The sequence below is a fragment of the Gobio gobio genome (genome assembly GCF_949357685.1).
Source record: "Gobio gobio genome assembly, chromosome: 2".
In the NCBI taxonomy this organism is placed as follows: Eukaryota; Metazoa; Chordata; class Actinopteri; order Cypriniformes; family Gobionidae; genus Gobio; species Gobio gobio.
The window spans coordinates 3,159,039-3,303,217 of NC_137098.1; the positions used below are offsets into that span (position 1 = coordinate 3,159,039).

General features: G+C 39.3%; 1 protein-coding gene across 11 annotated transcripts; it reads right to left on the reverse strand.

The window, feature by feature from the left end:
• Positions 1-5,687: 5,687 nt before the first annotated feature.
• Positions 5,688-110,237, reverse strand: cbfa2t3 (CBFA2/RUNX1 partner transcriptional co-repressor 3). 11 transcript variants are annotated; one of them, XM_079806082.1, is made up of 13 exons: positions 109,765-109,869; positions 64,488-64,536; positions 44,827-44,973; positions 41,808-42,049; positions 41,641-41,730; positions 31,971-32,152; positions 27,107-27,387; positions 25,471-25,556; positions 21,086-21,323; positions 16,749-16,817; positions 13,693-13,746; positions 9,673-9,863; positions 5,694-7,537 (listed from the first exon to the last, which is right to left on the reverse strand). In XM_079806082.1, the coding sequence occupies exons 3-13, from the start codon at positions 44,945-44,947 to the stop codon at positions 7,187-7,189; spliced, it is 1,905 nt and encodes a 634-aa protein (XP_079662208.1). In that variant the 5' UTR covers positions 44,948-44,973; positions 64,488-64,536; positions 109,765-109,869; the 3' UTR covers positions 5,694-7,186. The 11 variants fall into 11 exon arrangements, with proteins under 11 accessions (XP_079662204.1, XP_079662206.1, XP_079662202.1 ...); XM_079806074.1 differs by lacking the exon at positions 109,765-109,869 and adding an exon at positions 77,004-77,128; XM_079806078.1 differs by lacking the exon at positions 64,488-64,536 and having other exon boundaries at positions 5,688-7,519; positions 109,765-110,237.
• Positions 110,238-144,179: the final 33,942 nt, after the last annotated feature.

The following is a 144,179-nucleotide window of genomic DNA, read 5'->3' on the forward strand; positions in this document are numbered from 1 at the left end:
AACTCACGATTTTGACACAATGATTTTCAAGAGGAATATACCGGCAAAAACTGCACTAAGGTAGGCTTATGTGTACATGTGTCTCCATTTCAGAGCATTGGTTGATTATTGTGCGATATAATGAACTAAATCGTCTTAACACGAAACAGCACAGTACGAAGCGGGAAATAACATTTGCCAATAGTCTGGAATCTGATATTGACTATTTTATCCAGCATATTCACACGTGACACTCCCTAACATTCACTTAGTGATATTTATCGATCTGTATTTCACCAGGGCGTTAATATTGCCGATGTAAACAGACAATTGATATTTCTTCTTCTGTTTATGATAAAGTCTAAAAATAATTTTGCAGTGATCTACTAAATCACCTTAATACGAAACAGCACATGGCGCGCACATTTTGTTGACTTTTAAACGCAATGAAAGAGCAAAATTACAGTCTGGAATCTGATATTGACTATTTTATCCACCATATTCACACGTGACACTCCCTAACATTCGCTTACTAGTGATATTTAACAAATTGTATTTCACCAGGTCGTTCATATTGTCGAAGTTAACAAACCATTGCTATTTCTTCCTCAGTTTGTGATAAAGTCTAAAAATAATTTTGCGGTGATCAGTCCCTTTAAGAGAAAAGCGCCAAAAAAACTACGACAAAACTAAATGCTTATTAAAAGTTATTTTAAAAAAATACACTCTGCGACATGTATAGGAATGGAACTTAAAATCATTAATTAAAATCATTTAATGTTTCGTTTAATATTGAATTGTTTTGTGCAATAAAAAAAACTGCCGCGAAACTACTAACAACTTTGTGTGGAAACTCCCGATTTCAACAAAATGATTTTCAAGAGGTATATACCAGCAAAAATGCACTACGGTCGGCTTGTGTGTTCATGTGTATGTATCTCGATTTCAGAGCATTGGTTGATTATTGTGCTATATAATGAACTAAATCATCTTAATACGAAACACATGGCGCACACATTTTGATAACTTTTAAATGCTATGAAAGCCGGAAATTACAGTCTGGATTCTGATATTGACTATTTTATCCACCATATTCACACGTGACACTCCCGAACATTCGCTTACTAGAGATATTTAACGATTTGTATTTCACCAGGTCATTAATATTGTCGAAGTAAACAGTGATTGATATTTCTTCCTCAGTTTGTGATAAAGTCTAAAAATAATTTTGCGGTGATCTGTCCCTTTAAGAGAATAGTGGCAAAGAAACAACAAACAAAACCAAATGCTTATTAAAAGGTTTTTTTTTTTTTAAATACACTCTCCAAAATGTATAGGAATGGAACTTAAAATCGTTCTTTTAATATTTTGTTTAGTATTGAATTGTTGAGGGCAATAAAAAAAAAACCTGCCGCAAAACTGCCAACGACTTTGTGTGGAAACTCCCGATTTCGACACACGATGAGTTTCAAGAGGAATATACCAGCAAAAACTGCACTAAGGTAGGCTTATGTGTACATATATCTCGATTTCAGAGCATTGGTTGATTATTGTGCTAGATTATGAACTAAATCGTCTTAAAACGAAACAGCGCACATGGCGCGCACATTTTTGTTGACTTTTAAACACGAGGAAAGCGGGAAATAACAGTCGGCGTCAATAGTCTGGACTCTTTAATTGACTATTTTATCCAGCATAATCACACGTGACACTCCCTAGCATTCGCTAGTGATATTTATCGATCTGTATTTCACCAGGTCATTAATATTGTCGAAGTAAACAGACAAAATTGACATTTCTTCCTCAGTTTGTGAAACTTTACCTGGTGGATCCGCGCTGGTTTTCAACCTCAGCTCGCGCAGCCTTCTCGTTACAGCCCTTAACTAACACACCTGACTAACTAATCAAACGCTAGTGATTGAGGGTGGTAGAAGAAACAGCTGTGGTTGTACAGGCTATAAAGTAAGACATTTAGTTTAAAATAAATTGAGATCATTTAGTTGATCATTTCTCCCTGAAATATGTAGAGGTTTCACATTTACTTTAGTCAAAAAAATCCTGAAGCATTTTGGAATTTCTGTGGAACACAAAACAGTCATAAGGGTCATTTTTTTTACATTTATATTTTACACATCATCTGAAAGTTGAATAAATAAGCTCTCCATTGATGTATGGTTTGTTAGGATAGGATAAAATTTTTCAAAGTCTGGAATCTGAGGGTGCAAAAAAAGTGAAATATTGAGAAAATCTCCTTTAAAGTTGTCTAAATTAAGTCCTTAGCAATGAATATTACTAATAATAATGCTTTTTTTTTTTTTTACAAATTTACAAAATATCTTCATGGAACATGATCTTTAGTTAATATCCTAATGATATTTGGCATAAAAGAAAAAATTATAATTTTGACCCATATAATGTATTGTTGGCTATTGCCACAAATATACGGTTATATATATATATATATATATATATATATATATATATATATATATATATATATATATATATATATATATATATATATATATATATATATATATATATATATATATATGGTTTTGTGCTCCAGGGTTACCCAATCCTACTAACAAATAAGAGATCCGCTGGATAAACTAAAACAATTTCTTAAAAGTACTATTAGATATTGTGTATTCCTTATCAAAACTCTAACTTTTATTGGATCTATATGATCTTGCAGATTTAAAAAGGTAAAATGTATGCACCTTCATATCCTGGAATGTTTTCCTCAAAAAACGTCATTTCTTTTCGACTGAAGAAAGAAAGACACGAACATCTTGGATGAGATCGGGGTGAGGACATTTTCATTTTGAAGTGAACTAATCCTTTCATTTTTTTATCTGTTGTGGAGAAATGTCTCTTTTCGGGGGGGGGGGGGGCAAATTCAGAGACTAGTCATATTTCACTGTCTTTTTAATTACACAGATACGCAGATCTCAACACAGACAATAACCTGATTTAGAATGTTTACAGCGTCACATGTCCAACAAAGCGCACAGTAAGAGAGGGTGAGGGAATTGCAAAAGGGGGGAAAAGAGCATGCAAGAAATAAATAAATAAAACTCTCCTGGCACAGTTCACATCATCTAGAGAATGATAACAGGACCTTGAAAGAGAAAACAAGAAAACATTTTAACACACCAACCAACCTTTCCTCCCGAAACAATGCCTCCTCCTGTAATGATGTATTGCACAATACAGTATATCAATGTATCAAACCAAGCCTTTGCTAGTACAGAAATATATATCTTGCTGTTATGGCATTTATCATGTGCATGTTCAATGCCCGGCCTAGAGTAATGTTCAGTTCTACAGTAGTGTAAGGTTTCTACTACTACAGCCTTGTTGTACAGTTTCAATCAAGGAAATAAAACATTGGTGATGTGCAGGAATATTTTATTTAAAATGGTTTGCCGGTCTTTTAAGCTGGTTCTTCCCAGCCAGACTACTTGTTGAAACCAGCTTGCTGTAACTTCTGAATAGTTATAGGATGTAGTTTCTCTCTCTCTCTCTCACTAGGTCAACCTTTGAACGGAACAGCTGCCCAAACGTGGGTCCACTGTCAAGGCCAAATGCTGACCGAATCCAGAGATTTGTTTTGAGAACGAGGGCCCTTCGAGATGCCGAATGACAGCAGAATTACAGTACACAGATGCATTTGCATGCTTTCGTTTTGGTTATGAACAGAAATATTGCAAACATATATGAGTTCTGGACTAGCAGACATGCAAAGCATGAGTTCATGGGAGCTCTCTACCTTAACTTTGCAAATGGTGTTATTTTAAAGCTCTGGAGATTCAAGTAAGTCCCTTAGCAAAATCATTAATAGAAAGTATCTCACTCACACTCATGCATTGTCACAATGAAATCTTGGTTTAAATGTTAGTAATCTCATCTGATGCTTTGGATGCCAGGAGCAAGCGCTCCCCGGCTTGGATTTATGCTGATCTCTTCCCTTGATGTGTTTACTGCCATCTTGTGCTTTCATCATGGTCGTTTGTACACTTTGGTTTATGGGTATAGTCGGTCACCCACGTCCCGTCTGCCTTTTTAGGCGACGCCGAACGTCCAAACGGCTTCTATGGGTGTGCAGTTATGCTTTGGTCTGTGCTTTTATCATTTTGGATATTTATGAGATATGTTTATTGTTCAGGGCTCAAAACATTCCAACTACGCAAGCTCAGTTTTGTGACAATTCTTGCCACAAGGGGTGCCTTTTTTTCTACAGTCAGGTAAGTCATGGTAGAGCAACAGTTTGGAGAGAAGCTAGCTACCTGAATAATAACACCCATTTAATGGCACAGACATTTGGATGTAACTCTATCACACCCTTGAGAACTGAGAATAGTTAGTAACACAAGATTTCTTCGCTGAAATGTCCTTGGGGTTTCCCAAGAGCATTGTTAGCCAACTATTGAGCTCTATTGGTGACCACAGAACTTGCGACCATAGTTGGCATTGGGCAGGGGTGTCCAATTCTGCTCCCGGAGTTTAGCTCCAACCCCAATTTAACACATCTGAAGAAGCTAATCAAGGTCTTGCTAGGCATAGGCCCTGTCCCAAATGGCACCCTAAACCCTTGCGGTCTTCCTACGAGTCCGCACTTTCATGATCTCGTGGACTTAACAGGCATATGAAGTGTGCCATTTGGGACAGGACCATACTAGGGACTTCGAGGCAAGTTGGAGCTAAACTCTGCTGGACAGTGACCCTTCAGAACCGAGTTTGGACACCCCCTGGCTTTGGGAAACGCAATCCCTGGATAGCTCGAGAAGGATTATAGATTTGCATGTCTGCTAGTTGTTTGATTCTCCAAGCACAAACTTGTCTTGGATTTGTTTACAGGAGGTAGCTAGTAGGCAAAGAGAGGATCAAAAATCCTCCTCAAAATGAAGGGAGAGAGAGAGAGACCTACTTCATCAGACTTGTGTTTTAGTAGCCCACTGGTTTGGGGTCATGTGTTGCTCTCAGTTCATATATTACCTTCGAAATTTAGAGTATATAAATTACACCATCAACGCCTAAAGCAACACCTAAATATGAATGAGGGCCTTTCAAGTTTGGTCCGTATCAGAGGTACGCCACGTAATCGGCTTTATAAATTCAGAACTGACCAAAACAAAGGCTGTAAACAGGGTAAGCTGGTGGCGAGTAACTCACAAGTATTTTGACCTTTAACGAACATGAACGTTGCTCAGTGCACACAGTGGCTGTCGTTTTCCAGATTACAATATTATGTTTGGTACTATGTTGGATGGATGCCCAAAAGTAAAGATCTGGGTACTTGAGCAAAACCAGATCATAGTGTTTGCTCGACTCTGGTGGATAATCGAAGGTTTGGTTTTGTGATTGTATGTGCATGCATGTGTGTTTGTGTGTGCAAAGTACACATTGGACCACTGCAGTGACACTTTGGCCCAAAGGATGGCAATGTTTCACACAGACTCGAGCGGCTTCCCTCTTAAAGTCCCAGTCTGGGAACTCCTCTTGGGGGCGAGCCAAGTCAGTCTATTGTGGTTTGGCGTGTCGTTGAAGCGATGGCGTTCGCGTTGACACGCTTATGGCTACAAAAGCAATCAGCAGAGTCCTCTACACGAACACATGAACACCTCCTCCTTCTCCTCCTTCGCTGTTACAACAACGTTGTAAAAATGGTCATCAGACAGAAAAGATTCAAATGGAGAGAAATTAAATTCTAGACATTATACTTTAAAGGTTTCTGTTATTTGGCAAACTCATTTTTGGACCTCTTTTTAAATACTATGTACATTCACATTAATTTACTGTGGTAATTTTAGATATATTTATATGTATATTTATATTATAAGGTACCCTAAGGGCCGTTTCTGAGGTTCCATTCAGTAGCTGAATTCTCTTTCCATATATTGCACCTCCGTTCTCTCACTGTCTTACAATGCGAGCAATATAAAATATTCTACATGAGGATTCTCATCATCAATATTGATACAACAAATCCAACAATAGGTACAACACAGCTTCTCTCCCGTTAAGAGTGTCTTTTTCTGTCCAATGTTCGGCTGAAACCTAAAAGAAGACAAATCAAGAATCGCGTTCCTCATTCAGGGTACAGATATTGAAAGACAGAGACATCCAGAAATAAAGTAATATCTACAAGCAACGTTTGATCCCTTCATGGATATCTGCTTAGAGCTTCTGTCAGGAGACAAAAGGGATGAACATATAGAGGATGGGGGGGAGGTAGAAAGAGCGAGAGAAAAGAGAACCAAGTCTACGCCAGTCTCGTGAGACTCTACAGTCTTGTCATGCTTTGGAAAAAAACGAGGGAGAGTTGAAATCGTACAACAAAACGAAATGTCTCGGCAAACAAAATGTTTCAGAAGAAAAGGCTCATTCTTTAGTGTACAATCCGTTGAGGTTTTTGGCAGTTCCATTGCCGTTCGTCTTTCCTTTTGTCTAAATCCTCGCCTTTTCTGTCGATTTCGCGTCCTTTCTCTTTCCGGCGGACTGGGGGGACATCCCACATTAAACATCCCAGGTGCGGCCGTAGAGATGGATCCGCGTTCCTCAAGTTCTGGGTGGGCACAGTGAAGGTTTCGAGTGTCTAGTCACCATGCCACCTCTCCACAGCCTGTGGAAATCTGGGCTGGCTTTGCTGCTGAGGAGGTGAAGTTGTTTGCGTTTGGTTACAAGATGAGTGCTTCTTAGTAACTTTGGCAGTGTAATAAAAAGGTTTGGATCATTTGAATTCATTTGGGTTCACGTCGGTACAGAGAGGTGAGTCTGGTGTAGATTTTCTTGGCTCGCTAGCAAGGTAGTTAACAGGATCATCATCGTTATTATTTCTTTTGGACGTTTCTTTTGTTTTAGTTAAAGCCAAAAAAATGAAATGCAATGTGAGGAAGTAGCTACTAGTCCCACTCAATTACATAAGTATGGTGCCACCCCAGTTCTCACAGAGCACATCCCACTTAAAGGGTGTTGAAGCAATGCCTTAAACATGTATTCCCTGGCTTTCTTGGTGGCATCCCCTACTCATGCTTCCCCTTTGTGAAGGAATCCGATGGGTTTATTTGGAGAGCTTGACGTAGATGTGAAAGCCATTTCGAGAGGAGGGGTAAGAATGGTGGAGGTTCCTCAGCTTGTTTTGGATGAAGGATGCTGTAGCAGCAGTAGACGTGCCTGGGTGGGGGTTAGGATTTGGGGTCAGTCAGCGGGACGAGGAATCCATCAGGGCGGGTGTTGCTGGAGTGGTTGAGCGGGAAACACTGCTGGAGCTCGCTTCCTTAGGACTGCCACTGCTGCTGGTTTGCCCAACCAGGGAAAGGGGGCCTGGAGGGGTGCTCTCAGAATGTGTGGGGGGCATATTGGCGGAGGTGGTAGATGGGGTCCCAAGTGGCACACCGCTACTCCCGGGCAGGCCCTGGCTGCATACGTGATGGTGCTTCTCCCAGTCCTTGTGCTGGCAGAAAGAGCCACAGTAGCGGGCGGTGTTGCATCCGCTGCACGTCTCGCTAGCCTTGCGACCACAGTTCCAACAGCTCTGTGGGAGAGATGCAGACTATTGTGATTGCCAAACCAGTAAACATCAATATCTGTGCCATGATAAAACAATACAGTACAGGGCTCGACATTAAAGGGTTAGTTCACCCAAAAGTGAAAATTCTGTCATTAATGACTGACCCTCATGTGGTTGGACACCCGTCAGACCTCCGTTCATCTTCAGACACAAATGAAGATATTTTAGTGTAAATCTGATGCTCTGAAAGGCCTCCATTGGCTCAACTTTACACTCTCAAGACCCTTAAAAGACACTAAAGACGTCGTTACAAAGTCCATCTCACTACAGCGGCTCTACAATAACTTTATGAAGACGAGAATAGTTTTTGTGCGCAAAAAAACCCTAAATAACGACTTACATAGTGATGACGATTTCAAAACAAGGCATCATGAAGCTTCGAAGCGTTATGAGTCAGTGAGTTGATTCAGCAGTTTGGCGGTTTGACACGCGATCCGAATCACTGATTCATAACGCTTCGAAGCTTCATGATGCCGTGTTTTGAAATCGTCATCACTATGTAAGTCGTTATTTTGTTTTTTTTTCATAAAGTTATTGTAGAGCCGCTGTAGTGAGATGGACTTTGTAACTTTAGTCTTTAGTGTCTTTTAAGGGTCTTGAGAGTGTAAAGTTGAGCCAATGGAGGCCTTTCAGAGCATCAGCTTTACACTAAAATATCTTCATTTGTGTCTGAAGATGAACGGAGGTCTGACGGGTGTCCAACCACATGAGGGGAAGTAATTAATGACAGAATTTTCATTTTTGGGTGAACTAACCCTTTAAATTTTTTTATTTTTTTTATTTTCTATTGTGATTGCTAAACCAGTAAACATCAATATCTGTGCCATGATAAAACAATACAGTACAGGGCTCGACATTAAGGACGTGCAAGTCATTCACTTGTCCGAGTAAAAGTTTGTTTTTTTGTAAAAATAATCTATTCTGAAGCAATATTCTCACCGGTGTTCAATCAGCTTTGACATATTTAAATATGCATATTTGTGATTTTTTTATAAAGGGCATTTTTCCATAATCGTATTAAATATAGGCTATGCTTCAGCTTTCATTTTATATTCTTAAAGCTACACTGTGTGATATTTTCCCCCATCTAGTGGTGAACTTGTATATGACCATCCAGTGAATATTAGTTTCTGTTCCTCTCAATTCTGATTTCGTTTTAACTCCTACGGTGGCCGATTTAGTCCAAGATTAATATGGCTTCCAGTTCGACCTCGTCCACATTCGACACGGTGCCATCGAGTGTTAAAACAGTTTTTGGTAAACAGTATCAACAAGCAAGCAGCATAATAAAGTGCACACTGACTGTACTATACTTAATTTTAAAACTATTTACAACCTAGTCATTTAATGGTTACACTCTAAAAAATGCTGGGTTAAAAATAACCCAAGTTGGGTTGAATATGGACTAACCCAGCAATTGGGTTGTTTTGACCCAGCGGTTGGGTTAAATGTTTGCTTAAAACAACTCAATTGCTGGGTTTGTCCATTTTCAACCCAACTTGGGTTATTTTTAACCCAGCATTTTTTAGAGTGTAACCATTAAATGACTAGGTTTATATAGTTTTAAAATGAAGTATAGTACAGTCAGTGTGCACTTTATTATGCTGCTTGCTTGTTGATACTGTGTGCAATAGTGTAATTATTTTATTTATACTTAAATATTTATTTTCAGAATTTATTTTCACCACTGAACTCTTCTACCTCACCTGTTTTTACTTTTTTTTTTTAAATATAGGTTTTTTTAGTTCAATAAATGTTCCTTTTTTAAATTGTAAATTTTAAATTGTTATCATCCTGATCATTGTGTTATTTTTATGTTGTAAATTGAGGGAGCAAAAGCAGTATCGGCTCCAAATATCGGCTCAAGAAAATCGGCAGCCCGTATCGCTCATCAGCTAAGGGTGATGAAAAAAAATCGGTATCGGCACTAAAAAATCCATATCGGTCGATCCCTAGTTTTACTGTTTTTTTTAAAAATCCAGTATCCATTTTAAAAACTGTCGGTCGATTAATCGATTATCGGCAAGTGCGGTCCAACCACGTTATCGGTATGGGTAAAATACACTATCGACCTCTACCAGTCATCATTCCCAACATCGGTTAAGTGTGGGACTCACTTCACTGGAGTCCTCCTGCTGGTTAATGACGGTAAGTGCGTCCTCAGAGGCCTGTCTCTTAGCCTCGGCCAGGGCTCTCTCCATCTTGGATCGCTCGGCGGAGATCATCTCGTGAGCTTTCCTCTCAGCATCCGACACCGCCTTCTGCAGCTCTGACATGGCCTGCCTCTTCACTTCATTTACCGCCTCCTCTGAAAACCAGGAAGAAACATCCAGAGAAAAGCATAAGACATTATCCACTGCTGTTCCTTTCAACATCCTTTATTGAGGCACTCAAAGCTTTCAGCGTGTTTCATCTCTCCAAACAGATGTACATCATCCAAGATTTAAAACATTCTGTCGGAAAAATAAGCGATTAATAATTTATCCAAACCAGAGTGGTTACAATTATTTCCAGTGTTGATAGTCGGTTGTTCACAAGCTTGCCTAACAATATATGATTAAATATGGGTGGATAAATCAATACTGAGGCTAAATCCCTCCTTTTAGAAGGAAAACCAGGATGACTTGTTGAGGCAAACTTGTTCCATTGATTGTGCGTCCGTATATCCATGTGTTTTCAGGTGTCTAAAATAGAAATGATAGTTGCACTATGAACATTAGGTAGCCTGGATGCCAGCCGAATTTAGCCCCGCCCACAAAATGTTTTGCTCGGGCAATTCGGTCTGGACTCGCTCCATAGAGGAGGAATTATGCCCGAACAGAAACTGTTCGGACCAATGAAATCATCAGGGCGGGCTTTAGACGATGATGGACAGATGACCAACAGTAACGTAATCATCCACGTCATCGAAGGCTCTTGGGTTGAATTTGCTCTTATCCTAAACGGAGAACTTGTTCGTATATGCATTCACCTTTACTATTTCTCTCAGAAACGATGATCGTGTTGGTAAGTACTCTGTGTATCCTTAAATTATTTTATTACTGGCAAAGATCGTTTACACTCATATTTTTCTTGTAACGTTACTTAATCATGCGTGCGTGCAGACAGGGTTTCCAAGTGTTTTTGCAATGTCGCGCACAATTGCTACTCAAAACGTTTGGTTGGCAAAATATGTTATTTTGGCAAGGTTGCCTGCTAAAATTCGCATTCCTGGGTTTATATAATCACATAATTGGGGTCGCTTCAACCCGCGGACATGGAGAAAAACACGGACTTGGTAACAGTGCAGTTGAGTTCTGTTGACATTTGACAACTAACGTTACGCGTCGCTCCGTTGCTCTGATTGGTTGTGGGTCTATCCAATTGAGGTCTTTCCTGGCTCGGTTGAAACACGCCCCATAATCAAAGCTCAATGGAGCGGTACCAGACTCATATTCTGACTAGAATTGAGTATGGCCACGCCAGGCTAAACATTAGGGTTCCTTGTGCTGTGGTGTCTTTCACTCTAAAAAAAAAAAAGGTTCTATATGGCACCAAAAATGGTTCTTGGCTCGTAATCATAGGGGAACCTTTTTTAGTGCTATATAGCACCAATTTTTGTGCTTCAGTGGTTCTTCAGAGGTGCTATATAGCACCTTAGTCAAAGAACCGGTGAAGAACCTCTGAAGAACCACTATTCCTATGAGTGATATTCTTACTCAGGGTTTCTGTTTTCCAGCACAAATATCTAAACATCCTTAAATCAGGAGACATTTAATGACATGCAAAAAGTATTTTTTTTACAAAATTAAGTGAGTGTTTATGCTTAAAACAAGAGCAAATATCTGTCTTTGAGTATGAAAATTACTTGCATTTGAATTAAGTTGGTTTTTATGAACACATTGCCAGATATTTGCTCTCGTTTTAATCATAAAATCAGATTTCTTATCGCAAACTTTAAGCTATTTTTTGTAACATTAATTAAAAAGTGATCTGTTGGAAATTGTATTTTCAAACGTTGAAGTGTCACTAATACAACTCTAATTGTGTGTTATGTTCCTTTGACATTATTCCTTAATTGGTCTTAAAGACATGCAGAAACCCTGGTTTGTTTAGCGTAAGTTAGACCCATAATCCGTGCGGAGCGTCGTAGTAGGAATAAAGTGGATTGAAATCGTCGATTTTCATGCGCCTCGCATAAGGAGTTGCTTATGTAGAGTCTTTAAAACAGTCCCTTATGAAGTTACAGTTATGTTAGGATCCTGCCTTAGGAGGTTTAGCTGCCTACGCATACAAGGGAACTCACTAGATTTGGTTTAAGTTATGCTTTAGATAATACGCGGATGATTTCAGAATCTGTCAGGATATTGTGTGTTCTGTTAATGTGTGTTTTGCTGCAGGGGGTACACACACACACGCACACATTATTGCATATTTCTCATATGTCTGGGCTCTACAATCCTTGCCCCCATAGTGTGTTTACTCTAGAAAGCTGGTTGTGAGGAGCCCGCTCATAAATATCTGTCATAACATACCCTCCATTCAATTCTCCAAAGAGTTCTGCCTCAGGCTACTGACTGACTGAGTGTGTGTGTGTGTGTGTGTTTTCAAATCTACATCACTACTGTCTCAGCTGGAAAGCTAGTTAGTATTCAGTTTGTTCTCTCCGCACCTCCCACACACATCTTCATTCTTGACTTCTTTGCTTTTCTCTTCATCTTTTTGGTTCTCGCCAATTTCTCTGTATCTCTGAAAACACTAGACTGCTTAATCAGACTCGGAGCATGCACCACTAAAATTAGTTTGCAAATTTAATTAATTTTTATCAAGGAGACTTGGGAGCAGATGCTAGAGCAATTGGCACATAATGGAAAACATGGGGCGGTAATATTAACGTTTTAATCCCACGGGGATATGTTGGTTTTCAAGGTTTTTTCTGCTTGTATTCTTTTCAAAGACAGTTTTAGGCCCCAGCAAAGGCGGAAGGACATCCAAATATAGACGCTCACAGGTAAGACAATTCATGTTTGACACCCCTTTAATATCTCAATTATTTCTACCAGTTTATGAAATCATCTTCGTTTTTCATTTTACCTTTCAAACTAAGGTCTGATTTGCCAGCCTACCTGTCAAATTCTTCCAAGATTTGTCTGAGCTATACTTTCCACATTCGTTTTATAGTTCTGTACTCTTTCCGCGTGTTAATAACGACCTCATTTGTTTGAACGAGAGATTTTAGGAGATACACCTGAGGACAAAATTGCTCCTTTAAAGGATTAGTTCACTTTTAGATAAACTTTTGCTGATTATTTACTCACCCCCATGTCATCCAAGATGTCCATGTCTTTCTTTCTGCAGTCGAGAAGAAATTAAGTTTTTGATGAAAACATTCCAGGATTGTTCTCCATATAATGGACTTCAATGGGCTCCAAACGGTTCAAATGACAGTTTCAGTGCAGCTTCAAAGGGCTTTAAACGACACCAGACGATAAATAAGGGTCTTATCTAGCCAAACCATCAGTTTCTGAGAGAAACCCAGCAGTATTTATGCTATTATTTTACCTCTTATCAGACGAACGTGATCATCTCTGAGCTCCGCCATAACTTCCGCTAAGTGAGGTCAAAATACGAGCGTGGTCATAGATATATCGATCGTAGATGCCTCATTCTACTGATCCGTGCAGGCGCTAATGAGGCATCTACGTATATATCTATGACGACGCTCGTATTTTGACCTCACTAAGCGGAAGTTATGGCGGAGCTCAGAGATGATCACGTTCGTCTGATAAGAGGTAAAATAATAGCATAAATACTGCTGGGTTTCTCTCAGAAACTGATGGTTTGGCTAGATAAGACCCTTATTCATCATCTGGTGTCGTTTAAAGCCCTTTGAAGCTGCACTGAAACTGTCATTTGAACCGTTTGGAGCCCATTGAAGTCCATTATATGGAGAACAATCCTGGAATGTTTTCATCAAAAAATTTAATTTCTTTTCGACTGCAGAAAGAAAGACATGGACATCTTGGATGACATGGGGGTGAGTAAATTATCAGCAAAAGTTTTTTTAAAAGTGAACTAATCCGTTAAGTCTTCAGGGCCATCTATGCAATAAAGCGTCTGGTTTGTAGTACAGGTGTAATACGGGTGCTGTTACTCACCCTGCTTGTTCTGAAGCTGCTTTAATGCTGGCGAGAGCGGGATACTTGTAGAACCTGCGTGAAAAACAACTGCAATTAAAAGAGCTTTTATCACAGTGAAAATGCAGCTGAGATTTGCAGACAACAGCAGCATCATCATCAGTAATGGCGTATTGATTTCACTCAGCTGTAATGTTACTGGTGTGGGTCACATTTAATAAATGCCCTTTGATCTCTGACCTTTGGGCATGCGACGCCACCTGTGCTCAGGCTGACCTCATCAGTATTATGTGTGACCTACAGGACTCATACCCCTTTCCCACCAAGGCAGTTTGAGTGCTGGTTCGGAGCCAGAGCCTAGTTTCTTTCCACACCCAAAGCACCAGCTCTGAACCAGGAGAAGTGGTTCTTAAGTAGCACCAAAGCATTTCTCGTGTAGAAGTAAGAAGCGCTTGTGTCAGGGGTTACCCTGACCAACAAGACCAGCACAAACTTGTGACCGCCATTTTAGAAATAGCTGCTAATGGAGCTAATGGCTGCTCGATTGTAATCTCCGTCTTTACACATCACGGCGAGCTGAACGAATGCGTCTGATTCGCTGTGTTTTGATACCGATGTCGGATCGTAAAGCCATGAGCATCAATAATAACGCAACGCTCGCCACTGTTGATGGAAGGCTTGTTCGAGATGCATCGGCGCTGTGCAGACAAGGGCTGTGCGATATTGAAGAAAAATGCAATATGCGATATCCTTCTTAAATAACGCGATATTCGATATGCGATACGATATTGCTTTAAGTGTGTAAAATCTATTACTGATATCCTTCACTTAAAGCATAACCTGCTGTGTTTACATGAATGCTCATCAAGACATATCTGTGTGTGTATTTGACAGTTTGAGTGTGTATCAAGACACGAAAAAAAGAACGGCTTGTGCGCACGTTATTATGTTTAATAACTCTTTTTAACGTCAAGCAAGTCATATAAGTAACAGTCGTGTGCTCAGTCTATTCTCTGATATATTCGTCGACCTAAAACGTACACTTTTCACTATGTTGAAATGGCCTATTAAAATCATTCAGATATTGCGTACCCTTGCGATATGCATATTGCGTTATGTACATTTGCGATATTTCGATAATTTTGATATATTGCGCAGCCCTAGCGCATACTGATCACCGTATGATATCAAAGTACAGCGAGAGCACACGACTCCTTATGCTGCGTTCACACCAAACGCGAAATGAGCGCTAGGAGCGAGTGATTTTAACGGAAAGGCGCGTTGATGCGCGCCTGGACGCGATTCCGCATCATTCGCGCACCCAGTTTGTGCGAATGACGCAAATTGGACTCGAATTGAGCGTCTTGCGCGATATGCGTGAGTGGTGCTTTTTGTGCATTCACGCGTTTGAAGCGAATACGCGTCTGATGCCCGAGTTGAAAAATCTGAACTTTGGCGTCAATTCGCGTTGCGTTAGCCAATCAGGAGCCTGCTCACTGCTGTCACATGGTGAAGTGATGTGATGAGAAACCCCGCATAATTAAAAAATACTACTATTGTGTCACAAAATGTAGTTTTAAGACTTTTTCAGGTGGGAATGTAGTGGTTTAAAGCTCAAATCTGTGGTTTATTTATAAAGAGAGCGCCTATTTAAAAAAAGAATCTTGTGTTTGTGAGCTCCAGGCGATCACTTAGCGCTCATTAACCCCAGCGAGAGCAGCCTTTCCTCGGCCAGTCCTTCTGCCGTCTGCCGCTGCTCTGATGTCCTGTAGTGGTTCATCTTGTGTGGATCTAACGGCCGATCTTTGCTCTCATGAGTCTATAATTTGTTGTCTGCCAAATCGTTTTGACTGAGGGCAAAGAGAAGTTTCATAACTTTATATTTTAGGATATTTAACCCTCTGGGGCTCTTCGTCATTTCTGACCCGAATTTTTAAAAATAAAAAATGTTAAAAATCGTAGCTTGGTGACTTTATTGGTACTTGGTATATGAACACCCAAAACAATTGGGGAAAGGATTTGAAAAGTCTAAGTGGTCGTAAAAAAAATAGTCACACTCAGGACCTTCGGGTCAAAAATGACCCTCATAGGAAATGAATGGGAAATTGGCAAAAATATTAAAATACAGAGTTTTTTTGTGCATCTCTAAAACATCAAGAGTGCAAAACAGACACTCACACAAACACAATTAGCTTTTGGAATGGCACGCGCTAATTTGTGTGTGCGTGTGTTTTTGTGTGTATAAGTGTGTGTGTGTGTGAGTTTTTTTGTCTGTTTTGCACTCTTGATGTTTTAGAGATTCACCCCTTCACTGTTGAGTCCTTTTTTTCTGCATCCTGGCTGATTTGTAGATTGTACGCACAAAAAAACTCTGTATTTTCGTATTTTTGCCAATTTCCCATTCATTTCCTATGGGGGTCATTTTTGACCCGAAGGTCCTGAGTGTGACTCATACATGAAGAACCCCAGAGGGTTAAATATACATGCAGTGAAGATAATGTAGGAGTTGCCTGGATCACATTTGTGTGGCTAATATATATTTTGAATGAAAATGAAAAGAGGCAGAGCTGTGTTTTATGATATATTTCTCCTGGAGCGCATTGAACGCGCGTCTATTTCGCTTCAAACGCTCGATTTATACGCGCGTCCAATTTGCTGTGGAATGGATTAAAAATGTTTAAGCGTCCAATTAGACGCTCTATTCGCGTTTGGTGTGAACGCAGCATTAGAGCGGCTCGTCAGTCGAACCATCCGGCATTAGCACTGAACTAGCACCCAGTTCATGCGGGTGGAAAAGGGGTAACAGAGGGCAACCAAGGCTTATGTACAGACCAATCCAGCCTCACTTTCCTCTCTGTCTCTCTTTGGGCAGGGTCGATCTGCTGTTGACTGCGGCAGGTTTCTGCATTCTCACTGCAGGTTTAACTGCAGTTGTCTTTCATGGCCGTAACAGATGGAGATCTCTTAACACTAATGACGTTCAGCGGCCTCCTGGCCTTGCATCACTACAGCTGTGAGGCCTGCAGGCCATTTGGCATATGTTTGTGCGCATGTGTATAAGTAGGCGATGCGCTTACCAGCCTTTCTCCAGATCTCCTCGGGCAGGTAGCCTGAAGGGGGCCGGTGAAGGAAATCTCTGTGGATTTCTGTAAAAGAGCATCAAAAGAGCGACTTGAGTTTAGTGCCAAAACAACTCATCAAATCAAGACATGCAATAAGGGTGGAAATCTTAAGGCACTTAACGATTCGATCCGATTCTGGGAGTAACGATCCGATTCCCAAAACGATTCTTTTTTGGTAACTAATTATCCTGCTGTGCAAATACATGAACTTTATATTTTAACCAAAATTGGAGCTAATATGTGTTTTGATTTTAGTTAGAATATCTGTTTGACAGTGTTGCCATATTAAAAATGATTATGAAGATTGCTTTCAATACTTTTATTTTATTAACAAAGTTATATTCAACATTAACAAGCTCTAATGAATCATAGTAAGCCATACAATTGCAAAGAACAATTATTAAGAATAAACATTCTCAATTTACAACTAAGTTTGACTACACTGCAAAAAGTGCTTTTCTTACTTGGTATTTTTGTCTTGTTTTCAGTCCAAATATCTAAAAAATCTTACATTAAGAAGCATTTGCTAGACGAGCAAAAGTTTTTGTCTTGTTTTGGGGGAAAATAACTCAAAATTAAGGGAGTTTTTGCTTAAAACAAGCAAAATAATCTGCCAATGGGGTAAGCAAAATAATATTGTTTTCTGTTTGAATTAAGATTATTGTGCTTATTTTAAGCAAAACTCCCTTAATTTTGAGTTATTTTCCCCCAAAATAAGACAAAAACTTTTGCTCGTCTAGTAAATGCTTCTTAATGTAAGATTTTTTAGATATTTGGACTGAAAACAAGACAAAAATACAAAGTAAGAAAAGCATTTTTTGCAGTGTATTTTTCAGTTTCTTTAGAACATTTTAACAAAAAAAATTATTTAAAGCAAAAAAAGTTTACTTTGGTTAGAGCCACATAAAAAATCTTTAAAACTTCGGCTAATGCAGAAGAAAAACAACTTTAGCGCTCGCTGAGAAGCCAAATTCGGTGTGTGCGCATAACATCTCACATGAGAAAACCTGGAGCTGTTGGAGACATTTAACCAATCACTCACCAAAACGAAGTCTTTGTTCAGAGTTTTCCATTCGTTTGAAACATTGTGCATTCGTTCAGCAATATTCGATAAGTCATTCCAAAAATAATGCCACAGATATTGGTAGGTTTATGTATATCCCGGCCACCAGGATAGGAGTGTTATTAAGCATTAATGGCAAGGAAAGCGCCATATAGCCTACTTGAGCACCACTTCGTTATTTTGGCTGAGAATTTCGTTTGTTGGAAATATGAACTTAATTTAGTTCTTTTGAACTTTGGAATTAAAAATGCTTTTGAAATTAAAAACTTTGCATTTAATAAGCCAAATACATTTTTGAAATGGAGGAGCGACTGCTGTAAGGCTGTTTGTGCAAAACTGCGGAAAAACTGCATAAAACGTGCGTGTGTTGAACCCTCTTAGCGGGAAAAGTATCCCCACAGGTGTGTCCCCATTGGCCGTTTGAATTGAAAACAGAATTGATTCAGAATTTTTGAGAATCGATTCTGAATCGTTGGATAACGAATCGCGATGAATCGACCTTTTCTCCCACCCCTATTCATTATGCAGCTCATTATGTGGTTCTTTTGTCCTCTCAAGTGTGAATCACAGCATTATTCATGATCATTCACACACATTCGCATACGGCCTTTGTAAAGAAAAAGTGTCTTACAAAATGTAAATCAATATATTGTTTTATGTGAATGAGTAGACACAATGATTCTCACATCAGTTTGAAGCAAAAACTCTAGGCAACATCGCCCATTAGTCAAAAGTCTTGTGGACACAGATCTATTGTGTGTTTTGTGGCCCTATTTGAGTGTCTTAAAAAATGTAATGTTATACATACATGTTGCTCACATATTATGGTAGCCCAGTTTGTGCGGTCCAAATAGCGGTCTCATTTCGCTCACCGTCCCGCATAGCTATATTGAACATGTTGTGAATGGCAGAGCCATGCAGAATTTTTGCTCTCAATGACAACAGATCAACAGTGTTTCCCAATCTGTTCCCAGGAATCCACAGTACTGCACATCTCTCTCTTATCCGACTCCTTCTTTAAATCATAGATCACTACACTAATGACCTGTTGAGTGGAGGTGTGTTAACTTACACAGATGTCCGAATGCAGTACTGTGTGTCCCTAGAAACAGGGTGGGGTTGGGACACGGTGTGACAAACAAGGATTAGCTGAAGAAGTTACAGAAATGCTACGCTAAGGAAGGGGTTTTCAAACTGGGATCCAGGGAAAAGTCTAGAGAAAAACCATGAAAAAATTTAAATAAATAAATAAGATTAAAATTAATAAATTAGTGATTTAATGTTAAATTAACATGCACAAACATAAATAAGTAAATAAATACATTTGCTTAGTTTCTTATTTATACATTTGCTTAAAAGTGTAGAGAAAAGTAAGTATAAAATTGAGTAAATAAATGAGATTAAAATAAATGATTGAATCGTAAATTAACATATGATAAAAATGTAAAAAGTAAATAAATGAGATCAAAATAAATATATGTGGAAAAGCCAAGAGTAAAACTGTGAATATAATAATAACAATAATAATAATAACAAAATTATTAAATTAATATGCAAACTTTTATAGAAAAAAAAACACATATATTTATATATATATATATATTAGGGCTGTCAAAAGATTAATCGCGATTAATCGCATCCAAAATAAAAGTTTGTGTTTACATAATATATGTGTGTGTACTCTGTTAATTATTATTTATATATATAAATACACACACAAGCATGTATATATTTAAGAAATAAATATTATTTTTATATATAAAACATTTATATTTATATATATTATAGATGATATAAATGTATATACATGCAAATATTTCTTAAATATATACATGAATGTGTGTGTATTTATATATAAATAATAATTAACAGAGTACACACACATATATTATGTAAACACAAACTTTTATTTTGGATGCGATTAATCGCGATTAATCTTTTGACAGCCCTAATATATATATATATATATATATATATATATATATATATATATATATATATATATATATATATATATATATATATATATATATATATATATATATATATATATATATATATATGTATATATGTGTGTGTGTGTGTATAAATGTGTTTGCATTTGCAAGTTTGCATATTAATTTAATAATTTTGTTATTTTTAACAAATTTGTTAAAAGTTAATTCGATTAAGATAAATAAGTGATTAAATGTTAAATTAACATATAATAAGATGTAAAACATTTGAATTAACGATTAATATAAATGAATAAAAATTTAATCTAAATAAATCAATTATGCAATTAACAGTACATTCTTATAGTGAGAAGAGAAGGTGTATAATAAAGGAACTTAATAGAAACTAATCTTAGATATATCACTTTATGGTAACACTTTAGAATAATGGTCATTAGTTAACATTAGTTAACTACATTAGTTAACATTAACTAATAATGAACTGCACTTATAAAGCGTTTATTAGTCTTTGTTAATGTTAATTTCAACATTTACTAATGCATTATTAAAATCTTGTTAACATTAGTTAAAGCACTGTGAACTAACATTAACAGCTGGATTTATATTAACTAACGTTAACAAAGATGAACAAATACAGTAACAAATGTACTGCTCATGGTTAGTTCATGTTAGTTAATACATTAACTAAGACCATTATTCTAAAGTGTTACCCATTTTATTAATCAATGTTTATTTCAGTTGTTATTATAAATTAGAAATATTACCACTAATATTATCATGAATATTATTGTTGTTACTACCACTACTACTGCTACTATTACTATTGTTGTTATAATTGTTGTTACTATTATGATTACTACTTCTACTACAACTCTATTTCTATTCTCTTTCTAATGGTTTTTCTTTTGTTCTCCGTCCTTTTTTTTTTCTATTTTTTTTTTCTTTCTCCCAGAGGTTTTGGACTGAGCCATGGCAGCTTGATGAACTTTGTAATGTAATTGTTTTTGTTTTGTTTTGTCCATATTCTGTTGTTTTTTTGTAACAACATGTGTATTGTTTTGAGCATCAAGAAAAAAAGACAGAATTTCAGGACGGGGTCCCTCACACGAGGATGTTCATGTTCGGGGGTCCGTGGGATCTAAAAGGTAAGTAGGCTAAATGTGGGATCACATGCAGACTTTTTTTTTTTTTTTCGGTATGTTGTCTGATGGAAACCACTTGTGTGTGCAGCTGCTGAGAGTGTGTGAGCATCTGGCCTGCAGCGGTGCATGTACCTAGCGGCTGTGTGTCGCTGCTGTTAGAAGTGTTGGAGGAGGAAGAGTTGTGGTGGGGAGGAAGAGGAGGAGGAGGAGGAGGCCGCTGGGCGGAGCTCCCACCTTTTTTCATATCCTCCACGTCGCTGTATCGCCGGATCCAGTGGTTCATTTCCTCACGGTCGGCCTCCTGGCAGCGTCTCAGCACGGTGAGGGAGCGCCGCGTCTTCTCCACCATATCCATGATACAGTTCAGCAACTACACAGAGGAAGAGATAGAAAGGGAGAAAGGGAAGAGGGCATTATATAGCAACATTAGACCAGTTAACGCCAACATATACTTCACTCTTGACTAGTGGTGGGCCGTTATCGGCATTAACGTGAGACTCTTATCGGGCGATAAAAAAAATATCGCCGTTAATCTATTCTCAAAGTGGGGTTGGGAGCTGGGTCTATACTACGCAAGCTATGATGACTTTCGAGTTCGAGCTATGATGACTTTCAGTGTCCCCTTGAGGAAGCCAAGCCAGAGGCAACAGTGGCAAGGAAACCAAAACCCCATCAGGAGCAGAATGGAGAAAAATAAACCTTGGGAGAAACTTGGGTTCTCCTCTGGCCAATTAACAAACAGCGTATGATTATTATTCGGGCAACTTTACAGGTCAGAGGTCATAATAGATCGGAATATTCGAAAGATCTGAGGCAACACGCCGGAGACGGGTTTATTGAGGATGATGTGTCGATTAAATAATTATTAAATAGGAATAATCGAAATATCGGAGTCATCACGCCGGAGACGGGTTTATTGAGGATGATGTGTCGATTAAATAATTATTAAATAGGAATAATCGAAATATCGGAGTCATCACGCCGGAGACGGGTTTATTGAGGATGCCGTGTCGATGAGGCAGTTATTAACGTGCAATATTTGAACAATCTGAGTACACAAAACTGACGGTTCGGTACAGCAGTTTTACAAAATAGCTTTTTATTTATTTTTATTAAACAGTGGTTTACTGAAAAAAATGGTGTCTGTCCTTAAATTAATTCAATTATAACTAAAAGTTTCTTAGAGATATTGCTGTAAACTATAGGGAGCCCGCCCTTGCACATTACTATAATATTAAAGGTTAACAGAGCCCAAACTATTAGCCTAAATTCAGTTGCTGTTTATTTTTAGATATAATAATCAACACTCCAATAACACATTGCATGCAAACATGTAAACTTCACATAAGGCAATTTTTGCATTAACTCCTAAATCTAATTATAAAATTATGTTTTTTCTCCAATTCGTTGTTGAAATATAATCATTTTCATGACAGATTGATTTAAACATACATTAAATAATCAAGACATCACTAACAGGTTAAGTAGAATTAAAGGGTTAGTTCACCCAAAAATGTAAATTGTGTCATTAATGACTGAGCCTCATGTGGTTGGACACCCGTCAGACCTCCGTTCATCTTCAGACACAAATGAAGATATTTTAGTGTAAATCTGATGGCTCTGAAAGGCCTCCATTGGCTCAACTTTACACTCTCAAGACCCTTAAAAGACACTAAAGACTAAAGTTACAAAGTCCATCTCACTACAGCGGCTCTACAATAACTTTATGGACTCATTCGACTCACTGATTCATAACGCTTCGAAGCTTCATGAGGCCGTGTTTTGAAATCGTCATCACTATATAAGTCGTTATTTAGGGTTTTTTTGCGCACAGAAACTATTCTCGTCTTCATAAAGTTATTGTAGAGCCGCTGTAGTGAGATGGACTTTGTAACTTTAGTCTTTAGTGTCTTTTAAGGGTCTTGAGAGTGTAAAGTTGAGCCAATGGAGGCCTTTCAGAGCCATCAGATTTACACTAAAATATCTTCATTTGTGTCTGAAGATGAACGGAGGTCTGACGGGTGTCCAACCACATGAGGCTCAGTCATTAATGACACAATTTACATTTTTTGGGTGAACTAACCCTTTAAACATACATTAAATAATCAAGACATCACTAACAGGTTAAGTACAATTAATAACGGCTAATATAGTGCATATATTTAGTGAAAGAGTTGATTTCTCTAGTGAACTAACAGCTGTGGACACTGAATGACTCCTGAGGTAAAGGTGATGCTACATGACATTGTTTAGTTTACAGCAGTTATATTGACGTCTTTCCGCTGTTGAACTGATGTGTCTACAGCGATCAGTCACACATTAAAGAGCGTCAAAACGGCATTTATCGTTTGAATTTCGTGATAAAATGGACTGAATACTCATATGTTCGTGTGGGACTCGGATTGTAGTGTTTTCCGCGCTTGAAACAATCCGACTGTTATGCATTCGTAATCCGTGTACCGGAACGGTTCGGTACGAATACGTGTACCGTTACACCCCTAATGTGTACGAATAAAAAAAACAAATTTCCCAAATTTTTTACATCCCAAATTTCAAACTAACAATTCCACAATGCACCGTCTTTGGCACTTACTGTGCTGGTGCATTAGTGAGCAACACAAGAGATATTTAGAACACTTTTTGTGTGTGTGTGTGTGTGTGTGTGTGTGTGTGTGTGTGTGTGTGTGTGTGTGTGTGTGTGTGTGTGTGTGTGTGTGTGTGTGTGTGTTAGTAATCCAGTGGTGCAGTGAGCGGTTAAACAACAATAGCCCAACAACAGCTGTGCTGCCAGTGGGAGAAGCCCAAACTTCATTTTTTCCCCATTGCTTTCCTCTATTTCCTCCCATCTTCCACACCACCCACCTCCCCTCGATAACATCTCCCCTCATCCATGTGATGCCATTCTTCACTCTTTGAGTATGTTGTTGGCTGTATTTATTTCAGATTTGGAAGCAGTCCAGAATAAGCCTGATTCCACAGACTGCAGCCCTAGTCTCAGCTGCTCTCTCCAGTGGGAACGTCCTCCATTGGGTTCCTCACTCCATCTGTGCTCTTTTTATTCAATATGTGTTTGAGTGAGGGTTAGTTTGTGTAGAGGGAGGGGGAGGTAATGGTGAGGTGAGCGAAAAGCATAATAAAGTCGTCCAGAATTTAGTAATCTACCATTATGTATCCATCCGTTTGACACAGCTTGACTATAGTGCTTTTCTTTTCTTGTTTTTTCTCCTATACCTCTTATCTGACTAGCAAGCACCAACTGGTGGACCTGGTTTTGACTTCAAGTTGGTTAGACCAGCAACCAGTAAGCTACCATATTTCATAAACCAGGGCTCGAGTAAATCTGTCATTCACTTGTCAGAGTAAAAAATTAGCTTGTCCGGATTTTTTGTGTGAATATAATCTATTCTGAAGCAATATTCTCACCAGTGTTCAATCAGCTTTGACATATTTAAATATGCATATTTGTGATATTTTTACCTTTTTATAAAGGGCATTTTTCCATAATCGTATTAAATATAGGCTACACTTCAGCTTTCATTTTATATTCTTAAATTTGATCTATAAATTAAATTAGAATAAGACACTATAGGCTGTTACCAATTAAATTAAATCATTTACATTGAAAAATTACAACTGCATTAAATAATGTTATGAGATTATTTTAAATATTTTTGAATATACAACTAAGAAATGTTGGAAAGATGAAACTAAACCACCTGTAGGTGGCGGCAGGTGACCGTCTGAATGAGTGAATCATTGAGTCGATTCGTTCAAACGGATGATTCATTCAAGAATTAGGCGGTCGTTTACGAATAGGGTCATTGAATCTTTGATTCAAACGATTCATTTAAACTCTGAATCATTTAGAAACACACACACACACACACACTGTTGCTGTGAGAGGCGTTATGGTTCTGCTGTGATCTTTGTTTGGAACTATTTTCGCTGCTGAAATAGAACAAAAACACTCAATATTGCATCTAAAATGTAAGTGACTTAATGTTAATTAATTGTTTATTATGAAATCAGTGTCATTTTCAGTCGTGATGATATTCAGGAAAACAACACTCTTGTTTGTGTGATGTTGCTTAACTGTATCATATGTTATAAATATAAAAACTACACAATTTTAACCGTGTATGTTAACTGAGTTTCTTTGGATGAGCGGCGCTCATTTGTTTTCGATTTTCTCCGCTGCGCGAGCCTCAACAGCTCAACCTTATTAACGCCAGTTCGTTTTATATTATTATCCACTATCGATCTCCACTTACACTAACTGAATGCACTTTGGTGATTCCCTAGTTATTTTTTGTTTTGACGTTTTACTCAGGATACTTGGGCAAGTAAAATAATTTTTCACTTGCCCCTTCAAAAAATCCAATTGTCCCGGACAAGCGTTAATGTCGAGCCCTGTCCATAAACCATCTTGACCACATTAATATGATATAATTTGACTCTCTGGCTTGTGCGGTATGTATGAAAGATGATAAAGGAACAAGGCATCTGGTCTCACATACGTTATCAAGGTGCTTCCATTCCTCAGCCCACTCGCGGTCTGTCAGCCGATGATCAATCACTTCCTCCTGACGTGCTCCATGCACGGCTACAACAGAAACACAGCACCACATTAGCATACACACTAGCATGATAGAGTCCATGCATTCTTGCCATTACTTCTATGGTTGGAAATACGACTCAAATTATAACCCAGGTGAAACCATGCTTGAATTTGCTGTAAAATAGCCCTGCCCAGCAAGCAATTAAAAGATGTCTACTAGCCGTCCAAACACAGCCCTGACGTCTAGGCTAAAGAGAAAACTTAATAGACGTCTAACCATAGCCCAAGAATAGATTAGTCAAAGAAATGAAACTAAACACCTTGTAATCACTGTTGACTTTGCTTACATGATGGAATATCATACATCTCGGTTGTTATTATTAAACGACATGTAACCAAATTGAAGGTTATTTTGGCTAGAAGTGGGTTACTCGTCATAGCCGGACTATATTGGGTCTAGAGTTAACCGAGGCGGTGAAATGATGGCTATTGCTTGATTGATCAGTTCTTTTGGCTAACAATCAGTGTTCATTTTCACAGCAAATTTTGATTTAGTTTTAGTCATATTCTTTTCACTAAAATGCCATTTCGTTTTAGTCATATTTTAGTCAGCTGAATTGCTTTTAGTTTTAGTCTAGCTTTAGTCGACTAAAATCTAATGAGTTTAGTTAAATTGTAATACATTAAGCATTTAAGCATCACATAACCGACTGTCACTCGAACTGACATTTACATCATTTTGTTTTTGACATTAAAAATACACGAAAGAGCTCAATTCACTTTTTTGTTTGTTTTTTGAAAACATCTATAGTTTTTATAACTTTGTATTTCTGTTTTAGTCAGTAGGCCATATCAGGTTAAGCTAAAGCTTCAAATTAGTTAATTTTTTTTTATTTCAGTTAACATTTATTTAATTTCAAGTAATGAAGTTTTTTAAAGTGGTTTTAGTGAACTATTATAACCCTGATACTTTATTGAATATGTGTCAAATACTGGTCTTTCCTCCTGACTATGAATTAAATGGGAATTCAATTAAACACAGTTTATTGTGTAAGCAAAAACGAATATATAATCCGTGACTTTTAATAATAAACAAGCTCAAAATACACCAGGACTCTTATTTTGAAATGTCTGGGCCTCTTGCAGTTGCAGGAGCTCATTCAAGATCAGATGAGGAGATAAAATATGCATTATTACAACCGTCTAAAACATATTACTATATAAACATCGTAAAGTAAACATTCATCAGCATTAGTTCATAATCAATAACCTGTCATAAATGTGTGTTATTGATTGAGCTGGTCTGGAGCTGGATTGGGGATGAGCCGTGTTTTCCAGAGGTTAGATCAGCATCTGTTACACAGATCATCAGTTCTGACTGAATCGTCCCTCACTAACATTTTCGTCTCGTTTTTATTTGTTGACGAAAATGACAGTAGATTTTCGTCATAGTTTTTGTCATCCAACACTGGTTTTTATTTAGTTATCGTCTCGTTTTCGTCGAAATGAACACTGCTAAACTGTGGGAAAATCACAGTAAACGAGGGCTTAAGTAGTTTATTGGTTTACTTTACTATGGACTACGGCAATCTGACCTGTGGGCCGGTGGCGATCCCGGACGTCCCTGTGCTCCGCATGTCTGTAGGCGTCTCTGTAGTGGTGGGCGAGGGCCATGTCCTCCAGCCGGTAATGCTGCGGGGCCGGAGGGTTGGGATGTGGAAGGCCATTGGGGGGGTGTGTTGGTAGGCCATTGGGCGGTGGATGGGCAGGTAAGCCACTGCTGGGGCTGAAGCGCTGACTGGGACTCACTGTGCATGGACGCTTGGCCAGGTGTTCCGGGTGCAAGCCATCCCTGTCCCCTGCGCTCTCTTTGGTCCTGTTAGAAAAAACACTTTTAGGACATATCTAAGGGCGCTTTCACACCTACACTGCAAAAAATGCTTTTCTTACTTAGTATTTTTGTCTTGTTTTCAGTCCAAACATCTAAAAAATCTCAAAACAAGAAGCATTTATCAGACAAGCAAAAGTTTTTGTCTTGTTTTGGGGGGAAATAACTCAAAATTAAGTGAGTTTTTGCTTAAAATAAGCTAAATAATCTGCCAATGGGGTAAGCAAAATAATCTTAATTCAAACAGAAAACAATATTATTTTTCTTACCCCATTGGCAGATTATTTTGCTTATTTTAAGCAAAAACTCCCTTAATTTTGAGTTATTTTCCCCCAAAACAAGACAAAAACTTTTACTTGTCTAGTAAATGCTTCTTAATGTAAGATTTTTTAGATATTTGGACTGAAAACAACACAAAAATAATGAGTAAGAAAAGCATTTTTTGCAGTGTACCTTGAAAAATGTTTTAAGTGGTCATTAACGGACCATAAGTATTGCACAAATAGTATTTAGTACCAAAAGATCTCCTCAAAATATTCAATAAATATTATTGAACTAAATTTATTGTAACAATAGTTAAGGTGTATGGTCACATTTGACCATCAATGAGTATAAGTGTGACTTAATTAGTAATTAGAGGGGCTAAATGCAAGAAAAACATTAACATGTTAACAATGTTGCATCTCTAACACTCTTCGTCCTTTTTCGTCAACAATAATGCATGTTCATTTAGTCTTAGGGCGCTTTCACACACACCTCGTTTGGTCCGGATTTTCAGACTTTTCAGTTTGGTCCGAATCAAAATTTCAGATGTGAAACCACGGTCCGGACCATACAGATGAAATCTGGTCCAACGAAAAGAGGCAGTCTAAGGTTTGGTTAGTTTCTAGTGTGAAAGCATTTTCTGTATTGTTTCGGACTTTCAGACCATTTACAGGAAGTCCCTGTTTATGTTTAAATATTATAAATGTTATTTTTAAACTTCATCTAGGCTACATTGATTATGAAAAGTGAAAAGATGCGCAATATGTCAGAAGACAGAAGGTCAGAAATTACTTTGAAAGAAATTTATGATTTTGCTTAGAAAGCCTTTCTTTAATGTGAATTTCGTTTTTGTATCTTTATTTTAATCAACGTTTAATCAGATAATTGCCTGGATTTAATAAATAAGAAGCAAATAGTCTATAGCAGACCATAATCGCGGGAGCGATCACATGCTTTGCACATGAACTGGAGCTAATAAACTGAAACTCAGCAGATACTCGTCTCACAAACATGAGAAATATGTGAATATAAAGCTTGAAATGTTCACTTTTAAACGTAAAGAAAAGAAAATAGTCCAGCAATGCGAGTGTTCAATAGTGGTAATGATATGCGTCCGTTCATTCACTCTTGTCAAAGACGCTGACGTCACACACACATCCGTTTACAAACCAATCAATGTCCAGATGCCGCCCACAGAGATGAAGACGAGTGGACTCAAGTGTGTCATGTTCAGTTCTTTAGTGCACTCGCAAGATGGCAATGTGAAACCAAACCAAAACTAACCCAATGTATAAAATGTATCAAAACATGAACGTCGGTTCGGACCTCTCAGGTGTGAAGACGCCCTAAGAGGAAACAAGGCCATTGATAGCTTTACATTCTTGCAGTCTAACTCATCCCCCCTTCAAATGTTGAGGCCAGCTGTGAGCCATATGTGGCCTTCATACACCAAGAAGCGGAGTTAAATCCCAACCCCTTAATCTTCCCCGTTCTCACCCGTTTCTGTCTCTCTCCTGAACTGCTGTACTGTGAGAGCTGCTCCTTTGGCAGATGTTCAGTGACACTGGCGTTTTGGAGCCATCTGGCTGGCCTGCGCCGCAGTGTTGATGATAATCTGTTTAGCTGAGTGCAGCGGCCAGGCATTCAGGGATAACGCTCCTACATGTGTGTGTGAGGAGTGTGTGAGAGTAGAGTACAGTTGGCTCGGACATCTGACTCTGGCTACATATATACGCCACCCCATCATGCCCGCCGCCGCAACCAACCTAGCCCGTCCAATCCAAGCTTTTGCAGCATTTCTACAGTTGTGGCCACAAATTAGAGCAACAGCTGGGGCTCCTGCCGTGATATGGGAAGCTTAGGGTTCTGAGATGGAGGTGTATGGATTACAGTAGGGGATTGCCTGTTCCTCTACCCCCACCTTCTCTCTCTCTCTCTCTCTCTCTCTCTCTCTCTCTTCATCCCTCCCCCAGGATCAGTTCAAGCAGGGGTTCAGCAAGATCACCATCTGGACACATCGCTGACATATGGGCAGCTACCAGAGAACTAACAGGAGAGAGCGGATGAGCGAGTAGAGGAAAAACAAAAGCAGACGAACAGGAATATTGGTGCTTTTTTTATTGTCTAAACCAGTGGTTCTCAAATGGGGGTATGTGAGATTTTAAAATAGAGCCTACACTGCAAAAAATGCTTTACTTACTTAGTATTTTTGTCGTTTTCAGTCCAAATATCTAAAAAATCTTACATTAAGAAGCATTTACTAGACAAGCAAAAGTTTTTGTCTTGTTTTGGGGGAAAATAACTCAAAATTAAGGGAGTTTTTGCTTAAAATAAGCAAAATAATCTGCCACTGGGGTAAGCAAAATAATGTTGTTTTCTGTTTGAATTAAGATTATTTTGTTTACCCCATTGGCAGATTATTGTGCTTATTTTAAGCAAAAACTCCCTTAATTTTGAGTTATTTTCCCCCAAAACAAGACAAAAACTTTTACTTGTCTAGTAAATGCTTCTTAATGTAAGATTTTTTAGATATTTGGACTGAAAACAAGACAAAAATACTAAGTAAGAAAAGCATTTTTTGCAGTGTACATATATTTAAAAAGTACACTCTAAAAAAAAAAAAAAGGTTATATGGCACCAAAAATGGTTCTTTGTCGTAATCATTGAGGAACCTCTTTTGGTGCTATATAGCACCATATCTTAAAGCAACACTCCACTTTTTTTGAAAATAGGCTCATTTTACAAGTCCCCTAGAGTTAAATAGTTGAGTTTTACCGTTTTTGAATCCATTCAGCCGATCTTTGTATCTGGCGGTAGCACTTTTAGCATAGCTTAGCATACATCATTGATTCTGATCAGTCCATTAGCATCTCATTCAAAAAATGACCACTTTCAATATTTTTCCTATTTAAAACTTGACTCTTCTACAGTTAAATCGTGTGCTAAGACCAACTGAAAATGAAAAGTTGCAATTTTCTACACCTATATGACTAGGAACTACTTTCTCATTCCAGCGTAATAGTCGCGGATCTTGGCGGCCGTACCATGGCTGCAGCGGCGCAATGATTGGTTGGTATTCTGTGAAACATGGTGGTAGTTACACCTTCGACTTACTATCACAGCGCTTCACAACACACAGAACCATGGCTAATCACAGCTAAATACACAACACAATTTGTCGGCTGCAAGCCTGAAACTTTCTCTGCAACTACACAAACTTAGTGCCGGTCACATTGAAAGTTCCCTAGCTGGGCTACTTTCAGGCGCTGTGATATCATTGCCATGGTACGGCCGCGAAGATCCGCGACTATTACGCAGGAATGAGAAAGTGTTCAGCAGAATGAAGAAACCCATACAGGTTTGGAACAACTTGAGGCTGAGTAAATGATGACAGAATTTTCATTTTTGGGTGAACTATCCCTTTAAGTCTTTTTTTTTTTTTTTTTTTTTACCAAAAATGCTTTGCGCTGGTTAGGGGATACATCACTGAAAAAAGTTGGAGAACCACTGGTCTAGAGCACTAGATTTCTCACCATTGTATCAGTTGCTATGCGTATGTTTCTACACTGCAAACAATGCTTTTCTTACTTAGTATTTTTGTCTTGTTTTCAGTCCAAATATCTATAAAATCTTACATTAAGAAGCATTTACTAGACAAGCAAAAGTTTTTGTCTTGTTTTGGGGGAAAATAACTCAAAATTAAGGGAGTTTTTGCTTAAAATAAGCAAAATAATCTGCCAATGGGGTAAGCAAAATAATGTTGTTTTCTGTTTGAATTAAGATTATTTTGCTTACCCCATTGGCAGATTATTTTGCTTAATTTTGAGTTATTTTCCCCCAAAACAAGACAAAAACTTTTGCTTGTCTAGTAAATGCTTCTTAATGTAAGATTTTTTAGACATTTGGACTGAAAACAAGACAAAATACTAAGTAAGAGAAGCATTTTTTGCAGTGTACTCCAGCTGTTAGACACGCCACTCATACTTCCACCTTCCCTCCACCCTCCTCACTTCTCTTTCTGTGTGGCCTAACCTTTCCACACCCTCCGCTCATTGCATCGAGTGTGTGTGTGTGTGTGTGTGTGTGTGTGTGTGTGTGTGTGTGTGTGTGTGTGTGTGTGTGTGTGTGTGCGCGTTTCAAAGCCAGACAGGAAGAAGTATGCCCAGGGCAAGGTTGTGTTGACATTTACTGTAGCTGTCTACATTTTTCCCTTTTGCTTGACTTTGTAGGTATTTATGACTTGAGGTATTTGTTATGAAAATGGTACACAGAAAGACAAGTGTGTGTGTGTGTGTGTGTGTGTGTACCTGTCCGGGGTCCGTCTCTTGCCGTGTTCGTTGAGTTCCAGCATGATCTCGGAGGAGTCCAGTGGAGAGCTGGCGTTGGCATCCAGCAGAAGCTGCTCGTGCTGGGCCAGATACTGGGCTGGCGTCTGCTTTGCCATCCGGGCACAGTGAAGCAGCTCCCTCTGCAGGAGGGGCAAGTTAGCCTGCGGACAGAAAGAGAAAGAACATGTGGATGGGAAAGGAAAAAAAAGCATTTTCTAGCTTACACCAACACAAATATTCATCTCCAGGCTGGATAGTGCCAATGGACCACTAGGAAACCACTGTAAAAAAAATCCCCGTTAAATTTCGGTAAAAAAAAACGTAGCTGTGGTTGCCAGAACTTTACCGTAAAAAATACGGCAGTAACATTTTAGGTTTTTAGGGACAGCACCATATAATTTAAAGGTTTATAATGTAATAATTACGGTAAAATATATATATATATATTTGACAGTTCAAAACCGTATAATTTAAAGGTTTATAATGTAATAATTACAGAGAAAATTTGTTTTATTTTAAAGTTCAAAACCGTATAATTTAAAGGTTTATAATGTAATCATTACGGTTAAAAAGATGTTTTATTTTACAGTTCAAAACCGTATAATTTAAAGGTTTATAATGTAATAATTACGGTAAAAAAAAAAAAAATGATTTTACAGTTCAAAACCGTATAATTTAAACGTTTATAATTTAATAATTACGGTTAAAAAAATGTTTTATTTTACAGTTCAAAACCATATAATTTAAAGGTTTATAATGTAATAATTACGGTAAAAAAATGTTTTATTTTACAGTTCAAAACCGTATAATTTAAAGGTTTATAATGTAATAATTACGGTAAAAAAATGTTTTATTTTACAGTTCAAAACCGTATAATTTAAAGGTTTATAATGTAATAATTACGGTAAAAAAAAAAAAAAGATTTTACAGTTCAAAACCGTATAATTTAAAGGTTTATAATTTAATAATTACGGTTAAAAAAATGTTTTATTTTACAGTTCAAAACCATATAATTTAAAGGTTTATAATGTAATAATTACGGTAAAAAAATGTTTTATTTTACAGTTCAAAACCGTATAATTTAAAGGTTTATAATGTAATAATTACGGTTAAAAAAAAAAATTATTTTACAGTTCAAAACCGTATAATTTAAAGGTTTATAATGTAATAATTACGGTTAAAAAAATTATTTTACAGTTCAAAACCGTATAATTTAAAGGTTTATAATGTAATAATTATGGTTAAAATTTGTTTTATTTTACAGTTCAAAACCATATCATTTAAAGGGTTATAATGTAATAATTACGGTTAAAAAAATTATTTTACAGTTCAAAACCGTATAATTTAAAGGTTTATAATGTAATAATTACGGTTAAAATTTTTTTTTATTTTACAGTTCAAAACCGTATAATTTAAAGGTTTATAATGTAATAATACGTTAAAAAAATGTACAGTTCAAAACCGTATAATTTAAAGGTTTATAATGTAATAATTACGTTTAAAAAATTATTTTACAGTTCAAAACCATATAATTTAAAGGTTTATAATGTAATAATTATGGTTACATTTTTTTTTATTTTACAGTTCAAAACCGTATCATTTAAAGGGTTATAATGTAATAATTACGGTTAAAAAAAATATTTTACAGTTCAAAACCGTATAATTTAAAGGTTTATAATGTAATAATTACGGTTAAAAAAAAATTATTTTACAGTTCAAAACCATATAATTTAAAGGTTCATAATGTAATGATTATGTTTACACTGTAAACAATTTACGGTAAAAAAACATATTTCATTATAAATTACCATCCTATTGAAATACTAATATCTGTAATGTACCCTTTGATATATATACGGACAACCACCAATCACAGTGGAGAAAAGAATCACATGATGAATCAAAGCTCATCACAGCTTTTAAGAGGACAATACTAATATATAGAAGGTGCTCACACACACACTAAACACCATCACGGTAACACACATGAAATTTAAAAAATGCAATAAACATTAATTTAACAACATCAGATGTAACATAAAACCCTAATGTGCATAACTGATTAGAAAAAACAAAGAAGAAACAATGAAAATACATCAATGCGAAGTGTGAATTTACGGGTTTTTCACTGTAAATTACACAATGACTTGTTCTTTTTCACTTCCAAAAACTGTAAATTTAACGGTATTTTACTGTAAAATTAAATGAAATGTAAGGTTAGATCTATTACAGTTATTCACTGTATATAGTACGGAAACTTTCTGTTAAGCAATTAACCGTTTTTCACCGTAGCATTTTTACAGTAAAATACCTTTAAAATCACAATTTTTTACAGTGTAGTGAAGCTGGTTGATCAGAAAGTTGACTGGTGAAGCTAGTTAAATTAAAAGTTTTGGTAGCTAAGATATTTAGTAAGCATGTTATGGATACTCGCTGCTGTTTAGTCCTATAGTTTGGTAGTAGTCTAGCTGCTGGTTTGTTTATTGTGAAAGATGACCAGGATGTCTTGCATAAGACTATTTTTTCAGCATTTTTGTTCATTTTCACAAAATTTCATGGCCCCCAGAATATTTTGTTGTAGGAATATCTGAACATGCATACGTAAAAAGAAAGAACAGACCCTCTGATTGTTTTTTTTTTTTTAAAAGTCAGGTTTTGTTCTAGCTTAATGCATTCTTTTTTTTTATCAACACTTGAATGTGGTTAAGTTTCATTAGTGAAAAGCAGAGAAAATTGAAACGATGATCTATGGAGTAGGTCAAGTCCATCAACATCCACAAAGAGTCCAGTACCTCGTCCTGGGTCAACATTTCATAACGTTTGGCAGTTTTGATTTAGGCCTTTTTGCTGTTTAATGTTTATGATTGTGTTATTTTACGTATGCATCTGCTTCCATCCGCTATTGCTTGTTTCTGCTTCCTTTTCGCCTGTGTTTTGATTAGGCGATTGTGTACTCTTTCAGAAGATGCATACCAGCGCCCCCTACCGTATAACAGGGGAAAGACTGAAAATTCTGCCAATGCCAGAGAAAGAGTTAATAAAAGTCTTGTTGGTTAAGTTAAGATCTCTAGTGGGGACAGTCATTGGGTTATGCTGGTTTGGTACTGGTCAAGTTGGTTTAATAATCAGATGTAATCTCCTCCTGGGAGATTAATTTTCAAATTGTTTGTTATAAATCAACATCTCAGGAAAATGTTATGGGGTTTCTAATCAAAATATGACTTTCTGTTACAAAACAGGGCATTGATTTCATAAATGTCCACTGTAGTGGACGCCAAGACTAAATCATGTTTATCAGAGACATATTTTGGAGACATAACAAGTGAATAGGGAAAGAAATTACATATCAATATTTCTATGAAATATTAGATATTATTATGAAAATGTTGCCAATTATTACTCCCATTGTTACACTTCTATTTTCCTTACATGTTGCACCAAGAACACCTTAATATGCAAATTAGATGCAGTGTATTGAATGGGAAAATCCAAGTATGGTCATTTTAACCACATATTGCATAAAGTAAAATGGTACATCAATGCATTTTGTGATATCTTTCATAACATAGTCCAGAATCATCTTTAAAGAAAGTTTGTTTAAAAAAAATCCTGAAACCTAAAAATTGATTGGCAAATTAAAAATAAATCACATTGTTTTTGCCTATACATGCAATTTCATGTCATGTGTCCTGGTGTCAACTACAGAGGACATATCATAACATATGAATGAAATATAATTTTTCAAAAATGTTTTTTTTCCCCCATTTGTTTCTTATGCTCTAAACAATGTAATGACATGAAAAAATTTGGGCTGTCAAAAGATTAATCACGATAAAAGTTTGTGTTTACATAATATATGTGTGTGTACTCTGTTAATTATTATTTATATATACATACACACATATTCATGTATATATTTAAGAAATATTTGCATGTATATACATTTATATAATCTATAATATATATAAATATAAATGTTTTATATAAAAATAATATTTTTTTCTGAAATATATACATGCTTGTGTGTGTATTTATATATAAATAATAATTAACAGAGTACACACACATATATTATGTAAACACAAACTTTTATTTTGAATGCGATTAATCGCGATTAATCTTTTGACAGCCCTAGTATATACAGTATATACATGCAAATATTTCTTAAATATATACATGAATGTGTGTGTATTTATATTTAAATAATAATTAACAGAGTACACACACATATATTATGTAAACACAAACTTTTATTTTGGATGCAATTAATCGCGATTAATCTTTTGACAGCCCTAGAAAAAATACTAAATTCAAAACAATTTTTTTTTCTGGGTCTCAGGAGGACAGGCTGGTTAACCAAAGAAGTCTTGCAAGAAATCTGAAGATGGAGACCAGCAAATGCTGATGGTTTGCGGTAAGATAGAGAGAGAGGATGAGATAAAACAGACACTTTCTCTGGCCCACCATGTGTCTGCAGTAGGAGAACGGCTGCCTCTCTCTCTCTCTCTCTCACCCTCTCGTTCTTGTTGTCTTTTTCTCTGTGGCTGTCAGTATAACACTCCACAGCTGGCTGATGATACAGATGTGTAACATCAACACTCTGCAGGCCTCTGACAGCCTGTGAGCAATGTGCCGGGTGCCATGTACCACAGTGCTCTGCTTTGAATAAAACACTCACACTATGAGATATGTCTTGTGTAGTCTATTTCTCACTAACATACGCAAATGCATAGTGGAGGATTCTGTGCTCAATGGATATATTAACTCTATGCAACCAGTTTTGGGGGGATATATATACGAGTTTCAAGTCTGTGGATGTGTGTTTTGTAGAGGTGTAACGGTACACATATTCAATCTTTAACAGTTAACAGTCGGCTTGTTTTAAGCGCGGAACACACTTCAATCCGAGTTCCCGCACGAACGTATTAAGTATTCAGTCCATTTTATCACGAAATTCAAACGATAAATGCCGTTTTAACGCTCGTTAATGTGGCGTGAATGATCACTGAACACAGTTCAAGTGGCCGCGTGGCGCGCGCCCGTGAACGCGATCGATCATCTCTTCCTAAATTCATAAACATGAATGAACATCTGAAGGTATGTTGAGGATACATTACAACTTACTGTCACGTATCATATGTGGTATAATTGCTCAATCATTGTTTCAACGGCGGAAAGACGTCAATAACTGCTGTAAACTAAACAATGTCATGTAACGTTAGCATCACATTTACCTCAGGAGTCATTCAGTGTCCACAGAATTTTATTCACTAGAGAAATCAACTAAATATATGCACTATATTAGCCTATATATTCATTATATTAGCCGTTATATTCATTATATTCTACTGAACCTGTTAGGGATGTCTTGATTATTTCATGTATGTTTAAATAAACCTGTCATGAAAATGACACTGTGTATAAATGATTATTGCAAAAACTGCCTTATGTGAAGTTTGCATGATTCTGTACTGTTATTTGAGTGTTGATTATTATACCTAAAAATAAATACCTACTGAATTTAGGCTAATAGTTTGGGCTCTGTTGTTAACCTTTAATAGTAATGTGCAAGTAAGGGCTCCCTATATATTTTACAGCAATATCTTCAATAAACTTTTAGTTATAATTTAATTAATTTAAGGACAGACACACTTTTTTTCAGGAAACCACTGTTTAATAAAAATAAATAAAAAGCAATTTTGTAAAACTGCTGTACCGAACCCGTACCGAACCATCAGTTTTGTGTACCGTTACACCCCTAGTGTTTTGGAATGGCTATTTCTTGCAAAAGCAACGGTCTCTGTGAGTTTCCATATTTTATGCTGGACAGGGGATAAAATTGTGGCCCCTTTAGTACTAGAAAAATCTTTCAACACTCAACCCAACAGTTTAAATCTGTGTCCTCACTGTATGTATTTCAGTGCAGTTGTGCGAATGGGTTGTATGTAGGCCTGTCGCGATTGGTCGATACAATCGATTATATTAATTAGTCGACGTCAATATTTTTAGTCGACTGGGTAAGTTGGGTACGATATGAAATTGTATTAGTACCGGTACTTTAAAAATGACAGCACTGTAATAAGAGCAGTATTTCTTAATCTGTGTGTGTGTGACAGCAGGAGTGAGGACGTGTGTGTGTGTGTGAGCGTTCACTAAACAATGAAAGCAGAACAATCAAATTTATACGCCAGTTTCGCAGATTATTGGGTTTGAATGGTAAAAAATATGTAAAAATGCACGTCCTGGCGAGTATTCGGAACATGCCGGACAAGTGAGTTTTTAGGGTTTTTTAACACTAAAACAATGATAAAACAATGAATAGTAAGTTCTGTCATATTATTAAATTGACTATTTTTTGCCATGGTATGGATTCAGTAATTTATCGGTATCGAGGTATTTTAGTCTGGTATCGTATCGAAGTCATAATGTTGGTATCGTGACAACACTATTCTATATAAAAAGTATTTGCTGATATTCTCTTTTTTTGTTATGTTGGTTTACAAATTTGTAGCTTTTTACATTTTTACTCTTTTAGTTTTATGTTTTGTCAAGGGCTCGTTTACATTTATACTTTTTATAGTACACTACTGAAGGCCAACTTTGCAAGTTAAATTAAATGTTTTTAAGTAATATTGTTGAAAATTATTGCGATAAATTAATCGATAAATTAGTCGATAGATTAATCGATATAAAAATAGTCGTTAGTGGCAGCCCTAGTTGTATGTTTGTCGGACACAGAGATGACAAGTAAGTTTTTAGGGGTTTTTAACGATGATAAAACAATGAATAGTAAGTTCCGTCATATTATTCAATTACTTTGACTGGTTTTTGCCATGGTATGGATTCAGTAACGTATCGGTATTGCGGTATTTTAGTCTGGTATCGTATCGAAATCATAATGTTGGTATCGTGACAACACTATTCTATATAAAAACTATTTGCAGATATTCTCTTTTTTTGTTATGTTGGTTTACAAATTTGTAGCTTTTTACATTTTTACTCTTTTAGTTTTACGTTTTGTCAAGGGCTTGTTTACATTTATACTTTTTATAGTACACTACTGAAGGCCAACTTTCCAAGTAAAATTAAATGTTTTTAAGTAAAATTGTTGAAAATTAAATTAGTCGATAGATTATCGATATAAAAATGGTTGTTAGTGGCAGCCCTAGTTGTATGTTTGTCGGACACAGGGATGACATTTGCACAACTAGAATTTGACTTTTATTCATGGATTGGGAGTGGAGTCAAAGTGTTTTGTGATTTAATTGTTGTGTATCAATGCACGGTCATTTGACGAGGCATCACAATGAATCCGAGAATCTGTGTATGTGTTTGAGCCCCGGATCTGTGTGATGTCTGAGGACAGAAAGGGATCAGCGTAAAGACAACAGAGCAGCGGAAAGCACCCACTGCAACATCTGCCAGAAAATCTTCTTTGGCCCACACCACTCCTCTCCACTCTGGGTAAACACAAGTGTGCCAATTTTAATGAATCACAAATGATGGCCATATGGAGCACTAGATCAGCACAGAGCAGGAGGGGGGGGGGGTTGAAAGGGGCTGTGGATGCTTTATCAAATGGACTTCACTCATCTACATGCACAGAGAACCATGCATCCGGGGTTAGGGAAATACTGAGCGAGTCTGTGCATGTGTGTGCCCATGCTGGCCGCCATCCATCTACCTTCTTTTTGTTTGTCACTTTGCCTGTCTGTCTCAAAGTCCCACTAGCCTCCTCCTCCACCCCTTCCCATATGGTGCACCATAAGGAAGAGCTCCTCATACAGATACAGAAAGACTTTAAGAACTCTGACGGAGTCGTCTCATCTTCAGACGGCTATATAGCACAAACTGGATCTGCATTGGCACTTTCCAAGAGTAAGGGTGCACAGATTTTTCAACAACATTGCCTGGATGTCCAAACTCTGAACCGCTGGATAAACTTTGATGTAAACTATTGTGTATTTTTGAAAATTACATTTTATGTAGTGTGTAACAAACTTCCTGCAAAGTTTTAAATCTGAAAATGCACCGTATATAAAGTTATTGTCTGCCATGGAAGCGGTCAAATCGGACATTTAAAGATTGTGCGGAAAGCAAAACATTGCATATCGCGCCGTTTTACTTCCTTCTCCGGGTCAGAACGTCTTGGGCTGTTTTGTCAGTGTATAGTATAAATGCAAATATCAGATAGGGGTCGCTTTTAAAAGATGATGTAAGCAGGATACAGCCACCAGATCGGGAATTATGCATCAAGAGCCTCAGTGTAAATGTGGCCTTAGAGAGACTGATTCATCCATCGAGCCGTTTGAGAATCATTGAACACTGTGATGACGATGTGCAATGTATATTATGAGATAAACCTGTTGTTGGAGACACCAAAACAAAACCAAATTGCTTCAAATTGGTTAAGTATTGGTTTAAAATGGTTAATTGCTGACCTTTAAAGATAGTGTGGAAAGCAAAACATTGAATAATCATTTTGTGGCGAGGTTGACGAGCGAGAGACATGGGAGGAGCGAGCGAGACCGGTGAGGGATTGAGAATGAGCGTCACCTGTGATGATGATGTGCAATGCATATTATGAGAAAATGAAACCTTTGATGCATGTAAACCTGTTGTTGGAGACACCAAAACAAAACCAGGAGCCTTTAAAATAGCATAATATGGGCACTTTAATGATATGCAAGACTTTGTTTGTTATTAGATAGCAAGTAAGATATCCTTGAGCACACCTGTTCAGAGTTGAGGATGATTTACCTGCTCCTAAAGTGTACTTTATACTCAATCAGACGTACTACGCAAGGCAATTCTTATCTAATCTATCTAATAGCAAACAAAGTCTTGCATATCATTAAAGTGCCCCTATTATGTATTTTTGAAAATAACATTTTATGTAGTGTGTAACAAACTTCCTGCAAAGTTTTAAATCTGAAAATGCACCGTATATAAAGTCATTGTCTGCCATGTAAGCGGTCAAATCGGATATTCCCCAGTAAATGCGAGTCGTGCGTCGTTGAGAAAGGGACGGAGACGAATGACGTCAACTGAAGTGGACACGAATTACGATCAAGGGCTCTGTTTTGCTGACCTTTAAAGAGTGCGGAAAGCAAAACATTGCATATCGCGCCATTTTACTTCCTTTTCCGGGTCAGAACGTCTTGGGCTGTTTTGTCAGTGTATAGTATAAATGCAAATATCAGATACGGGTCGCTTTTAAAAGATGATGTAAGCGGGATACAGCCACCAAATCGGGAATTGTGCATCAAGAGCCTCAGTGTAAATGTGGCCTTGGAGAGACTGATTCATCCATCGAGCCGTTTGAGAATCATTGAACACTGTGATGACGATGTGCAATGTGTATTAAGAGATAATGAACCTGTTGTTGGAGACACCAAAACAAAACCAGGAGCCTTTAAAATAGCATAATATGGGCACTTTAATGATATGCAAGACTTTGTTTGTTATTAGATAGCAAGCGAGCTATCCTTGAGCACACCTGTTCAGAATTGTGTATGATTTACCTGCTCCTAAAGTGTACTTTATACTCAATCAGACGTACTACGCAAGGCAATTCACAGAACTCAATGCAATTATCAATACTACTCCAGATTGCTGAAGAACTGTGTATTTTTGTGCCTGTTCTTACCTTGAGAAACGGAATGACAAAGGGACGCAGGGGAAAGTTTGTGGCTTCCTGAAGTTTGGAGTGGAACTCCTCAATGGTTAGAGTTGAGTTCTGATAAGGCAGAAAAGGGCAATACGTTTAACACCCGGATGAGAAAAGAACGGGAGAGGATGCCGTTAGACACTCACCACTAGTCCCAGGACCAGGCTGCGAACGCGTTCTCCGATCTCGGGCGAGATGTCGTTGCCAAACTGCTGTAGTGTGGTGAGGAAACGCTTAAGCTTGCAGAGTTGTCGCGCTCCACAAGCCGGCGGGAGTTGTTGGGTTGGCAGGGAAGCAGTAGAGGAGGTGGCCGGTCCATTGCTGAAGCCATTGGGGGTCGAAGGCGCTCCGTTTAGCGTTGTGGGCGAGTGACTGCTCCCGTTCAGCACTGAGGAAACACAGCCACTGTTTGCATTAGCATCGTTTACGTCGCGCCAGGCTCCTTTGCTCACTTTTTTATCCATCTCAGTCCTGGGAAGCCCCCTCCAGGAAGCTCCAAGGTAGGGCACATGCATCCCGAGAACCGCCAAAGAACAAACTGAAACTACGGAAACACTGTGACAGTAACGCAGCACGTTGCTCTGTACTCTTCGTTTCATTCTCCACACACCTCTCGCACACTATCTCTCCTCACAACATACACACACGCCGGTCTATTGCTTCCCACCGCTCACCCACTCACTCACTAAGAGGAACGTGTTAAAGAGGTCCCAAAAATAGCCCCCTTCGACTGGGTTACTTTTATTCCAACAGCAGGTGTGTATCTAAATCAGGCCGAGCACATGTCTACCAGCTGAGAGCAGATTTGCAGCTTTCAGAGTCCATCTCTTCCTTCGGATGGCCGAGTGCCTTCTCCCGAAGAGTAGGCCTTTTATTTTTTTGTTTTTGCGCCTGAAGCCCTGCCCTTAGATAAACAAACATTACTCGAGTAGTGGAGTTACCGAGCATAATCTTCTGGGACACTGGGAAGTGTATGATTGTGCAAACACAGCTTGCAGGGTCCAAGTCGGGAGGCATGTTCACACTGAGTCTATGAGTGTGTGCATGGCTTCATGTTGCAGAACACAGGGTCTTTCATTTCGCTTGTGCCCCTTTTTATCTCGCCATTCCAGACACATGTGGGTTTACCATGTGACTCCCACACTTGTGTTCTGGTTTTAGAGTGGCGAGCAGGCTACGCTACGACCCATGCGACAGGTGAAACAACAAGGCCCGTCATTGCTATATAGGGTAGCGAGATCTGCCAAGCCCGCCGAGGCTGATGCTGTCCGCGAATCCCCCCTGTATGAAGTACACAAATCTCTTGCAGACAATGGCTCGACCTACCATACACACTCTCAGATACACTTGCTCATGTTACAAGGGCATATAGGAGCACTCTGATAATGGCTATTGTTGATCTACAAGAGATTGGCATTGCTCTAAGAAGGTACATTGTTGCGTTATTTTGGCGGTAACAAACCTCAGTATTGACGTGTTTAAAAGGGGGCAGGGATATAGGGGAGCGCGGAGCACAACCTAATGCGGGGTTAGTTGTAACACGCATGTTTTAACCCTATCCACACATGCCAGAATGACGAAACTTTAGTGTATTTACTAGTTGCCAACATTATTTGGAGAAAAAATTGCGCCAAATCCAAAATTACTTTAATCTTCTTTCTGTTATTTAACAGTTGAAATGGTTCTTTAATGCTGATCTAACAGCAGAAGACACGAGCCGCGGGTTAAATCCCAGTTGTGCAGATGGTGTGTGTGTTAACACTGCGTTACAATGAGCCCCTATTAGAAATATGCAATTATATTCTATACTTTTATGAATTCTTTTGAGAAACCATGAGAAAAGGATGAATAATGGCTGAGAGTCAATGTTCAGAAATTATAATTATTATTATGTTTTGAACTATGCTGTTTAGCAGCATTTAGCGATGTGTTTGTAGTCAAACTCAAAAATAAGTATATTTTTAATGATGAAAAAAATGCCATTATTTTATTTTAAAAAGTTAATAATTGTATTTTGTTGACAAAATATTTTAGTTTGTCTTGGATATTTTTTTGATTATATCAGGTAACATTTTAAGCTGTCATTTGGTCATGTTACAATGTACCCCACCTATGGGGCATGTTGTCACATTTCACTTCCATTCTTTCGGGGTAAATCAAGAAAAAAGTATTAATGAAACAAAACCACATAATTGTACTAGACATGTGTGCAGTTAATGTGAGAAAAAATACATACTCTGAACCCCAAGTGGATTTACACAAACTGAGAAAGTCAAAAAGCGTTAGGTTGTGCCCCGTTCTCCCCTACCGGATATTATTCAGTCGGCTAACTATAAACATGTTGACAGTTCACAAACTTTCTTATCAGATAGCTGCTCCCCCATGATAGTAGTTCACCTATAAGAGATAACGGACTGTAGAGGACTCTTGTAACTAGGGATGCACCAATGCGATACTCAGTATCGGTATCGGATCCGATCCGCCATTATTTGTCGGATCGGGTATCGATCAGACAGGACCGACCCAAATCCGATACTGTGCGTATAATATTCAGTGCCCCACAAAATGCACACAAAACATTAGCATCATCAACGCTTTGTGCACTATATTAAGTGTTCTGAAGCCATTCCATGGTATAATGTGTACGAATTACAAGTAACTTGAGTTACGTAATAATATTACTTTTTCCAAGTAACTAGTAAAGTAACGCATTACTTTTCAAATTTACAACAAAATATCTGAGTTACTTTTTCCAAAAAGTAACGCAAGTTACTTTTTCACATTCATTTGACTGACAGCTCTCCTCCATGTTGAGAAAAATAAGTGCAGAGGCGTGTGTGTGTGTGAGTGTGTGTGTGTGTGTGTGTGTGTGAACATGAAGGTTATTGTAGTTCTAGACTAAATGTGAGCATTTATTTATCTCACTTGCACAATAAAGATTCTGTCCTCCTCAAAATGAATAAAATCAGTCAAATGCAAAATCAGAATACTATGCAAACCTCCAATAATTAAATGTTAAATAAAACAACTATTTTTATGCATAATCTAGCTTTATATTTGTCTTGCTGCTGACCTACTTGTAACACATATTTGCATTGCATTATGAATTTAACCTGGACCATGCATCAAGTTCAGAAAACAAATGTATACACTGGGATCACTTACTTGTTGTGGGTGTGAATGATGCATTGCGATTGGCTGCCTGGCTGACGGCAGGGGGTGGAGGTGGCATTGTGGGCGGAGTTGACCTGGGCTGGGTTTTGACATCAGCAGGTGAATCTGGCATCGTTCCAGCCTTCTGTCCTGTGCTACCTACAAAATACAAGAGTTTTCTTTTAAAACTTTGCCGTTTTATATTCCAAAAGTACCGAGTTGGGTAATAAGTAGAGATCTCAAGCATGTCTGTTAACCATCTGGCCACAGCTCTGACCAATGCCACATAAAAGCTACATGGCACTTGTTCAAACTGTATCATGTTTGACACATATGTTGTGTCTTGTTCGCGGCGCTGGATCATGCGTGTGGCATTCTTGTTTCTAGTCGTTCAGACAGACTTATAATATTTCATAGCAGTAAATCTGTACAGTCTCCGCTGATAGAGATAAAGTGTGGCTTTGGGAGGGTAAATGTCACTGCTGTTGAAAACATCCAGTCACACCTGTTCTTCTACTCAGCTGCTGCTGACGGGACCCCTCTAGCCCTCCACCCAATCCCCCCCCATCACCCTGACATCCCCATCAATGTCCTCCGCCCACCGCCTGTTGTCCGCTCTTGTCTGCCGGATGGACAGGCACTTGACAGCCAGTGACAAGTGCAGCTGGATCTGCTGCTGTCCATCACGGGGCTGGACACTTCAACAAGGCTGCGTTCACACCGACCCTCATCTCTGTGGGACCAAACATGGCAAGTCTTCCTCACTCTTGCCCACATGGCGGGTATTGGTCATGTGACAATCCCTTTATCTACTCAGCCACCTAACTATGCTGATCTCCCAGTTCTGTCCTCGCATCTGAAGTAACACACTCATCGTTGTATGGGATGAAATGGTTGTAGGGTTAACGTCGTTGTCCCAACAAATTCCAGCAAACACAGTGGTTTTGTTGGGTCAGTGTCAACCTTGTTGGTTTTCGTTTGGGCAGGTGATGTGTATTTCAATGCTAATGTGGTGTGTGTGTGTGTGTGTGTGTGTGTGTTGGGATATTCCAAAAGAAGTACAGGGCTCGACATTAAGCCTGTTCACACGCTAAGTAAATCTGTCATCCACTTGTCCAAGTAAAACTTTTTTGTAAATATAATCTATTCTGAAGCAATATTCTCACCAGTGTTCAATCAGCTTTGACATATTTAAATATGCATATTTGTGATATTTTTACCTATTTATAAAGGGCATTTTTCCATAATCGTATTAAATATAGGCTATGCTTCAGCTTTCCTTTTATATTCTTAAATTTGATCTATAAATTAAATTAGAATAAGACACTATAGGCTGTTACCAATCAAATTAAATCATTTACATTGAAAAATTACAACTGCATTAAATGTTATGAGATTATTGTTGGAAAGATGAAACTAAACCACCTGTAGGTTGCGGCAGATGACCGTCTTAATGAGCGAGTCATTGAGTCGATTCGTTCAAACGGATGATTCATTCAAGAATTAGGCAGTCGTTTACGAATAGGGTCATTGAATCTTTGATTCAACCGATTCATTCAAACACTGAATCATTCACTAACACACACACACACACTGTTGCTGTGAGAGGCGTTATGGTTCTGCTGTGATCTTTGTTTGGAACTATTTTCGCTGCTGAAATAGAACAAAAACACTCAATATTGCATCTAAAATGTAAGTGACTTAATGTTAATTAATTGTTTATGGAACTGGCGTATGAAATCTGTGTCATTTTCAGTCATGATGATATTCAGGAAAACAACACTCTTGTTTGTGCGATGTTGCTTAACTGTATCATATGTTATAATATAAAAACTACACAATTTTAACCGTGTATGTTAACTGAGTTTCATTGTAGGAGCGGCGCTCATTTGTTTTCGATTTTCCCCTCGAGAGGCTGCGCGAGTCTCAACAGCTTAACCTTGTTAACTTCGTTTTATATTATTATCCACTCTCGATCTCCACTTACACTAACTGAATGCACTTTGGTGATTCCCTAGTTATTTTTTGTTTAAAAGTTTTACTCAGGATACTTGTCCGGTCGGGCAAGTAAAATTCTTGTTCACTTGCCCCTTCAAAAAATCCACTTGTCCCAGACAAGCATTAATGTCGAGCCCTGAGATGGTACTCACAACATCAATGGTGACAGCTCACATTTGCTACTCCTTACCATCGTCTGTCGCCAAGAATGACGCTTTAGATGCCACAAACTTCAATGCTCATTTACTCTAGAGTCCATAAGATCTGATAAATGTGTACACATTTTGCATGTGGTACTTTTTAGGGATGGATTTTATAATTACTGAATGCTGTGTAATGATCCATCTATGAGATTGTTTTGTTATTGTACGATTTTATGTCTTTGTTGTAAGACATTGCATATGCTGATGACAATATTCAGTCGTGCAAATCAAATTATTTTGTGTGCAACTCTCATCAATTATAATTGGCAAATTCTTATACCACAAAAAAATAGTGGAATTTGCAATATTACACTAATGCATGTCCAAAAAAGCACTATAGCACGGCATTTCTTTTCAACATAGAGTAACTGGTTCATTTTATATTAGGTGGCCTTAACTACTATGTATTTACATCAAAAAATAAGTACAATGTACTTACTGTGTTCAAATTGTATTGCAAAACACCTTTGCTGATATTGAGGTGGGATACGGGTAGAGTTAGGGACAGGTGTGGCGGTGTGGGTAAGTTTAAGGGTAGGGTTAGGGACAGGTGTGGTGTTATGGGTAAGTTTAAGGGTAGGGTTAGAGACAGGTGTGGTGGTATGGGTAAGTTTAAGGGTAGGGTTAGGGACAGGTGTGGTGCTGTGGGTAAGTTTAAGGGTAGGGTTAGGGACAGGTGTGGTGGTATGGGTAAGTTTAAGGGTAGAGTTAGGGACAGGTGTGGTGGTGTGGGTAAGTTTAAGGGTAGGGTTAGGGACAGGTGTGGTGGTATGGGTAAGTTTAAGGGTAGGGTTAGGGACAGGTGTGGTGTTATGGGTAAGTTTAAGGGTAGAGTTAGGGACAGGTGTGGTGGTGTGGGTAAGTTTAAGGGTAGAGTTAGGGACAGGTGAGGTGGTGTGGGTAAGTTTAAGGGTAGAGTTAGGGACAGGTGTGGGGGTGTGGGTAAGTTTAAGGGTAGGGTTAGGGACAGGTGTGGGGGTGTGGGTAAGTTTAAGGGTAGGGTTAGGGACAGGTGTGGTGGTATGGGTAAGTTTAAGGGTAGGGTTAGGGACAGGTGTGGTGTTATGGGTAAGTTTAAGGGTAGAGTTAGGGACAGGTGTGGTGGTGTGGGTAAGTTTAAGGGTAGAGTTAGGGACAGGTGTGGTGGTATGGGTAAGTTTAAGGGTAGAGTTAGGGACAGGTGTGGTGGTGTGGGTAAGTTTAAGGGTAGGGTTAGGGACAGGTGTGGTGGTATGGGTAAGATTAAGGGTAGGGTTAGGGACAGGTGTGGTGGTGTGGGTAAGATTAAGGGTAGGGTTAGGGACAGGTGTGGTGGTGTGGGTAAGTTTAAGGGTAGGGTTAGGGACAGGTGTGGTGGTATGGGTAAGTTTAAGGGTAGGGTTAGGGACAGGTGTGGTGTTGTGGGTAAGTTTAAGGGTAGAGTTAGGGACAGGTGTGGTGGTATGGGTAAGTTTAAGGGTAGGGTTAGGGACAGGTGTGGTGGTGTGGGTAAGTTTAAGGGTAGGGTTAGGGACAGGTGTGGTGGTGTGGGTAAGTTTAAGGGTAGGGTTAGGGACAGGTGTGGTGGTAGGGGTAAGTTTAAGGGTAGGTTTAGGGACAGGTGTGGTGGTGTGGGTAAGTTTAAGGGTAGGGTTAAGGACAGGTGTGGTGGTATGGGTAAGTTTAAGGGTAGAGTTAGGGACAGGTGTGGTGGTATGGGTCAGTTTAAGGGTAGAGTTAGGGACAGGTGTGGTGGTATGGGTAAGTTTAAGGGTAGGGTTAGGGACAGGTGTGGTGATGTGATGTGGGTAAGTTTAAGGGTAGGGTTAGGGACAGGTGTGGTGGTATGGGTCAGTTTAAGGGTAGGGTTAGGGACAGGTGTGGTGGTATGGGTACGTTTAAGGGTAGGGTTAGGGACAGGTGTGGTGGTGTGGGTAAGTTTAAGGGTAGAGTTAGGGACAGGTGTGGGTAAGTTTAAGGGTAGAGTTAGGGACAGGTGTGGTGGTATGGGTAAGTTTAAGGGTAGGGTTAGGGACAGGTGTGGGTAAGTTTAAGGGTAGAGTTAGGGACAGGTGTGGTGGTATGGGTAAGTTTAAGGGTAGGGTTAGGGACAGGTGTGGGTAAGTTTAAGGGTAGGGTTAGGGACAGGTGTGGTGGTATGGGTAAGTTTAAGGGTAGGGTTAGGGACAGGTGTGGTGGTATGGGTAAGTTTAAGGGTAGGGTTAGGGACAGGTGTGGTGGTGTGGGTAAGTTTAAGGGTAGAGTTAGGGACAGGTGTGGTGGTATGGGTAAGTTTAAGGGTAGGGTTAGGGACAGGTGTGGTGGTATGGGTAAGTTTAAGGGTAGGGTTAGGGACAGGTGTGGTGGTGTGGGTAAGTTTAAGGGTAGGGTTAGGGACAGGTGTGGTGGTATGGGTAAGTTTAAGGGTAGGGTTAGGGACAGGTGTGGGGGTGTGGGTAAGTTTAAGGGTAGGGTTAGGGACAGGTGTGGTGGTATGGGTAAGTTTAAGGGTAGGGTTAGGGACAGGTGTGGTGGTGTGGGTAAGTTTAAGGGTAGGGTTAGGGACAGGTGTGGTGGTATGGGTAAGTTTAAGGGTAGGGTTAGGGACAGGTGTGGTGGTATGGGTAAGTTTAAGGGTAGGGTTAGGGACAGGTATGGTGGTATGGGTAAGTTTAAGGGTAGGGTTAGGGACAGGTGTGGTGGTATGGGTAAGTTTAAGGGTAGGGTTAGGGACAGGTGTGGGGGTGTGGGTAAGTTTAAGGGTAGGGTTAGGGACAGGTGTGGTGGTATGGGTAAGTTTAAGGGTAGGGTTAGGGACAGGTGTGGGGGTGTGGGTAAGTTTAAGGGTAGGGTTAGGGACAGGTGTGGTGGTATGGGTAAGTTTAAGGGTAGGGTTAGGGACAGGTGTGGTGGTATGGGTAAGTTTAAGGGTAGGGTTAGGGACAGGTGTGGGGGTGTGGGTAAGTTTAAGGGTAGGGTTAGGGACAGGTGTGGTGGTGTGGGTCAGTTTAAGGGTAGGGTTAGGGACAGGTGTGGTGGTATGGGTAAGTTTAAGGGTAGGGTTAGGGACAGGTGTGGGGGTGTGGGTAAGTTTAAGGGTAGGGTTAAGGACAGGTGTGGTGGTGTGGGTCAGTTTAAGGGTAGGGTTAGGGACAGGTGTGGTGGTGTGGGTCAGTTTAAGGGTAGGGTTAGGGACAGGTGTGGTGGTGTGGGTCAGTTTAAGGGTAGGGTTAGGGACAGGTGTGGTGTTATGGGTAAGTTTAAGGGTAGGGTTAGGGACAGGTGTGGTGTGGGTAAGTTTAAGGGTAGGGTTAGGGACAGGTGTGGTGGTATGGGTAAGTTTAAGGGTAGGGTTAGGGACAGGTGTGGTGGTATGGGTAAGTTTAAGGGTAGGGTTAGGGACAGGTGTGGTGGTGTGGGTAAGTTTAAGGGTAGGGTTAGGGACAGGTGTGGTGGTATGGGTAAGTTTAAGGGTAGGGTTAGGGACAGGTATGGTGGTATGGGTAAGTTTAAGGGTAGGGTTAGGGACAGGTGTGGTGGTATGGGTAAGTTTAAGGGTAGGGTTAGGGACAGGTGTGGTGGTATGGGTAAGTTTAAGGGTAGGGTTAGGGACAGGTGTGGTGGTGTGGGTAAGTTTAAGGGTAGGGTTAGGGACAGGTGTGGTGGTGTGGGTCAGTTTAAGGGTAGGGTTAGGGACAGGTGTGGTGGTATGGGTAAGTTTAAGGGTAGGGTTAGGGACAGGTGTGGTGGTATGGGTAAGTTTAAGGGTAGGGTTAGGTGTAAGGGAAGTGTCAACTGTGTAATTACAAATGTAATAATTACAGATGCAGGTATTTTTCAAAATGTATGTACACAACAAAGTGCAACGTATCAAATTATTATTTAAAATGTTAGTGCATAGTAGTTAAGGCCACCTAATATAAAGTGGGTCCGAGTAACTACAGTAGATGCACAAAAGTAAACACTAAACGTGTGCGTGTTCCACCTATATGTTGTAATGTGTGTGTGAGGCTGTACACAGCATGTGTTGAGCAGCAGGCTCTCTGACAGGCGCCTCTTGTCTCAGAGCTGTCACTCACTGTGGATCAGTTTACCCCCGCTTCTCTCCACTGTCACCTTCAGTCAGATAGACCTCCCGAAAAACAGCACCCTGACCGTATGCTGGGGCCACCAGCCCAGGCCATGTTCGGAGAGAGAGCCCGAGATGTCATGTGCAAAAATAACTAAACGTACAGGGTCACAGCCAAACTACTAACAGCCAGATAATTGGTGCTCGACCTCAGAGGGATGACAGCTGCAGGAGGGTGACCGGGTACATGCTGAGGGTCCTGAGGGCTTCTGTGTGTTAGTGATTCTCAATCTTATAGCATGTTGCGAGAGGGCGTCATGCAACAATTTCCCGCCAATTCTGTCCTCACTGACAACAGAAATGCTATGCAAAGTGTCAAAATACCAGCCAATCATAGCGTGTTTGATGTTGCCGTTAATCACACATCATTAAAGAAACTTTAACCCTCTGGGGTTCTTCATTTATGGGTCACACCTTCGGGTCAAAAATGACCCCCATAGGGGAAATTGGCAAAAATATGTTTTTTTTTGTGCATACAATCTACAAATCAGCCAGGATGCAGACTCAACAGTGAAGGGGTGAATCTCTAAAACATCAAGAGTGCAAAATGGACAAAAAAAATCACACACACTTATACACACAAAAACACGTACACACAAATGAACGTGTGCCATTCCAAAAGCTAATTGTGTTTTTGTGTGTGTGTGTGTGTGTGTGTATGTGTGAGTTTTTTTGTCTGTTTTGCACTCTTGATGCTTTAGAGATTCACCTCTTCCCTGTTGAGTCCTTTTTTCTGCATCCTGGCTGATTTATAGATTGTATGCACAAAAAAACTCATATTTTTTTTGCCAATTTCCCATTCATTTCCTATGGGGGTCATTTTTGAGCCGAAGGTCCTGAGTGCGACTATTTTTTTTACGACCACTTAGACTTTTCAAATCCTGTCCCCAATTTTTTTGTGTGTTCATATACCAAGTACCAATAAAGCTACGATTTTTAAAAAAAACTTTATAAAACGCTTTGGGTCATTTTTGACCCGAAGAACTCCAGAGGGTTAAGGAGCTGTATTAATCCATAATAGAAATTTAAACCAATGACATTTCATGATGGGCGGAGCTACCTAGTGCATCCGAAATGGGATTAAATTGGTTTTCTTTATTCAAAAACAGAACTGACAGTGCAAACAATCTTCAGAAAGTGCACAGGTTGCTACAATAAATCTATAAAAAAAAAATTTTTTAAAGAAAAATACTAATCAGAAAACTTAACAGGATGTTAGAACTTGTTCTCTACACTACACTCACACACACAAACAAAATGTAATGGGTTTAGTTACATTTTAATGCATTAAGAATTTCTCTAAAATGTCCAAACCCATTATATACTCCTGGAGAAAACATCTACTGTATTAACCTATTACACTGCAAAAAAATGCTTTTCTTACTTAGTATTTTTGTCTTGTTTCTGGTCCAAACATCTAAAAATTCTCAAAACAAGAAGCATTTACTAGCCAAATAAAAATGATTGTCTTGTTTTGGGGGGAAATAACTCAAAATTAAGTGAGTTTTTGCTTAAAATTAGCAAGCTATAAACTAAATAATCTGCCAATGGGGTAAGCAAAATAATCTTAATTCAAACAGAAAACAAGATTATTTTGCTTACCCCATTGGCAGATTATTTATCTTATTTTAAGCAAAAACTCCCTTAATTTTGAGTTATTTTCCCCCAAAACAAGACAAAAACTTTTGCTTGTCTAGTAAATGCTTCTTAATGTAAGATTCTTTAGATATTTGGACTGAAAACAAGACAAAAATACTAAGTAAGAAAAGCATTTTTTGCAGTGTAATATGAATGATATTAAAGTTTAAATATGCAATACAGACACAGATTTAACTGCTGTGACATATAAACAAATATTACGTTACAATTAAATAAAACTACTGCTCCTAAAGAAGAACGATGATTAATTAAAATGTTAGTACATAGTAGTTAAGGCCACCTAATATAAAGTGGGTCTCAATATTGTTATAGTGGATATTTTAATCCAAAAATCTTACATATTGTGCCTTTAAGTGGTCATATCACCAACAATTCTTCAAACGTTGATAAAGAACAATACATAAAATAAAGGGAGTGTGTAAAGCTATTAATTATCATCTAAAGATCGACTTGTGACCCAGGGCAATAAACATAACAAGGCATTAGGACTAATGCCACACTGACCAAAATAGGCACTAGCTGGCCTGCCGTATAGGGGTCAACCGTGCATTGCTCTGTGCATCGCTGTCCCGGTCATTGCCAAATGTAGACAGGTAGAGAGAGATCTTGCTAAAGCCACAAGCCCTGCCTGTCCATCTGTCACCCGGCCCAGCAGATTGCAGTCTCAGAGGAGCCATTACACAAAGAAGAGTCCAGCAAGCATTCACACACACACACACACACACACACATCAGTCACACATAACCTGAGGAAACAGTAACGCTAGTTTTCAATTGGAGCCATATGAGGGACTCTAAGGAAGTGCACGTGAAATTATTTAAGCTTAAAAAGACGAATAAAATCTTTAAAGCTTCCTGAGCATAATCACTTCTTTTAATTTACTCATAGGGGGATACTCATCGAGACAGAGCGACACGCGTCATAATCTGAAGGCCACGCCCACACCGGGAAGGAAAACAATCGAACGCTCTCCATTGACTTTGCATTGCGTGAGGCTGCCTCACTGTCATTTCGGACTTATAACAAAAAACAGAACAATGTCTAAAAGCGGATATGTGTCAAGGTGTACAGCAAACAAGCTAAAAAACACAGAAATACGTTTTTATAAGCTGTCGACCCCAAAAAAAACGAGCGTTTAAGAAGATAAAAGTGGATACATGCAATATGAAGTGAAGCTTCAGCAGGAAGAATGGGTCAATTTTGGGATCCCGATGCCTCAATATGTCTATGTGTGCAGTAAACATTTAGTCACTGTTAAAGGGTTAGTTCACCCAAAAATGAAAATTCTGTCATTAATTCCTCACCCTCATGTGTTTGGACACCCGTCAGACCTCCGTTCATCTTCAGACACAAATGAAGATATTTTAGTGTAAAGCTGATGCTGAGAAAGGCTTCAGATAGGCCTCCATTGGCATTCAGTACATTTACACTCACAAGACCCATAAAAGGCACTAAAAACGTCGTTACAAAGTCCATCTCACCACAGCGACTCTACAATAATTTTACGATGCGACGACAATAGTTTTTGTGCGCAAAAAAAATTTCAAATAACACCTTTATCCAGCTTGTTCTTGTCTTCCGTGTGTCTCCACGACACATGCGCGAGAATATGACGCAGATCCGGCGTTCGGACACACGACCCAGAAGAGATTTGTTTACGAGCAGAGGAAGACGCGCGTGTCTAAGCTGTTGAATTCTACATTGATCGTGCTTTAGGTCTCGGCGTAGTTCTCAAAATGGGACTAAAGTGTGCATTTCATGAATTCCCGAACGCCGGATCTGCGTCATATTCTCGCGCATGCGTCGTGGAGGCACACACGGAAGACAAGAACAAGCTGGATAAAGGTGTTATTTAGATTTTTTTTTGCGCACAAAAACTATTGTTGTTGCTTCGTAAAATTATTGTAGAGTCACTGTGGTGAGATGGACTTTGTAACGATGTTTTTAGTGCCTTTTATGGGTCTTGTGAGTGTAAATGTACTGAATGCCAATGGAGGCCTATCTGAAGCCTTTCTCAGCATCAGCTTTACACTAAAATATCTTCATTTGTGTCTGAAGATGAACGGAGGTTTTATGGGTGTCCAACCACATGAGCGTGAGTAATTAATGACAGAATTTTCATATTTGGGTGAAATATCCTTTAAGTCAAATATCCAAATGTCAGTTTTATATATTATATTTCCTGTCTCTGATTACGTTCTGCTCTAGTCGCCGTAGTTCTCAGTGTAATATGACCCGTCGTGCTCTGTCTCAATGGCCTGAATCCACTTTTTTGTCCTTAAATGCTAATTTTTTGGGTCAACAGCTTATAAAAACGTCTGGGTTTTCGCTTCTGGGTTTTGTTTAGCTTGTTTGCTGTACACTTTGTCACATATCAGCTTTTATACATTGTTCAGTTTTTTGTTATAAGTCCGAAATGACAAGGGCTCAGCCTCCCGCAATGCAAAGTCAATGGAGACGGTTTGATTGTTTTCCCCCCCGGTGGGCGTGGTCTTCAGATTATGACGTGTTTTGCGCTGTCTCTATGACCTGAACTCCCACCGGAGGACTGAGAAAGAGACAGAGGCGCTGTCGAATACACACGGACACAAGGTGAGAGAGGCAAGTCTGCCCTGCTCGGCCTGTATCCACTGTGGGATTACAGATATCTGATTAATCTGACCGGCTAAAGGACACGGTAGGACACACACACACACACACACACACACAGGACACTGGATTTCACTTTTAATACATTAGAATGAGCCCCTTCTCGGACCATCTGTGCTTCCATAAAGCCCAAACAAAGAATTACTTAGATAAGATACCAAGCGAGACAGAAGATTCAAATGTATTGACCGCTTCAGCATCTGTAAAAGCAAATATGTGTACCTATAGCAAAGAAAAATCACTTTTTAATATCTCAGTCTAAGGGTGCTTTCACATCTCTAGTTCGGATCATTTGGTCCGAACCAAGAGCAAACAAATTGACCTATCGGTAAGCCCCGCCCCCTTAGTTACTGTTGCTAACTCGGACAAACAAACGGAGTTGCTATATCTTACAATGACAAGCTGTCAGTGTGCAAACCTTATCCCGAGATGTTTTTGGACACAGAATGTAGCGTATATCCCGTCTGAATGATGGCCAACCTTTACTGATGGTTTATCAAGTTTATTATGTCCTTTTTCACTCCGAAAAACCATCGTAAGAGCTGAACAAACAAAGCATAAGAAGTGCGCATTAACGTCTCATTCACAAACTCTCTCTCTCCGGTGCATTACCATTAACACACACAACAAATTACACAAAAACACTCATACAACTAACAGTGAACACACATACACAGACCATATGACTTTTCGAGGGTGCAGTTAATAACTGGTAAACTTTATATCTGCAAAACAACTCCGATAAACTGCGCGCGAGCTCTTCCTTTCACTACCCGGAGACTATAATACCCATCAAAATAAGAGTCCTCCTTAGTAGGACAGATAATGTAGACCTTCGTGTTTTTGACCTACAGTGTTACATGATGTGAGAACAGTTAGTTATTTCAGTTTGTATGTTAGCAGGGACTTTAATCGTAACTTAACGAGAACATGACAAACAGAAAATCCTCTCAGGATCGCTGGAGTCAGTGTTACAGTACCTCAGGCACGACATTTGAGCATTTCTGTAGCATAAACACCATCAAACCGATGAGAGATTCGGATTTTCCAATGTTTCTCTATGGCGCTGAAACCTAAAGATGTCCGAGTTCCGGTCCCAGCGCAACTGATACTCAACTGCTATTGGCTCATCTGCGTTCGAGGGGAGGGGCTTACTGATAGGTCAATTATACATTGTAGCATTTTTCAGCTTTTTTGGTTCCTTTTCACACCACACTGATTGCTTTGGTCTGAACCGGTTGAAATCAACCAATATGCAGTCACATGACAACCTCCACATCACTCATTGGCCATGGCGTATTTCCTAAACGGCTGGTTTTGTCCCTGGCCATAATCTATTACATTGTTTGTATACACCACAATATGCAAACAATACATTTCTATAATAAAGCGGCTTGAAAACAACGTTCAAATGCACTTCAAGCGAAGATCGCGCCGTTCTTGTGAGTTTTCGAAAGTTGGGACCTAATATGTTCTATGAGGCTTCGCACCGCCTCACTACTCCAACCTTGTCCGCGAGCTGCCATGCTAAAGTTCAAATTCGCATACTATCCGTACTAAATATTCGAAAAAAGAATTAGTATGTCCTAAATCGTAGTATGTTGAAAAGAGTATTCCAAAGATTCCCGGATGGTCTACTATTTCCGGTCAGGATCCGAAGTGCAGATCAACACGATATTGCCCACAACCCATTGCGAGATGGACAAGGATTCGATTAGAACTACAAACGCATATAAAAAGTGTTAAAAAACTACAAACATGACGGTTACGCGAGTCTGACGGTTAAGTAGAGAGGATAAGATAAAGGGGTTTGAGTGAGCAATTATCCGTATTTAACCTGACAAAAATATATTTATTTAATGTTAGCCACATTATATTTCATCTGCAGCAGCATTGTGAACTTTTGTTATGATACGTTTGGCCATTAATTTTACAAACACATGAGAGGAGTCTCTACATTAAAGACCCACGAATGGCAGATCAACGTGCAACTACATTTCTCTCCAATACGGTAGGATATTAAATTTAATGTGGAGGATTTGAACTGTGACGATGATTGACAGGGCAGTTTAAACGGTGATGGGATGCACGTAACTAAGCAACAGAGTCCGTTAAAGATGACGAAGTAGTCCCAAAGCTTGCATACTCTTCTGCTAGACACTCAAAAGTATGCACTTTTTCTTCACAAAAAGAGTACATACTTTTAGGACGTAGTATAAGTAGGCGAATTGGGACGCAGCAATAGGCAACAAACACTTCCTCATCCCATAATGCAGAGCGCGGCTGACTACGGCAGCTGGTTTAGTCCAAAAATGATCAGTACTTTTTGCAGTTGGGTCTGTTCGAGGTCGAATCACGTTCTCCAGCTCCAGAGTTCGTTTGAAAGCGTATCGAGAACCACCTCTTCAAGGAGCTCTAGGTCCGCTTTTGGTGCACTCCCGAGTGTGATTGCTGCTTTCACACCTGACCAAATGAACCGCACCAAAGGGGAAAACCAACTCTAGTACGTTTCAACCCAACTAAATGAGGCAGGTGTGAAAGCACCCTAGGAGATAGTAGGGGAGGCATAGAGAGTGATTTTCCTCACAAAAAGCATGTTTTGCATGCTGGGACTAGCATGGGATGCTGGTTTATGCATGGATTGATATTTTAATGAAACTCCATCACTCTGGGTACCTTCTTGCTTTAATAAATAAAGCATGTGCATACACAGTCAATCATATCTCAATGAGACACAAGAGCCACACTGTGAGATCAATAACCCCAATAGATTTAGCTCACAATGCAATATGCTTTTACCAGACCTCCTACAGATGTGTGACTTGATCCTCAATGCTGTGATTCTGTAATGATGTTAAAGCTGGGCTTCCGCCCTGACCATATGCTTGATGTCTGGAGGAAAACGCAAACTTATAGGACAGCTAAAACGAACCGTGTCCATCTGCTGTTGTGCTATAATCAGATTGGGAACACCACAAAAAGTGCCCCCGTTTGTAATTCCGTAAGATCAGCGGACATTTGCTTTCAGTAAAAGATCCCAGCACTCATATAATGACAAGCCCTGGATTCTGGTTTCTGGGATGTGAGATGCATGTGTAGGGCTTTATTTAGCTATACTTGGAATCTGACAAAACTTCTCTTTGTGGATGCCCAGGGTTACCATTTAGGTAGGTTTGAGTCTAGTGTATGACCTCGTTTTGACGTGTGTGTGATGTGTTTCCTTGCTCACACCGCCACTTGTTCCAGCTATTAGTCCGTACTGAGCTGCCTTTCACTCAAACACAATGAAAATCCCCTCAAGGTAAGCCTCTCTCTCTCTCTCTCTCTCTCTCTCTCTCTCTCTCTTCACATGGCTTCTTTTCCCTGTCCCTGTAACGACACCCCTCCTCCCGCCTCCTCCATCCACCCCTCTGTAATTCCCCCAGTCTCTAGGAATGCTCTTGTTTTTAATTTCTCCCAGCTGCTCTGGCTCTGTGCCCGACCGCCTGCCTTCCCACATCTGCTCCCCATCAGGCCGCTGCAGAGTCCACACAAACACAGGCCTCTCATCAAAACAGCAGGATTACAGTCCTCGACCCCTGGCCAGCACTTCAAGACCCGTCCATCCGCTATCCCTCGCCCCAGCCATCCCACCATCTCTCCTCATCATCACCCAAAGCTCCTCTGTAGACCTCTGGACCAGACCCCATATTATAAAAGACATTGCCACAAGGCTCAAATCTGACCGGACATTATCCAAATATTCAGCAACACTTCCCCCCTTAAAAGGCGGCTCCCTATATACTGTAGGTAGTAGGCAAGGCTGCTCATTATGTTATGGAACAGGTCAGCATCATGTGCTCTCCACACTGAACTTATCTCTCAATTATTTACAACTCAAAGTACAATAGAGAGCACACACACACAAACACACTCTCTGTGAGCCTAAGCAGGCGTCTTCAGCTGAGCAAATATGTTTTGAGAAAACAAACATTCAGATGGCAATAAATGCGCATTTAGTCACAAGCTGAACAGACCCCCGGGCCCTGAGACTCTGTATGTGTGTGTGAGAGAGACGTCCGGCATGTACGCGTGTGTGGGAAAGTATGTTGGGGTCACCAACAATGGGCCATGTATAACCGTAGTATTAAAGAGTGTACAGACACATTTCTCTTATCGCCGTTCCTTCTGTTACAAGGAAGACATGCGCTAAATGCTGTTCTCTTGGGTTTCACCTCATCTAGGAAGTGGTAAGAGGGGAATATCTCAGCACAGCTTGACTATAACACTTCATGAACAGAGCGAAAGGAAACCTGTTTATTGAAAGACACACTTTCCAAGGGGTTTACCCCAGAAGGATGCGTTCCTGGATCCTTGTCCTATGTCCTAGACATAGTCCAAACCCTATCCTAAGACTAAAATCAGAGAGAAATGATCCCTATCCTTAAAGCTGTAGAGATAGCTATACCTTGAGAAAGCTATCCATTGGGAGAATGGTTCATTATAGCCCCGTTTCCACCGAGATTACCCGGAACAATTTGTACCAGGAACTTTTTTTTCCCCAGACCTGCTACTGTCTGCGTTTCCACTGCGGACTAAAGTACGTGAAGATTAGGCGAATTAGTCCAGAAACGTGGGACTGCGCGACTGCTCCTCCCAGTCAATTTTTGTGCAATACTGTCTGCAACAATAACAAGTATGGAGGAGATTCAAGCAGCGCTGCTTTTGCTGGTTTTGTATTGGTTTACTAAAGATGTAATTAACAAAATGGCGGAAAAGAGACGAGCACTGATACTAAAGCGTATTCAACGAATGTAAGACAACGTATGTTATTATCAGCGACATTGACGAACGCTCGCCATCGGACAGAAGGAGCAAGACTGATATTACTGAACGCAGAACGAACCTCGCAAAGACTTTAAGGGTGCTTTCACACTTGTCATGTTTGGTTGGATTAAAACGAACCCTGGTGCGATTGCTGGGTTAGTGCGGTTCATTTAAACATATGTGAACGCTGCCATTCGAACCCTGGAGCGACCCAAACAAGCGGATCGAGACGCTAAAGAGACGGGTCTGGGTCCGCTTCCAAACCAACTCTGGTGCGGTTCGATTGATATATGAACGCAACACGGACCAAAGACATGTAAACAAACCAAAAACAGGATGTGATGTCACAAGATGCGACGCTACAAGTCCGCAACGCGGAAAGATCGGTGCATCCAAAATGAGTAGAGGGCAAACGTGGAGCAGCGAGGAGGTGAAGTGCCTCATCAATACATGCAGATCTTCGTTTCTGCACAACGGAGGAAATCCTGCTTTTATGAGCTCTTCGTGAGTTCTCAGCTGGTAAAAATAAAACCATACGCATAAAATGACAGCGTTTAATCCAGCACACAGCATTGTTTTGAATGTTCGGTAAGCAGCTCCGTCGCGAAATATACGTCATAAAAGTCGACCAATCAGGTTGTGAATGTATCCCTATGCCTTTGGTTCGGTAACTTTAGGTTCGCTGTTAAAAATCCCAGTGTGAACGCTAAGCAGACCAGGACTATATGTTTTGTTTTTTTCGGTCCGGACCAAACGAACCAAACAAACCGAACTATAAGTGTGAACGGACCCTAAAAATGCCGGTTGAAATAAAATGCTGCGTTAGCTCAACCAATCAGCACGTTCAGCGTCCAAGTCCCACCCCCGAAAGTTCCCGAACTTTACTAAAAACTTTACTTTTTCCCGAAAAGTACTACCTCGCGAGCAGGGCCGTTCGGAGGGGGACATATTTACCCGGAACTTCATTTAGACCCTGCGGTCGAGTACCAGCCCAAAGTTCCTGGGGAAAGTTCCCGCGGTGGAAACGCGGATTATGGCATCTACTAGCAGGGGCTAATTGTCAGAACTAACTAACCAAGCCTTGACCCCACTCACCAACAAGGAGGTTGATTCAGGAACGTCCTACAAAGAAAAGTCGGGAAGCATGCTTCTTCTTATCTTGCTAATCCAAGCTGATGTACAGTATAGCTGATGGACCAGCTTAACCACCCTGAGTAAAACTGGTAAACTGGTCTACCAGTACAAGCGGATCGACCAAGGAATTCTTGCTGGTCAGGCAAGTTAAGAAGCCTGGGATATCTTTTTCTCATACTCTCTCGAATTGTATTTTGATTATTGATAAAATTGTCTTGAAGTCTCAGTGCCATCTGTTCTCCACAGGGAGGGTGTAATCAGTGGTCAGGATTCTGGAAAGCCCAGCACTACCCCAAAAGGCAAGAAAGAAAAAAAATCTTCCTTTTCAGATTTCTCCCAATGGCTGCTAATAAAACCCAGATGTTGCTGTGCTGCTCTCTACCCTACTCCCTCCTATCCTCTCCTCAGCCGCCCGGCCTAAGCCATTCCTAAATAAAGGAAAGTATTTGTGACATTCAGCCGAGCCGGGACGTGCCAAGAACAACTCCCCAGCTCGGCCCATCTGGAGTGTGTTAGGACAGCGCTGGGCACCAATCGAGATGCAGAGATGAGTGTTTGTCCACTTCTGCAGGAGCACGGAACATGCACATTCACAAGAAGGTGCTCGTTGTTTAGCTTCACGCAAGTGGTCTGGGTTTTTTCAGAGTGTCCGTTTTAACTCTGGCGTCCCTCCACCCTTCTGTGGACTTGTTGCGTTTGTAGTTGTTTCCTGTGCTGCCTGAAGTAACCGTTGTGCTTGAGGCGGAGGTTCACAGAGCTCACACACCTGAACATCAATAACTCTCACACACACACACACACACACACACACACACAGGAACGTCCTCGGCCTTAGCTCAGACACCTGGGGACCAAGAGTAATGCAGGCATACAGCCATCACCAACACATCTGTCAACTGATATTCAAAGACGGAGAGTTCTTTAGTGAGAGAGGAAAGATAAGACATTGCTGTTAAATGACATTCACTCTGACATAACTGGCAGATGTGAACACAAAAAGCATTGAGGTTTCTATTGGTCTATGGGCCAAGTGTAGCATCTCACTTGCCTAAAATCCTACTTTTGTACCGATCTGAGCGCATGGTCTGAAGACATATATGGTATCGTTTGAAAGATTAGAACCTCAGCTTTCTTTATAACCCAATCACTTTTGCATTTATGTTACATAGAAAAAGATAATACGGTCGGAATTTGCCCCCCCCCCGCCCCGCAATGATCCCCCCCTTGAAAAAATCATATGAATAATATTAAATTTCATATTTATATCACACAATCTCACCAAAAATAGACAAGTCATGTATCAAATGAAAGCTCTTAACCTCAGTTATATCATTTATTTCACCGATCCAATACTTTACAGTAACGCTATTATCAAACGAATCACGAAGATGGAAATGACTCCTTTGAACAAGCAAACACGTAAGTCATATTCCTGTTCAGATCACTAACGCGTTGTGGAGCTACACGCCTCAAACGCTATATCAGCTCGTTCCTTAGGTTGTTTTCTTCAAAATGAGACCATTTTCACATGTCTGTGAGTAAGCATGGCCAAACGACACTGTGATATGTCATCGATGTCCAGATCAAAACATGTGATGCAGACAAATACTCTTATTATCCTTAGTTTTAATCGTCTCTGTTAGCCGCGATTTTGATTTTTGATGACGTCATCACATATTGTGTCATACGTCTGAGTATCTCCGCTCTCTATAGACATGTCAATCATGCTTCTAGACCAATCAGAGCCCGAGATCTCCCTTTACAAAGGTGAGGAGGCGGAGCCTTCTTTTCGATTTCCCAGCGGCAGGCGAGTAAGAGTTATTAGATAGTTTGCACAGATTAATCTCAATAACTTTTTTTTGGAAGGAGATATCAAGAAAATTCTTTTCCCCCCTGTTTACTGAGGGAAATAGACCAAACAGATTAAAAATGATAGATTTTCAAAAAACAAATTAATTAAAAAATAAATCAAAATATGACTTTTTATATATGTTTATCATAAAATTGTGAATAAATAAAATATAATATATGCAATATTTCACCACTGTGTTAAAATTTAGAGTGTTTTCTGTAAAATGATACACTTCTCCAGAGAGGAATCCTTTTATTTTTAATAATTAAATATCAGGGATGCAAACGGGTGAGGGGCAAAAAAGGGGAGAACATTGTATATATATTTATTTATTTATTTATTTTCCATGCGCATTTCTAGACATTATTGAGTATCTTTGCATCTGCATGAAAACTAATTCTAATAGTTAAGAGGTAAACAAGTTTTTGTGTTTTATGTAGGGAAAGACAACCCTTTATAAAAGAAAAAACAAAAGGATTCTATAGATGTGGGAGCTGAATACATAAACAAAACAAAAACAAGACGACAACAACCAGATAAAATGTAACACTCAAATAAAACTGGAAACTGAAGATCCCACCGGCTACAAATACATCAATATGGGATACTTTTTACACCACCTCGTATTTCTTCTAACGTTTAGCCAGAGAGAGAGAGAGAGTTTGATAGATGCTGGAAACTTGTTTAGGCAACAACATTAAGCTACACAAAAGAGTGAAACAATTTTGTTCTTCTAGGGTTCTAGGAGAGCCATAATTCTAATGTTAGCGCTTGGACACATAATAAGACGTGCTTGTCCTTCAGCCCTACAAGAAGGATCATTATGGAACGATTACAGTTTTCCCATCAAGGCTGATAAATAATTATAATAGCTCCGCTTTCCCTAAACTCGTGTATTGCTTTAATAGTGGGGGAAAAAGAGACAAAATGATCTATGACAGGAATCTGTTTGCTCTCCGCACTTCCACAAACAAGCTCCCCAATCAAAACACCTGCAGCTTCACCCAACACCAATTAGCTCATCAAGCTTTTAATTACTCTGTTAATTGCATACAGGCAGCGTGAGGGGCGGCTGGGGAATTAGACACAGAAGCCCTCCAGAGGACCCGCCTTGACAATCCTAACAAACAAAGAGGACGCGTGCCAAGCAAAACACACAGGCCCTGTACACACACACACACACACACACACACACGGCAGATCCCCTGCTCACATGACTGGAAGAAAAACAAGAGTGGCTATAACGCCAGGCTACCATGCTTACCATCTGTTACTGCGCTGATGTCACATCCTGTCACATGGACGACTATTACCTGAAGGATGGATGAAAATGTAAATGAGTGGGAAGAGTGGTTGTGTGCGTTTCTGCTGGTCGGTGTGTAGGGGAGATCTAAAGAGTGTGTTCACATTAGTAGTATATGATTTTGGATACTCAAACTGTCAGTCAAACCTCATAACTCCGCCCACCTCTATCATCTCTGCTTGTTTGCAATGCAATAGTGGATAAAGAACTGGTTGTTTGAGTATGTAGGGGAGAGAGCGGGACACAACCTAACACTTTTTGACTTTCTCAGTTTGTGTAAATCCACTTGGGGTTCAGAGTATGTATTTTTTCTCACATTAATTGCACACATGTCTAGTACAATTATGTGGTTTTGTTTCATTAATACAGTGTTTACTTTTTTCTTGATTTACCCCGAAAGAATGGGAATGTGACAACATGCCCCATAGGTGGAGTACATTGTAACATGACCAAATAACAGCTTAAAATGTTCCCTGATATAATCAAGAAAAACTAAAATATTTTGTCAACAAAATACAATTATTAACTTTTTTTAAATAAAATAATGGCTTTTTTTAATCATTACAAATATAAGCATTTTTGAGTTTGACTACAAACACATCGCTAAATACAGCTATACAGCGTAGCTCAAAACATAATAATAATTAATAATTTCATTATTCACCCTTTTATCATGGTTTCTCAATAGAATTCATAAAAGTATAGAATTTAATGGCATATTTCTAATAGGGGCTCATTGTAACGCAGTGTTAACACACACACCATCTGCACAACTGCTATGGTTATGGTTAGATAAATGTTCAGTGATATCTTCCAGAGATTTTTTATTTTTTGCCGCAATTTTTTCTCTAAATAATGTTGCTATGGCAACTAGTAAATACACTAAGTTTCGTCATTCTGGCATGTGTGGAAAGAGTTAAAACATGCGTGTTACAACTAACCCCGCGCTCCCCTACTCTGAATGCTATTGTACCATAGCTCTCCTAATAGTTTTACCGGAAAATCTAATATTATTAATAATAATAATTTGTTACATTTATATTGCGCTTTTCTAGGCACTCAAAGCGCTTTACATCGAAGGCGGAATCTCCTCAACCACCACCGATGTGCAGCTCAACCTGGATGATGCGACGGCAGCCATTTTGTGCCAGAACGCTCACCACACACACACACACACACACCAGCTAATTGGTGGAGAGGAGGCCGAGTGATGAAGCCAATCATATATAGACGGTTTCATTGGACGTACACGCGTTGCCACGGTTACGCCTGGCCCGAAGTTAACTTCCGGTCTGTGTTTGTTTATGGTCTGGCGAGGGGATAGTATGGCACACTACTCAGAAAACACATTTTTGACGTACTATTCTCTGATAACATGATCTAAATATTAACGATCAAGCAGAGAGAATATGACACCAGCGCAAAAACAGTGTGTGCGACTCACCAAAACGCCTTAAATGCTTACGAGAGCAGCGTCTAATGTAATTCAGACTGTATGTCTAATGTCATTTACTTGCTATTTATTTTGCTTGTTCTCAGAAATAATCTACTCTAGAGGAACTTATTCTGGCTGCATTTACACTCGGCATTAACATGTGATCATCAGCCAATCAGGACACAGCGCGTTTACATTCATACACATCAAGTGGTCGCCATCTGGATAACTCATCACATTTATGTTTCCTGCAAAATATTTAAATGTGCCTTTATCACGGAGTGCAAAACAGCTTTTTAATGGCAGTGCCCATAGAGCACGGGATTTTTTGTGATGCATTCATATACAATCAATCTCAAATAGGGCACTTTATCTAAAAGTTAACTTCCCCAACATTAATCTTATATTATGAAACAAAGAAACATGTTATTCCTATGCATTGCATGATTGAAGGCGAGCGTGCAAGCATTTATATAAGATACTGTACAGAAAACGGGTTAGCTTTAAAGGGTTATTCCACCCAAAAATGTTAATTCTGTCATCATTACTCTCCCTCATGTCATTCCAAACCTGTAAGACCTTCGTTCATCTTCGGAACACAATTAAATTAGGGCTGTCAAAAGATTAATCGCGATTAATCGCATCCAAAATAAAAGTTTGTGTTTACAGAATATATGTGTGTGTACTCTGTTGATTATTATTTATATATAAATACACACACATTCATGTATATATGTAAGAAATATTTGCATGTATATGCATTTATATACATTTATATAATCTATAATATATATAAATATAAATGTTTTATACATAAAAATAATATTTTTTTCTTAAATATATACATGCTTGTGTGTGTATTTATATATAAATAATAATTAACAGAGTACACACACATATATTATGTAAACACAAACTTTTATTTTGGATGCGATTAATCGCGATTAATCTTTTGACAGCCCTAAATTAAATATATTTTTCTTCTTCTCTATGGTCTTACGGGTTGGGGTCGACATGAGGGAGAGTAATTAATGTATGAATTTACATTTTTGGTTCAGCAGTTGAATCGCCAAATTTCAGCAGTTTGGCGGTTTGACACGCGATCCGAATCATGATTCGACTCACTGATTCATAACGCTCTGAACTGCTGATTCGACTCACTGATTCATAACGCTCCGAAGCTTCATGAGGCCGTGTTTTGAAATCGTCATCACTATATAAGTCGTTATTTAGGTTTTTTTTTAGTGCTGTCAGTTAAACGCGTTATTAACGACGTTAACGCAAACCTATTTTAACGGCGTCAATTTTTTTATCGCGAGATTAACGTTCTTTTTGGTCTAACAAACTTTGTAGTTTTTTCACATGCTGTTGCAGCAACTAGTAACGTTAGAAAAACTACAACACCACTCCGGATGTAGCTAGACCGGAAACAAAACATCAGGCACGCTGCGGCTGCCCACACTTGTTTTTGGGCCATTAAAAGAGTAGACGTGGATGGCAAGCGTGAGACGCCGAAATGAGAAACGTATTATGCCATGGTTTAACTCAGGGGTCTTCAACTAAAAGTGCTTGTCTTGAGCGCTGCTTTCTGCTCTGGTGGTGCATTCACACCGGACGCGAATGAAGCGTTTTGCGCGAGTGATTTAAGTCAATGCAAAGACGCAAATAGACATTCTGCGGCGCGAATTAAGCGGCGTGCATGTCGCGTCATTCGCGTCCGGTGTGAACGCACCTGCATGCTTGACCGCGCGTCTGGGTCTGAACGTAACAGTGAGCATTGCAACGTTAACTGTTTCATTAGCCTACGTCAAAAGGCTTCGCAGTCCGGATTTGGACCGGAGTCCGCTAGTTGGCGACCCCTGGTTTAACTGCACTATAGGCGGAGTCCTAGTTTACCTTGCATGTGCACTTTGTAATTTTATTTTGTATCAACCTGTTTTGATCCCTTAGAAAGGGCTGTTGAAGGGGCTGTTTGTGCAACAAAGTATTTTTTTTCACCCTTTTATTGATGGACAGTGTTACATTGTGTGAGCGATTATTTGCTCCAAGTGTGAATGACTGCTTCAAGTGAGAATGTTGGTGTGAAATCGAACACTACAGTATGCCAATGTTGTTTTCAATAAAACAAACATTTGAACAAAGCAAGCCGATCCACTTTTCTATGTTGATAAGAGCATTAAAATAAGAAAAAATAATGGGACAAAAAGAAATCAAGGGACATTTAGAATAAAAAAAAATGTGCGATTAATTGTGATTAATTGTGAGTTAACTATGGCATTAATGCGATTAATCGCGATTAAATATTTTAATCGTTTGACAGCACTAGTTTTTTTGTGCACAAAAACTATTCTCGTCTCCATAAAGTTATTGTAGAGCCGCTGTAGTGAGATGGACTTTGTAACTTTAGTCTTTAGTGTCTTTTAAGGGTCTTGAGAGTGTAAAGTTGAGCCAATGGAGGCCTTTCAGAGCATCAGATTTACACTAAAATATCTTCATTTGTGTCTGAAGATGAACGGAGGTCTGACGGGTGTCCAACCACATGAGGGTCAGTAATTAATGACAGAATTTACATTTTTGGGTGAACTAACCCTTTAAGTTTGGGCCGCAAAAGTAACGTTTGTTTATGTTGTTGCCGTTGAAACCGTCTATATGACCATCAAACTGTGTATAGTGTGAAATACTGTATCCTCATGCCATCAGCCTTTTCCTTATTGACTCGTTTCACCTTTAACTTGCCTTTTAACTAAGTTGAAAGTAATACAGTATGAAGTGTATACAAATATTTCTCGGTCTAAGTCAGGATCTGGCTCACTCACAACTGACTCACTCCTTTTTTTTTCATCCCGATTCCCCGACTAGGATAACTAGCTGTTTTTTCCTCCTCTCTCCCTCGTATATTCTCTGAGAAAACAGCAGAAGTGTTTGGCCGAGGAGGCGTATCCAGGAAATAGTGGCAGGCCCTGACTTCCTGTGTGACAGGTGCACGATGCAAGGCCTGACAGCTGCTCTCTCTCTCTCTCTCTCTCTCTCTCGCTCTCTCGCTCTTTCTCTTAGGCTATGGCCAGCTGTAGCCTAGTACTGCTCTTGTTTGCTTTGGCTCTTGCGTCATTACAGCTTTGCTGATTTATGGAGCACAAAAGGCTGAAACCTGCCCAACTCACACACATGCAAAATAATCACACAAAAATACATATATGCATAACCGAATCTTTATCTAATGATGTTCTCTTCTTCTATGAAGTGATTGAAGCCTTAATGGTACAGTGATCCTCAAGGATGACATATACAATGGTATTTAATAATAGACATTTGTCCAAAGGTACACTATTGTACACTATTACATCTCCAAAAACCATAATAACACTATAGTACCAATTAACCATTGTAATGTGTTGAGTAGTGGTACTATCATTTTACTATCCCTATCTTCCTCGCCACTTCAATGATTATATGAAGGTCCAACGCCTCATCTCCTCCTCTATGACTTATGTCTGTGTATTATGCTTATTTTTAGTAATATTCCTAGCGCCCGCGTGCACATACGCCTATATTGCAATCATTCGCGAACATGTCACTTGTGTGTTACAAACGGAAACTGGAGAGCTGAGGGAAGAGACGAAATACGCTGAAGGGAATGAAGAGCCGCTTTCCTGCGCGAGCTGAAGTTGAGCGAGCTGAAGTTGAGCGAGCTGAAGTTGAGCGAGCTGAAGTTGAAGTTGCGCGTGCTGAAGTTGAGCGAGCTGAAGTTGAGCGAGCTGAAGTTGAGCGAGCTGAAGTTGCGCGAGCTGAAGTTGAGTGAGCTGAAGTTGAGCGAGCTGAAGTTGAGCGAGCTGAAGTTGAGTGAGCTGAAGTTGAGCGAGCTGAAGTTGAGCGAGCTGAAGTTGCGCGAGCTGAAGTTGCGCGAGCTGAAGTTGCGCGAGCTGAAGTTGCGCGAGCTGAAGTTGAGTGAGCTGAAGTTGCGCGAGCTGAAGTTGCGCAAGCTGAAGTTGCGCGAGCTGAAGTTGCGCGAGCTGAAGTTGCGCGAGCTGAAGTTGAGCGAGCTGAAGTTAAACGAGCTGAAGTTGAGCGAGCTGAAGTTGAGCGAGCTGAAGTTGCGCGAGCTGAAGTTGAGCGAGCTGAAGTTGAGCGAGCTGAAGTTGAGCGAGCTGAAGTTGCGCGAGCTGAAGTTGAGCGAGCTGAAGTTGCGCGAGCTTACCTCAAGTGTAGATAGTGAGCGTTTGTTCAGCTCAGCTTCTCACGTGTTGGATCGGATGAGAACAAAACAGACTAACTTGTGACAAAGCCGAAATACTTATTTTTGTAGCCTAAAGAAGAACATGCATGCACTCTAGAAATGAAATACGATCAGTTCTGTAGCCTATAGGATGATCATTTTTATTTTACCTTAAAATGACATTGACTTAATTTGATTTAAAAAGCACCTGCTGTAGCATCTTAGTTTTTTTCGTTGCACTAAACACTATTTGATTTAACATTTTGGAACAATTATATACTTTGGTTTTATTTAATTTTACTGGTAAAGACTTTTTTTCTTTACACTGAATTTAAAAACAATGATTTAAGTAACATCTTTGTTTGGATTGCAGAATATGCAGTTGCCTTTAATTTCACCTTTCAGCCTTTTAATTTCCAATTCAATTTCTTGTTAATTTCAGATTGCGGACTTGCTTGCATTAGCCAAAAGCCAATTTAACCTTTTAAATACCAAATAAACATCTTGTTCATGTATACTTTTGTTCTTTTATTGTGTAAAAAAGAAAATCGGCCATGTAAAATCATGATCGGTGCATCACTAGAATTTAGCGTTAACCCTTTTAATAGACACTTTTGATACTTTAAAGTCCCTGTAGGAATTTGTATTCATATAGGAACATCCTTTCCTCCAACTGGAACATTCTGCTATCAACAAAAATGTTTCTCCCAATTCCATTTGCTTTGAAAATGTCCCCCTTTTTTTTATATATATGGAAATTAAACTTCTTTCTGGTGGATCCCTGGTTGTGGAACAATAAGCGATCAGAGAAGACCTCTGCGTTAGATTAAGGTCTTCGTAAGAGACTCAGCTCAAACCCATTTCAAGAATGACAGGATAGTCCGGCGCGCGGCTTCTGTTTCCGTGAGATAACGGCTGCTTTAATTTGTGCAAATACGCTACATCGTACGTCTCCCAGCCCAGAGCCCCTTCTCAATACTTGAACATCATTGTGAGGAGAATTGTATGTGTGTGTGTGAGGGCTTAATAAGTGAACTTCATCTGTAGTTACCCCTCAGAAGTGTGTGATAACTAACTGGCTGAGGGCGAGAGAGGAAGTGAGGAGCTAGCGTTATCGCTGATATGAACTTCCACAGTTTGATTAATAAACCCTTCCACAGCTGGTGCCCTGTCTCTCACACACACTTCCGCTGGCAACTTATCCTTTTATCCCCCCCCCCACCTTCTTATTTACCAAGAGCTTCCTTATCATCCAAACACAACAAGTCAAATCATAGTCAGAGAGGTTTACAATGTCCCCTCTTTGACCAGATCACGTCTGTTTTTCATCACAGAAGAATTAACAATCTTACAGCATCAGCCTGAGCGGTCTCTTATTTTCTTTGTGTGTCTCAAAACGCAAGCTTTAACCTGATTGGCTATCTTTAAGTCTGATGACAACGAGTGCTTCTTAGTTGAAGATATGCAAGGCACAAACAAACACGCCCCTCCCTTCATTGCTCCACAAACAGTGGGTGTGTCTATCATAGCAGGAGCAAAATAACTCAAGCTAAAATGACGGACAGAAGCAAGAGTTGGTTGTTAGTCTGCAGCAGCACACACTCAAAACTAGTGTTACTCACTTATGGAGCAGAAACAACATCACCTCTTGCCTGATTATAATCCTTTCTTTTTCCAGATATGCCTCTGAGCTTTTCTTTTTATGTAATGTCTCTCAGACTTCTTTCTTTCTATAGTCTTTCTTCAAATCTCTTTATAATAATGAGTGGACACGCCCCCTACTGCTGATTGGCTCTCTCTCCTCCCCCATCATGAGTGGACACGCCCCCTACTGCTGATTGGCTCTCTCTCCTCCATCATGAGCGGACACGCCCCCTAAAGCTGATTGGCTCTCTCTCGTCCCCCATCATGAGTGGACACGCCCTCTACAGCTGATTGGCTCTCTCTCCTCCATCACGAGTGGACACGCCCCTACAGCTGATTGGCTCTCTCTCCTCCATCATGAGTGAACACGCCCCCTACAGCTGATTGGCTCTCTCTCCTCCATCATGAGTGAACACGCCCCCAACAGCTGATTGGCTACACGTGTGTTGTGCTGCTCAGTCCGATCCACTTTCATCAGCATTTTTCATAAATCGCTTACTGCACATTTAACAGCAATAAAACTAAATCCTAGGGCACATATAGTCAGTTTTGGTCTTGAAAAACTGTGATTGGTCACATGTCAATCAGACAAGTCTAAGTGGGCGGGTCTTGGCCAGACTTAATGCCGATAGTCTAGCTAGCGATTGTCCATTTTATATAAAGCTGACCTATAGTGTTTCTCAGACAGGACGACTCCATATCTGCTGAGAACACAGGGGTGAAGGAAACTTTGTAAAGAAAGGGTAAAAAAACCCGCATTTCCTCACAGCAGGACATCAGTGCCTCTCTCTCTCTCTCTCTCTCTCTCTCTCTCTCTCTCTTCAGCTAATGTGTAGAATGGAGCAGATAATCTCCACTGAGCTGCTCTGCTGTAGAGCTGAGGTCAGCACCTGCTCATGAGCGGCCGATGCTCGAGTGTGTGATCGACATCTCTCTGGATATCAGGAAAACCAATCAAAGTCGCTCAGTCGTCTCAGAGCGTCAGAGCAAACACACAATCATGCACTCACACACACACACACACACACACACACTCACACTTAACGATGTCATGTTTGCTGGAGTTTGGGAACACACACTCACACACACACACACACACACTTAACGCTGTCATGTTTGCTGGAGTTTGGGAACACACACTCACACACACACACACACACACACACACACACACACACACACACACACACGCACACACACACACACACGTTTGTTTTTGTGAAATGTGAGGACATTCCATAGGCTTAATGGTTTTTATACCGTACAAACCGTATTTTCTATCCCCTTACACTGCCCCTAAACCTACCCATCACACACACACACACACACACACACACACACATACACACACACACACACACACACACACACACACACACACACACAGGAGACTGTGCAGTTCACTTTCTGTGAAAAAAACCTCATTCTGTGATTTATAAGCATTTTGAAAAGTGAGGACATGGGGAACGTCCTCATATTTCTCCCTCTTTTTGTAATACCCATGTCATTATACACATTTGTGTCCTGATATTTCACAAAAACATGCCCACACACACACACTAAACGCTGTCATGTTCTCTTGCATTGGGATGCTGGTGTTTGGGAACACACACACACACACACACACACACACACACACACACACACACACACACACACACACACACACACACACACACACACACACACACACACACACACACACACACATACAGTCACTCACACACACACATACACTCACTCACTCACACACTCACTAACACACTCACACACACACACTAAACGCTGTCATGTTCTCTTGCGTTGGGATGCTGGTGTTTGAACACACACACACACACACACACACACACACACACACACTAAACGCTGTCATGTTCTGTTGCGTTGGAATGCTGGTGTTTAGGAACACACACACACACACACACACTAAACGCTGTCATGTTCTCTTGCGTTGGAATGCTGGTGTTTAGGAACACACACACACACACACACACACACACACACACACACACTAAACGCTGTCATGTTCTGTTGCGTTGGAATGCTGGTGTTTGGGAACACACTCACACACTCACACACACACACACACACACACACACACTAAACGCTGTCATGTTCTCTTGCGTTGGAATGCTGGTGTTTAGGAACACACACACACACACACACACACACACACACACACACACACACACACACACACACACACACACACACACACTAAACGCTTCTAGAGGAATGAACCCAGATCGCTCAGATGACAGACTTTGACTCAGGCGTTTCAGAGCCACCAAACCAACATCTGAGATGCTGCGATGCCATTGGTCCACTGGTTAGCCGGTCAGCTGGTGTTGTGGGGTCAGGAGGTGTTTCTCACAGGTGACAGTCAGAATACCTGACCGATCAGGTGCTCACCCCCCCCCCCCCCCCCCATCACCCCCCCCCCCCCCTCGCCCGCCCACCGCCATCTGCTCCGCTCGTTAATTACGAGGCGGCAAACTTCACCTGCACCCGCTCTCCAATTACAGTAATGACCTCCAGTGCACACCATGTCCCCAGTGCAGAGCCACAGGACACACTCCCCGTCCTGAAGACATCGGCCCCAGAGTCTCTGACACACACACACACACACACACACACACTCCCCCAGCCGGAGCCCGTCCCGAAGACATAGCTGAGGCCTTCCAGTCCTCACGCCGGATCAGGGCCCAGAGCTCACCTCACAGTCATCAACAAATCATCAAGTGGAATCTCACAATATCTGAAGCCTGACTAAAAGGTTTTTTAAACTGTTGTCAATGTATGCATATTACAAGAATACTGGCTGTTTATTAGTACATATTAATGCACATATTAGTTGTTTATCATCATGCATATTACTAGGATATTGGCTGTTTATTAGTACATATTAATGCACATATTAGTTGTTTATCATCATGCATATTACTAGGATATTGGCTGTTTATTAGTACATATTAATGCACATATTAGTTGTTTATCATCATGCATATTACTAGAATACTGGCTGTTTATTAGTACATATTAATGCACATATTAGTTGCTTATTATCATGCATATTACAAGAATACTGGCTGTTTATTAGTACATATTAAAGCTCATATTAGTTGCTTATTATCATGCATATTACTAGAATACTGGCTGTTTATTAGTACATATTAATGCACATATTAGTTGTTTATCATCATGCATATTACAAGAATACTGGCTGTTTATTAGTACATATTAAAGCTCATATTAGTTGCTTATTATCATGCATATTACTAGAATATTGGCTGTTTATTAGTACTTATAAAGCACATATTAATGCTCATATTAGTTGCTTATTATCATGCATATTACTAGAATATTGGCTGTTTATTAGTACATATTAATGCACATATTAGTTGTTTATCATCATGCATATTACAAGAATACTGGCTGTTTATTAGTACATATTAATGCACATATTAGTTGTTTATCATCATGCATATTACAAGAATACTGGCTGTTTATTAGTACATATTAATGCACATATTAGTTGCTTATTATCATGCATATTACAAGAATACTGGCTGTTTATTAGTACATATTAATGCACATATTAGTTGTTTATCATCATGCATATTACAAGAATACTGGCTGTTTATTAGTACATATTAATGCACATATTAGTTGTTTATCATCATGCATATTACAAGAATACTGGCTGTTTATTAGTACATATTAAAGCTCATATTAGTTGCTTATTATCATGCATATTACTAGAATATTGGCTGTTTATTAGTACTTATAAAGCACATATTAATGCTCATATTAGTTGCTTATTATCATGCATATTACTAGAATATTGGCTGTTTATTAGTACTTATAAAGCACATATTAATGCACATATTAGTTGTTTATTATCATGCATATTACTAGGATATTGGCTGTTTATTAGTAATTATAAAGCACATATTAATGCTCATATTATTATCATGCATATTACTAGAATATTGGCTGTTTATTAGTACTTATAAAGCACATATTAATGCACATATTAGTTGTTTATTATCATGCATATTACTAGAATATTGGCTGTTTATTAGTACTTAAAAAGCACATATTAATGCACATATTAGTTGCTTTTTGTCATGCATATTACTACAATATTGGCTGTTTATTAGTACTTATAAAGCACAAATTAATGCCTTATTCTACATCCCTTAATCCTAAACGTTACAGCAACTAACTATTAATGATCAGTTTTTAGGAGTTTATTGAGGCAAAACTCAATAGTTGGTTAATAGTCTAAAGTGAGACCAAATCGAGATGCCATGAAAGCACTGAATAATCGCTCCAGAAGATGAATGGATGGTGTTCTCGGGACAGAGCTTTAAGAGCTGTTTGGTGGTCATGTTTAAGGATAGTCTGTGGCCACAGTGCGGTTTCACCTTTAGACATTGAGCTGTTGGGAGAACTATTACCGTCTGTTCATTCATAATTCAGCTGCTCTTTACTGGGGTCAATTGAAGAGTAAAGTGGTGGTTTGCAGTAGCATCCGCGGCTGCTGACTGGGCTGGACTGAAGGACGGTTAAGACAAGTGATGCTGCAACAGAGCATATTGTGGTTTCATCCATCAGTGTGCTGGCAGTGAACAATTCATCATAATGCACCAGATCACATCTTCATTTTTCTGCTCATAATCACTTTTAGATGAACAGGTGCAAAGATTGCCAAGTCGATAAATCGCTACTTTTCCATTGATGTGCTTAAATATGCTGTAGTTTTGTTATCCGCTAGATTTATAGTAAACAATCAAAGCTTTTCCTCTTCAAAATATGTGAAAAGCACATTTCTGACAGATCCGAGTCGGTTGGAATCACTGAACTAAAACAAATAATTACAGAAAGATTGAGAATTTTTGTTTCCAATTCATTTTAGTGATAATAAACGAAGCCTACTATTGATAATAACAGGCACCTAATTTGATTTGAAATAAGTCGTTGGGTGTATTTTTGTATTTAAAACCATGTGTAGCATAAATAGCTACAGACTTGTACCGTTGTTGGACATTTAATTTCTACATTACTGGACTGTACAAGACATATCCAGCTTTACACGCGTATTAAACCAGCCCATATTGACATGTAGTTATTCAAGAAATAGCCGTTAATAAACGATAAATAAAGCAGAGGCATCACTTACTTCTGAAGGTCGAAGTCAAACTGAGGTATTTGCAGCAAAAATAATCCACGCGAAAAATAAAAACAGAAGGAAACTGAGTTTATTACGCCCCGATCTTCATTGAAAAAGGCAAAAAACTTTCCAAAATGAATAAGAATCAAATATAGCTATTAAAGAGTGTCTGAGAGAGAGAGAGAGAGAGAGAGAGAGAGTTCTGAACTCCTTTGGATGTTGAATTTTCGTTATAGTAATAAATAATGAGGTAATTCGATTTCAAGAGAACGAAAATATATCGTACAAAGCTTGACCACAGCGGAGCTTTAGTATTAAAGTAGTGAGACTTTGGTATTACGTTGCTTTCAAATGTCAAAATCTTGAAACGCGTTAACAAATTTCGTAGTAAAAATGCATCGCGAAGGGGGAAAAAAAGTTCGCTTCGATTTCCCAAATCACAATAAATAAATAAATCGCAAAGTCCTCCGATTCAGATCTCGCGTTCTTGATGGTTCTTATATCGTATTCCACACAGTAGATGTCCGCGATCCCTCCAATAACATAGAATATGTTTTTTTAATATTGCCACTGATGCTCCATTTTCCAAGTAGAAGTGTAGTGGATATTGTCTCTTGTAAATCCCGAAAGTCCTCGTCTATAGAAACGATTCGGATAGGGAGTGTTTCGGAGATCTTCCCGTTAATACTCCAACTGTTCGTCACGAACTCCCGCCACACTGAATTCGAAAAAAAGGTCCGTTAAAAACATCATTCGTGTAACGGCTAACTGATGCTACACATTCCGCGTTGTTTCGCTCTGCACCATCTCGCGTTTTGGTTTATTTTTGTTGTTGTCAGTGGTTGGAAGCTGGTGTGTTGTTGTCTAATGACCCTTCTGTCTGCGTTTAAAACACCATCTGGAGAGGAGAAGCGTTCTCCTGCGCTCCTAACCTCTCTCTCTCTCTCTCTCTCTCTCTCTCTCTCTCTCTCTCTCTCTCTCTCTCTCTCTCTCTCTCTCTCTCTCTCTTTGACAGCTCCTCAGACCCACAAGCTGACAGCCTGCCTCCCTTGTGCTGCATAACCCCCTCTGATATTGACGATTCCTAATATAATTCATATCACATTTTTAATAGACTTGCTATTAACATAATTAGGATGTGCCCACAATTTTCTGCAATTCTTGAGGGATCATAAGCACTGTCCCTGTCTCTGATAAAAATGTCAGATTGATTCTCAAGAGAGCATTATTGATGGTCCTTCCACAACGCAGAGCGGTTTTGGAAGCCATTTTGTTCGCTCGCCGCTAGGGGCCGGTGTTTCCCCATATCAGTTCCCGCGCGCCAGCGAAGCGCGCCAACAGTCGCATTCATCAGGCAATTGACAGCCAGGCAGCTGGTGCCCGAAGCCCGATCGAGGGCATTCAAATCAGATGGGAGATATGATGTTTTTGTAGCATAGTTACAAACTGAGCATTTCATTTTCCTGGAGCATCAAACATTCTAAGTGTAGACTGTTGATGATGGAGAGTCCTACTTTTAGTAAGCCTAATATAGCTATATAAATACATGCAATCGTCCATATTGTTTTATTTGTGAGGTAAAACAATATATAGCCTAGTAGCTATACTACAAATTTCAAATATTAAAGCAGATGAGTCGCAGTGAAAACACTTTTATTAGCCGAAATGTGCTTTTTAGGGGACGTACATTAGAAATTATACTACGGCAAGTGTAACTATGGACATTTTTAAATATTTGGTTTGATATTTTGACATTCATATGTGACCCGTGCTGGCAAAATGAGTCGCAATGAGCACATTTTCAAAAATGTGTCACATTTTCTATTAAAAAACCTTCAAAATAATGTATGGTTTGTTTGAATCGGACAAAAAAAGTGACTGAGCTACACCTGTTTTAAGTCGATAGAGTCCGTAGTTAATTGGAAGTTTATTAAAAAAAAGTTAATTTGGAGAAGATTCCAAAACGAAATCACCGGCAACCAAACCATACCGGCGTTCATCGGATTTCAACAAAAATATCTTAATTTGTGTTCCGAAGGTTTCACGGGTGTCGAACGAAATGAGGGTAAGTAATTAATGACATAATTTTCATTTACATTTTTTTTTTTTGGGTGAACTAACCCTTTAAAATCACAAATTTGGCACACACCAAGCAGCAACAGCAAATATCTATAGGAAAAATATATATTCAACTTTTTTTCCCCATGATACCACAATAGTTTGATTAACATTAATGAGACGGACAGCCTAGATATTAAGACCTACTGTAATGCACGCATCTAATATAATGTTACACCAACCAAACATTCACATAAGACATAACAGATGATGTTAGCGTGAATACTCGCCATGACAGATAGTTTGAAATACTGTAATTATGTGTGTGTGTAGGCCTATTGGGATTGCGCAATGTCTGAGAGTGTGCGCATGCGTCGGATCTGTAAGTCGGCACGAGTAAGATCATTTTCATGGACTAAGGAAAGGAAATGTACAAATAAAGACACTTTTAGATGTTTAATTGATCATTGGAATCGCTAGACAAGGGCTCATTTTCGTGATAACCTCAAAATCAACATTTTTCACTTGTTTTGCCTGTAGCTTGAAATGATCCCACTCATTTTCCCAGCACGGGTCACAAATAGTGTAAGTGTCTCAGTTCACTGATGTGTCCGAGACTGCTTATAAAGTGCGTATAAAACTGTAATTGTCATTGATTAATTATTTATTTTGAGACCTTGACAAATAACGCTATGGTAGGCTTCAGCTGAATAGCGGAGCAGTTCTTTGAGAGATTCAAAGAGCCGCATGCACCACCTATGAATATGGATAAGAGATGGCATTTCCACAGACATTTGAATATGAATATGAGTTTTTCTTCTTGTGGTTTGGGCAGAATATTCAATGCAGATCATATTCTGAGGTATTGGCGGAAAAGCTCTAGTAAATACAGCTGCTGCTGCTAAAAAAATGACCCCCCCATCCCACCCCCCTCCATTTTATTCAGTTGATTCCCCCATTTTTTGACTGTTTAACCATCAGCGCACCTGCTAGCCATTCACTGGCGCTGTGACTTTTGGGGAGGATCTGACGGAGTCACCGGAGGTGAGCCGATGAGAAACGCACATCTGCCTTTCTTCCCCCCCTCAGAAGTGAAGGGATGTAAAGACATGTAAACAAACCCGGCGGTGTAAAGTACACAGAGACCGCCTGAGAAGGATCCACAGCTTATAGTCCAAGCACTCTGATAATATCACATAAATCCATTATTGGTATAGATTTCCTTCCACGTTATTCTATTACAGTGATCCATTAGATAAGACATCAAAGTGCGCAAAAAAACATAATAAAGAAAAGACCATTGTTACACGTTTGTATTGCTTTACAATAAGGGGTAACACTTTATTTTAGTGTCCTTGTTATATATGTTACACTTAGCCAGTATAATAACATGCAACTAATCCTAACATGTAGTTAATTAATATTACTCAGTACTTAAATATATAATTACACTGTAACAATGACACCTTAAAATAAAGTGTAACCCAATAGGCTCGTTAACTAACAATGAATAAAACATTTGTTACAGCGTTTATCTTTGTTTACATTATTTAATAAAAATACAACTGTTCATTGTTATGTTAACTCAGGTCCGTTTAAATAATATTAACACATGCAACTTTTGATTCTAGTATGTGACCCTGGACCACAAAACCAGCCATAAGAGGCAATGTTTTGAAATTGAGATTTACACATCATTTGAAAGTAATAAATATCATCAAACATCAAACTAATAAATATTCTTTCCATTGTATGTATGGTTTGATAGGAATCAGAATCTGGAATCTGAGGGTTCAAAAAAATCGAAAGATTGAGAAAATCTCATTTAAAGTTGTCCAAATGAAGTCTGTAGCAATGCATATAACTACTAAAAATACAGTAGGAAATGTACAAAATATCTTTATGGAACATGATCTTAATATCCTAATGATTTTTGGCATAAAAGAAAAATCAATAATTTTGACCCATATAATGTACTGTTGGCTATTGCCACAGATATACCTGTGAGACGCACGACTGCTGTTGAGCTCCAGAGTCACAAATGTAGTAAATGTTGAAATGAACATTAACTGTTAAATGTTGATAACACTTTATTTAAAATTTCACTTTTTTTGTTGTTTAAAATAGATATCACAATTCTCCCACGATTCTGACAACAACAAAATAGCATGTAATTTATGAGAAGTTCTCAAAAACTGTTCATTGCTATAGTCTATTTTATTTTTTATTAGATAATTTGAATTCATTATTTATAATAAAAATATATTAATATATAAAAAAATTAAATGCCTCACTCATAAAGACTTGTTTCATTACTGGATGAATCAGCGTTTTTGAACAAATCTCTTGAATGAATGATTCAATGACTCACTCATAAAGACTTGTTTCATTACTGGATGAATCAGCGTTTTTGAACGAATCTCTTGAATGAATGATTCAATGACTCACTCATAAAGACTTGTTTCATTACTGGATGAATCAGCGTTTTTGAATGAATCTCTTGAATAAACGATTCAATGACTCACTCATAAAGACTTGTTTCATTACTGAATGAATCAGCGTTTTTGAATGAATTTCTTGAATAAACAATTCAATGACTCACTCATTAAGACTTGTTTCATTACTGGATGAATCAGCGTTTTTGAACGGATCTCTTGAATGAATGATTCAATGACTCACTCATAAAGACTTCACTTGTTTCATTACTGGATAAATCAGTTTTTTTGAATTAATCTCTTGAATAAACGATTCAATGACTCACTCATAAAGACTTCACTTGTTTCATTACTGGATGAATCAGCGTTTTTAATTGAATCTCTTGAATTAATGATTCAATGACTTACTCATAAAGACTTGTTTCATTACTGGATGAATCAGCGTTTTTGAACAAATCTCTTGAATTAATGATTCAATGACAAACAATTTTTTAACAGTCATTGGTCGCCACCTACTGGTGTAACGATGTAATTAACCCCTCGTGGAGGAACAAAAAATATTAAACACCCTAGTTTTTCTGTCTGAACGTCTGTCGCTTGTCATCCACTGACAGGCTATATGAGATAAAACAATCGATTCTTACGTCCCGACTGACATTGTCGTTTACGAATCACGAATCACGGTGTCAAAATCGGGCTGAGTGTGTAGTCTGACCCCGACCTATTTTATATTAACTAATGGAACCTTATTGTAACGTGTCACCCTTATTTTAAAGTAAACAGTCTACACTCACCTAAAGGATTATTAGGAACACCTGTTCAATTTCTCATTAATGCAATTATCCAATCAACCAATCATATGGCAGTTGCTTCAATGCATTTAGGGGTGTGGTCCTGGTCAAGACAATCTCCTGAACTCCACACTGAATGTCGGAATGGGAAAGAAAGGAGATTTAAGACATTTTGAGCGTGTCATGGTTGTTGGTGCCAGTATTTCACAATCTGCTCAGTTACTGGGATTTTCACGCACAACCATTTCTAGGGTTTACAAAGAATGGTGTGAAAAGGGAAAAACCTCCAGTATGCGGCAGTCCTGTGGGAGAAAATGCCTTGTTGATGCTCGAGGTCAGAGGTCATGGGCCGACTGATTCAAGCTGATAGAAGAGCAACTTTGACTGAAATAACCACTCGTTACAACCGAGGTCTGCAGCAAAGCATTTGTGAAGCTACAACACACACAACCTTGAGGCGGATGGGCTACAACAGCAGAAGACCCCACCGGGTACCACTCATCTCCACTACAAATAGGAAAAAGAGGCGACAATTTGCACCAAAATTGGACAGTTGAAGACTGGAAAAATGTTGCCTGGTCTGATGAGTCTGGATTTCTGTTGAGACATTCAGATGGTAGAGTCAGAATTTGGCGTAAACAGAATGAGAACATGGATCCATCATGCCTTGTTACCACTGTGCAGGCTGGTGGTGGTGGTGTAATGGTGTGGGGGATGTTTTCTTGGCACACTTTAGGCCCCTTAGTGCCAATTGGGCATGGTTTAAATGCCACGGCCTACCTGAGCATTGTTTCTGACCATGTCCATCCCTTTATGAGCACCATGTCCCCATCCTCTGATGGCTACTTCCAGCAGGATAATGCACCGTCACAAAGCTCCAATCATTTCAAACTGGTTTCTTGAACATGACAATGAGTTCACTGAACTAAAATGGCCGCCACAGTCTCCAGATCTCAACCCAATAGAGCATCTTTGGGATGTGGTGGAACGGGAGCTTCGTGCCCTGGATGTGCATCCCACAAATCTCCATCAACTGCAGATGCTCTCCTATCAATATAGGCCAACATTTCTAAAGAATGCTTTCAGCAGCTTGTTGAGTCAATGCCACGTAGAATTAAGGCAGTTCTGAAGGCGAAAGAGGGTCAAACACAGTATTAGTGTGTGTTCCTAATCATCCTTTAGGTGAGTGTATTTGTACACATTATACAAAAATATAAATAAATAGTTCGTCTTCATCAAATATCATTGACGTTGTCTTTTCAAACCCCTCCCATTTGTCCATCTGTTATAGAAACCGATTTTTATAAAGGATAAAATAGTAGGATTTGGCATTATTTTCCTCATTGACATTACGGAAGTAAAGAGGGTTACATTGACTTGAGGGACGTGTGTGAGTAAAAGCATGTGTGTGTAGGCGTGTGCCCGTGTGAATGTGTGTGAAGTGAGTAGAATTGAACACAACACTAGATCAAAACTCTCAGCCTTGAGAAACCCAGTAAAAGAGCAGCCCTCATTGCACTGGCTCCGCCTCTCCTTCTCTCATGACAGCTAATACCCAGTTCACAGATATTAAATAAATCCTCTACACCCATAATTCTTAATCCACCGTACTGATATGTGGTCAGCTCTGGCGTGGACATGCAATATCTACTCCGATATTTGAGGATTTTTCCACAGCCAAATGCAATTTGCCTACATTTCGGAATATGTCAGTCTTGCGAGGGCAAACGTCTCAAATCAAGTGTGAAACATTGGGATCTGTTTCCTGTGCGCACACATCAGTACACCGGTCAGGCATAACATTATGACCAGTGAATAACACTGATGATCTGGGATATATTAGGCAGCAAGTGAACATTTCATCCTCAGAGTTGATGTGTTAGAAGCAGGAACAATGGGCAAGCGTAAGGATTTGAGTGAGTTTGACAAGGGCCAAATTGTGACGGATAGAGGACTGGGTCAGAGCATCTCCAAAACTCCTTGAAGGCCCCACCTCGCAACTTACAGGACTTAAAGGATCTGCTGCTAATATCTTGGTGCCAGATACCACAGCACACCTTCAGGGGTCTCGATGGGTCATAATGGTCATAATGTTATGCCTGATTGGTGTACACACACCATTTATGCTATAGGAATGGATGTGAACACCCTTTCAGGTCGTTTTTACTTCTGGGAAGCTCTGGGATAATCTTTATCAGTTTTTCCACAACATCGCCTTGTCCTGTCGTTAAAGTGCATATTTCCATACAGTATATGATTAATAATCTGAAGCGTATTAAACCTGGTGTCCTCCTGTTCTTTCCAACAAACCACATGAACGCGTCAAGCTCGTAATCACGACTTCAGAAGTGGGACGTTTCGGATATCCTCATGTTCTTCTGCCCTTAATAACGAGCAGATAGCAGTGAAGCATCAGCGTGATACTCCATAACCATTCCCAATATTATCAAACCAATTAAAAAATGCAACTTGATCCTCCATGAAAAGATCTAGACTATCAAAACATGAACAGCAATGAATTGTCACAAGCTAAGATTTTCTGATTAGTGCCGTTTGTTTTTGTTGGTCTCAAACTGACCCCGAACATCACCAGCATTACTACACTGGAAAACACACACCGTCCTGAAAAATACACACCAACTTTGTAGTAAAACAGATGGTCAGAGCTTCAGTAATATCTGCTGACTGGAATCTGATTAGTTCAAGGGAACGTATTAAAAGTATTTGAAGGGAAAATAGTATTTTAAACTGTTTTACGGCAGGGTGTTTTCTCTGAAGAGTCTCTGTGATGTTCCTTCTGACGCCTACACTCTAAAAAATTAGAGTGTTTTAACCCAGCGATTGGGTTGTTTTAACCCATCAATTGGGTTGTTTTAACCCAGCAACTGGGTTGTTTTAACCCAGTGAATGGGTTGTTTTAACCCAGCGATTGGGTTGTTTTAACCTATCAATTGGGTTGTTTTAACCCAGTGAATGGGTTGTTTTAACCCATCGATTCGGTTGTTTTAACCTATCAATTGGGTTGTTTTAACCCAGTGAATGGGTTGTTTTAACCCAGTGAATGGGTTGTTTTAACCCAGCGATTCGGTTGTTTTAACCCATCGATTGGGTTGTTTTAACCTATCAATTGGGTTGTTTTAACCCAGTGAATGGGTTGTTTTAACCCAGTGATTGGGTTGTTTTAACCCATCGATTCGGTTGTTTTAACCTATCAATTGGGTTGTTTTAACCCAGTGAATGGGTTGTTTTAACCCAGTGAATGGGTTGTTTTAACCCAGCGATTCGGTTGTTTTAACCTATCAATTGGGTTGTTTTAACCCAGCAATTGGGTTGTTTTAACCCAGTGAATGGGTTGTTTTAACCCAGCGATTGGGTTGTTTTAACCTATCAATTGGGTTGTTTTAACCCAGTGAATGGGTTGTTTTAACCCAGCGATTGGGTTGTTTTAACCCATCGATTCGGTTGTTTTAACCTATCAATTGGGTTGTTTTAACCCAGTGAATGGGTTGTTTTAACCCAGCGATTCGGTTGTTTTAACCTATCAATTGGGTTGTTTTAACCCAGCGATTGGGTTGTTTTAACCCATCAATTGGGTTGTTTTAACCCAGCGATTGGGTTGTTTTAATTCAGCGATTGGGTTGTTTTAACCCAGCAATTGGGTTGTTTTAACCCAGCGATTCGGTTGTTTTAACCCATCAATTGGGTTGTTTTAACCCAGCGATTTGGTTGTTTTAACCCAGCGAATGGGTTGTTTTAACCCAGCGATTCGGTTGTTTTAACCCATCAATTGGGTTGTTTTAACTCAGGGAATGGGTTGTTTTAACCCAGCGATTGGGTTGTTTTAACCCAGCAATTGGGTTGTTTTGACCCAGTGAATGGGTTGTTTAAACCCATCAATTGGGTTGTTTTAACCCAGCGATTGGGTTGTTTTAAACCAACGATTCGATTGTTTTAACCCATCAATTGGGTTGTTTTAACCCAGCGATTGGGTTGTTTAAACCCATCAATTGGGTTGTTTTAACCCAGCGATTGGGTTGTTTAAACCCATCAATTGGGTTGTTTTAACCCAGCGATTGGGTTGTTTTAAACCAACGATTCGATTGTTTTAACCCATCAATTGGGTTGTTTTAACCCATTGAATGGGTTGTTTTAACCCAGCGATTCGGTTGTTTTAACCCATCAATTGGGTTGTTTTAACCCAGCGATTGGGTTGTTTTAACCAAGGGAATGGGTTGTTTTAACCCAGCGATTTGGTTGTTTTAACCCAGCAATTGGGTTGTTTTAACCTAGCGAATGGGTATGGGTTGTTTTAACCCAGCGATTGGGTTGCTTTAACCCAGCGAATGGGTTGTTTTAACACAGTGATTGGGTTGTTTTAACCCAGCGATTGGGTTGCTTTAACCCAGCGAATGGGTTGTTTTAACACAGTGATTGGGTTGTTTTAACCCAGCGATTGGGTTGTTTTGACCCAGTGAATGGGTTGTTTTAACCCAACGATTTGGTTGTTTTAACCTATCAATTGGGTTGTTTTAACCCAGCAATTGGGTTGTTTTAACCCAGTGAATGGGTTGTTTTAACCCATCAATTGGGTTGTTTTAACCCAGCGATTGGGTTGTTTTAACCCAGCAATTGGGTTGTTTTAACACAGCGATTCGGTTGTTTTAACCCATCAATTGGGTTGTTTTAACCCAGCGATTCGGTTGTTTTAACCAAGGGAATGGGTTGTTTTAACCTAGAGAATGGGTTGTTTTAACCCATCGATTCGGTTGTTTTAACCCATCAATTGGGTTGTTTTAACCCAGCGATTGGGTTGTTTTAACCAAGGGAATGGGTTGTTTTAACCCAGCGAATGGGTTGTTTTAACCCAGCAATTGGGTTGTTTTAACCTAGCGAATGGGTATGGGTTGTTTTAACCCAGCGATTGGGTTGTTTTAACCCAGCGAATGGGTTGTTTTAACCCAGCGATTGGGTTGTTTTAACCCAGCGATTCGGTTGTTTTAACCTATCAATTGGGTTGTTTTAACCCAGTGAATGGGTTGTTTTAACCCAACGATTTGGTTGTTTTAACCTATCAATTGGGTTGTTTTAACCCAGCAATTGGGTTGTTTTAACCCAGTGAATGGGTTGTTTTAATCCATCAATTGGGTTGTTTTAACCTAGAGAATGGGTTGTTTTAACCCAGCGATTGGGTTGTTTTAACCCATCAATTGGGTTGTTTTAACCTAGAGAATGGGTTGTTTTAACCCAGCGATTCGGTTGTTTTAACCCATCAATTGGGTTGTTTTAACCTAGAGAATGGGTTGTTTTAACCCAGCAATTGGGTTGTTTTAACCCAGGGAATTGGTTGTTTTAACCCAGCAATTGGGTTGTTTTAACCCATCAATTGGGTTTTTTTAACCCAGCGATTGGGTTGTTTTAACCCAGCGATTGGGTTGTTTTAACCCATCAATTGGGTTGTTTATAACCCAGGGAATGGGTTGTTTTAACCCAGCGATTTGGTTGTTTTAACCCAGCGATTGGGTTGTTTTAACCCATCGATTGGGTTGTTTTAACCTATCAATTGGGTTGTTTTAACCCAGTGAATGGGTTGTTTTAACCCAGTGATTGGGTTGTTTTAACCCATCGATTCGGTTGTTTTAACCTATCAATTGGGTTGTTTTAACCCAGTGAATGGGTTGTTTTAACCCAGTGAATGGGTTGTTTTAACCCAGCGATTCGGTTGTTTTAACCTATCAATTGGGTTGTTTTAACCCAGCAATTGGGTTGTTTTAACCCAGTGAATGGGTTGTTTTAACCCAGCGATTGGGTTGTTTTAACCTATCAATTGGGTTGTTTTAACCCAGTGAATGGGTTGTTTTAACCCAGCGATTGGGTTGTTTTAACCCATCGATTCGGTTGTTTTAACCTATCAATTGGGTTGTTTTAACCCATCGATTCGGTTGTTTTAACCTATCAATTGGGTTGTTTTAACCCAGTGAATGGGTTGTTTTAACCCAGTGAATGGGTTGTTTTAACCCAGCGATTCGGTTGTTTTAACCTATCAATTGGGTTGTTTTAACCCAGCGATTGGGTTGTTTTAACCCATCAATTGGGTTGTTTTAACCCAGCGATTGGGTTGTTTTAATTCAGCGATTGGGTTGTTTTAACCCAGCAATTGGGTTGTTTTAACCCAGCGATTCGGTTGTTTTAACCCATCAATTGGGTTGTTTTAACCCAGCGATTTGGTTGTTTTAACCCAGCGAATGGGTTGTTTTAACCCAGCGATTCGGTTGTTTTAACCCATCAATTGGGTTGTTTTAACTCAGGGAATGGGTTGTTTTAACCCAGCGATTGGGTTGTTTTAACCCAGCAATTGGGTTGTTTTGACCCAGTGAATGGGTTGTTTAAACCCATCAATTGGGTTGTTTTAACCCAGCGATTGGGTTGTTTTAAACCAACGATTCAATTGTTTTAACCCATCAATTGGGTTGTTTTAACCCAGCGATTGGGTTGTTTAAACCCATCAATTGGGTTGTTTTAACCCAGCGATTGGGTTGTTTAAACCCATCAATTGGGTTGTTTTAACCCAGCGATTGGGTTGTTTTAAACCAACGATTCGATTGTTTTAACCCATCAATTGGGTTGTTTTAACCCATTGAATGGGTTGTTTTAACCCAGCGATTCGGTTGTTTTAACCCATCAATTGGGTTGTTTTAACCCAGCGATTGGGTTGTTTTAACCAAGGGAATGGGTTGTTTTAACCCAGCGATTTGGTTGTTTTAACCCAGCAATTGGGTTGTTTTAACCTAGCGAATGGGTATGGGTTGTTTTAACCCAGCGATTGGGTTGCTTTAACCTAGCGAATGGGTTGTTTTAACACAGTGATTGGGTTGTTTTAACCCAGCGATTGGGTTGTTTTGACCCAGTGAATGGGTTGTTTTAACCCAACGATTTGGTTGTTTTAACCTATCAATTGGGTTGTTTTAACCCAGCAATTGGGTTGTTTTAACCCAGTGAATGGGTTGTTTTAACCCATCAATTGGGTTGTTTTAACCCAGCGATTGGGTTGTTTTAACCCAGCAATTGGGTTGTTTTAACACAGCGATTCGGTTGTTTTAACCCATCAATTGGGTTGTTTTAACCCAGCGATTCGGTTGTTTTAACCAAGGGAATGGGTTGTTTTAACCTAGAGAATGGGTTGTTTTAACCCATCGATTCGGTTGTTTTAACCCATCAATTGGGTTGTTTTAACCCAGCGATTGGGTTGTTTTAACCAAGGGAATGGGTTGTTTTAACCCAGCGAATGGGTTGTTTTAACCCAGCAATTGGGTTGTTTTAACCTAGCGAATGGGTATGGGTTGTTTTAACCCAGCGATTGGGTTGTTTTAACCCAGCGAATGGGTTGTTTTAACCCAGCGATTGGGTTGTTTTAACCCAGCGATTCGGTTGTTTTAACCTATCAATTGGGTTGTTTTAACCCAGTGAATGGGTTGTTTTAACCCAACGATTTGGTTGTTTTAACCTATCAATTGGGTTGTTTTAACCCAGCAATTGGGTTGTTTTAACCCAGTGAATGGGTTGTTTTAATCCATCAATTGGGTTGTTTTAACCTAGAGAATGGGTTGTTTTAACCCAGCGATTGGGTTGTTTTAACCCATCAATTGGGTTGTTTTAACCTAGAGAATGGGTTGTTTTAACCCAGCGATTCGGTTGTTTTAACCCATCAATTGGGTTGTTTTAACCTAGAGAATGGGTTGTTTTAACCCAGCAATTGGGTTGTTTTAACCCAGGGAATTGGTTGTTTTAACCCAGCAATTGGGTTGTTTTAACCCATCAATTGGGTTTTTTTAACCCAGCGATTGGGTTGTTTTAACCCAGCGATTGGGTTGTTTTAACCCATCAATTGGGTTGTTTATAACCCAGGGAATGGGTTGTTTTAACCCAGCGATTTGGTTGTTTTAACCCAGCGATTGGGTTGTTTTAACCCATCAATTGGGTTGTTTTAACCCAATTGGGTTGTTTTAACCCAGCAATTGGGTTGTTTTTAACCCAGCATTTTTTGGAGTGTAGATTATGGACCCCCCCAACCCATTGATTATATTGTGTAAAAACAAGCAGAGCAATAGTGTTGGTGGTGCTTGGTTCAGACCAGTAATAAACTGAGAAACGTGTGTTTGGTTTTAGTCATGCTTCTTGGATTTCTCCACCGTGGAAAAGAATCTCTCACATCTCGTCTCGAGTTTCAGAACTGAGATCAACACTGTGATCAGATTCAACACGAAAGTCCTTTTCTATACGCTTCAGACTTGTTTCTTACACATGTATTTGACATCCTTCCTACCTACTCCGTCTTCAACAGGATGGGTTCTGGCTGTCTGTGAGATGGATGACTGGGTGTGGATGTAGTGTTTATACCTCCTTCTATGGCCACACATGCTCACTTACACACTCCTGCTATTTCTTATTGTGAAGCTGAAGCTTAAGACAAGGGGTTGAAAGAATGGATGGGTAAAGCATGAAACATACTGTGCATATGCTCCATTACATCCTGACAACTCTAGCTCTTACGCTATATTTATATTAAAGTGCCGCTATAATGCTAAAGCTTCCTAATTTTGTTTTAAAGTCTTCTAAAATATCACCTCATTGCTCAAAGAGTCTGAAAACGGTTCAGCCGCTCTAAACCCCTCCTTTCTGAGAGTCTAGTCTGCTGTGATTGGTCAGAAACCAATTTATTTAAATTTTAACCCATTTTTGAACAATAGTTGGGTTAAAAAAAAACCCAGCCCAACATGTTGGATTAATCATTTAACCTAACCTAGTCAAATATGGACAAACCCTACAGTTGGGTTAAACATTTTATTAAAAAAAATTAACCCAACAGTTAGGTTTGCCCATATTTGACCCAAATTTGGGTTGAAACAACCCAGCCTTTTTTTTAACCCAACCGTTAGGTAAAATTTTTTATGAAAAATTCAACACAACCATTGGATTAACCATATTTGACCCAAATTAGGGTCATATATGGACAAACCCAACAGTTGGGTTAAACATTTTATTAAAAAAATTAACCCAACAGTTAGGTTTGTCTATATATGACCCAAATTTAGGTTGAAACAACCCAGCATTTTTGTTAAACCCAACCGTTGGGTAAAAAAAATTATGTAAAAATGTAACCCAACCATTGGATTAACCATATTTGACCCAAATTTGGTTCATATATGGACAAACCCAACCACTGGGTTAAAAATATAATATAAAAATGTAACCCAAAGTTTGGGTTTGTCTATATTTGACCCAAATTTGGGTCATATATGGACAAACTCAAACATTGGGTTAAAAATGTTATTTTAAAAAATTAACCAACTGTTGGGTAACAAATGTTATGTAAAACTTTAACCCAACTGTTGGATTAACCATATTTGACCCAAATGTGGGTCATATATGGACAAACTCAACCATTGGGTTTAACATTTAATAAAAAAAATTAACCCAACTGTTGGGTTTGTCCATATTCGACCCAAATTTAGGTTGAAACAACCCAGCATTTGTTTTAAACCCAACCGTTGGGTAAAAAATGTAATGTAAAAATGTAACCCAAAGGTTGGGTTTGTCTATATTTGACCCAAATTTGAGTCATATATGGACAAACTCGAACATTGGGTTAAAAATGTAATTTAAAAAAATTAAACCAACAGGTAACAAATGTTATGTAAAATTTTAACCCAACCTTTGGGTTAACCATATTTGACCCAGATGTGGGTCATATATGGACAAACTCAACCATTGGGTTGAACATTAAATTTAAAAAAATTAACCGAACTGTTGGGTTTGTCCATATTTGACCCAAATTTGAGTTGAAACAACACAGCATTTTTTTTTAAACCCAACCGTTGGGTAAAAAATGTAATGTAAAAATGTAACCCAACCATTGGATTAACCATATTTGATCCAAATTAGGGTCATATATGGACAAACCCAACAGTTGGGTTAAAAATGTAATATATAAATTAGGGCTGTCAAAAGATTAATCGCGATTAATCGCATCCAAAATAAAAAGTTTGTGTTTACATAATATATGTGTGTGTACTCTGTTAATTATTATTTATATATACATACACACACATTCATGTATATATTTAAGAAATATTTGCATGTATATACATTTATATAATCTATAATATATATAAATATAAATGTTTTATATATAAAAATAATATTTTTTCTTAAATATATACATGAATGTGTGTGTATTTATATATAAATAATAATTAACAGAGTACACACACATATATTATGTAAACACAAACTTTTATTTTGGATGCGATTAATCGCGATTAATCTTTTGACAGCCCTAATATAAATTTAACCCAAAGGTTGGGTTTGTCTATATTTGACCCAAATTTGGGTCATATATGGACAAACTCAAACATTGGCTCATATATGGACAAACCCAACTACTGGGTTAATAATGTAATATAAAAATTTAACCCATGGGTTTGTCCATATATGACCCTAATTTGGGTGCCCCAGCCTGGGTCGTCCTTTTTTTTTTACCAAGCGCTGGGTTGCCAAAATGACCCAAAATTGGGTTGTTTTGAACCCAGCACTCTTTAGAGGAAATCATCTACAAAGGCGCTGTGATTGCAACACTGGCTCACTGCGCTTGCAACACGCGTGCTGTAGTTTCGCAGAGTTTCTGGCCTTATAGAGTTACAGCGACTGGAGCAAAAGGTGCAGCATGGGATGCTTATCGCCGTGGCAGCCGTTTGATTGACAGATCCTCTTTCCTAGCTCATTTAGGGCTTTGTTGATGTGGCCACAGCTCTTCCGAGTGATCAGTCTGAGAACGGTCTCAAACCTCTCCATTATCTCTGCACCTACACCACCCTTCATACACTGACCTTCACCCAGTGGCGTTAAGAATGTCTTTCTCGGCATCAGATGGAGTGGTGCAGAGATGCTCGCGTCTGATTGGGCTTATTGTGTCCGTATGGAAATGACAGTCTCTGCGGAGGCAGAAATAGAGCAGAAAAGAAAGAGATAGCACGGGGAAGGTAGATCTTTTTTTCACTCGCGCATTATAAATCCTTTCCTGTGGCTGCAGACGCCATCCAGAGTGCTGGGAAGAGATAAGACGGAAACACAGCTCTTTTGTCCTCTCCCTTTGTCCTCTCCCACTGAAGCTCCGGCTCTGTTGAGTCACCCTTACAGACTGCAGTAAATGAAAGTTATTTTAAGCACAGCCGCTCGGAGAGGGACTTTATCTAATGAGAAGCCGGCCAGAGGCAGTGCGGCGAGGAATGGAGTCATCCACTCTCAGCAGAAGCAGATGTGTCGCCAACACGTTTCTTCATCGCCGTCGCTGCTCTGAACCGCAGAGATTACGCGAAGATGCCACGGTGAAATGTGTGTGTGTGAGCGTGAAGAGGTTGTCATTTCTCAACAGGGTGATGTTGACAAAGAGAGGATGTGAGACAGGACAGGAAGCGAGAGAAGAGATAATGAACTGCGTTTTGTAATGTAGCGCAACAGATTTTGGAGATGAAATGTGATGAGGATTGCGGGCCTATGACCCGGTCCACCATTGACTAATTCAACAGATAATACACTTTTGATTTTTAACAACTAGCGAAGATGGTTGGGAATCAAACAGCTTATTGACCTCCATTTCACAATGTTTCCCTATTTATACCCTCACCTAAAGGATTATTAGGAACACACACTAATACTGTGTTTGACCCTCTTTCGCCTTCAGAACTGCCTTAATTCTACGTGGCATTGACTCAACAAGCTGCTGAAAGCATTCTTTAGAAATGTTGGCCCATATTGATAGGAGAGCATCTTGCAGTTGATGGAGATTTGTGGGATGCACATCCAGGGCACGAAGCTCCCGTTCCACCACATCCCAAAGATGCTCTATTGGGTTGAGATCTGGTGACTGTGGCGGCCATTTTAGTTCAGTGAACTCATTGTCATGTTCAAGAAACCAGTTTGAAATGATTGGAGCTTTGTGACGGTGCATTATCCTGCTGGAAGTAGCCATCAGAGGATGGGGACATGGTGCTCATAAAGGGATGGACATGGTCAGAAACAATGCTCAGGTAGGCCGTGGCATTTAAACCATGCCCAATTGGCACTAAGAGGCCTAAAGTGTGCCAAGAAAACATCCCCCACACCATTACACCACCACCACCAGCCTGCACAGTGGTAACAAGGCATGATGGATCCATGTTCTCATTCTGTTTACGCCAAATTCTGACTCTACCATCTGAATGACTCAACAGAAATCCAGACTCATCAGACCAGGAAACATTTTTCCAGTCTTCAACTGTCCAATTTTGGTGAAATCGTGCAAATTGTAACGGTGGTGTGGGTTTGACCCACTGTTCATTTCTGTGCTCTTGCCTATCAATAAATTTCCTGTTTCATATGTTGTTACTGTAGTTATTCTTCATGTGTAATTTTAACCCATTTTGTAACAATAGTTGGGTTAAAAAAACAGCCCAACATGTTGGATCAATCATTTAACCCAACCTAGTCAAATATGGACAAACCCAACAGTTGGGTTAAACATTTTATTAAAAAAATTAACCCAACAGTTAGGTTTGTCCATATTTGAACAACTCAGCATTTTTTTTAAACCCAACCGTTGAGTTAAACATTTAATGTAAAAACTTTAACCCAACTGTTGGATTAACCATGTTCAACCCAAATTTGGGTCATATATGGACAAACCTAACCATTGGGTTGAACATTTAATAAAAAAATAACCCAACTGTTGGGTTTATCCATATTTGACCCAAATTTAGGTTGAAACAACCCAGCATTTTTTTAAACCCAACCGTTGGATTAACCAAATTTGGGTCATATATGGACAAACTCAAACATTGGGTTAAACATTTAATTAAAAAAAATTAACCCAACTGTTGGGTAACAAATGTTATATAAATGTTTAACCCAACTGTTGGATTAACTATATCGTTGTTAAACTATATTGTTGTTAACTACATCTCTAATGTTGGTTTGGTGGCTCTGTAATGCCAAGTTCAAGTTCAAGTTCAAGAGTCCAAGTCTGTCATCAGAGTGATTCCAGAAGCGTCTTATTCCAATTATATTCCAATTTTGCACATAATTAGGGGTTCAAGAAAGCCTATTGTAATAGTCGAATTTTCCCAGGATCATCATTCTCCCCTAAAAGTTATCGGGCAGACCAAACCGTAAATCGTAGAGACTTGAAACTTTGAGGGTTGGTAGTACTAACACCATCTACAGCGGCACCAAAGCTTGTCCCAATCGGCCTGACGGGGGCGCTACAGCGCTCAAAAGTGTTAAATCACTCATAACTCCTAAACCGTTAGGTGTAGGTTCAAGTGTCTTATATTGTTGGACATTTTGGGGTATTTTGGATTTTTCAAAAAACCTACTTTTGTGAACTAGTCCTAGATTTTTGGCCTGATCGGAACCAAACCAGTGTAGCAATATTCTCTGGAGTCTGATTGTCAGTAAGTATCACAAAAAGTTGAAATTTCAATTCATGGTTTGATACCAAAACTTTTGAAGTGGGAGGAGCCACTTTTACGAAATGGCTGTAACTCATGAACGGAATGAGATGTTTTCAGCAAACTTGGGGCACATATGTAAGAGCTCATTCTGTGGTGGTGTGAAAAAGCACACGGCGACTGGACACTTGGTGGCGCTATAACATGGAAAAAAGATTAAAACGGCAAATCGAAGTCTGATTGACTTGAAAATTAGATAAAGGTGTCTTCGTCCAATGTGCCAAGAGTGCCTTTGAGGGCATTCATATATCTTAAAAAACACATCTGGTGGCGGCCAATGAATTTCGAGCGGCTGTCAGATAAGATTAACGGAGGACGATTGGAACGAAACTCGCTGGGCCTGTTTGACTCACGATTTCTGTGATAAATTCAAAAGAAATGCGCCTTCGCATTCATACCACACGGTAGAACGCCTCATTCTGAGCATCTTTGCCTCTAGGACCGCCACTGTCAATCGAACCGTTCGTTAAATACTGGAGATTATTTTCAAAAACCAACATGAAGTAGATCTAGGTTTTCAAATCTCTGGACTGTCTAGGTCAATAATTATCAAATAAAAGTGCCTTTGGATAGCTATAACAGGGTCATTTAGAAAACAGGCAACCCCAAAGCCTATTGTTCCTAAACGAAAACTCAGAAATCTGCATCATTTGGTGCGCACATGCGACATATGATTCTAAACAAGCATGCAAACTTTTATGGAGATCGGACCATAGGTGGCGCTCTAACGTGCTTTAAACAAGATATATTTCATATGGTAAATTGCCTGTATTGTTGTAAATGGTGTTTGATAAAAGATGCTTGCTAAATAAAACATAAGATCTTAAAGCGCTTGAAACCTGATAATTGCTGCTCGCAGCTATATTTTAAATGTGCAACTTTGGATAGAAACAGTTGTCTCTAAATATCCTAAACACATAGTCAACATGAGGATGGCTACATCATTCAGCCCTTTAACTTCGGTTGGAAATAACAAGGCAAGTTTAAGTGAACATGATTGGAGATTTTATGAGATTAAGTGAACATGATTGGAGATTTTCACAGTGACCGTGAACTTCTTGCTGGCTCGTTCAGCAGAACAACAGCCACTATAATCTATCATTAACAACGGAGTTATATGCAAACATAAGGAAGAGAATTTTGGCATCTTTGGCGAATCTCTTGAGCAAGAGAAAACTCTGACAAGCCGTTCAATCCTATAGCTAGGAGAAAAACTGAGATCCCATTCATGCAGAGATCTCATTTGTGAGTTGTGAGTTTTCTTTCTTTCACCTCTTCTCTGGTGTGATGTTGTTGAGTTGTGCACATCTGTGCATGGACGTGCCCTCGCAGGTGCGCGTGCTGATAGTTAAACCCTGACTTCGGGTTTGTGTGCTCAGGCAGTTGGCAGTGCTGGGACTGGAGATAGCAAGAAGAGGGGGTTGATGCACAGTATCAAGTTGTGAACATCTGTTCCTCATAGAGACCGCAAAGCTGGTGCAGAGGAAATAGGAAGAATAACTGTTCTCTGCTTTTCTGTCTACTCTTTCTCTTACTTGTTTTGTCTTCATCTTCCCTTCCCTTCCTCCCCCATGCCGTGTGCTCACATCCACACATATATAGACATGTAAAGACTCTTTACTAGAAAGTACTGTAGTGGTACACTGCTGTCAGATGGTAGGGTACTTGCTTATATACCATTAATAATTATCGTATTAATACACTGTGGTATTTAACAGAATATCATGATCTGTCCATGGTGCAAAAAAACTAAAACACAATATCATGCTATAGAGCAGCACGATATAGTGAGAAACACAATCTTTCAGTTTCAAATGTAGATCACGATTCTCCCACGATAATGAGCGGACAACTAGTCCTGAATGACCAAATATTAATTTCTGCAGTCTATTTAAAAAATGTCCACCATCTTGGATGAACCTTTATACCTAGAAGAGCTCAGTGCCTTATATTTTGACTAAAACAAGGTCTTATGGTGCGTTCACACTGGACGCGATTCGCGCGAGTGATCTACATGTTAAGTCAATGCAGAGACGCAAAATGGCATTCTGCGGCGCGATACGCGCGAATTGCGGGAATCGCTCAAGTTGAAAAATCTGAACTTTGGCGGATATTTTGCGCCGCGTTAACCAATCAGGAGAAAATCTGTATATTAATATCTGGTTCAGACAATATGATTATCACCGTGATAACATTAAATGACATGAAACACAACCCAGTCTCTTTTTGTTAAATGCAAGTTTATGTATGATCAATAATACAAAAGTATAAGTAATGTATAACAAGCTATACATGAAATAAAGCAAACAATTCAGTCAAACATTCAAAGTCAGTGCTAGTCGGCTAACGTTACAACTGCAACGTACAGTTATAGCCTAAAAAATATAAAGTAATGAAACTTATCTTTGCCCTCAGCCTAAACGATTTGCCAGAGAACAAATTATAGATCCATGAGAGCAAAGATCGGCCGTTACAAGACGAATTATAGCTGGAGACGCCACAGAGACATCAGAGCCAGCGGCAGAAGAACTGGCTGAGGAAGGGTTGCTCTCACTGGGTTAATGAGCGCCGCTGATCCGCTGGAGCTCACAACTCCGAAAACGGCAGATAAAATGTTGAAATAAGCACTCTTTATATAAATAAACCACATATTTGAGCTTTAAACAACTACATTATCGACTGAAAAAGTCTTAAAACTACGTTTTGTCACACATTAACAGTAGATTTTAACAAAAAAAGACGTGTAAACACAGCCCATGTCAGCCATTTCTCAACGAGACGAGCTGCTGGCGGAAGCCCCGCCCATGAGGCGAATTCGTGTCTGTTGTGCAGTGAATGTCACGCGCGATTGAAGCGAGTAAACTCAAAATGTCCAGGCGTCCACCTTCGTGTGATTAGCGCGAATTGCGTCCGGTGTGAACGCCACATTATAAGGCATACACATAAATGGAATCACATGATACCTATGGCTGCATTCAAATTCACTCAACTCTGACCTCAAACTAATGTTGGAATTCTCCGACTGAAGACTATGATAAACTCTATTGGTCATTTAGGGCTCTATCACACACCCGGCGCAAGTGTGTTCTGCTAGTTTCAGCCGGACGCAGTTCTCATGTTCAACTCCACGTTGTGTAAATATTAAAAGCACTGCTCATCTGTTCACCCATGGGCGTCTGGTCTGAGCACCAGGTGTGATCAGGAGCATTGTTGAGGAACTGAAAACCACTGACCATTGACCAACACACACCTGCTCTAAAGTCAATAGTGCAGTATTTGTGTGTTACTTAAAGAGTGTGTTACTCTCTCACACTCAGGTACACGCAGCACACACACACACACACACACACGCACTCACGCACGCATGCACGCACGCACGCACGCACGCACGCACGCACGCACACACACACACACACACACACACACACACACACACACACAGCACACACACACGTTTAAATATTAAAATAAAAGGATTCCTCTCTGGAGAAGCGTTCAGTCTCTCCTCGTGTCAATAGTGAATCCTCTCATGGTGCAGCACAATTGGCTTTTAAAGGGAAAGGGAGATGAGACTCTGATTGGTTTATTGCACGTTACGCCTAAAACACACCCATGACTTATTAAGAGACGAGGGATGACCCTTTTAGACCATGTGCCGGGCGCGCTGACCATTTTTCCCGCCGTTAAACTAGCAAAAGTGGAAAAGTGCACCTGCGCCGTGAGTTCATATCATTAAAATAAGGCACTCAAGATCTGGAAGTCACTCCGTCAGACTTTATTACTTCAATCTTGCTGTTGTCTATAGGGTTGCCAGGTCTGCGTAACAAAACTAGCCCAATGACATTCCCACATCTAAAACACATATTTTAGTGAAGTGTGGCCGTGAAAATGAAGTGACGTGTGGCCAAGAATAGTGACCCATACTTGGAATTTGTGCTCTGCATTTAACCCATCCAAGTGCATACACACAGTAGTGAGGCATATTGCATTTAGGGGTTCGGTGCCTTGCACAAGGGTTGCTGGTTATTCACTCCCCCCACCAACAAATCCTGCTGGACCTGAGACTTGAACCGGCAACCTTCGGGTTACAAGTCAGACTCTCTAACCATTAGGCCACGACTGCCCCTTTACAGTCACTGTAACACATAAACACAGCTCAAAACTTAACATCAACAGTTTTGTCATTGGTAGAATATAACATATTGCATAAATTATATGTGACTCAAAACCAGTCATAAGGGCCAATTTTTGTGAATCTGTGGGTTAAAAAAAAATCTAAATATTGAGAAAATCTTGTCCAAATGAAGTCCTTAGCAATGCATATTACTACTAAAGATACATTTTTGTTAATATATATTTACGGTTGGAAATGTACAAAATATCTTCATGGAACATGATCTTAATATCCTAATGATTTTTGGCATAAAAGAAAAATGTATAATTTTGACCCATATAATGTATTGTTGGCTATTGCCACAGATATACCTGTGAGACGCACGACTCCAGAGTCACACATTTGATTGAAATGCTTGTGTTGAATGTCACACCTTTATATAAATTAAACAGTATTATTATTATTATTAAATCTACCTCAACTTTATGAGTCAGATGCACAAGTGATTTTGCAGTGGTTATTTTCTGAGTTGTCATAAATGCTGCATATGACGCATTATAATGCTATCTTGAAACACAGGTTCTCTGTTTTTATGTCTCCATCTTCTCCAGATCATCGTGTTTTGTCATGAGCCATATGCACCTAAACCAACACGATAACGTTCCCGAATATCAGTCGAACACATGATTGATCTAGGCTGGAAAAGCATTCAGGACAGCGTAATTCCTCTGTCCTCGTTTCCACCGGGAGCACGGACGGCCCTTAAACACACACACACACACACACACACACACACACACACACACACACACACACACACACACACACACACACACACACACACACACACACACACACACACACACACACACACACACACACACACACACACACACACACACACACACACACACACACACACATGTTTGTTTTTGTGAAATGTGAGGACATTCCATAGGCGTAATGGTTTTTATACCGTACAAACCGTATTTTCTATCCCCTTACACTGACCCTGTCCCTAAACCTGCCCCTCACAGGAGACTGTGCAGTTCACTTTCTGTGAAAAAAAACCTTGTTCTGTGTGATTTATAAGCATTTTGAAAAGTGAGGACATGGGGAACGTCCTCATATTTCACCCTCTTTTTGTAATACCTATGTCATACCCATGTCATTATACACATTTGTGTCCTGATATTTCACAAAAACATGCCCACACACACACACACACACACACACACACACACACACACACACACACACACACACACACACACACACACACACACACACACACACACACACACACACACACACACACACACACACACACACACACACACACACAGTGCTGTCAGCTATGCTAAGATGCTAAAGCACGGGCCAACGTATCATCCAAGCATACATATTCAAATAGCGGTGGATTAGCGCGGCTAAGCTCTCTGCTGCCAGTGATAGGAAAGAACCAGACTTTGTTTTGATAATTTCCCCCCCTCTTTTTTTTTTTCTTGAAGAATTTCAGGGTTTCAATTCGGCTCCCCCATCTTTTTATATGTGTGGTGGGTGGCTGTTTTTCATTGCATTGCAGACTGGTGTGTGTGTGTGTGTGTGTGTGTGTGTGTGTGTGAGTGTGATGATAAGGCTCAGGGAGAGAAGCCAGCGCTCTGACATCTCTGCACCGCCGCGGTTATCGTTTGCCGCAGCTGTTGCCCAAGTCGCACCACATCTGCCGCCTCACAAGAAGCCTCGCCGCTATCGCACGACATGAAAAGCCCCTTCATTAAGCAGCTGTTGACTACACCTCCCATCAGCCCCTTCTCACACGTGCACGCACACCTAGATAGGTAGCAGTGCGTGAGACAAAGCGCCGCTGTTTACAAGCTCCAGGGCCTTTCTTTGTAGCCGAGCAGCGGGCAAGCCTTAGGGACGTTTAGCCCGCTGCCTCAGCCATTTTATCACTGAATTACAGGGGATGTTTATGACTAAGCCTAATTATACTGGGCTTATCAGAGAAACGTGTGCAGAGCTCATTATTGCCAAGAGCCGAGGCGCCTCAGGTAATGTGCAATGCTGTATATTACCTTTCAACGCAAGCTAAAACCATTAAAAAGTTAAAAGTTGGCTTAAAATTCTAGTATTGGTCTTAAGTGGCTTTAGCATTCTTACATGTGCTTTTATCTTGGCACAAAGAAGTCATGCGACTACGAGATGGGACAAATCAATCAAAAACCACAGCCAATCAGAACAGCGTGTGGGCGATTAATCACCAGAGATTAATCCTGACGGCACTCGCAAGGAAATGGACATATTCACAAATATTACACCATTTAAGCATTACTAAAATACACACTGAGTTACTAAAACAATATGTCATAGAATACACTCTGTGGCTGGAACAACACAAAACATGGCAATGATAATCTCAGGTAGTGTGTTTGTGCTTTATTTAATGTTAAAAGCGTGTCATGTGAACATGAACTGATCATCTCCGCTTTAATACCAGTTACAGCGAAATAAAGATAAATGAACATCTGAAGGTATGATAGCCCGCTGCCTCAGCCATTTTATCACTGAATTACAGGGGATGTTTATGACTAAGCCTAATTATACTGGGCTTATCAGAGAAACGTGTGCAGAGCTCATTATTGCCATGAGCCGAGGCCGACTCAGGTAATGTGCAATGCTGTATATTACCTTTCAACGCAAGCTTAAACCATTTTCGCCATAAAGTGCAACTTAAAAGTTGGCTTAAAATTCTAGTATTGGTCTTAAGTGGCTTTAGCATTCTTACATGTGCTTTTATCTTGGCACAAAGAAGTCAAAACACAGACGGCAACATCGTGGTACGCATTACACCGTGTCCTAACTACACTCGCCACGATAAGATTCCAGCGTCAGGCACACTGTTGCCAAGAAATTTTCAGGGGAAGTTGCTAAAGACAGATCGAGGTGTTGCTAAAAGTTGCTAAATGACGTTGTGAAGTCATTGCGCTATGACGTCATTACGTAATCGCAAGGCAAAACTACGCCATTATGTAACGCATAGATATTATTTGAAATGCTAATTTAGATTTGTTTGTAAAATAAATGAAAGCAATGTGTTAGTTAATATGTACGGATCGAGCCCCACACATGACGTGCAAGAAAAAAAAAAGTAAATTGTGCGCAAAATTTACAAATTCGTTCCCTCGATTTGCTCAACCGTCCACACGATTTACTCATTTGTTCCCTCGATTTATAAATTGCGTGCACGATTTAGCCTACTAGTTTTTTTCCTGCATGTCATATGCAGGGCTCCGTAAATATGCCACCTAAATGATCTTCCGTTTTTTACAGCGATTTCCACATTTCCACAGCGATCTTAAGGAATTATGAATGAACCGCTTGGCCTATTGAGCTAGCTTGTACGTGTGTAGTTTGGATTAGAGTCACTTTCCAGAAGTTGCAAAATAAATTAAAAAAATTGCTAAATTTGTTGCTAGGTGCTTTTAGAAAAAAAAGTTGCTAAGGTAGTCTGAAAAGTTGCTAAATCTAGCAACAAAATTGCTAAGTTGGCAACTTGGTTGGTCAGGCAATTTGTGTGTCCGCATGCGACTACGAGATGGGACAAATCAATCAAAAACCACAGCCAATCAGAACAGCGTGTGGGCGGAGCTCTTGGCACAAGAGATTTATTCTGACGGTGTCATGAAAAATCCCATAGATATCCATAAAAAAGGCTAGATGTCTTATGGCGGAGTCTCTAACGTCATCACCGGCGGCCATCTTGTGACAGGCAAGCTTTCTGGCGAGCTCCTGATGTAAGGCGAGTGATCTGCACAAACACAAATACTCTTATCTTGCTGAAATCTTGACGGATTTACAAATGGTTTGGTTTCTTACAATCGTTATTAACATGGCTATAATTATGGATGCTTGAACAAATTATGAATAATTATTCATAAGTATGCAGTGTCATAACTACATCTCTGACGTTTATCACAAACCAAACAGTTTGAAAATTGGTATAAAATTGAGCAAGTTATGGTTATTTAAAAAGTACACGCACCATTAAAACACAATTTTACGAGTGAGCGAGCCGACTGTGACAAGATGGCCGCCAGGTGCGGACGTCGACCTCCATTGGCCAGCAGCGCGGACGAGACATTTAGCATTTATTATGTATATCTATGAAAAATCCTGTCCCCCTGTGAAATAGTGTCCGCTTAGGACCCAACGTGGCTGTTTTAAATGCCTGATCAAAAGCTGTTATCGCGATATTTTGTTTAATGGCTAATCGAGATGCTTATTCTAGCAAGCTAAATGCTCTGTTCAAAATAAAAGCATTTAAAAAATGTGTTACAATAACAAAACGCGTTACGTATCAGCAGTGTTGGGGAAAGTTACTTTCAAAAGTAATGCATTACAATATTGCGTTACTCCCTGAAAAAGTAACTAATTGAGTTACTTAGTTACTTTTTAAGAAAAGTATTGCGTATGTTACTTTTGCGTTATTTTTTTCTCACCTGGGCTGGTCTTGTTTTTTTTTTTAAAACAAAAAATATATATTTTTGTGCAAAGGTATAGGCCTCTTCAAACCAAAATTGAAATAATAAACCCACGGTAAAAATTCAAATTCACACATGAACAGTAGAGGCGCAGTTAGAGGCTGCCATTTGGGATAATGGAAGAATAGGACGCAGGAGAAAAAAGTTTTACCAATAAAAACAAAAACAAAAATAGTCGTTTTTGTCCATGGTTTAACTGAATCATTAAAGGTCATCAGCAAGAAAATTGGTCAATAAAGGTAGATTAAATGCATAAAAATATTTTATTTAACATTTCATTATTGGAGGTTTGCATAGTACTCAGATTTTGCATTTGACTGATTTTATTCATTTTGAGGAGGACTGAATCTTTATTGTGCAAGTGAGATGAATAAAGGCTCACATTTAGTCTAGAACTACAATAACCCTCATGTATACTGTAACATACTGCTCTGAGACAGAAGGTAGAAGATCCAAATGCAGCTTTATTAAAGGGTAATCCACACTCGTAGTCGACAAACAGGCAAGAGATCATAACAGGTAATCAGTCCAATACAGCAAACAAGACAGGAGAGACAGGCAAACGGGTAATCCACGGAACAGGCAAGAAATCCAAAACCAGAGACATGAAACCAGGGAAAACGCTCAGAAATGCAGTTTACAACAAACAAGACTTCGCAGTGAATGACAGAGTGAACATGGTTTGTATAGGCTGGTGTAATGGGGTAATGAGGTGATGAGACAGGTGCAAACAATGAGTGATGATGAGTCCGGGCAAAGGATTATGGGTAATGTAGTTTGTGATGGAGTGACAGTCCGGGGTGGAGTGCCCTCAGGTGTTAATCAGGGGCACTCTCACTGCTGATTGTGACACACGTAATTGGGTTATGTTGAATTTAATTAAAATAGTTTATTTCAGTAAACTTAAGTTTTTTTTACGTAAGGTTAATTCAATGCCATTTAGTTAAATCAGGTTAACATTCTCAATTTTTTCCAAAACTATTCAATTTAATTATTCTAAAATGAATTAGAAAAACAAACCAAAACAAGTAATCCAGTTTAATTGATTATTTTTATTTAGTCAAAAACTATTTTTACAACATTTCGCAACCTTTTACAAGATCTTAATGGCTAGCCAGAAGATGGTTTTGTTACATCCATGGCATGCCCGATTGTTTTATTATTAAAATAGCTTTAATTGTTATTAGCAGGTCCTCAGCCCAAGCACATGCTCTACACTTCACCACAATAACCTCCAAAAACACTAACATAACAAAAACTTATAAATACCAACATAACAATAAATGAAGCATTAAAAAGTCTCTCCATTTTCTCATCTTGTTAAAAATGCATCAAATAGCACTTTATTTAAACATTTACTCTCAGAATTCAGCCCCTTTGCAAAGCATGATGGGAAGTGATTGGTTTTGATTGGGTTACTTGATTGAAACGTGTTATTTCAAAATGAAAACATCAAGTTATGTCAAAGAGTAATGATTTTAAGTCAGTTTAACATGAATCAATTACATTTGAACCAGAAACCTGATATAATTGTGTTAAATCAAGATGAATTGCTTAAATAAAGTGAACAGCATCATAAAATCATTTTTTTGAGTGCTGGCCCGCTTTAGACCCGCCATATTCAAAAAATGATTCAGGCCCTTCATAGATATGACATTAAATTCGCTTCGAAGTTTCATTATGCCGTGTTTTGAAATCGTCATCACTATATAAGTCGTTATTTAGGGGTTTTTTTTGCGCACAAAAACTATTCTCGCCGATTCATAAAGTTATTGTAGAGCCACTGTAGTGAGATGGACTTTGTATCGACGTCTTTAGTGCCTTTTAAGGGTCTTGAGAGTGTAAAGTTGAGCCAATGGAGGCCTTTCAGAGCATCAGATTTACACTAAAATATCTTCATTTGTGTATGAAGATGAACGGAGGTCTGACGGGTGTCGAACGACATGAGGGTCAGTAATTAATGACAGAATTTACATTTTTGGGTGAACTAACCCTTTAAGTTAAGTTTGACAAGTATAAAAAAAGTTGTAAGTTATAAGTATATAAATATCATTTAAACTGTATTTGATCAAATTGAGTTGGACCAACTCAAAAGGGGGACCAACACAATATTAGGAAGGTGGTCATAATATTATGCCTGATCGGTGTATATCGTTGTAATCATATATTTATTTGGCTACATGTCTCATCAGTGGAAGCACGGCTATTGCATCCACATGTACCAGATGCGAATTCCAGCGCAACCGCAACGCCTCAGTTAACGGTCATAAGTGCGAGATAAGATAAACATTTCATATTCGACACATGTTTTAAGATTGAAATGTTAAACGACCGACCAAAATAATCAGGCAAACTTTGTTTTGAATTAAAAATAGGCCTATGATTCATGTAATGACTGTCAATGTGACGAGACAAGAAACATTAACGGAGCAGTTTTCTTCAGATTAGGCTTTAGATTGATAATGAATATGTACATATTGTGGATGAATTTAATGAACTTATTTACCAAGCGTTCATAGCCTTCAGTAAATTAACATGTCTGAGAAGATGATTAATAAATCATGGGCTAAATATGAGTTGATCCTAGGTTCACTGCAAAAAATACTTTTCTTGCTTAGTATTTTTGTCTTGTTTTCAGTCCAAATATATCTAAAAAATCTTGCTTTAAGAAGCATTTACTAGACAAGCAAAAGTTTTTGTCTCGTTTTGGGGGAAAATAACTCAAAATTAAGTTTTTGCTTAAAATAAGCAAAATAATCTGCCACTGGGGTAAGCAAAATAATATTGTTTTCCGTTTGAATTAAGATTATTTTGCTCACCCCATTAGCAGATTATTTAGCTAATTTTAAGCAAAAACTCCCTTAATTTTGAGTTATTTCCCCCAAAAACAACACAATAATTTTTATTTGGCTAGTAAATGCTTCTTGTTTTGAGAATTTTTAGATGTTTGGACCAGAAACACTAAGTAAACTGACATTGACAATGAAAAGACTATCAGTCAGAGCTCAGCTTTAGGAGGGCAAGATAAGGAGACTGAGAGAAAAAGAAAGAGTGATGGAGAGAGAGAGAGAGAGGAGAGAGCAGGTATTGACAAATGTGACAATAGCAATATCTGTGGCAATAGCCAACAATACATTATATGGGTCAAAATTATCCATTTTTCTTTCATGCCAAAAAACATCAGGATATTAAGATCATGTTCCATAAAGATATTTTGTACATTTCCTACCGTAAATATATCAAAACAATATTATTAGTAGTAATATGAGTTGCTACGGACTTCATTTGGACAACTTTAAAGGAGATTTTCTCAATATTTAGACTTTTTTGCACCCTCAGATTCCCGATTTTCCAACTTTTGTCCAATCCTAACAAACCATGCATCAATGGAGAGCTTATTTAGGTAACACTCGAAAAATGGTCATTAGTTAACATTAGTTCATGTATTAACTAACATGAACTAACCATGAGCAGTACATTTGTTACTGTATTTGTTCATCTTTGTTAACATTGGTTAATATAAATACAGCTGTTCATGTTAGTTCACAGTGCATTAACTAATGTTAAAAAGATTTTAATAATGCATTAGTAAATGTTGAAATTAACGGTTACACTTTATTTCGATAGTCCACTTGAAACATTCTACTAACTATAAGTAACTTTGCAACTACATGTCAACTAACTGTCATTAGAGTATTAGTAGACTGTCAGTAGACTCGTAGGTTATGGTTAAGTGTTAGGGTTCGGGTTAGTAGAATAACTTGAATTGTAGTTGCCAAGTTACTTATAGTCAGAATGTCTGTTGGGGGACCAACAAAATAAAGTTTTAGTAAATATTAATCAGAGAGTCTACTAATACTCTAATGACTGCTAGTTGACATGTAGTAGCAAAGTTACTTGTAGTTAGTAGAAATAAAGTGTTAGCAGATATTAAGCACAGTCTACTAATACTCTAATGACTGCTAGTTGACATGTAGTAGCAAAGTTACTTGTAGTTAGTAAAAATAAAGTGTTAGCAGATATTAAGCAGAGTCTACTAATACTCTAATGACTGCTAGTTGACATGTAGTTGCAAAGTTACTTGTAGTTAGTAGAAATAAAGTGTTAGCAGATATTAAGCACAGTCTACTAATACTCTAATGACTGCTAGTTGACATGTAGTAGCAAAGTTACTTGTAGTTAGTAGAAATAAAGTGTTAGCAGATATTAAGCAGAGTCTACTAATACTCTAACGACTGCTAGTTGACATGTAGTTGCAAAGTTACTTGTAGTTAGTAGAAATAAAGTGTTAGCAGATATTAAGCAGAGTCTACTAATACTCTAATGACTGCTAGTTGACATGCAGTTGCAAAGTTACTTGTAGTTAGTAGAAATAAAGTGTTAGCAGATATTAAGCACAGTCTACTAATACTCTAATGACTGCTAGTTGACATGTAGTGGCAAAGTTACTTGTAGTTAGTAGAAATAAAGTGTTAGCAGATATTAAGCACAGTCTACTAATACTCTAATGACTGCTAGTTGACATGTAGTGGCAAAGTTACTTGTAGTTAGTAGAAATAAAGTGTTAGCAGATATTAAGCACAGTCTACTAATACTCTAATGACTGCTAGTTGACATGTAGTGGCAAAGTTACTTGTAGTTAGTAGAGTGTCTAAAGTGGATCGTCAAAATAAAGTGTTACCAAATTAACATTAACAAAGATTATTAAACGCTTTATAAGTGCAGTTCATTATTAGTTAATGTTAACTAGTTAACTAATGTTAACTAATGACCATTATTCTAAAGTGTTACCCTTATTTATTCTGGTTTCAGATTATATATAAATCTCAATTTACTTTTATGACTGGTTTTGTGGTCCAAAGTCACAAATAAACTGACCCTGACATGGTTTCAAAGCTATTTCTTATCCATTTACGTCTTGAAATGCTCAGAGGAATCCGCATTTTCACTCGACCACCCCTAACTAGCTCAAATTTGGGATCTCTATGATTATAAAACCATATTGAATCGAAATCTGAATCAAATCGAAAGCTTGTGTATGGAAATCGAATCGGGCTAGAAGCTTCACTATAATATATATGTATATATCCACAATAATCAATACTGAATCGATTCAAAATTAAATCTGAAACGACTCGAAGGCTTGTGAATGGAAACCTGTGAAGAACCTCTGAAGAACCGCTATAGAACCACTGAAAAAAGCGGAGATGATGTTTTGGATGTCGTATGACTTAGTTGGAATCAATTAGCATCTCTAGAAAGGACAATCCGCTGTGTTTTCACTCACCTGTGGATGGCCTGTTGGTCATGTGAGCCGGCAGGGCCAATCGGTGAAGGGCTCGATTATCCGCGGCGACACAGCGGCTGGTTAGCGTGACGGTTGGCACTCTGGACGATGCTCTCCTGGTCCCAGACCTGTTAAGTCTCTTTGCTTGGATCTCTCCAGCCATCTCATCCCAATGCATCGGCTCCTCAAGAGTTCCAGAGCCTCTGAGTTTTGCTTGGGAAGAGCAAAGTTCCTCCTTAAAGAGCTGTTGTCCAGTAACCCACGCAACCCAATGAGAAGACCAGATGCGAGACAAAACTAGCTTTCAAATGCTGACCACAGACCTTTTCCTCTCCGCTCTTTAGCTTAGGTCGCAATGTTGTTGTGGTTCTTCAAAATGTATGGGCTTCTGGGCAAGCAGTGATATTGTCTGTCACAGCGGGGGAACGTGTAGTGAGCGCATGTTCCTCCGCCTCTCTCTCGCTCTCTTTATCTCTTTCACTCTCTTTGTAACAGCTCAAAAGGAAAGGGTGGTATGGGTGGCAGAGAGGTCAGGCTGCCTGTGGGCTGAGACTGTACTGTAATTTGGCAATGCGTAAACGTCAACGTCTCCCTTTGAGGACTACAATTGTAGTAATATTTCATAAAGTTGATTCATCTAAAATGTTCTCTTTTAGAGTTGGGATTAATCTGTGATCATGTATGAACTAGATGAGTAACGTTAACATTTAATACCAAACTTTCATGTTGACTGGACAAAACCAAGTTTAAAATAACTTTGAACAACTTCTGTTTTACTCAGAGAAAGTTAAAAAAAAATGTACTAGCATGTTGCTTTCGTGATTTAACACATTGGTAATATGTTTTAGCAATTTGCTAGCATGAATTAGCATGTTGCTAGCATACTTTTACTCATTGTTGGCAAGCATTTTGCCTGTTTTTGTCAACATATTTCTAGCATGATTAAGCACACTGTTGGCTGGAATTAACATTTTGCTAGCATTATCAACATGTTGCTAACATGTTTTAGCATGTGACTAGCATTTTTTAACACATTGCTAGCATGGTTTACCAATTTAGCTAACATTGTCTTAACATGTTAGCATGAATTGACATGTTTCTAGCATGATTAAGCACACTGTTGGCTGGAATTAACATGTTGCTAGCATTATCAACATGTTGCTAACATGTTTTAGCATGTGACTAGCATTTTTTAACACATTGCTAGCATGGTTTACCAATTTAGCTAACATTGTATTAGCATGTTAGCATGAATTGACATGTTTCTAGCATGATTCAGCACACTGTTGGCTGGAATTAACATGTTGCTAGCATTATTGACATGTTTGCTAACATGTTTTAGCATGTGACTAGCATGTATTAGCACATTGCTAGCATTGTTTACAAAATTTAGCTAACATTCTCTTTTAGAGTTGGGATTAATCTGTGATCATGTATGAACTAGATGAGTAACGTTAACGTTTAATACCAAACTTTCATGTTGACTGGACAAAACCAAGTTTAAAATAACTTTGAACAACTTGAAGTATAGAGGTTTTACTCAGAGAAAGTTAAAAAAAATGTACTAGCATGTTGCTTTCGTGATTTAACACATTGGTAATATGTTTTAGCAATTTGCTAGCATGAATTAGCATGTTGCTAGCATACTTTTACTCATTGTTGGCAAGCATTTTGCCTGTTTTTGTTAACATGTTTTAGCATGATTCAGCACACTGTTGGCTGGAATTAACATTTTGCTAGCATTATCAACATGTTGCTAACATGTTTTAGCATGTGACTAGCATTTTTTAACACATTGCTAGCATGGTTTACCAATTTAGCTAACATTGTCTTATCATGTTAGCATGAATTGACATGTTTCTAGCATGATTAAGCACACTGCTGGCTGGAATTAACATGTTGCTAGCATTATCAACATGTTGCTAACATGTTTTAGCATGTGACTAGCATTTTTTCACACATTGCTAGCATGATTTACCAATTTAGCTAACATTGTCTTAACATGTTAGCATGAATTGACATGTTTCTAGCATGATTAAGCACACTGTTGGCTGAAATTAACATGTTTGGTAGCATTATTGACATGTTTGCTAACATGTTTTAGCAATTTGCTAGCATGAATTAGCATGTTGCTAGCATGCTTTTACTCATTGTTGGAAGCATGTTGCCTGTTTTTGTTAACATGTTTTAGCATGATTCAGCACACTGTTGGCTGGAATTAACATGTTGCTAGCATTATCAACATGTTGCTAACATGTTTTAGCATGTGACTAGCATTTTTTCACACATTGCTATCATGATTTATCCAATTTAGCTAACATTGTCTTAACATGTTACCATGAATTGACATGTTTCTAGCATGATTAAGCACACTGTTGGCATGAATTGACATGTTTCTAGCATGATTAAGCACACTGTTGGCTGAAATTAACATGTTTGGTAGCATTATTGACATGTTTGCTAACATGTTTTAGCAATTTGCTAGCATAAATTAGCACACTGTTGGCTGAAATTAACATGTTTGGTAGCATTATTGACATGTTTGCTAACATGTTTTAGCAATTTGCTAGCATGAATTAGCATGTTGCTAGCATGCTTTTACTCATTGTTGGAAGCATGTTGCCTGTTTTTGTTAACATGTTTTAGCATGATTCAGCACACTGTTGGCTGGAATTAACATGTTGCTAGCATTATCAACATGTTGCTAACATGTTTTAGCATGTGACTAGCATTTTTTCACACATTGCTATCATGATTTATCCAATTTAGCTAACATTGTCTTAACATGTTACCATGAATTGACATGTTTCTAGCATGATTAAGCACACTGTTGGCATGAATTGACATGTTTCTAGCATGATTAAGCACACTGTTGGCTGAAATTAACATGTTTGGTAGCATTATTGACATGTTTGCTAACATGTTTTAGCAATTTGCTAGCATGAATTAGCATGTTGCTAGCATGCTTTTACTCATTGTTGGAAGCATGTTGCCTGTTTTTGTTAACATGTTTTAGCATGATTCAGCACACTGTTGGCTGGAATTAACATGTTGCTAGCATTATCAACATGTTGCTAACATGTTTTAGCATGTGACTAGCATTTTTTCACACATTGCTATCATGATTTATCCAATTTAGCTAACATTGTCTTAACATGTTACCATGAATTGACATGTTTCTAGCATGATTAAGCACACTGTTGGCTGGAATTAACATGTTGCTAGCATTATCAACATGTTGCTAACATGTTTTAGCATGTGACTAGCATTTTTTAACACATTGCTAGCATGGTTTACCAATTTAGCTAACATTGTCTTAACATGTTAGCATGAATTGACATGTTTCTAGCATGATTAAGCACACTGCTGGCTGGAATTAACATGTTTGCTAGCATTATTGACATGTTTGCTAACATGTTTTAGCATTTGACTAGCATGTTTTAGCACATTGCTAACATTGTTTACCAATTTAGCTAACATTGTATTAGCATGTTAGCATGAATTGACATGTTTCTAGCATGATTCAGCACACTGTTGGCTGGAATTAACATGTTGCTAGCATTATTGACATGTTTGCTAACATGTTTTAGCATTTGACTAGCATGTTTTAGCACATTGCTAACATTGTTTACCAATTTAGCTAACATTGTATTAGCATATTAGCATGAATTGACATGTTTCTAGCATGATTAAGCACACTGCTGGCTGGAATTAACATGTTTGCTAGCATTATTGACATGTTTGCTAACATGTTTTAGCATTTGACTAGCATGTTTTAGCACATTGCTAACATTGTTTACCAATTTAGCTAACATTGTATTAGCATGTTAGCATGAATTGACATGTTTCTAGCATGATTAAGCACACTGCTGGCTGGAATTAACATGTTTGCTAGCATTATTGACATGTTTGCTAACATGTTTTAGCATTTGACTAGCATGTTTTAGCACATTGCTAACATTGTTTACCAATTTAGCTAACATTGTATTAGCATGTTAGCATGAATTGACATGTTTCTAGCATGATTAAGCACACTGCTGGCTGGAATTAACATGTTTGCTAGCATTATTGACATGTTTGCTAACATGTTTTAGCACATTTGACTAGCATGTTTTAGCACATTGCTAACATTTTTTACCAATTTAGCTAACATTGTATTAGCATGTTAGCATGAATTGACATGTTTCTAGCATGATTCAGCACACTGTTGGCTGGAATTAACATGTTGCTAGCATTATTGACATGTTGCTAACATGTTTTAGCATGTGACTAGCATGTATTAGCACATTGCTAGCATTGTTTACAAAATTTAGCTAACATTCTCTTTTAGAGTTGGGATTAATCTGTGATCATGTATGAACTAGATGAGTAACGTTAACGTTTAATACCAAACTTTCATGTTGACTGGACAAAACCAAGTTTAAAATAACTTTGAACAACTTGAAGTATAGAGGTTTTACTCAGAGAAAGTTAAAAAAAATGTACTAGCATTTTGCTTTCGTGATTTAACACATTGGTAATATGTTTTAGCAATTTGCTAGCATGAATTAGCATGTTGCTAGCATTCTTTTACTCATTGTTGGCAAACATGTTGCCTGTTTTTGTTAACATGTTTTAGCATGATTCAGCACACTGTTGGCTGGAATTAACATGTTGCTAGCATTATCAACATGTTGCTAACATGTTTTAGCATGTGACTAGCATTTTTTCATACATTGCTAACATGATTTACCAATTTAGCTAACATTGTCTTAACATGTTAGCATGAATTGACATGTTTCTAGCATGATTAAGCACACTGTTGGCTGAAATTAACATGTTTGGTAGCATTATTGACATGTTTGCTAACATGTTTTAGCATTTGACTAGCATGTTTTAACACATTGCTAACATTGTTTACCAATTTAGCTAACATTGTCTTAACATGTTACCATGAATTGACATGTTTCTAGCATGATTAAGCACACTGTTGGCTGGAATTAACATGTTTGCTAGCATTATTGACATGTTGCTAACATGTTTTAACATGTGACTAGCATGTTTTAGCACATTGCTAGCATGGTTTACCAATTTAGCTAACATTGTCTTAGCATGAATTGACATGTTTCTAGCATGATTCAGCACACTGTTGGCTAGAATTATTGACATGTTGCTAACGTGTTTTAGCATTTGACTAGCATGTTTTAGCACATTGCTAGCATGGTTTACCAATTTTGCTAACATTGTCTTAGCATGTTAGCATGAATTTACATGTTTCTAGCATTATTAAGCACACTGTTGGCTGTAATTAACATGTTGCTAGCATTATTGACATGTTGCAAACATGTTTTAGCATGTGACTAGCATTTTTTAGCACATTGCTAGCATGGTTTACCAATTTAGCTAACATTGTCTTAGCATGAATTGACATGTTTCTAGCATGATTAAGCACACTGTTGGCTGGAATTAACATGTTGCTAGCATTATTGACATGTTGCTAACATGTTTTAACATGTGACTAGCATGTTTTAACACATTGCTAGCATGGTTTACCAATTTAGCTAACATCGTCTTAGCATGTTAGCATGAATTGACATGTTTTAGCATGATTAAGCACACTGTTGGCTGGAATTAACATGTTGCTAGCCTTATCGACATATTGCTAACATGTTTTAGCATTTGACTAGCATGTTTTAACACATTGCTAGCATGGGTTACCAATTTTGCTAACATTGTCTTAGCATGTTAGAATGAATTGACATGTTTCTAGCATGATTCAGCACACTGTTGGCTGTAATTAACATGTTGCTAACATTATTGACATGTTGCTAACATGTTTTAGCATTTGACTAGCATGTTTTAGCACATTTCTAGCATGGTTTACCAATTTAGCTAACATTGTCTTAGCATGAGTTGACATGTTTCTAGCATGATTCAGCACACTGTTGGCTGGAATTAACATGTTTTGCTAACATTATCGACATGTTGCTAACATGTTTTAACATGCAACTAGCATGTTTTAACACATTGCTAGCATGGTTTACCAATTTAGGTAACATTGTCTTAGCATGTTAACATGAATTGACATGTTTCTAGCCTGATTAAACACACTGTTGGCTGGAATTAACAGTTGACTGGCATGTTTTAGCACATTGCTAGCATGAATTACCTTTTGGCCAACATGAATTAGCAGGTTTTAACATGTTGCTAGCATGTTTTACCACATTTCTTGCATGGTTTAAAATTTTTTGCAAGCAGGAATTACCATTTGGCTAACATGACTTAGCAGGTTTTAGCACATTGTTTTGAATTTATTAGGATTAACCCCTTGAGATGTATCATCTCGTTTTCGAGGGGGTCCTTACAATGAAATACAATTACAACTTAGGGAACATACGATTACAATTAACAATACTATTAACAATACATACATAAAAAAAAAAAAAAAAAAAAAAAAAAAATTGCGAACATTAATTATCATGTTGCTTACATGTTTTAACATGGTTTAGGATTTTGATAGAATGTCTAACATGTTTTAGCATTAATTAACATGTTTTAGCATGATTTAGCACATTGCTAGCATGAATTACCTTTTGGCCAACATGAATTAGCAAGTTTTAACATGTTGCTAGCATGTCTTAGCATTATTTAGCCTTTTGCTAACATGGTTTACCATATTGATAGGATGTCTGCAAATTTTTGTAACATGAATTAACATGTTTTAGCATGATTTAGTACATTGTTACCATGAATTATCATTTGGCTAACATGACTTAGCAGGTTTTATCACATTGCGGACATTTATTATCATGTTGCTTACATGTTTTAACATGTTGCTAGCATGGTTTAACATTTTGATAGAATGTCTTAGCATGTTTTAGCATAAATGCACATGTTTTAACATTATTTAGCACATTGCTAGCATGAATTATCATTTGGCTAACATGACTTAGCAGGTTTTAACACATTGCGAACATGAATTATCATGTTGCTTACATGTTTTAACATGTTGCTAGCGTGGTTTAACATTTTGATAGAATGTCTTTGCCTGTTTTTAGCATGAATTAACATGTTTTAACATGAATTACCTTTTGGCCAACATGAATTAGCATTATTTAGCCTGTTGCTAGCATGTTTTACCACATTTCTTGCATGGTTTAACATTGTTTGCAAGCAGGAATTTCCATTTGGCTAACATGACTTAGCAGGTTTTATAACATTGCGAACATTAATTATCATGTTGCTTACATGTTTTAACATGTTGCTAGCATTGTTTAACATTTCGATGGAATGTCTTAGCATGTTTTTATCAAAAATGAACATGTTTTAACATTATTTAGCATTTTTGGCTAACACGAATTAGCATGATTTAGCACACTTTTGTAACATTAAATATCATGTTGCTTACATGTTTGAACGTAATGCTAAAATGGTTTAGGATTTTGATAGAATGTCTAACATGTTTTAGCATTATTTAGCACATTGCTACCATTAATTATCTTTTGGCCAACATGAATTTGCAGGTTTTAACATGTTGCTAGCATGTTTTAGCATTATTTAGCCTGTTGCTAGCATGTTTTACCACATTTCTTGCATTGTTTAACATTTTTTGCAAGCAGGAATTACCATTTGGCTTGCTTGACTTAGCAGGTTTTATAACATTGCGAACATTAATTATCATGTTGCTGACATGTTTTAACATGTTGGTAGCATGGTTTAACATTTTGATAGAATGCCTTAACATGTTTTTATAAAAAATGTACATGTTTTATCATTATTTAACATTTGTCTAACATGACTTAGCATGATTTAGCACACTTTGCTAACATTAAATATCATGTTGCTTACATGTTTTAACGTAATAGTAGAATGGTTTAACATTTTGATAGAATGTCTAACATGTTTTAACATTAATTAACATGTTTTAGCATGATTTAGCACATTTCAAGCATGAATTATCTTTTGGCCAACATGAATTACCAGGTTTTAACACGTTGCTAGCATGTTTTATCATTATTTAGCCTGTTGCTAGCATGTTTTACCACATTTCTTGCATGATTAACATTTTTTGCAAGCAGGAATTACCATTTGGCTAACATGACTTAGCAGGTTTTAGCACATTGCGAACATTAAATATCATGTTGCTTACATGTTTTAACGTAATACTAGAATGGTTTAGCATTTTGATAGAATGTCTAACATGTTTTAACATTATTTAGCACATACATACCATGAATTATCTTTTGGCCAACATGAATTTGCAAGTTTTAACATGTTGCTAGCATGTTTTAGCATTATTTAGCCTGTTGCTAGCATGTTTTACCACATTTCTTGCATGGTTTAACATTTTTTGCTAGCAGGAATTACCATTTGACTAACATGACTTAGCAGGTTTTATCACATTGCGAACATTAAATATCATGTTGCTAGCATGAATTACCATTTGGCCAACATGAATTAGCAGGTTTTAACATGTTGCTAGCATGTTTTATCATTATTTAGCCTGTTGCTAGTATTTTTTACCACATTTCTTGCATTGTTTAACATTTTGCTAGCAGGAATTGGCCATTTGGCTAACATGACTTAGCAGGTTTTATCACATTGCGAACATTAAATATCATGTTGCTTACATGTTTTAACGTAATACTAGAATGGTTTAACATTTTGATAGAATGTTTTAACATTATTTAGCACATATATTCCATGAATTACCTTTTGGCCAACATGAATTTGCAAGTTTTAACATGTTGCTAGCATGTTTTAGCCTTATTTAGCCTGTTGCTAGCATGTTTTACCACATTTCTTGCATGGTTTAACATTTTGCTAGCAGGAATTACCATATAGGCTAACATGACTTAGCAGGTTTTAGCACATTGCGAACGTTAAATATCATGTTGCTAGCATGAATTACCATTTGGCAAATTAGCAGGTTTTAACATGTTGCTAGCATGTTTTACCACATTTTTTGCATGGTTTAACATTTTTTTGCAAGCAGGAATTACAATTTGGCTGACTTAGCAGGTTTTAGCACATTTTTGCGAACATTAATTATCATGTTGCTTAGCCTACATGTTTTAGCGTGAAGTAGCATGTTGCTAGCATCGATTAGCATGTTTGTAGTCAACATAATCAAATAGCTTTATATGTAAAGAATGAGGTGAATGTAAGGCCTGAGCTAGCGTCCCCTGTCCCCCTGTGAGCAGGTGGTTCCCGGGTGAAAGTAAACCGTGCTGAGGGGCTGTGAATGCACACATCCAGGCTTCCTCTGGCAGGAACCAGCTGTGTCTGTGGGCAGCCGCTCTTCCCGCTCCCACCGGACAGTGCTGCCCATACTTCCTGTCTAACACACATGGGTTCAAGGGCGAGAATCTGTGTGAAACTCCCGTCTGAGGGCATGTTTCTTCAATCTGAGGGAGTATTGCAACATGTTTTCTTGCTCATTTCATCATGGTGCATTTAATATTCAGAGTTGTGTCTGCAGACTCATATGCTTTGCATATTTATGTTATGACATTGTTATGCAGTCGGGGAGAAAATGTGAGACTAAGGTGTTGTCTATAGTTGCCCATGTGACCTTGCGATGTTTAGGTTGGCTGCTAACGTATTCTGAGGAGTTACTACATGGTTGCTTACTGTCCTACACCAAATGAGCACTTAGAATAGTAAATAACCCACAGGCTTTTAAAGGGATAGTTCAACCAAAAATTACATTTACTCTGTTTGTAATAGGGTTGGGTACCGAAACCCAATAACCGGTATGTACCGGACTGAATCAGAACGCAGATTTCGGGGCCTCATTTCGGTGCCAAAATTCAAACGTGCTTTCGCGCTTTGGCTGAGCCAGAGACAGACGCTCAGCGCTCGTCACATCACAACTCATGACAACTATTCAGTGTTTTCAACCACATCTCATGACAACTATTCAGTGTTTTCAACCACAACTCATGACAACTATTCAGTGTTTTCAACCACAACTCATGACAACTATTCAGTGTTTTCAAACACATCTCATGACAACTATTCAGTGTTTTCAACCACATCATGATTATTTCAGGTTTCAGACATTTAAATGCTCATATAGGCTACTAGCAAAAAACACACACTGATGTCTATGGAAGCGGCAATGACAATCCTTTCAGACGGTTATAATTTGACTAACGTTACGTGTTTTATTCACATCAGATACATGCACATTATACAGTAACTCTATCGTTTACTCTATTCTTCTTCCAGTTCACTGGTCACTTACTTTCATGTATTTCGTGAGACGAGAATGAACTCAAGTGTTGTAAATCCGACAGATCCGATTCTGAGGCGCAAACTAACACACATTCACTCACACATTTGAACATCAGATAGTTCGTGACACAGTTAAGAAGTTTGTGAATATTTTGAGTAAAAAGAAAAAACGAAATAAACCCGATACAGCTGAGCTGTCAGCGCTATTGTGGCTGCTGTGTGTCATGTGAGAAACATGACGCGTCGCCATGGAAACATTAATGCGATGCGTTCAAAAATATTTAGCCAGAGAATATGATCATATTTCAAAATAAAGCTGAAGCTCGAGGCTGGTTTGTAGCAGAGCAAGAATACAGACGACTGCTGTTATTACTGTAACTGTTATTTAGAGTTATATTAGGCTTGTTGTAGTTGGGTTAGGTGGCTTAGGTTTTACTGTGAATTTGTTAATAAGTCAATAAAAATTTGTAAATAAGTAAATTGTGTTTTGTATTTATTTATATTCATACATTTAAGTATACATTAAACTTTTAATAAATGGTTCAATTTAAATAAAAAATAAATAAAAAGCCATTTAATGTCATCCACCTCGTTTTGTGGCCTTTTTTTTTTTTTAAAGTATCGGTTCAGGAACCGTTTAGGCACCGGTACCGTTTTAAAAGTATCGGTTTGGCACCGGAATCGAAAAAAAACAAAACGATACCCAATCCTAGTTTGTAACCAAGCAGATCTGGGTGAACTGTTCCTTTAAGGCAGGGTTCCTCAAATCTCAGTGCGCTGCAGAGTTTATCTCCACCCACCTGTGATTTTCTAATGAACCTGAAGACATTGATTATTGACTTCAGGTGTGTTTGATTAGGGTTAGAGCTAAACTCTACAGGAAAGTGGATCTCGTGGGCCAGATTTGAGGATCCCTTATACCCATTTAAGCCCACCGGCAACTATAGTTGCCTAAGTGTATAGATGCAATTTTCCTTTTGTAAGTATTTTTCTAGATATCATCCATGTTTTATATCTCAATGACATGCAAGCAAACAACCAAATAAAGGATTTCAAGAGGAAAAAAAACTGTCACATGAGACTGCCAACTTCCTACCCCTACTTCCAGGAAGCATAGCCAAGGCAAACCCTCCCAAAGAAAGGTTATTTTCATGTAGTATTTTTGTTGACATATATATATCTACATAATCGTCTCTAGAATCATCCAAACAAAACAATTCTTACAACAGATCTATAGATTTTCGTATACTTAGTCAAAAGTCCAAGTGGCAACTATAGTTGCCGGTGGGCAAATGACTTGTAAGTACATATAATGGGGAAATGTGCTGTGTTAACAGGTTCATAAATCAAGATTTTTGGTCTTGTTTAGTGCTTTTTGCTTTCATAATATACCACCTAAAACATAACTTAACCCTTTAACTGACATCTCTGCTGTACAGTAGACCTTAATTCGATAGAGAAAAATATCATATTTTATGATATTATGTCTTGTAAGGGCCAAAAAATTGAGGACCCTTCATCCAGTTTGGATGCGTTTCATTCTAATCGTTCAAGGACCCTAATTCATTTTATGACTAGTAGCTTATGATTACATTATAATGTGGAAATTCAGACATGAGTTTACATTTATATTATTATATGAAATCACCTATTACAGTCAGCCATTGAATACTATGGGACTATTTATTTATTTTGGTTATATAGATGTAATTTTTTCATCATTATATTAATTTATTTTCATTTAACTTTTTGATACACAATTCCCTGTTAGTTACTTTGTTCTGCACTATGTTCCACCATTTTAAGAGAAATGTATTTGTTGTATTTTCATATTCAACAGATTATAAGATAGATGCAGCTTTTTGAGTTTACATCGAATGTTCTTCAACTTTTATACATAATACATTTGTTTGTGATTGTTTGTGTAAAGATTGATCTGTTGAAAGCAGTTATTTTGAGTTAGATGCCAAATGTTCTCATCCTAGTCAAATTTGACATTGAAGGGGTGCATACGACATATTTGAACTTTAGTTGCCGCACATTCAAATACGATTTTCAAGAAAAAAAACGAAAACTTGGGAAAAATAAATGCAGAACACATTCACATAGGACACTATTAACATGACTATATGCATGAAACCATTCAGAAAAATTTGGGCACAAATGGGTTAAGTTGTGGTGAGGTTGGCGAGCGAGAGACGTGGGAGGAGCGAGCGAGACTGGTGCATGATTGAGAATGAGCGTCACCTGCGAGGCACATCGAACTGTGTTACATTCCTTCCTCCCGGGTTTCGGCACTAATGTAACACAGTTCGTTGTTATGGGAAGGAGGTGGGAACTGGCGAACAGTTAAAGACTTTAGTAAATAAATGAACAAACATCAACAAAACAAAACACAACGTAAAGTCCAGGCCTCCATAATTAAGGGCGTGGCCACTTTGAGTGACAGGTGGATTGCCGTTTGTCTGCTGTCCTCACCTCAGCTCCGCCCACGTCCTGCTTGTATTAGTGGACTCCTCCAGGTGTTCAGGCTGGAGAGTTACCGAACGACTAAAGAAACATTATCAGAAAGATGGAAGAAAACTGTACATTTCTCGTCTATTTCCACCCACTGCAACTTATACCAACGACGGAAATAAGTGCAGTTACAATAGCAAAATATGTGGGAGAGCGTTGCTATAATGTGTCTATATTGTATTGCAATAGGGAGCACTTCAAAGTCAATACCAAATCAAAACTAGTTAGCACAGTATTCATAATAGAAAGGATTTAATGACAAAATCTGGTTATGATTACACTTAAAATAGTTTCAAAATGGATGTATGAAATGGAAAACTTATACCATTAATCGTACACAGCATGAATAAAATGTTACCTGAGGGATAGAGAAAGAGAGAGAGAGAGAGAGAGAGAGAGAGAGAGAGAGCAAGAGAGGGAGAGGGAGAGAGAGTGGGAGTGGGGGAGAGAGAGAGAGAAAAAGAGCAAAGAAGAGAAGCCCCAATGACCTCAAGAGCCAGAGAATAAGAGAGAAAGAGCAACAGTTCCAATCTTCTTTTATCTATTCCTTGACCATGTGACTGAAACCAAATGTATTCATTTAAACTGACCAATCAGACCAAACTTCCCCCCCTGTAAAGGTCTGGCACCCATTTGGCATGCAGGCCTTTCTTTTGTCTTCCAAATGGCCCTTCTGATAAGAAATGTGGGTTGACAACAGTAAAATTTCTTTGTTGGATTTCAAATATCGAATATATATAGGTATATCAGCCCCATTCAAAATTTTAGCAATATAATTGTAAACGATCATTATACGCCATTAAGAGAAGTATTACATAGGTTGGTTTTAAAAGGTGACCTAATTTCTGACTACATCGTTAACTATAGTTAATTATTCAAGCAGAAGCTAGGTCAACTTTTAATATATTTATACTTCTCTTCCTTTGAATCCAAATAACTGTGATTTATTGTTGCGTCGCTGCATCAATAGGCAGAGATTTACAATAATATGAAGTGCCCAACCAAAGGGAACACTGATATCCATAATGGCGACTTTTATATTTTGCTTCACAAAATGGCACTCAAACCAATCAATTAACTTGGGTTTTCTGAGTAAACAAGGAACAGTATGTAGATATAATACTAGATTTGTACAATTAAGTTAAGACATTAAAGCTACACAATGTAACTTTTCCGTCCACTAGAGGTCGCCTGTTCAAAACAAAGGCGTAGTTTGATGACGCCACGTTTGAGCGCAGAATCTTGGGACATGTGGTCTTCACCTCACAGCCGGTGGAAAACAGTCAGGAAAGGACTCGGGCAGAAATCATGTTCATGGATGCGATTATTAACGTTACTGTAGTGAAGCAGAGCAGGGCCGAGTGTTGTGGAGCTGAGCAAGGCCGCAGGAGCGATTGAAGAGCGGGACTGTTATTATGGCATAATCGCCGGCGGGACTTTTATTATGACACGGTTGCCAGCGCCACTTCCTCTTTTCCAGTCATGAGTCTGATGTAACGCAACTCTGTTTATCGTATTAGATATATCTGAGTGTGTTGAAAAGGAAGTTATGACGTTCGCTCTGCGGCTGCTATGACACTTGTTCACACTGCAGTGAGATCAAGCGTTTCACTGAATAAAACCGGAGACCGAGGGTGACGCAGATATGACGCAATCGACAGGCGACTCCCTCACACGCATAGCTCACACGTCTCGGTTCCTCGGTTAAAATAGCAATTTTCTCACGATTTACAAATAGTTGGAAACATTTGGGATATTCTAAGTACTCAACTGAACAAAATATATAACACTGGCCTAGTGGTTTCTGGATATTTTACTGCAAAAATCCTACATAGTTCACCTTTAAGTAAAGTTAGTTGGATTTGTCGGATTTTACAGTGTTAAACAGTGAAGTTTAGTAGGGGAGCACAACCAAACGCGGGGTTAGTTGTAACGCATGTTTTAACTCTTTCCACACATGCCAGGATGACGAAACTTAGTGTATTTACTAGTTGCCATATCAACATTATTTAGAGAAAAAAATAGCGCCAAAATTTAAAAAAATCTCTGGAAGATATTACTGAACATTTATTTAACCATAGCAAAAGTACATTTCTTACTTAAGTTTAGTTTAAGAGTTACATCTCTGTATTTTGTGTTTATTTAAAATAAGACAAATCCGATATTATTTTAATCTTATATCTGTCATTTATACAGCCTATTAGAAATGTGCTATTATATTCTATACTTTTATGAATTCTTTTGAGAAACCATGAGAAAAGGGTGAATAATGACTGAGAGTCAATGTTTAGAAATTATTAATTATTATTATGTTTTGAACTATGCTGTTTAGCAATATTTGTGTTTGTGAACTCATAAAATTTGTATATTTTTAATGATTAAAAAATGCCATTATTTTATTTCAAAAAGTTAATAATTGTATTTTGTTGACAAAATATTTTATTTTGTCTTGGATATTTTTTTGTTTATTATATCAGGGAACATTTTAAGCTGTCATTTGGTCATGTTACATTGTGCCCCATCTACGGGGCATGTTGTCACATTCTTTCGGGATAAATCAAGAAAAAAGTAAACACTGTATTAATGAAACAAAACCACTAATTGTACTAGACATGTGTGCAATTAATGTGAGGAAAAATAAATACTCTGAACCCCAAGTGGATTTACACAAACTGAGAAAGTCAAAAAGTGTTAGGTTGTGCCCCGCTCTCCCCTACATAGATTTACAGGTTTGTTTCATATCCCTAATCCTAAACATGAGCGATAGTAATAGAGCAATATTTTCTTTAAGAACGTGATGGTTATGGAGAAAGAGAAAAGGAGAGATTAACACATGTTCTTCTAAAGGCTGGAGTAGCCCTACACCCCGCTGCAGTAATGCTGGTACTGAGAAATTAGCTTGTACAGCTGTGACCCACTGGCCTCCACACACACACACACACACACACACACACACACACACACACTGAGGACAGAAGTGAAAGGGGATGTGCACACAGATGCACCGGCTGTCACTGCCAAACTCACACAGATGGTGGCCAGCAGAGTGGATATGAGACTAGTGTGTGTGTGGGAGTTTGGCCATGTGTTACAGGTGGAAGTTTTGTAACAGAGGCGTAACTATAGCATTTTTTTTTTGTCCCCCATAACCACATAATATTTTGGGGACTTTCCTCATGTGTACACAGTGGAAAATGTTATGCTCAGAGGTGGCTCTTTCTATATCAACTCTTGGTCTTGGAGAAATAAAAATACACTCGACTGAGACTTTTTTGCATTTTAAAACTGCTAATGGTGTGGTATAGCTGGATGGTATTGCTCATATTATTTGGTTTGAAATGTTTGATTTTATGTTGCATCAATCTGCAGACAATTGTAGTGGATATGAATGTGTAACCCATCATGTTCTCTCTAAGCGGGACTCGAACCCTGATCCGCCAGCATGAGGTTTACTCGCACATCGACTACTAGCTGACCTCCGTTACAAATGGTACAGAAAGAACACAAGACAGCTTAACTTGCTAATGAAAAACATACAGTAGACTCACAATTAGACACAATCTGACCAAGAAATGAAGATACAGAAGGCTTTATGACCGCTGACAGGTGAATAACACTGATGATCTCCTGTTAGTGGGTGGGATTTATTAGGCAGCAAGTGAACATTTCGTCCTCAGAGTTGATGTGTTAGAAGCAGGAAAAATGGGCAAGCGTAAGGATTTGAGCGAGTTTGACAAGGGCCAGATTGTGACGGATAGAGCATCTCCAAAACTGCAGCTCTTGTGGGCTGTTCCCGGTCTGCAGTGGTCAGGCTCTATCAAAAGTGCTCCAAGGAAGGATTCATGAATATTATGTAAGGATTTTACTATCAATTAAAAAAAATCAGAGAGCAGTAAATCTGCCCTTATGACTTTTTTTCAGAGGAAAATCAGTAATTTCCTGTTTTTAATCTCCCTGGCATCTAGAGGAAACAATAATCTGAGATCTCATCTGTCATTTGTCTTCATGGGTACAAAGGCTCTAGTTTAACAATGACACTTGAACCATTATGACTGAAATACATGGGCGTCGGAACAAGACCCGCCCACTTTTTACGACCAATGATATTGACCCACTCACTTTTATCGTCTCAGGCTGAGCCCACCCAAACGTCTGCCTTGCCCACCCAATCAGAATTTAGTTTTTTTAGGTGTTTCTATGATTTGTGGATTAAAAACCATCTGAGGTGGGCTCAGTGTTGAAAGGTTTGATGAAGGACTGCAGAATGCTCCAAACAATCACAAAAATAATTTATTAACTGAAAGTAACGGCGCGGCGCATTCCTCATGCGCTTCAGTCAGTAGCAGAGAAGCAGAGGCTGACAATCACACGAGAGAAAATGGGCAGATATATTTGCGTGCTTTAAGATGTGTATTAGGTTGAATTGTATTTGTATGTATCTTTAAACATTTTAATATACCACTCTGATTTGATTTTTGATTCTCACCAACTTTAAATTAGCTATAAAAAATAGGTACTCGCTCATTTAAGAACGTGCATTTATTGCATGGACAGACTCAGAGGAGCTAGAACATAATGAGTGTTTAAATGCATATGCATATATTTCAGTTGAACCTTTACCCTCTTTGGCTTGCTAATGCTGTTAAACTGAATATACGAGGCAAACTGTGCTTAAATAACAGCTCTGAAATAACAATACTTTATATGTTGTATAGCAGTTTAGGGTCATCCACTCAGGGCGTGTTTTTGCGGTTAAAACGCGAGACGCACTTTTTAAAGGTTATTTTAACTTTTGCCGCGTTTATAAAGCCGCGTCATGCACGACACTCTGCAAAAGTATGGAAACGAGATGCGAGCACAACAGTCAAACGCTAGGACGATGTTTACATTAAAAACCATAGAAAAGTAGCGCAATTAATGGACTGAAAAAACTTGTTCTGACTGAATTCAGCGCATGTTTACTTACCTCTAACCGATAAACACGTTATTATTAAACACATGTTAGATGCTTTATTTCCACTTTTCTAATATTTTCTTCATTTTTATGAAAAGAAATGCCTTTCCGATCTGTATGTGATGGGAAAAGGGAGTAGAGTGAGTTCGGCAAAAGGTGGATTCGAAACTCGATTTGCGTCAAAACTTCATGCCATGTGTTTTAGCCCTTCCCTATTGGTCTGGCCCAACCAGATGTTTAGTAAACAAGGTGATATATTTGCACTTAATATAAATGCCATCTACTCCAGTAAAAAAATTCTGAGAGAAGACCCACCCACATTTTTTTTGCTTCCGACGCCCATGCTTAAATATAAGAGCCGTTTCCAGTGGTGTAAAGTATTTGAGTAAATGTAATTAGTTACTGTACTTAAGTATATTTTTGGCTACTTCGTAGTTGTACTGAGTATTTAAGATATTAGCAACTTACTTGACTACATTTTAATGTACTTTGTACTAATCGGTCACCAAAATAACCGACCAACTAATCAGTTATCAAAATAAGCGCCCAACTAATCGAGTATCAAAATAAGCGACCAACTAATCGATTATCAAAATAACCAGCCAACTAATCGATTAGCAAAACAACCTGCCAACTAATCGAATAGCAAAATAACCGGCCAACTAATTGAATATCAAAATAACTGGCCAACTAATCGAGTATCAAAATAAGTTACCAACAAACCGATTATCAAATAACCGGCCAACTAATCGATTATCAAAACAACTGGCCAAATAATCGAATATCAAAATAACCGACCAACTGATCGAATATCAAAATAACCGGCCAACTAATCGAATATCAAAATAACCGAACAACTAATCGAATATCAAAATAACCGACCAACTAATCGAATATCAAAATAACCGACCAACTAATCGAATATCAAAATAACCGGCCAACAGATCGAATATCAAAATAACCGTCCAACTAATCGAATATCAAAATAACCGAACAACTAATCGAATATCAAAATAACCGAACAACTAATCGAATATCAAAATAACCGACCAACTAATCGAATATCAAAATAACCGACAAACTAATCGATTATCAGAACAATCGAGTATCAAAATAACCGACCAACTAATTGAATATCAAAATAACCGACCAACGGATCGAATATCAAAATAACCGACCAACTAATCGAATAGCAAAATAACCGACCAACTAATCGAATATCAAAATAACCGAACAACTAATCGAATATCAAAATAACCGACCAACTAATCGAATATCAAAATAACCGACCAACTAATTGAATATCAGAATAACTGACAAACTAAACGATTATCAAAACAATCGAGTATCAAAATAACCAAACAACTAATCGAATATCAAAATAACGACCAACTAATATTAGTTAGTAGTAATAGTATATTAAAATAACCAACAAACTAATCGATTATCAAAACAATCGACCAACCAATCGAGTATCAAAATAACCGACCAACTAATCGATTATCAAAATAACCGACCAACTAATCGATTATCAAAACAATCGACCAACCAATCGAGTATCAAAATAACCGACCAACTAATCGATTATCAAAATAACCGACCAACTAATCGATTATCAAAACAATCGACCAACCAATCGAGTATCAAAATAACCGACCAACTAATCGATTATCAAAATAACCGACCAACTAATCGATTATCAAAACAATCGACCAACCAATCGAGTATCAAAATAACCGACCAACTAATCGATTATCAAAATAATCGCACAACTAACCGAGTATCAAAATAACCGGACAACTAATCATTTATCAAAACAACCGGCAAATTAATCGAATATCAAAATAATCGTTAGTTGCAACCCTAGTTTGCACCTTTGTACGTTTATCTCATCTGGAACTCTTTAGCAATGCTAACACACACACGTTACAGTCGTCTGTACATATAAAACCTATTTAACAAACGTTCTCAGAGACAGGAGTATAAAACATGGTATGATCTACTCCAAAATTGCAAAAAAATGCAAATTACTTTGTTCCGTCACACGTCATCTTCCAAACACCGGACAAGATAATGCTACATTACTGGACGTCAGAAACGTAAACAGGTGTGTTTATAAGTGTGAGTGTATCTCTCAGCCCTCCAATGTTGCCAGGTATTAAATGTGTTTTTGGAGAAAGGCAGATAATGATTTCTCTATAATCTCCGTGGCCCTGTCTTCCTCTGCACTGGTGTGATGGCGGATGTGGCGTGACCCAGACCTGGTGATAAGGTCAGGATAGAGAGGAACGTTATGCAAGCGGCTAGCTAGCATGCCCTTATCTCAGCTAGCGGCTGCTGCTTCCAGCCTGAGACTAGACTAGCCATGTCAGAGAGATCCGCCTATCAGCGGCACACAGGCTCTCCTCAGCAAATAGATACAGCAAGAGCACAGGGGAGAGCTTAATTAGGATTTTAACCAAGCAGCTGAGCTCAATGACAAAATAACACGGTTTTCCATAAGCACACATGTTGAGCTAGCGGGAAGTGAGCATATTTTAACAGAAGAAGGTTAGAAAGGCAAGGTAAATCCAGCTTCTGATGGTACAGTAGCTGGTTTTACATGGTCATTCTCTGGTCCCGCAATAAATCAGTTACCATGAAACCCATCAGCGTAATCTTTCTGTTCGAGGACTGATGGGTAGTTTTCTTGGGACTGTCTGTCACTTTAGTTGTCTCAGCCTCTGATGTTACTGGAGCTTTCTCAATACGGCGAGCTCCAACCTGATTGACTACTAGTGTTGTGAACTTCTGTTGTTTCTTGAAGTAGAGACCAGGAGAACTTGGATATGTTTTTCAGCAGGATTCTTTATTGAGAAGAAACGTGCTGTCTTTCCGCTGAGGTTCCAAGTCTGCCTAAAGCCAGTTGAACCTTGTATTTTATATACATTTCAAGGGGAGGGATTATACAGCAGGGGAGGAGACATTGGAAAATAGGGACACACCCCAAACATTCCTGTCTCATCAGCCCTTATATCAATCAGCATAACAGTGCCATTCAAATGCATAGATGCTAATCCAATCACTCAGCCAGTATTGCTCTAAACTTGTCATGGTAAATAGTCAGGAAGTGCATAAAGACAAAATACTTAATGTCTCAACCACTTATACAGCCTGACGTAATCTCCTTAGAAATTCCTCAAGTTTACTTCAAAATGTAAAACACAAATATAGATAATGTTTTCAGTTATATTCTACTACATTGGGACCTAGATATAACAATGTATACATTTGTAATCAAACACTAGTTATAGCATCAAATAAGCATGAATGAACATCAGAAGGTTTGTTGCTTCACATTCCCGCAGTTTCTCCTGAAGCCGATACGGAAGTGCCTTAAACTGCAGTTCATGGACTGGCCACTAGAGGCAGACTCCAGAAGGAGCAGAATCTCATTGAGCTCATGTTAAAATGCCCAACTTTACAGCAGAAGAACACATGTTTACAGTCTGGGACACACTGTGCTTTTGGTCTGTACGGCTAATGTTGCCCTTCATGACGACTGTGAGGGGGGGAATGTTTTTATAACTCATTCGTTTACATTATATAAAGCCTTAAAGTTCTGCATAATTAAGGGCGTGGCCACTTTGAGTGACAGGTGGATTGCCGTTTGTCTGCTGTCTGTTAGTCGTCACCTCAGCTCCGCCCACGTCCCGCCTCTTTGCCCATTTTCTGTTATCCGGGAGTGACTCACTGACAAGATGGCGACGGCCGGCTCCGCCCACTTTGAAACTGCTCTTCAGATCCTATGAGTGACGTCACGGACACTACGTCCATATTTATTTACAGTCTATGTTTCAACCCCAGAAATACCACAATACACCATTTTTCAAGTTCAAGTCCACCGTCGTTAACCTACTAACTCTCCTGTCTGGTTTGTTTGTCGGACAAAATGGCGGATTCTGCATTATGGCTGGTCAGATCAAACTCCGGCCGAGAAAGAACTATTCATTAAATTTGGAAAATTTGCAAAGTTAATAACATTGAATCTTTAGCCCTATGTAAGGTATTTAAACGTTTACAGGTGCTAGGCGGGAAAAAAGAATATGATTAGATGATCTGGTTGTATACATATATAATGTTGCAGCAACTCTTGAAGATATTTGGCTAACAAACCTAATAGGACTTAGAAAATAAAGTTCGTTGTGACAAACTTTGATTTTGGCTTGACAATGTTTTATATGCTTTAGATTTAGTGAAGTGGAAAGAAAGACATTGCTAGCATGAATTTGCATGTTTTGCCAGCATGCTTTAACAGGTTGCTAACATGAATTAGCATGTTGTTAACATCTTCTAACCAAGCATGCCGCACAAGTCCTGAAAACTAAAGCCAAAATGTTTTGATTGCCCCCAGGTGGCTGGTCCCAGTATAGCTCATAAACCCCGCCCTCTCCATGTAATCGAATGGGACGCGAGACAAACTAAACAATCAAATTACACTTCAAATACTTTTTTTCCCCAAAGATGGTTCCTCTCATTTTAGGATCTTTTTTATCACGCTGATGCAAGTTCAAGTGTTCGTTTTATTAAATAAGTTTTGTTTTAGTTAGTTATTTGCTATAAAATGGGGGTGTGACGATATGATTGACAGCTGTGATTGACAGCTTCTCTGAGCGATGTTGACTAAACATGTTGCTAACACGAATTAACATTGCTAGCACAATTGATCATATTGTTAGCATGATTTAGAACATTTAACATAAATTAACTAGCATAATTTAATGATTAACATGCTGATAGCATGGTTTACCATGTTGTTAACATGCTTTAGTATGTTGTTAACGTTATTTAACAAGATTTCTAGCATGCTTTAGTATTTTGCAAGCATGAATTAGCATGTTTGCTAGCATTATTTAGCATTTTGTTTACATTATTTAGCACATAACATGTTTTGCTAGCATGTTTCTAACATGATTTACAACATTGCTAACATGCTGTTAGTATGATTAGCATGTTTCTAGCGTGTTTTAGCATTTTGTTAACATGAATTATCATGTTACTATCATAATTTAGAACATTTAACATTAATTAACTAGCATAATTTAATGATTAACATGCTGATAGCATGGTTTACCATGTTGTTAACATGCTTTAGTATGTTGTTAACGTTATTTAACAATATTTCTAGCATGCTTCAGTATTTTGCTAGCATGAATTAGCATGTTTGCTAGCTTTATTTAGCATTTTGTTAACATTATTTAGCACATAGCATGTTTTGCTTGCATGTTTCTAACATGATTTACAACTTTGCTAACATGCTGTTAGTATGATTAGCATGTTTCTAGCGTGTTTTAGGATTTTGTTAACATGAATTATCATGTTACTATCATAATTTAGAACATTTAACATTAATTAACTAGCATAATTTAATGATTAGCATGTTGATAGCACGGTTACCATGTTGCTAACATGTTTTAGTATGTTGTTAACATTATTTAACTAGTTTTAGTATTTTTCTAGGATGAATTAACATTTTTGCAAGCATTATTTAGCACTTTGTTAACAATATTTAGCACATAGCATGTTGCTAGCATGTTTCTACCACATTGCTAACATGTTGTTAGTATGTTTAGCATTTTTCTAGCATGTTTTAGCATGTTGTTAACATGAATTTGCAATTGAAAGTCTGAGACTTTTCGTCTCAATTTTTTACGGCAAAAATCTTACATATTGCACCTTTAAACAGTAGATCAGTTAAATTGGCAGGACAAACTCTGTCTAATATGTAATGACGTCTAGTTTCGTCTCTTTAGACGTCTAATCCTGTCTAAATGAGTAGGTCTTGCGGAGAATAAGCTGCGATGTGGACCATATCTGTCGACACTGAGCCGCTCTTCACTTGAGGTGTGCTGTACAATTACAGAAACAGAGAGAGAGATAGAGAGATAGAGCGCAGGTCAAGGTGACCCTGATAAAAGGCTTCTTCTTTGAGTGCATCTCTTTAGGTATACAGCCGTCCTTATGGAGGGTCCATTATAGAAACACTCTTGGCCTTGGCAGACTCTCGACTTCAACGTAGCTTTTATGAATGACTCCTTAACAACCACTGAAAAAAAAAAAAGAATCAGCCGAAATTTCTCTTTCTCTCTGGTATGTTTGTGTGCACCTGCTTGGCACAGACAAGCCCAGGGAAGCTGGGGATCTTAACCGAACTCTAGAAGTTAAACCGTCCCCATCTGTCAGCACCTCACACAGATGCATAGCCTCTCCGTCTCCGTCGCTCTTGTGCTTTTTCTCCGCCGGCTTGGCGCAAATTCAAGTCTGTCGAAGCACACCTGTTAAATTGAGTGCGTCGTCTGACATACACAAACTCCCAAACAGCCATTCACATAACACACACTTCCACTCAAGAGCTGATAATATTCTTGGATGATGTCCATACGCTGTTCTGCGAGTGCGCAGCAAAACATCTATCATCTCATCTGCCGATATTCAAGCAGATGTCGAGATGCGCGCATTCCCTCACAGTTAAAGGATTAGTTCACTTTTAAATAAACTTTTGCTGATCATTTCCTCACCCCCATGTCATCCAAGATGTCCATGTCTTTCTTTCTGCAGTCGAGAAGAAATTAAGGTTTTGGATGAAAACATTCCAGGATTGTTCTCCATATAATGGACTTCAATGGGCTCCAAACGGTTCAAATGACAGTTTCAGTGCAGCTTCAAAGGGCTTTAAACGACACCAGATGATGAATAAGGGTCTGATCTAGCCAAACCATCAGTTTCTGAGAGAAACCCAGCAGTATTTATGCTATTATTTTACCTCTTAACAGACGAACGTGATCATCTCTGAGCTCCGCCATAACTTCCGCTTAGTGAGGTCAAAATACGAGCGTGGTCATAGATGTATACGTAGATGCCTCATTAGCACCTGCACGGATCATTAGAGGAATCTACGATCGATATATCTATGACCACACTCGTATTTTGACCTCACTTAGCGGAAGTTATGGCGGAGCTCAGAGATGATCATGTTTGTCTGATAAGAGGTAAAATAATAGCATAAATACTGCTGGGTTTCTCTCAGAAACTGATGGTTTGGCTAGATAAGACCCTTATTCATCATCTGGTGTCGTTTAAAGCCCTTTGAAGCTGCACTGAAACTGTCATTTGAACCGTTTGGAGCCCATTGAAGTCCATTTTATGGAGAACAATCCTGGAATGTTTTCATCCAAAATCTTAATTTCTTTTCGACTGCAGAAAGAAAGACATGGACATCTTGGATGACATGGGGGTGAGTAAATAATCAGCAAAAGTTTATTTAAAAGTGAGCTAATCCTTTAACAGGTGTCACTCATATTTCCATGTAGTTTTGCGTGGCGAATTCTGCTGGTGTCCCCTCCTAAGTGCGGTTCCATTTAGACCAGGTGCAGGTGAAAACTCCTTTAGCGGCACAAAATGACCATGACAAATTGTGAGAGTTGGGAAATTTGGAACAGGTGCATAATGTGGTTGCGTTCTGTTCTTCCCTACTCTCACCCCCTAGTTTCTGGGAGCGTGCACAGCCGCTGCTCTAGATAGACGCCACCCTGGGTAGAGGACAGATGGAAACGATGTGTCCCCGCTGAGAGGTTTCTCGCAGCTGTGTGCCATCTATAGTGCCATGGAATGATGACAGCCCACCAAGAGAGAAAAAGGGACTTACTTTAGTAGATGCCACTTTTACAAACGGATTAACCCTTATAATGTTGCACGTCAAAGTTTGGACACACTTGACTGTATTCGTTTTTCTCTTTCCACCCCAGAATGTTTTTGTTGTATGAACATCTGCATATGCAATATATCAGAAGAAAGAACAGACCCTCTGCTTTTAAACAAAAAACCTTGTTTTATTCTAGCTTCATGCATATTTTTTTTTTAGTTTGGAAAAGTATTAGAGTAATTTACAGAACTGGGCCCGTATTCATAAAGAATCTTAATGCAAAGAGTAGCTCCTAGTGACAAAATTCTAAGAAAATTCTTAGAAATGTGGGCGTTTACTCTTAAAATTAACTAAAAAATCCTAGTAAAGAAAAAAGTAATTCAGAAAGCATCTTAACCCTTAAAAGAGGTCTTAAGATCAAATTTGTTTGTAGCACGGACAAGGACTTTTAAGAGGCTTAAGAGTTTCTTTAGCAGCGGAGAAAAGGGCAGAAAGACGAAGAGGGAGAAGAAATGTGTTGCAGACAATGGATGACAGTGACTTAATAAGTCACTATAGTTCCCTTTCGTTCAGTCACTACGACGTAACGTTAGTGACTAACGAATGGGGGTTTCGCTTAGAAGCCTATTATCTTCGAGCTTAGAGAAAACGCCCAATGGCGTGCCAATGCCATGGGGCATGCGGAATTTGCATACGTAACTCCGCCTCACCGCGTGAGTATATAAGGAAGTACGAGGCAATATCGCATTATGTTTCTGCTTTCGGAGCCAAGAGAACCTACCTCTTCACTCCTACAGCCTTCTGAGACTGTCAGCTTCTTCGAGACGAGCAGCTTTCCAGTCGGTGTTGGTGTGACGGCGCGTTCCAGTGATCGCATACATCCTGCCTGCTGATCTGCGCAGTGGTCCGTTTGACAGCTGGTGTGTGTTTCCCTGGGCGCTTCGGCATCGACTGCGAGGCTTTCCTCTCACAAAAAGAGCTTGCGCGTGGCACGTCTTTTTCAAGACGGCTCGCCCGTGCACTTCCGGGTGCGATCGATTTTCCGCTGCTGTCTATGGACGCATTCACTGCTCGGGCGTGTTTGGGCTTCAGCACGTTCGGGCAGTGTTTGCGGATGTGTCACGTTTCCATTGCGGGAACGTGACCATCGCGATGTCGCGGTCGAGACTCAATGATCTCCGTGAGGAGAGAGAGTCCCCTCTGCCACACCCCAATCTACCGTCCCCGAGTGAGATGGTACTTTGGCTGGTGGCCAGGGTGACCTGAGGGCGGTGCTGTGGTATTAAGAACCCCGACGTTCATTCCTCGGGCCACGCCCCCCTCTTATACATCGCTCCCGCGAGTGTTGGATTGAATCAACGGCCCGTCTCTGACGCCCCGTTCGTTCAGTTCACGCTCCGGATAGCAGTGAGATGTCGATCGCCGCATCCCAAGGTGGGCTGGAGTCCTTTGGGGATGACGATTAGGTTGTGCTCCGCCTCCGGGTGTGTCAGCACTGCCTGATCCAACCTAAAGTTGACAGCCATGTTATCTCGGGCAGCCGCGAGTCTCGCGCTGGTGTGGAACTCCGCCCAGTCGCGGGTGCTCGTGGTTGCGCGATTGGTTTTTGGGGGCGGCACCCGACAGCTGTTGGGCCCCGCCCCCAATGCCTTTCGCTCCCGGGGTGCATGAGGAGATCACGCGGTCCCGGAAGTCCCGGTGCTTCCCGCGACCGTTTGGTGGCCTCCTCCGCCTTCTCTGCCCTTGATGGGGCCGCGGCCTAGGGTACACTGGGGCCCCCTCCCCCCCACTGTTGAACTCTCTGTTGCGCACTACGGTGTCCACAGAGGGCTTTGACGTGGCGTGGTGTGGCTGTCCTAAGCACCCTCCCAAAGCCTGTGGGCTCGTCTACTTCGGTGGCGTGGTCCTGCAGAGCTACGGGCAGGCCGCCGCCCCTTTGCACATGCACAAGGGTGGAGCCGACCCAGGGCTCTTCATTGAGCTGCGTGCCGCAACTGATCCCGCCCCCGGGCGGTGAAGGTGGCCACACGCTCCCTGGGTCGGGCGATGTCCACAGCTGTGGTCCGGGAGAACACCTGGCCTTACCTGGTGATGTGGAGGACGTTGAGCGGGCCCGCCTCCTCAACTCACCCATATCCCAGGCTGGCCTCTTCGGCGGCGCGGCTGAGAACTGCGCCCAACGGTTCTCGACCGCCCCAGAGCAGACTGAGGCTGTAACACGTACTGCCCCGGCGGCCAGCTGCTGCACCAGCCGCCAGCTCAGTCGCCTCAGTCCGCTCGCCGCCGAGGGCGCCCTCCCTTTTCCCGCCCGGCCCCAGCAGCAGCCTTCACCTGGGCCGCGCCGTGGAGGTGGTTGAGGATGTCGCCCAGTCCGCTCCCCAGACTGGTTAAACGCCAGGCTGGAGGTGGACAACTCAGAGATGGGTTCCAGTTCTTCCCAGGGGATGGTAGCAGGGCTTCTCCTTCCCCCAGTGGAGGGCCGGGGGAAAATCCTTCCGCTGCTGGCCCCCGGGCTAGCAGCGCTTGGGAAGAACTCATGTTCCTGTCTCTGAGGACCTAGAGACCGGTGATGACAGTGTGCGCCACCCACGGGTCCCGCCACTCGCATCCCTCTCTGTCGCCAGCCTCCTGGCAGAGCAGACCCCAGTGGAACGTGCGTCCTTCCCTGGTCTCCTCTGTCAGGACGCAGCCGTTAACCGTGCCCCGACCCCGGGACGCCCAACAGCCTCCCCTGTCCGGGCCGGTAACGCTGCCTTGCTGCCCCACCCTGGGTATGTCTGCCGTCCGTATGACCCCGTTGGTGCAGTCTCTGGAAGCATGGCTTCAGCTTCCAGGGCTGTCCCGCTGGGTTGCGCGGACCGTCAGGCGCGGCTACGCGATTCAGTTCGCGCAGGCTCCTCCCCGCTACAGGGGAGTCTGCTATACCGTGACCGGGGCCCATGCCCCCATCATGCGTGCGGAGATTGCCACCCTGCTGGCGAAGGGTGCGATCGAGCCTGTCCCTCCAGCCGAAATGAAGTCGGGGTTCCAAAGCCCCTACTTCATTGTACCCAAGAAAATCGGTGGGTTACGGCCAATCCTGGACCTTCGCATCTTGAACCGATCCCTTTACCGGCTTCCGTTCAAGATGTTGACTGCGAAACGCCTTTTCGAATGCGTTCGTCCTCACGATTGGTTTGCAGCAATCGACCTGAAGGACGCCTACTTTCATGTCTCCATCCTTCCTCGACACAGACTGTTCCTACGGTTTGCTTTCGAGGGGCGGGCATATCAGTACGCGGTTCTCCCATTCGGGCTATCTCTGTCCCCTCGCGTCTTTACGAAGATTGCCGAGGCAGCCCTTGCGCCCCTTCGGCAGCACGGGGTTCGCATCCTGAACTATCTCGACGACTGGCTCATACTGGGCCACTCTCGGGAGCAGGTTTGCGGACACAGAGATCGGGTGCTCCAACACCTAGCCCGTCTGGGCCTTCGGGTCAACTGGGAGAAGAGCAAACTCTGCCCCGCGCAGAGGATCTCTTTTCTCGGTATGGACATCGACTCGGTCGCCATGTGCGCGCAGCTTTCGAGCGAGCGCGCGCAGTCTCTGCTGACTTGCCTCCGTCAAATCGAGAGCAAGAGTGCGGTTCCACTGAACTGTTTCAGAGGCTCCTGGGGCATATGGCATCTGCAGCCGCGGTAACGCCGCTTGGATTGCTTCATATGAGACCGCTTCAGCACTGGCTTCGCGATCGAGTCCCGAGATGGGCATGGCAGTCTGGCACGCTCCGGGTTCAAGTGACCCGGCCCTGCCTACAGACGCTCACCCCGTGGTCGAACCTCAGCTTTCTACGGGCAGGTGTTCCCTCAGAACGAGTTTCCAGGCATGTTGTCGTATCAACGGATGCCTCTGCCATGGGTTGGGGTGCCATGTGCAATGGACAAGCAGCCGCGGGCTCCTGGACAGGACCCCAGCACCTACTGCATGTCAATTGCCTCGAGTTGCTGGCAGTACGGTTCGCCCTGCACCGCTTCCGAGCGTTGCTGAAGGGTCAACACGTGCTTGTCCGGACAGACAACACGGCCGTAGTAGCGTACATCAACCACCAGGGCGGTCTACGCTCCCGCCGTATGTCTCAACTCGCCCGCCATCTCGTCCTATGGAGTCAGAAGCGCCTGAGGTCCCTTCGTGCTGTCCATATTCCGGGAGTCCTGAACCATGCAGCCGACGAGCTCTCGCGGTTTCAGCCTCTCCCGGGAGAATGGAGACCAGACGGTTACCCAGACGGTCCAGCTGATTTGGGAACAGTTCGGCGACGCACAGGTAGATCTGTTTGCCTCCCACGACTCTTCCCACTGCAGCCTGTTATATTCCCTGACCGAGGGCATGCTCGGCTCGGATGCACTGGCGCACAGCTGGCCGCGGGGCCTACGCAAATCTGCGTTCCCCCCAGTGAGCCTACTCGCACAGTAGACTGATATTCCTTGGCTCGTAATCATAGGGGAACCTTTTTTAGTGCTATATAGCACCAATTTTGGTGCTTCAGAGGTTCTTCAGCGGTTCTTCACCGGTTCTTTTACTAATAGCATCTCTGAAGAACCGCTGAAGAACCACTGAAGCACCAAAATTGGTGCTATATAGCACTAAATAAGGTTCCCCTATGATTACGAGCCAAGAAACATTTTTGGTGCCATATAGAACCTTTTTTTTTAGAGTGTATAATAGAAAATGAAGAAATGAATGAAAATAAAAGTGTGTTTTAATGGCAGATGATTCTTTAGTGATTGTGGTGCACTTTTTCATTATGCATGTTATAAGCTAGTGGTTTTCTTCTCACGATAGTCTCACGAGCCTCTAAAATGACCGTGGCAAAAAATAAGAAATATTCAGACTTCCATGTGCGCACGAGAAACCATTGAACAGCATATTGGCCAATGCACACTGAGCCACCGATTGTGCCATCAGCCAATTTCGCGGTGTGGTTTCTTGGCCGTCAAAGAGAAATGCGTTAAAGCAAACCTAAGGCAAACCTATGATGTAATGCCCTAACGAAATCCACATTTTTGACTTGGCAAAAATAGGACAATGCACACAGCCGTATTGCTCCATCAGCCCTTTTTGTGTCATGGTTTCTCTGCCGCCTCAGAGGATGCGTTAAATTGGACATAAGGCCTTGATATTAGAGGTAATACCTTAACAAAAGCCACATTTTTTTATACTTTTTCACAATACCAGTATTTTTTATAGATCCTTGAACTTGGCAAATAGGCCAATGCACACAGCCGTATTGTGCCATTAGCCCATTTTGTGTCATGGTTTCTCCGTCGACACAGAAGATGCATTAAATTAGACACTAGGTCTTGATATTAGAGGTATTACCCTAACGAAAGCCACATTTTGAACACTTTTTCACAGTACCAGTATTTTTTATAGATCCTTGAACTTGGCAAATAGGCCAATGCACACAGCCGTATTGTGCCATCAGCCCAATTCGTGTTATGGTTTCTCCGCTGCCACATAAGATGCGTTAAATTAGACACTAGGCCTTGATATTAGAGATATTACTCTAACAAAAGCCAAATTTTTAACACTTTTTCCCTGTTTCTGTATTTTTTATAGATCCTTGAACTTGGCAAATAGGCCAATGCACACAGCCGTATTGCTCCATCAGTCCTTTTTGTGTCATGGTTTCTCCGCTAGGACAGAAGATGCGTTAAATTGGACACAAGGCCTTGATATTAGAGGTACTGCCCTAACAAAAGCCAAATTTTGAACACTTTTCCCCTTTATCTGTATTTTTTATAGACCCTTGAACTTGGCAATTAGGACAATGCACACAGCTGTATTGTGCCATCAGCCCATTTCTTGTTGTGGTTTCTCCGACATTAGGCCTTTGATATTAGAGGTATTACCCTAACGAAAGCCAAATTTTGAACACTTTTTCACAGTACCAGTATTTTTTATAGATCCTTGAACTTGGCAAATAGGCCAATGCACACAGCCGTATTGCTCCATCAGCCCTATTTTTGTCATGGTTTATCTGCTGCTTCAGAGGATGCGTTAAATTAGACACTAGGCCTTGATATTAGAGGTACTACCCTAATGAAAGCCAAATTTTGAAAACTTTTTCACAGTACCAGTATTTTTTATAGATCCTTGAACTTGGCAAATAGGCCAATGCACACAGCCGTATTGCTCCATCAGCCCTATTTTTGTCATGGTTTATCTGCTGCCTCAGAGGATGCGTTAAATTGGACATAAGGCCTTGATATTAGAGGTACTGCCCTAACAAAAGCCAAATTTTGAACACTTTTCCCCTTTATCTGTATTTTTTATAGACCCTTGAACTTGGCAATTAGGACAATGCACACAGCTGTATTGTGCCATCAGCCCATTTCCTGTTGTGGTTTCTCCGACATTAGGCCTTGATATTAGAGGTATTACCCTAACGAAAGCCAAATTTTGAACACTTTTTCACAGTACCAGCCTTTTTTATAGATCCTTGAACTTGGCAAATAGGCCAATGCACACAGCCGTATTGTGCCATCGGCCCTTTTTGTGTCATGGTTTCCCGACATTAGGCATTGATATTAGAGGTATTACCCTAACAAAAGCCAAATTTTGAGCAAATAGATCTGTTTTAATTCATGTGCATCCATGCTCTCATTTTCTTCATAGGCTCTTATTCACCTGTATGTGCTTGAAGTCTTCGATGCAGACAGCATTTTAATCTTTGGCTTGCATAAATGACATACTTTACTTTCTGTAAAAGTTCCTTCTGGCTGGTAAACACCTCAGAACTCCCATTGATGTAATTGGTGGTTGTGGCTCTGAGGCCCCGCCTTCTTTCAGGTGAACATCATTTCCGAAAAATTAAGAAACAGAAGTTGTAATTCTAGTTGAAAGAGACTCTGACACTGTTTTTTTCAGGCTGCAAAAGCAAAAGCTTAATACATTCAGGGCTTGACATTAACCTTTTTGCTCACCAGCCACTGTGGCTATTGGTTTTCCAAAGTTACAAGCCACTCAGCATCTTCACCGGCCGCAATTTTGACATCGATACCATGGGGAAAAACTGCCATATAGATATTTTTAATATCATCTCATAATTTGTCAGCAGGTTTATTAGGCTCCTGCCACTTTAAGAGCTGACGCACGGATTCATTACACTGATACACATGCGTTTTCTTTCTGTTTACCTTCACTTTAAACAGAACTGACTGCATTTACGTGAATACTCGCAGCATTTTGACATTATTTAGTGTGTATTTGACTGTGTAAGCACAATAAGCAGCGAAAAAAAGTATTTTAAAAAGGTCATATAACATTTGATTTGGTTAATATGTTGGGTCACTACATAAGTCAGATACCATTTGTTTTATTGCATCAACACAACAATTTTATTAATATTCAATTAAACTATAAATACAGTCAAATACGTTGTATAGATGAAACATAACTAAATGGGAAATTAGAAAATAGCTGTTATATGAACAACTGTAACTACTGTAATATTGTATATTAATGCACATACATTTGTTTTCTTCAACAAGTTGAATTTAGATTTTTAAACATTCTCAAATGCGCATGATGAATTAATTGTCGGCTCTTTTGAGCTCAGCAGAATGATGTGCATGGAGTGGGTGCATCTATATATTTTTTGATTGTTGCCTCATTAAAAGGTTTTCAGGTCAGGGAGTCTCTTCTGGTTCGATCTCCTTTGCCTAAACCGGTTCCTTCCGGCTCATGGGTGAAATAAAATCAATCACATTCCTCAATTAGCTTGACTTTGTGTCCAGTCTCATAACTACAATCAATACTGAAATAGAAAATGAAGGCATTTTATGAAAATTGATTTGTGAGTGGGCTTTCAATGTTACATTGTAGAAACTTGAGTAGGTGTTTGCATAGAATAAAAGAGATATGCTGAACACAGATTAAACGAGGCCATCTTCTAACAAAGCCCTGAGAGGAAAGAGTACAGGAGCAGAAACTAACCTTTATGCCATTACAAAAATTAATTTATGACTGAATTAATGCATTATTCTTGTCATGCTGCCTGCTGGTGGCAATAGATTCTGCAAGGGTTGTCTAAATGAGTAGGAACAGATAAAGCACATGGCACATGCCCAGCGGCATTAGCTTTAAAAGCCGTGTAAATGTTTTTAAATTATACCTAAAATACTTTGACATCCTTAAAACCAGACAAAGTTAACTGATAAGCCAAAATGATGGACCATATGATCATTCAGTTCATTTAGATGCTATTTGATAAGACCAAGTCACATCAAAGTCTCATGAATTATTTTTTTTCGTTGCTTTAAATGTATGTAAACTATTTGTGTTTTCAGTAATTATAGTAAGGGGTGTTACCTCTCCAACACACGAACTGGGTCAGCTGGCCAATCAGAGCCCTCTGGGCTTTTGGGGGAGGGGCTTTATAGAAAACCCAACTCAATCAGAGCGTTTCAGACAGACTGGGAATAAAGATGCTGTAATAATGCACAGTATGTGAAAAATATTTTTTTGAATACTAAACATGTCATCGATTATACCCAATAGACAAAATAATAAACTTTTAAAATAACGTCATGTGACTACGAATTCTCTACAAAATGCCTCTGCCCTCTTATACAGAAAGTCATGATTTGAGAGAGTGCTTAGGGAATTGCTTATTGCTGCTGCTGTTATTGCTGCTGCTGCTGTTTTTGCTGCTGCTGCTGTTATTGCCGCTGCTGCTGTTATTGCTGCTGCTGTTTTTGCTGCTGCTGCTGCTGCTGTTATTGCTGCTGCTGCTGTTTTTGCTGCTGCTGCTGCTGTTATTGCTGCTGCTGTTATTGCTGTTGCTGTTATTGCTGCTGCTGCTGTTATTGCTGCTGCTGCTGTTATTGCTGTTGCTGTTATTGCTGCTGCTGCTGTTATTGCTGCTGCTGTTATTGCTGTTGCTGTTATTGCTGCTGCTGCTGTTATTGCTGCTGCTGTTATTGCTGTTGCTGTTATTGCTGCTGCTGCTGTTATTGCTGTTGCTGTTATTGCTGCTGCTGCTGTTATTGCTGTTGCTGTTA

Excerpts from the sequence above, each read along its gene's own strand:
- cbfa2t3 (XM_079806073.1), bottom strand. The coding sequence starts at position 45,178 with ATGATCCAGCGCCGCGAACAAGACACAACATATGTGTCAAACATGATA. Across the intron at positions 27,388-31,970 it reads AAGAGACGGACCCCGGACAG|GACCAAAGAGAGCGCAGGGG; the intron begins GTACACACACAC and ends TTTTTCTAACAG. Across the intron at positions 7,538-9,672 it reads AGCAGGAGGACTCCAGTGAA|TCTGCATCTCTCCCACAGAG; the intron begins GTGAGTCCCACA and ends CAATCACAATAG.